The sequence below is a fragment of the Puma concolor genome, chromosome D1, assembly GCF_028749965.1.
Source record: "Puma concolor isolate L17-30 chromosome D1, mPumCon1.1.hap2, whole genome shotgun sequence".
Classification (NCBI taxonomy): domain Eukaryota; kingdom Metazoa; phylum Chordata; class Mammalia; order Carnivora; family Felidae; genus Puma; species Puma concolor.
The window spans coordinates 53,891,372-54,004,327 of NC_141676.1; the positions used below are offsets into that span (position 1 = coordinate 53,891,372).

Below are 112,956 nucleotides of genomic sequence, written 5' to 3' on the forward strand. Positions count from 1 at the left end.
ATTAGGTAATGTTCCCAGGTACACTCCTGGCACTCCACAGTAGCCATTCAGAGCATTTCCCACACTCTTCTTCTTATTTTACTTAGCTTTCTCACTTGACGAATGGTAAACTTGAAGAGGATAGATATCATGTCTGCTTATTTCACTGTTCTATCCCTAGAACAGTGTCTGCTACAGAATCTTCAACAAGTTCTTGTTGAATAAATGAGTGGTAGAGGCCCATTGGACTTGATACTAATGAACTGGATCATCCAAATAGTGTTGTGAACACCCTGTCATTCTCCCACCTCTCTCTCAAGTTTATATCCTCAAAGCCTACCGTAATAATATAATGTAGGTCCCTCCACTTAAACTCTGGAAAATTAAAGATCTGGAAAAGCATGAAAGCTTGCTTTCCATATTAAATACTTCCATATTTAAATACTTTGGTGAGAGGAAGACTCCCACCGAACAAGCCTAGGGGATTCACAGTCACCGCACACTACTGAAAGATGGTCTGGAAGGAAGGACGCAGCTAAATGTGGGAAATTAGTAGCACTTTCCTCACCTAGAGGAAAGTTCTAGATACATAAAAAGTTCTAGATACATAAAAAGAGGTCTGTGGCTTTACATTTCCATTCTTGAAACCTCCCTGGTGTTACTAACTGTACATTCTCTTTAATCTATTAGTACTCTTTGATCACAGTCTCTTTGATTACAGTTTCCTGAATAGGATTTTGCATTTAGCAAGCATTCTATTCCCACCTTACTTACTGGTCTCTGACTGACTGCTGAGCATTTTTCTCCTCTCTCCTAAGGCTAGGAATATAAGCTATATCTCTATGTTCTCTGTCTCCTCCAGCACTAAACTAAACACAGGACAGGTCCTTCAGCAATACCTTGATCATGGAGTATTATAATCCATACCTTGCCTTTATTTCTCTTTTTTATGCTAAGTGTGTCTATGTGAATATCTTTCTTCTGCCCCATTTTAGGGAGAGGAATATCCATGGTTGGTCCATGGGTCACAAAAGGATTCTTTTGAGACCCATTCCAGAAAGCAGCTGTTCAACTCTATTTTGTATTTGTGTCTCTCTGTGGTGTGTAGGGTGGGTGGATTTTGCCCCTATCATCCTAAAAGAACAGGACATTCAGTGCATTCGTAAATGCACTCACAAATACAAAGTCATGCTTACACATATAACCTAATAATCTCTGAGGTGGCATATGGAATTTCAATCTCCATATGTCTGGCCCCAGCCTGAAATGGTCAGTTCTAAATGTATCATGACCACTCATTCTCTTTTATTTATTTATTTTTACATCTGTAGCACTATATTTTTTTAATTCTTTTTTTTTAATGTTTATTTTTTGAGGCAGAGATAGAGCATGAACGGAGGAGGGGCAGAGGGAGAGGGAGACACAGAATCTGAAGCAGACTCCAGGCTCTGAGCTGTCAGCACAGAGCCCGACGCGGGGCTCAAACTCACGGACCGTGAAATCATGACCAGAGCTGAAGTTAGACGCTCAACCGACTGAGACACCCAGGCGCACCTACATCTGTAGCATTATAAATTTTGACCAGAAAAACCCAGAAACATTTGAGGAAAAGCAGTGAGAGGGGCTCAGAATTAAGCTCCTAATAGACACCTATCATACCATTCTCTTAGCATGAGTGTCATCTTTATAATCTATATGCAGAATTGTAATCTTGCCTATTCCTCTTCCTCAGAGCCCGGTCTTTCCCCACTCTTCCTCTCCTCTTCACCAGCTCCTATTCTCATTGGCTCTGCTCCCTGCTATTACTGCCTAATAGTTCTGCTTTCCTCACCACCGGCTTATACCTTGTAGATCCTGGTCCCGGAACTACTTTGCAAAGGCAAGGTGATGATCAGAGAGTGCAGAAACACAGCAGGTAAAAATCAGACCAAAGAACAAAAGAAGCAGTTCCCGGGGCAGTAAGGATAGACATAAGATCATGCTCACGTAGGGAAGAACCAACACAGAGCCCAGAGGAGTGGAGTGCAAATGTACGTCTCTTATGTCTCTGGGGATTTGAGACAAGTTAGAACAGAGGCCCTCTGAACCCAGGGGACCTATAAGCCTCAGGTCTGAAGGCCCCAAGTCAGTCTAGGCCATGAGCAAAGGTTCGACCAAATTAACACTTTCCCAGCTTAGGAACTTACACCTTTGTTCATATTAGTGTTGGCTTGGAAATTCTGGAATCCATGATAGCAGCACACCTGAGCCTCACCAGGGTCTTTATCTAGTTTGATCAGTAATTTGATAAAGAGTCATATCTACCATGTGTCGGCTCAGTATAGAACTCCTAAGACTTCTGGTGCAAGGACTGTTTCATTTTCTTGTGAATCCCTAGCAGAGAGTATTTCATAGTGGAAAATCCATAAATGTCTGAAATGCATCTACTTCTAGCCTTATATAACAAAACCCTGAAGCTATTTCTCACTGGGACTGCATCTCTCCAGATGTGAAGAGGCCTCTCTTTTTAGATACTTACTTCAATGTTCACTCTTGCTTGGCAATTCTGTCCATCTTCCCTCAGTGAAGAATCATTACTAATTTTGTGTTCAGTCAATTTTAAACTATAGGCTACTAATCTATTTGTCTAGAGCAAACCTCTAACACAAAGCACACACAAATCTGAAAATCATAGCTATCCAGCCAGGGTATGGTCTCAGCCTTCCAATAGAACCCTGTGTACAACTGCCCATCAGATCAAGAAGGAAGTTTACTTTCAATGTCTTATGGCTAAAAATCTGGAATTTATCGCTTATTCCACTCATCCCTCCCTTGTGCTGTAACAAAGTACTTTAACTGTTCTAGAAATCAGTTTCTGCATCTATAGTAAGGGAATGATAACTTGGAAATGCTTAATTTAAAGAGGACCTCTGAGATATAAGTGGGGAAACAACTATCACCTTTCTGTGGAAAAATTTTTTTTCCATGACTCTCCATAATTTTTCTTTGATTATTTAGAGTTATAAATCCAAGTAGACTCCCTCTAAGCAAATGGATTTCATTCATTAATTAAAACTTATACATTTCAACTCCTTCATTCAGCAAATGCTTATTGCATGCCTATTACAACCTAAGAGATTGTAAATGATAGGAATGCGATGGTAAACAAGGCAGGCAGGCGTGAACCTGGTCCTTGATGACACATAATGGGGGAATAGATATTAAACAACTAAGTATACAAGCAATCATCTTATTAAAGTTGTGGTAAGTCTTGAAATAAAAAGTACCTTGTGCAGTGAGAATGTATATAAGAGGTACTAATCTAATATTATCTGAGGGGATTTGTAGTTGAAGCCTAAATAGGAATTGCCAAACAAAAATAAATAAATAAAGAGAAAGCACAGGTAGAAGAGAAAAGGAGAAATCTGATGCATTTGAGAAGCTGAAAGCTGGCAAGTATGGTGATGTACCGTCTTAATATATTAACAGTAGTATCAGTATATCTTGCACAGTCGTTTTATCCAGCTGCCCCAACATACAGAGCTAACTTCACTAAGATTCATTAAGATTCCTTTTTTTTCAACTGAATATGTAAGGAGGACAGTTGACTTTAGAACAAGTTGAGTTTAGGGTTAACAAGACAATGACTGCAATTATATACTATGGAATCTAAACTGAATAGGGAAGAAAGGAAAAGTTAGGGATAATGGCAAAAAGGAAGGGGTTTCTGATGAAGTTTGAAGGTGTATGAAACATTTATTGAGAACACATGTTATATCACATACTTTCATACCAAAGGGCATAAGAAGATGCTTAGGACTAAGTTTCAGCCTTCAAGGAGCTCATAATGTAGGTGTGGATAGATAAATTAAAGAGCAAATAAGTATGATGGTTTGTAACTGTGGCATGGATAAAGCAGCCCAGTCTGGGTATCTTCTGAGCTGCCTAAGGGCACTACAGACAGCAAAGAAAATGTCAACACACCCACACACACACACACACACACACACACATACACATAGACACACACACACACACACACACACACACACACAGAGGATCTTATCTCATTATGCCAATTTTACTCTTTACTTCTTACTCCCAAGTAATTTAAAATGCTCATCTTGATTAAATTTATGGCTTTTCTTTCAGTGAAGATTTTAGGAAATGAGTGTTTTTATCCTGGGACAGTTTCTTAAGAGGAACATAGATGAATCCTACCCAACTCCACTCAATACACACTCTACTCACACCAAGTTGTTGTTGTTGTTTTATTTTTTAAATATTTATTTATTTGTTTTGAGAGAGAGAGAGAAAGGGAAAGAGTAGGGGAGGGGCAGAGAGAGATGGAGAGAGAGAATACCAAGCAGGCTCTGCACTGTCAGCATGGAGCCTGACATGGGGCTCAATCTCATGAACTGTGAAATCATGACCTGAGCTGAAATGAAATCAGATGCTTAGCTGACTGAGCCACCACGCACCCTGTGCTGTTGTTGTTGTTGTTGTTGTTATTTTTGTTGTTGTTGTTGTTTTAAATAATAGGACATTGAGTATGACACACACAAAAAGAACATTGCTTCTGAAATTACTTGCTCAAAGAGTCAGGGATGCGCAAATTAAGCAAAATAAAAATAAATGAAGTGTAAATGAATGTAAATTACATGTAAGGCTTTGAGCTTCATGCAAGATTGCTCTTTTTATTAAATTCTTCCATTCCTTGCATTGATACCAAGAACAATATTATGCATGATCTTGAAGGCAATGGAATTATTGAAGAGATTCAAGGTACAAAGTGACAGTATCATATGAATTGTAAAATGATCACTCTAGCTTTAACAGAGAGAGTGGATTGAATGGAGCTCCTATAAAAAGATGACTTTGAAATACTCTCAGAGGGACGAATAATAGAAAGGGGCCCAGGTGAGTTCAATGGTCAGGGTAAAGGTTAGAATGTCATGTATATATCTACAGGTATGGCTTATAAGCACCTTCAAATCAAACATTTAACCCAAGTATTGAATTAATTTTGTTGGATGGTGATGTAAGACAAATCAAGGACAAGCCACAGATTTCTGGCTTGGGAACTCATGTTGGGGGTAGTGCCATTCACTGTAAAAGAAGACCAAAAAGGAAGGGCACTTTTCATGAAGGAAGTTAGTGAGCTTCCAGGTCAGTTTTGAAGAAATTAAGTCTGAGGAGTTTGTAAGCCTTCAAGTTAGTAGTACCCAGGAAGCAATTGGACAGAAAATTCTGAATCAGGCAGACCTGGGTTTGGATCCTAAGTCTACTGATTGTCTTTCTGTAATCTTTGTATGTCTCCATTTCCTCATCTGTGAAATGAATGAACTAAGATTACCCTCTCATAATTATTTTTTTATTAAAAAATATTTTTAATATTTTTATTTTTTTGTTGTTTATTTTTGATAGAGAAACCAAGCAGGGGAAGGGCAGAGAGAGTGGGAGAGACAGAGAATCCCAGGCAGGCTCCACACTGTCAGCCCAGAGCCCGATGTGGGGCTCAAAATCACAAATTGTGAGATCATGACCTGAGCTGAAATCAAGAGTTGGATACTTAATCAACTGAATCGTAACTGTTTTTAATTAAATTAATTAATATTTGTAAAATATGAGGTAGTGAAAATTTTCTTGGAGCGTGCAACTGAAGAAAACAGATACAAAAGAAAACAAGCTCCATGTAATTTGAGATGGGTAGGGGAAAAAGTAAAGCAAGTACAGGACACGGGAGGAAGGATTACTCATGTACAGACTCAGGACTGAACTGCAAAGCATCAAGCTCAGTAGTTGTAGTAGACAGACTTGATAGCTACTTAAAGAGGGAAGACAGGAGCCTTTGCCTTTAACTCAGGAACTCAGAAGCAAAGGGGTGAGTTGTATATTAGGAAATATGTAGCCTTCAAATATCTCAAAATTAGCAATAGGAAAGAGGTAAACCTTAGTATTAATGCTCTTCTGTACCAATCATCACCTTCTTCATACAAGTGGTGAGAAAACTGAACCAAGAAAACCCTTGATTTTCTGGAAGTCTAGAAGGTTTTCTTTTTCCTTTTCCCCCACCTGTCCCTACTTTGCACATGGCTGGAACTCTAAAATTTCAAGCTATAGGAGTTACAGCTTTATTTTTATAGCTCCTATGTTATGCAAAATCTCATCTAATTAATTTACCTAACTTTCTCCATCAGTGGCCCTCCCCATTCAGTGTGTCCTCTTCAAAGAAAAGACGAGAACAAATTTGTCCTGGATCTGCTTGGTCTTCACTCCATAGACCACAGGATTTAGGGCAGGGGGGATGGCCACATAGAGGTTGGCAAATAGGATGAGCACATTTCGAGGGACACTGTGCCCAAAGCGATGTGCAAGGATGGAGAAGAAGGCAGGTGTGTAAAACATGAGGATAACACTGACATGGGAACCACAGGTGCTGAGGGCCTTTTGGCGGGCACCCTGGGATGAGAGGTGAAAGACAGCATGGAGGATGAAGGTATAGGAAACAGCAATAAAGATCACATCTGAGATGACAGTCATGAGAGGGACAGAAAATCCATACCAGATGTTGATGGAGATGTCAGCAGAGGAAAGCCGAGCAACACCTATGTGCTCACAGTATGTGTGCGGTATGATGCGTGTCCCGCAGAAGGGTAACCGTTTCAGCAGAAAAACATCTGGCAAGATGACAGAGAAGCTCCTCACAACAATGCTCACCATCAGCTTGATGATCACCTGCCGAGTCAGGATGGTGGTGTACCTCAAAGGGAAGCAGATGGCCACATAGCGATCAAACGCCATGGCCAACAGGATGGCTGAGTCCACTACAAAGCTGAAGTGGAGGAAGAACATCTGGGTGAGACAGCCAGAGAAGGTTATTTCCTGGAAGCCCAGCCAGAGGTTACTGAGCAGTTTGGGCACTGTGGCAGTGGACAGGATGAGGTCCGTGGTAGCCAGCATAGCTAGGAAGAAAAACATGGGCTCATGGAGGCTGTGCTCAGTTGCAATGAGGTAGAGGAGGATGAAGTTTCCCACAATAGCCAAAACATAGATGACACAAAAGGGAATCCCAATCCAGATGTGGAACTTGTCCAGGCCAGGTATTCCCACAAGGAGAAAGGAACTGGGATTGTAGCAGCTCAAATTATGCATGGTCCCTTTAGTCTAGGATCCACTGGCTTCTGAACCCTGAGGAGAAATTAGCTATCATAAGGGGCCGTGAAAGACCCTTCTACTCTGCTACTGACCATGGTCGGGGACTGCAGCTGTCGCATTCAGTGTTCCTGCTTGAGAAGCACCTCTGTTCCCTGGATGTTGGCACCTGTAGAACTGACTTGTTATTGCACCTTTTCTTTGCCATTGGCCCCATTCATTTCCTTATACATTTATTAATAAACCTTAAAGAACGGTTATTTTTCTGGGTCAGCAATATCATATGCTGACTCTTTCTCACTGTAGATTATATGGGATAGGCACAGGTTCAAATGGAAAAAAGAAAGCATAGTATATGTATATGAGGAGAAGAAGGCTTGTGTATGTAAGGGAGAGGGAAGGCAGGGGAGAGAGAGAAGTAGGAAATATTAAAATTATGAAATGGGATGAGCTGTGAATAATAGGCTTTTGTAGAGCAAATATTATGTTTCCAACAATGGTTTTGATAAAAAATAAACTGAAGAATTTCAATAAAGCAGTAGAAAAATAATGAAAAAATAAGGAAAAAAGAAAAAAAAAAGGAAAAAATAAGGAAAAAAGAAAGGACAAGTTCCAGGGCTGTGGGTAGTACAGGAGATTTGTTGCACAGGGATTGAAATATGGTTCCGATTAGGAGGGATGCTTCCTGGGATGTGAAAATAAGAGAATGCATCTACCAGAAAATGCCCAGGGACAGGTAAGCAGCATTCCCCCAACTCGGGCAAAGGGCAGTGAGGTCAGAGGATGATTTATGGCTTCAGGGGCAATGCCCTAAACCTTGGAGGATCTCTGCTCCCTAACTTAGGAGGGGAGACCACTCTACCCATTAGTGAGTCTGACAGTGCCTCTGTGACAGATACCAGCCAGTGTGATTGGCTTGGGCAAAGTCAAGCTGAGCAGATTCTCACCTCCTAGAGATAAAATTAAGAGCACTGCTGCCCTAATGTTTTCATTTCTGGTCTACAGGTTCGTGGACCCCGTCTATGGGAATTGCTAGCTTTGCGCTGAATAGAGTCGGCCTTTGGAGGTGCCTTTTGCATTTTAGTTTTAACTCCATTCTATGATCTAGTTTATAAAGTACTTTTGAAAAGGGTGCCAGTAATGGTGATAAGCAGGGAGTGCAGCCATGGAAAGGCCAGAGCAACTGAGGCCCTCCTTCAACCAGTTTTGGAGAGGTTTAGTTCTTACCCTCTCCAACAAATCTACAAAGCCATTCAGAAAGTTTTGAGGGAAAGGGAGTGGATTTTGTGGGTAAGTCATAACAGTTCTATATTATTGTGTTTGGCAGGAATCTGTAGTTTTGTGACAAGAAAGGGGGATTTTGTGACATCTCCGCCAGAACCCCAGTCAAAACTTTACACAGTGAGGTTCTCTCACATAGGGGATGATTTTGTCACTGCCAGAGTCCTTAATTAGCCAAAGTGGACAAAACATCTACGTGGCTGGGAGGAATGTAACCAGTTACCACTGTCCAAAAGCAGCACCCCCACCCTTGCCCCAAACGCGACTCATCCTCCAAGCCCGTAAGAATGTGTGTTTGAAGTTTCATCTGCAGCTCTGATTTAGGTTACATGCCTGTGGGCACCGAACTTATTCAAATAATGGTAACGACAGAATCTTCATAAAAGTCATCCCTAAAATGACAGCTACCTCATCTCCTGTGGTATGAAAAGTAGATAGACTGAGAATGCCTCAAAATGTCTCTATAATTTAGGCTAGATTGCAACTGAGTCTCTTGAAACACAGACTCACTGCCTCTTGACAAAAAACACACTTCTTTGGGGTCACAGGGGATACATTTAAAGGGGAGAAAAATAAACCACTAATCATTAAAACCACAAAGGAGGTCAACAGAAAATATACAAACCGCAGTTTGCTGCTTCAGCCTGAATCTCTCCTGACTTCACTTCTTTTACCCAAAGAGCTCTTCTTTCCTTCTGGATTCTCCGCTGTGTTACTGGTCACGTTAGTCAGTCTGCACAAAAAATCAATCGTTTTCTGCCAGGAGCTGTCTTTTTATGGAATCACTGGTATCAGAAGGACTGCTTCCTCCCAGAGTCCTGTCCTCCAGGGCACAGACCCTACTTGCACACAACACAAGGCTACATTATTTGATAAAGATCAAAGAGCCAGTGTAGCATTTTTCTCTTCCCTAATTGGCTGTGGTTTTCAACTCAACCAATTCTCTTCTGTCTCTTGCTTTACAATAGTAGAAAGTATCTGTTTGGAAGGAAAACAAGGAAACAAACTTTTAACAGAGGAGAAGTTCCATAAAGGGTAAAAACAACCTTTTTATGCATTACCTTCTATTCCCAGGAGATAGAACTCAGGTTTATGGGTCCCACCATTGTTTCATCCCCAGACAAGGGAGGAGGTCAAACATATTAGCTCCTTTCCCTTGAGATGGAATCTAAGTTGGTGATTTTAGTAGGGGTGGATATTAGATCCCTAGGAGATTCAGTTTAGACAATTTAGACACAGTAAATTGAGACAGAATTCTCAGAGGCCTAAGAATGTTCCTGTATATGTGGTATTCTTTAATTAGTCTATTTATATAAACTTGCATCAATATTATATAAATACAATTAAAGTTTTCTAGTCTTGATATTGGGATGTAAGACCTTCGACTTTCCCCCCCAAAATTTCTTAGCCATTATTTGCACTATGCGTCGCCAAAAATTTTATAAGCAGTTTCTCAACTTATAAATACATGCGCGCGCACACACACACACACACACGCACACACACACACTCTTAGAGTTTTTGTTTTAATTACATTGAATCTGTACATTAATACAGAAATACCTGATATGTTTATAATATTGTATCCTTATATTATAAATATGACATATTCCTCTATTAATGTAGTCATTTTTAATTTCACTAATAATGTGTTTAAAAAACTAATTTGAAAAGATATCTGCATGCCCATGTTCATTGCAGCATTATTTACAATAGCCAAGATATGAAAACATTCTAAGTGTCCACTCATGGAGGAATGAAAAAGAAAATGTGGTATAGATGTGGATTATACACATAGATAGATATATAGATATATATGGTGAAATATTAGTCAGCCATAAAAAACAGTGACATCTTCCCATTTGTGACAACAGAGATGGAATTTGAGGGCATTATGCTAAGTGAAATATGTCAGACAGAGAAAGACAGATATTATATGACTTATATGTGGAATCTTAAAAAAGAAAACAAACACAAAACAAGCTCATAAATACAGAGAACAGAATGGTGGTTACCAGAAGAGGGGAGTGAGTGGTAGGCAAAACGGGTGAAGGTAGTCAAAAGGTACAAGCTCCCAGTTATGAAATAAATAAGTCATGGAAAGATAATATACAGTATGGTGACTATAATTAATAATAGTGTATTATGTATTTGAAAGTTGTGAGAGAACAGATCTTGAAAGTTCTCATTACAACAAAAAAATATTTTGTAACTACGTATGGTGACAGATGTTAACTAGACTTATTGTGGTATCATTTGGTAACATATACAATTTTTTTAAGTTTATTTATTTTGCGAGAGAGAGAGAAAGAGAGAGTGAATGAGAGTGGGGGAGGGGCAGAGAGAGAGGGAGAAAGAGAATCCCAAGTAGGCCCTGTGCTATCATCACAGAGCCCAACGTGGGGCTCGAACTCATGAAACACAAGGTCATGACCTGAGTCGAAATCAAGAGTTGGAGGCTAGGGGCACCTCGGTGGCCCAGTCGGTTGTCTAACTTCAGCTCAGGTCATGATCTCACAGTTCGTGAGTTTGATCCCCACGTCAGGCTCTGTGCTGACAGCTCAGAGTCTGGACTCTGCTTCAGAATCTGTGTCTCCCTCTCTCTCTCTGCCTCTCCCCCATTTGCACTCTGTCTCCCTTGCTGTCTATCAAAAATAAATAAAATGTTAAAACAAATTTTTAAAAAAGGAGTTGGAGGCTTAACCAGCTGAGCCACCCTGGTGCCCGAAAGTATACAAATATTGAATCATTGTGTTGTGCACCTGAAACTAATATAATGTTGTATGTCAGTTATGCCTCAATTAAAAAATACAAATATTCTTTTTTTGTGGGATGCAGAATATTTGTTTTCTATAGCTATTATAAAATTTACCACAGACTCCACAGCTTAAAATGCCAGAATTCGAGGTGCCTGGGTGGCTCAGTTGGTGAAGCATCTGACTTCAGCTCAGGTCATGATCTTACAGCTCATGAGTTCAAGCCCCACATCAGTCTCTGTGCTGACAGCTCAGAGCCTGGAGCCTGCTTCAGATTCTGTGTCTCCCTCTCTCTGCGCCCCCCCCCCCCCATTCACATTCTGTCTCTCTCTGTCTCTCAAAAATAAATAAATGTTAAAAAGAAAAAAAATCTCTGTGATTATATTTGAGCCAGCTAGATATTCCAGAAAAATCTCCCCAGGTTAAGGTGTACTGATTAGTTTCATCTGATAGTCATCTTAATCCCCCTTTACCATCTAACCTAATATAATCACAGAGGTTTGCAATGGGGATGCCATTTGAGTGGCCATTATTCGGCCATTATTCTGCCTTGTGGTAGGCAGAATAAGTTTCAGAGTTTGTAAATGATGTTTGTCACACTCGCTATTCTTGATTAATTTAATCTCTAGATATACTGTCAATAATAGATGGATTTAAATGTCTCATTTTGTTATGCTCATTTCTCTTTGCTTCTTAATTAATATTTCACATATTGAGGCTACATTGTAATACACATACATAATGTCTGTATGTATTCACAGATCCTGCTGGTTTTTTAACATGATTCTGAGTGGGAGATTCTCTCTGACTTTTCTCTTTCTTTTTTATTTCCTCCTTGTGCTCATTCTTCCAGTTACCTCAACCTGTTCTCCTAGACACTCTGCCTTGAATGAAAGCTTAGTGTGGTGGCTTCTGATCCTGATCCAGTGATGATTCCATGGACATCCCAGATCTAGTTACTGAGATGGAAGGAAGATTGGTTCAGTTCCTTAGGGGCAGAATGTATCTCTATCTCCTTACATTTCTAGATAAGCCACTTTCCAGAAATGTAATTCTAGGAAGTGGTTTGATACCAGTTTTTTGGTGTGTGTGTGTGTGTGTGTGTGTGTGTGTGTGTGTGTGTTTAATTTACATTTTTGAACAGGAACCCTATCTCTCATTATTCTTGGTCTCAAGTAGTGACCTTAGTTTGGGTCTGCTACATGAAAGAACTTGTCAAAATCTTGCAGAAGCTATATTTCTTTCTAGGCTACTACCTTTTTCTAGATCTGGAACTCTGGATATTATTATGGATTTGTGAATCCCCTGACCCATGATCCTTGTTTTATTTTTTCCTTGATCCACAAAAACGTTGTTAGTATCTAGGTATCACAATCCTGCAACATTTATTTTCCCAGAGACTAAAAACAAACTTCTAATCTATTTTCCCCATTTTTTATTAGTTTAAAGTGAGAAAGTTTCATTTCTACCATTTTCTTCTCATAAACACTAAAGACAAAGTACCTGTGTTCCTTGTTAAAATGACCGCTATCAATCATCTCAGATCCCCTTCCCCACAAGGATGGTGTCCTTAGATGCTGGGAATGCAGTAGAAAAAGAGTTAAAGTGTCCAGAAAAGTCTTCCCCTGCCTTCCAGCACATCGTATATGTGATATCACCTGCCAAATTCTCAGCATCCTACTGCTGTTTCCTCAGTCACTGAGGGTCTGCTTACATCTTCTCTGAAAACTACATCAGGTCAACATAAAATGTCAGAGTGTCTTAGTGTCAGAACATGGGACAAATTGGAGGCAGATATTATGTTTCTTCTGAATAGAATGTGATTGAAAGGTCCACAAGCAATGTGACCGCATGTCAAAATAAGTCATTACTCTTTAAGGAAAGTCAGCAAACCAGATATTAGATGTAAAAAATACAAATATAAAGCCTTTACAAGAAAGCAGAGGAGAACATTTTTACAGTCTTGAGTAGTTCAAGATGTTTAAAAAAAAACCATTTAGGCCCAAGATGGAGCCACTTGTGCCCAGGGTGCCACATCAGCAAACAGAACTCAGGTAACTTTTGTGTTCCTGTAAGTGTTCCACTTGACCATACACACAGAATGTCCACTAAGCCAACCCCCAAATGCCACTCCAACTCTGGGCCTTCTCACCCCACACAAAGCTGACTATGTGACCCCTGCCAATTGGATATTTTCTATTTGCCTCTCCCTTGTTGTTCATTCTCTATCCTGTAGAAGTTTTCTGCTTTCAACCCAATTTTGCAGTTGTCTGACAGACTATCCACTTCATGAAGTATTAAAAAAGTTCATGTATATACCTAAAATGTTTTTTTCAATCATTTCTTCAACAAAGATTTTCTGGAAAGGAACCAGAAATAATAAACTTTTAAAAAATGATAAATCATGCAGGGAATATAGTCAATAATATTGTAATAACTTTGTGTGGTGGCAGAGGGTAACTACATTACCATGGTGAACATTTTGTAACACATATAATTTGTGAATCATGGTCCTGTATACCTGAAACTAATATAACATTACATGTCAACTATATTCCAATTCAAAATATTTTAAATTATAAACTACAAAAAAATTTAAAGTTCTTCTCAACCACAGACACCAGTAAAAAGACACCATATGTGGGATGCTTGGGTGGCACAGTTAGTTAAGTGTCTGACTCTTGATTTTGGTTCAGGTCATGATCTCACAGTTCGTGAGATGGAGCTCCACGTTGAGCTCTGCACTGACAGCACAGAGCCTGCTTGGGATTCTCACTTTCCCTCTCTCTCTCTCTGCCCCTCCCATGCTCTCTCTCTCTCTCTCTCTCTCTCTCTCCCTCTCTATCTTAAAATGAATAAGTGAATATTTTTAAAAAAAGACACCATATGCAAGCCAAAGTCAGAGAGAAAATAGTCCAATATTCACCCAACAAATATTTGACAAAGGACTTGTATCCAGAATCTATACAGAACTCCACAAATCAACAATAAAAAAGACAAAACAATCTAATTTTATTTTTAAATTTTTTTTTTTCAACGTTTATTTATTTTTGGGACAGAGAGAGACAGAGCATGAATGGGGGAGGGGCAGAGAGAGAGGGAGACACAGAATCGGAAACAGGCTCCAGGCTCTGAGCCATCAGCCCAGAGCCCGACGCGGGGCTGGAACTCACGGACCGCGAGATCGTGACCTGGCTGAAGTCGGACGCTTAACCGACTGCGCCACCCAGGCGCCCCAAAACAATCTAATTTTAAAAAGAGCAAATGATTTGAACAGACATGTCATTCTAATTTTAAAATTAAGGAAGGATTTGGAAGTAAAGTTATGAGTGGCAAAGGTGCATATGAAAAAAATTCTTGCCATGATGAGTTCAGGAATATGCACATTAAAATCACAATGAAATAGCACTAAAAATCACTAAAGTGCTTAGAATTGCAATGACTTACAGACTCATATGTTGGCAAGGGTATGTAGCAATCTGAATCCTCATATGTTGTTGGTGGGTGTGTAAAATAGTACAAATTTGGGAGAAAATCTAGCACTTGTCTTCAAGTGAAATATATATCTACCCTGTAACAAAGGAATTCAAATTTTATGTATAGTTTCAAGAAGAATTAAGCACATGTCCACCACAAGAAGACTTGCCTATACCTTTATTCATAAAACTAGCAATATATTAATTCATAACATAAAAAAATTAAAGACACTTCAAATATATCTCAACAGGAGATTGAATACATAGATTGTGTATATTCACACGATGGAATGTTAATCAATAATAGAAGAGAACAAACCACTGATAAATAAAACAATATGAATAAAAAACAAAAATGTTATGTGAAAGAAAGCTTATCCAATGGAGTTTATACTGTATGATTCCATTCATAAGAAGATCCAAACAGGCAAAATTTAGATTGAACTTCAAATAGGGGAGGAATTCATTCTATCAAAACAACCTTCCCATAGAAAACTTCAAATCATATGGGTGGTGGGATGTAGGGAGGGAAGCAGGGAACAAGAATCTGAAGTCACTGTAAAAAATTCAAAAACAGTCAGAAACCAAAAGGGAGTATGCCCTTAGTAAAAAGGAAATAACATTGGGTGAGTTTCCTGGTTTTGTATCTTTTCAGCTGAGAACAGACCCCAGTCAGCACAAAGTTACACAATTAAAACTTGTAGAGAAGCTCAATTTTGTTGACCAGAAAAGTAATTTAGAAAAGAAAATGCAAGTTTACCACATACACTGGAAAGTGAAGAGAAATACCCACAATAGAAAGAGTTTGAAAATTCTACATATAAATACTGCCAACATCTCTAAAGTACACATGTTTGAGGAAGACTCTATACAATTGAAGTAAAACTATAAGACCTGAATAGGTAGTTTAGCTGCTACTTACTGCCGAGAAGACAAATGAAATTTGACATCAGCCAAGTAAACTGCCTGAAAAAAAATTTAATTCAGAAAACTGTAACAGAATCCAGGCATTTTTGCAACATATCTTTCACAATTTCCAGAGTATATTATACAATCTAAAATCACTAGACATATTTAAACATGACCCATGCTTTAAAAAAAAAGAAAAAGATAGTCGTGGAGATTGACTCCAAGATGAGCCAGATGTTTATTAGTGGACACAGACTTCAAAGCAACTGCCTTAACTATAATCAAGGACAAAGGGATAAATATGTTTCTAATGAATGCACAAGTAGGAAATCTCAGCAGAAAAATAAAAATTATTTTAAAATAGTGAAAACTCTGAAACTATAAAAACAATAACTGAAACTTTAAAACCACTATATGGGCTAAAAGAATGATTAGAGATGAGAGAAGAAAGAGTAAAGGAACTTAAGGATAGATTAATAATAATTATCCAAGAAGGAAAATAGCATCCAACTTGAAAAACATATTTTAAAAACTGAAGAAAAAAAAAAGAAGAGAACAGAGTCTCAGTGCCTTGTGAAACAAAATAAAAGGAATAATATACATTTAATTAGGATTCCAGAATTAGAACAAAAGGAAAACAATATATATCTGAAAAATATTTAAAGAGATATTAGCCAAAAAATCCCTGATTTTATGAAAGACATAGACCTGATTAGAATAAATGCAAAGAAAATCAGTTTCAAGCATATTATAGCAAAATTCTGAGAAAAATTTGACAGCAGCCAGACGAAGCAGCACAGTAAATACAGTGAGATGATTGTTGGCCTCTATTTAGAGACATCAAAGACCAGAAGGGAGTGGAATGATATTTTTTTAATTGAAGAAAAAAAAATATATATATATATCTGTCCACACTTCTGTATGAAGTGAAAATATTCTTAATAAAGGCAAATGAAGACATTTTATCAGATCAACAAAAACCATAACTATTTTTTATAGCCCAAAGTTGAGAAAAAAATAGAAGTGTTTTGTTTTGTTTTGTTTTGTTTTAATTTCTTATCCCAGGGGCACCTGGGTGGTTCAGTCAGTTAAGCGTTCTGACTCTTTGATTTCAGCTCAGGTCATGATCTCACAGTTTGTGAGACTGAGCCCTACGAAGGGCCCTGCACTGGCAGCGTGCTTGGGATTCTGTCTCTCTCTCTCTTTCTTGACCCCTACCCCACTCGCATGCACTCTCTCTCTAAAAATAAATAAAAAAATAAATAAATAAATAAATAAAAATAAATAAAAAATAAATAAATAAGTTAAAAAAGAAAATAAAATTATAAAATAAATTTTAAAAACTATTTAAAAAAATTCTTGTACTATACCTAATGAAGGTAGATAGAAACAAGGAGACTAAGATATATCTGTACTTAGCAGTGCACGAGTTTCTTAGTGAACAGGAAGTCCTGGGACCATCGAGAACAAAGTGAAGGCACAGGTGCCCCTTGTGTCATCGGTTCATTCTAGTTTTGCTAGACTATATTAAACACCAAAAATATTTTATTTATTTTATTTTATTTTATTTTATTTTATTTTATTTTATTTTTTATTTGTTTAAGTTTATTTATTTATTTTGAAAGAGGGAATGAGAGAGAGAGAGAGAGAGACCACATGCACATGAGTGTAAGAGCAGGGCAGGGGCAGAGAGAGAGGGAGAGAAAGAATCCCAAGCAGGCTCTCTGCTGTCAGTGCAGAGCCCGACACAGGGCTCAATCCCAGGAACTGAGAGTTCATGACCTGAGCTGATATCAAGAGTCAGAGGCCTAACCAACTAAGCCACCCAGGCCCCCCTGTTACACATTAAATATAAATGTTATAAAATTGTATAAGTTTGTTGAAGATGACCGCTCAGCATAATGGCATGTTTGATAGAAAGAAAAATAACATTTATTTATCTGCTATGAGGATTTGTTTTCTCCATACCTTGAAAACAATATGGGTTATTGCTTTCCAATATTCTCAAAAACAAGTGAAAATACTTAGAGTCTATGAATGTACCTGTAGGGTTTTAATAGCAAGCACCTCTCAGTAAAAAAATGAAGCCACACTTACCACCCCCAACCTACTAGATGAGAGTCACCAGAGCTGAGGATGGAGGGGAGACAGAGATAGGACAGAGAGAATGGCAGAGGGGGAGGGGCTTAGGCCTTTGGAGATTAAAAACAGATTTGGGGTTGGACAATTTAGAGAGATTAGGGGTCTGGATCAATTAGATTGTGCAGTATTATCCTTGAGCAAAAAGGAAACCATTGGAATCCCAAAACCATGGGGCAGTCCGTGTGCCAGTCTTCAATAACAGCATCACAGATCAGCACATTGAGAGATGTCTGATCACTTCTGGTGATGGTTCTAGGTACATTGTCGGTGGATAATCCTGAGAGCTGAAGGCTTCTTATGCACTGAGATTCTCCCGAGCCCACCCAGACCTCCCACTGTGGTCACCCACCTTATTCATTAATGTCCCAGCAAAGTCCTAAAGATCCAGAAACACGAATAGTGTAATTACCACTCAAAATTCAGAGGCAGTGGGGAAGGAAAAGCCCCAGAACGGACACCTGGTCTCTGAGAGTGTCTGCAGCTCTGACCAACTAGGGAGGACTAAACAATCAGGCATCAGAGTAGCTGATTAAATTCAGCAAGCCAAAATGAAAGTAACAGTGAAGCCTTTAAACATTTACTACAGGGGCATGTGGGTGGTTCTGTCAGTTACCACTTCAGCTCAGGTCATGGTCTCACCTTTCATGAGTTCCAGCTCCTAATGGGACATCTTTGCTGTCAGCGCAGATCCCACTTCAGATCCTCTGCTCTTCTCTGCCCCTTCCCTGCTCATGTTCTCTCTCTCTCTCTCAAGAATAAATAAAACATTAAAAATAAAAAGGATAAACATTTACTACAGTAGCATGAGGAAGAGGCTGGAACAGGGGAAAGTGCTGTATAAATAACAGAAATGAAACCGGTGAATTGCCAAAGTAGTAATTAGTAAGGGCTTATTTTGCATACACCAGAAAATACAGTTTGCAAACCAAGAGCACTCAGCCAAAAACACGGTATGAGGTGTGGGAGTATATAAAGCAGCTCATCTAGTGAGAAGGCAGTGATTGTTTATTCTTCACAATGATTGGTTATAATATTAGACTTTTCTTTAATGTTTATTTTTGAGAGAAAAAGAGAGAGAGAGACAGAGAGAGAGAGAGAGCATGAGCAGAGGAGGGGCAGAGAGAGAGGGAGACACAGAATCTGAAGCAGGCTCCAGGCTCTGAGCTGTCAACACAGAGCCCGATGAGGGGCTCCAACTCATGAATGTTGAAATCATGACCTGAGCCTAAGTTGGCTGCTTAAGCAACTGATCCACCCAGGTGCCCCAATATTAGAATTTTCTTATAAATGATAGGGAATTGGTCAGTGGTTACCTGATATCAACCGTGGGAAACAGTTCAAGTTTTGCTTCTGATTTCCAAAAACACAAGCAAGAAATGACCCAGGTCAAGGTAGCCTTGCAAAATAAGTTAAATTAAACTTTATATATGACTAAACTGGTTTGTCTGCTTAGGAAAAGGCTGAGTGTTTGTTTATTATTGATTTTAACAGTGCCAACTTCCTCATTAGGTCTCCCCCTGTGGAAGAGTGCACAAGCTCAGGGTCAGATAGACCAGCACAGACCTGGGGGTTGTCTCATTGCCAAGGGAACCCTGAAAAAAAGGTTCCTACAGTTTTGTGAACCCTGGGGTCTGAAGGAGTTTGAGGAAGGAGGGCTAAGAGTGGAAAAGTATTGAGTGTTGAGCCAGAGTACAGTATCTTCCAGGTTTCCAAATAAGGACACCTCCAAGCAAAGGCTTCCGGGCTAGCAGTATAGGTGTGCACCAAAAGCATGGCCTGCCGGGGAGGTGGGGGGCCCGGGTCCTTGACCGCCACTCCCTTCCAAGACTGCCATGCATGGCTGTGTACCAAGTCTGGTGTGGGAGGAGGTTTTTGCCCTGTGACGTCCAGCCTATGAAGTGAAGCTTTTGTCACTGCCAGTAGAGGGGCCTAAGAAATTACACATAGGATTTCAGCCTAGAGCTAAAATCCTCAATTTCACTCCCTGACTTTTCAGGATCTAAGTTGGAAACAGACGACATTATCATGAACTCTAATGGGTGAGACTTTGAGGAGTTATGTCAGAACTGGGTAATGAGTCTGACACAACAGCGGACCAGGCAATGATCAAGATTATTCTGAGAAGGATGAAACCTGTCTGAAGAACTGAATATAACCATGAGTCTTCAGTTACCAAGTCAGAAAAAGAGGTCCCATACCCAGTAGGGCTTCCTTTAAAGAGCTAGAAAGCTTCCCCCTTAAGTTCCTTTTTATTTTAAATGTTTATTTATTTATTTTGATAGAGACAGAGCACAAGCCAGGGAGGGGCAGAGAGAGAGGGAGAGAGCAAGCTCCACACTGTCAGTGCAGAGGCGGACACGGGGCTTGAACTCACAAACTGTGAGATCATAACCTGTGCCTAAATCAAGAGTTGGATGCTTAAGCAACTGCATCACTGAGGCGTGAACCCCCCACACTAAGTTTCTATATGGATCTTGTCTTATCTGGTCCAAGGCATTGATTCAAGCACAGCACAGTTTTGGCCACAATACAGCTGAAGGCTACCCTGAAGCTTTCAGAGGAGCTGAGGCAGTGTCAGGATAGTCAGGGTTCACATGCGAGAAGGATAATCCCAGGGGCAAATGTGGTTTCCCTAAAAACAGGGTTTACAATGTGAGGGCACCCCAAGGGGACAGATACTAATCTGGCTGCAGACTAACAGAGTTCCTGCCCTGGGGTTCCCAGTCCAGACAGAATAATTCAGTTTAGTCCTTGGTTTCAGAACTACCACAGATGGTTTCAGTCTTATTTGTGTGTGATATCAGTTTATCAGCCTGGTGATATGAATGACATCTGTGTGTGCTCTGTTGTGTGACTGCGGGATCAGCAGTCAATCTGGGTCCAAAGCACTTACAGCAGCTCAGTAAGGCAACACCCCAAGGTTTTAATTCAAGAAGAAAGGGAAGCTTCCAGGGCTGGTTCTAAAAGACCTGAAAGACCACTGATGTTTTTCCCTTCCCCCTTCCCCATGCCTCCCAAGGTACCAGAGTGTTACGATTCTTTTCTGTTTTTTGTTATTCATTTTCACATGTTGCTATCAGTATGTCTCCTTTATGTTTTTAATTCTGTATTTTCATCTAAACCTTTTAGTCTAGAAGGACTATATGCAAGAAGGGTGAAAGCATTTATACAGGAAAACATTTTTGTACAACTTAATCAGAAAGACACATCATGTTGAAGAATTGGTTAGCACAAAAATCTTGGATCTCTCATCCCTTGCTGTCATGTTAATCTCTTACTTATTTGAATCTTTAGAAAAGGGCTGACGGGCGCCTGGGTGGCTCAGTCAGTTAAGCGTCTGACTCTTGACTTTGGCTCAGGTCATGATCTCACAGTTCGTGAGTTTGAGCCTCGTGTCAGGCTCTGCTCTCTCTCAAAACAAATAAATAAATTTTAGAAAGGGGTTGAAGGGATTAGAAAGCCTTTGCAAGGTCTTCCACAAATATTGAAATGTCAAAGTTATAAAAGACAGATGTACAATTGAAGGAAGGGAGCAGACATCCTGATCAAACATGAGGTGCAAGTGAGAATTGTCCTTTAGGGCAATCGCTGCTTTGAGAACCCGGATTGTTTGTCTGAGATGTGTGGTCCAGGCTGGGGTTGTCTTATCTCTTCATCAGCTGCAAAATTCCATCCTGTAATTGTTCATTAAAATACTCAGTTTCTTTTGTGGCTTGAGTGTGGCATGAAGCATGAAGAGTCCACCATGTCTCCCATGATTAGGTCCACTGATTTGTAGCTTGGGCTGCTAATCCAGGGCCATTATCAGAGGCAAAGTGCTCAGGAAACCTAACAGGAAACAAATATGGCCTTGTAGGGCCTGGATACCATGGCTTGAGTCAGTGGAATGCATGGGAGTGCTAGGACAAATACAAAGAAAGTCAACTGTAGACAGGGTTGAGTGAGAGCTCTGATGGGACAAGGGGTTTGATGTTAGGCAGGATGTTCTACTGGCCAAGAATATATTTGGCCCTTGGGCAGTTTGGGGATTCTGTCCTTGGGCAGTGATTTTAGCCTTGACCAGAGTCAGGGACAAGCTTTTTATACTATTTCAGTATTTGCTTCTGACAGTGGCAGTCTGTGCATGTAGGCTTTTTCTAGATTTTCCAAGGCCATCCTCACCTGAATTCAAGAGAATATTGGTCACAAACCTGTTTGCTTTGGGGTAGAAGACACTTTTAGTCTCCACATTTAGTTGACAATCATGGTCTGCTCATTGATTGTTTCCTTGGCCAAGTGTAGGTCCTCTCTGCTGAGCATCCACATGGATCACAAACACTTATTAGGAGCAGAACTAATTTTTCTCCAACTGTTCCATCTCCACAGGGAAACTTGTTTTATATGCCAGGCTCAGGTTCTCTAGCAGCCCAATCAAATAGCCTGGCCATTTACTATTGCCCAGGAATCATGTTGGCTTACAGTCCTCCACATGCCCCACAAAAATATCCCTAACATGGCTCAGGGGCAAAGACTAGCAAAGGTGCACACAGACAATTTAACAATATCAATAATACCTTCAGCAGTGGGGGGCATCACAGTAGAAGTTTGTAGGGGCCCAGAGACGCCTACCCATTGTCAGGTTTGGGCAAAGGCCTGGGTGCTGACAAAGATTCTCTCCTGAACTGAACTCAGGCCCCTTAGTATCCCATCTAGTAACCTCTGACCCTGTTCCTTGGCTCTACATCCCCACTTTTCTTTATTGTACTCAGAGTTGAGCCAATCTCTCTGGCTCAACTCTGGCAGCCCCCCTAGAATAAAGTCCTCCTTACCTTACATCTTTAACAAGTGTCCTGAATAGTTTTTTCTTTAAATGGTGGTGGCTTCAGACCCCAAATCAGAGCATAGTGTCTGTTTTTTCATCATTTGGTGTCAGGGAATAAGGGATCACAGTAACCAGTGCACGGATGTATAAAATGCCTAAAAAGTGCGATTCTCTTTAATCTTCTCATTGAACTCTAACCTTGGCAAAGAGCATCTGGTCCCTACTAGAGACAGGGGTCTGCTTAATTCCTAGTCTTGTTTACATCTGAAAAGAGTTTAGATAAGGCCACTTCCCTGCTCTCATCTGTATGTCAGCTGGCACCTTGAGTGTATTCCGGTGAGACCCTAAAGGAGAGAACCCAGAAAAACTTTACCCAGACTCCTGATCCACAGAAACCATGACATAATAATTGGGTATTCTTTTAAGCCTAAAATCTAAACCTACCACTAAATTTGTGATAGTTTGTTACATAGCAGGAGAAAATAAATACAATTTTGTGTAGTCTATTAAGTTAAAGAGGCTATTACAATTACAGGAGGGGATGAGAATGAAGTAATTTTTACAATAATGTAATATTTATTTTAACTGGATAGAAAAAAATTTAAAACACTGATTCTTTACTCAAACTATCCTATTTCTTGAAAGCAAAGTTAACTATTTTAAAATGAATGAATGTGCTTTCTTAAAATCATTTATTTCAAGTCGGAAAATAAACCAATAAAAAGCATCAATAGGCACACTCTGGGTCAATGCTTACATGCTAGAAAACAGCAGGTTATCACAACTAACCTCTTATTTAATTTCTACAACATCCCCATCAGGAAAGTTTTACTATTTTTATTTGTTTTATACGTGAAAAATTGAATCCAATAAAAATTAGTTAATTAGATAAGGGCCACAAAGGGATTATATCATCATTACACAAAATTTGGTCTGTTTTCAGAGTCCAGCTTTGTAACTGTCCAATTATAGTGTTCACCGTCTACACTAAAAGGTGGGGACATTTTCTTCATGTCATCCACAGTGGCATGGTGGCCATGAAGAAGCTCAGCATAATATTATCTATGACCTACTACTGTCTCATTTGGGCTATATGGATTGAGCATATCAAATTGAATTTCATGGCACCTAAGGTTTGCCCTAAGATGGCCAGGCTCCTCCTGCAGACAGCATTTTCTGGCTCTCCCTCCTTCCCCATATCCCTGGGAGTCAAGTTGCTGCCTTCTCTGTGGTGTGGTGCAGAGGAAAGCACACAGGTGTAGGAGTAGCACACAGCTGGTACTAATCTTGCTTCTGTCACTCATTAGCCTTGAAACCTTAGGGAAAAATTCTAACAGCTTACAAACTTCTAGAATTTTTTCTTCCATTTGTAAACCCTTTTAATCTCCTGATAGAAATTTCTTCCTCTTAGGATATTTGTAAAGACTAACCAGAATGATGTTAATATATATTCACGTATTTATACAAATGGTTACAGGTATATATACCCATAGGTGGACATGCGTGTGTATGCATGTGTGTATATAGACAGACATATAAATATTGATCCCATGCCAGACACTTTCATTTTCATCCAGCATGGCCAAGGTATGCATCTTTCTCTAAAGTCCTGTGAATCTTGATTCAAATTTTATACAGTGGCATAGTCTGCTCTATTTTATAATGCATGCTTCTCAAAGAGCAATCTGTGTCTTCACTATCCTAGGTAGTTCTATTCTTCATTTCATATTCTGACAAAGAAGAGGAAGAAGAAGAAAAAGAAGGAGAAGAAGGAGGAGGGAGAGGGAGGAAGAGAAAGAGGAGGAGGAAGAAGGAGGGGGAAGGAGATGGGGAGTGGGAAGAGAAGGGAGAGGAGGAGGAGGAGGAGAAGGAGAAGAAGAGTGCATAGGGTGGTAAATGCAGAGGTATACTCAGATGTTGCACCACAAGGACAAGGACTGAACACCAGAAGGCTGTCTTTCATCAGCACAGCTGAGCCTAGACATGACGCTCTCTACACGACACAACATGAAAACTCATATTGTCTGCAGTGGAGTTTTGGAATCTGGGAAATGAGACTTCAGTGAGCCAATTATCATTTTATTAAAGCAAAACCAAACCAGAACAAAACAAAAAATTGTTCCTCATTAATACAGCTTATATTTTTTCAGCAATAACAAATGTTTACTCTTTCATGTAAGACTCTTAGATAAGTGCTTCACATCTAATAAAATTTGGTTTCTCAAAGTGACCCTAGGAAGTAGGTGCAATCTTTAACATGAATTTTTTATTTTAGGAAAATGAGACCAAGAGGTGCTAAGTAACTTGTTCAAGTTTACACAACTTGTAAGTAAAGACATGAGATTTGACCTCAGAAACTCTGAGCACCAAAAATCCACTCTTGGTAAATATTTTATTTGTGCACTTCTGCTTTAACTCCGTCATATAAAGGGGTGCCATTGTAAAGCAACACACTCTGAAGGATTCACTACCAAATGACAGATTCCTATGCACTGTCCTAAGTCTTATGTATAGGGGTAGAATTGATAAGTTTTCCTTGTTAATTCCATTAAACAGCAGAGGGAATGAGGAAAAGAGATGTCAGATGTGGTACAGCAATACTGGTCTTTCTACAGAAAGGATTACATGTGTTCCCTTTGCAAATAAGCATCCTCTCCTCATAATAAACAAAAACGAATAAGAAAAAAAATATTATTTCCTACTGAGAACAAAATATTATGTAGAAAAAGGTTAAAGCTTTCGCTGCATGGCAAAGACATGCAAAAGACTGTTGAGTTGACTTGTGTTCCCCTTAAGTTCATATGTTACAATCCTAACCCCCAATATTTCAGAGTGTGATCTTTTGGAGAGAGGGTCTTTACAGGGGTGATTAAGTCAAATGATGTAATTAGGATGGGCCCTGCTCCAATCTGATTAGTGTCCTTAGAAAAGGGGAGATTTAGACACAGAGGCATGCAACGGTGGGAAGGTGATATGAATAGACACAGAGAGAAGACAGCCACCTACAATGCAAGGAATAGACCCTTCCCTCACAGCCCTCAGAAAAAAGCCAACTTTGCTGACACCTTGGTGTTAGACTTCCAGCCTCCACAACTGTGAGACAAGAAATTTCTGTTGTTTAAGCCACCCACTCTGTGGTAATTTGTTACAGCAGTGCTAGCAGACTCTTCCAAAGACATTCTAAAATAAAAGATGGAGAAAAGAAGGAAGAGGTTTCAGAATGGTGCATATGAGCTCAGGTGTAGGAGATGAGCCCCAAGGACAAGGAGCACTACACAAAAGTGAGGGGGGTGCCAAGAGGTTCAGGAGCTTGGTGGGCACAGGATGATGGAGACTGGACAATTCCAAGGATTAAAATATGGATAAGTAGTCTGAAAAAACTGACATCTAGAAAACTCGTAGATGAGTGACCCATGGTTTGCGATATTGAAAAATGAGACAATGCCTGCTTCATAGTCTAGGAAAACCCCAATACGGGGAGGGACAGTCATGCAAAGAGTCAAGACCTTGGGATCAAAGGTGGAAGACTCCTCAAAAACCTTATAACCAGATTCATTCTGTAACCCAATAACCCAGTAGCCAAATTGAGGGTTGTATCTGGAGCAAACATCTGGAAGATATACATTCGGATCAAAAACAAACCCAGAACTCCCCTTTCTCTTGGGGCTTCTTGCTTTACTGTGCACCCCCAGGATCCAGGCGATCTTCTCAGACACATCTACTTCCCAGTAATACTTCCCTTAGGAGAAATGCTGGCAACCCAAGACATCAAAAAGAGAGAAACTACATAGATGTATATTTTGAAGAGAGAAATCTTGTATGCCTTTTACCTGTCTTTTATCTGCAGAAATGGTAATATTCAAAATAGCATTGACTGGCTTCAGCATCACGTCCACTGTGGGAAAAATGACAGGGTTGGGTGAAGGATACAGAGCAGGTGTGTCTTGTGACATTTGAGGTGGAACATCAGGAACTGACTGGGAAGAACTCATGTTGATGGGTCAGAGATGAGTAGCACACTTAAGAACTGTTGTATGCGTGCATGTTTGGGGGGAGCACATGAAGCTAAGATCATGGGACCTGATAGTAACCACAACTTCTAAAAGGGATCAGAACATGGCAGTTTGAACAACCTGTAACTCCTTCTTACCCCAGTAGCGTTGAACCTCTGTCAGCTCTGAAATGACAAAAGTTTCAATGATGTTGTTAAAAGCAAAGGGATTAAACCCTGATACTTGGCTTCTCACTAGAATGGAGGCACGAGGCCCTGTGTGGCTATCAACTGGTGAATGAAATGATGAATCAGACACCTTGACCATGCCCCCTTAGATATGATCTCATCTTCCACACAATATATCTATCTCCGCTTGTCAGGCCTACATCCTCTCTTTTATCCTCATCTAGAAACCACATCCTCTTCCCCATTTTGTTCCAATACTACAACAATTTGACACCCACACCCTTCCTCTGACTCTCCTTACCTTTAAACACTTGCAGTGTCCCTTTCAGATCTGGAATTTGGTATGTACTCTTCGGTTTCTTGGAAACAATGTTTGGCCTCTTCAAAATCCAGCTCTCACTCCTAGAGAAGACAAAATTGGTCACCCCACATGTCTGACCTCTGCAAGACCACTGCTTCTCCCACTTTTCACTCCACTGATGTACTTGAATCCTCTCCACTGAAGGTCCTGAGGAGGGGAACAGGGAGAGACCTGATGCTGCAACCAGAAGAAATATCTGCTCACATCTACCTTTCCATTTGCCCTCTGTGTGATCTTCAGAAGGGGTCTTCACCTCAATGAAGCTCATGTTCTTCCTTCTAAAATGGCGAAACTAACCCCATACTCTCTACCTCTTAAAATAATAAAACTGTATAAAATAATGATGCATTTAACAGGTATTTGATGCCTCTAAAAAAAAAATCAAGTATTTGATACATGAAGAAGTCACTGCCACCCTAGGGGTTCCACCAGTGAGAGGCCAGAGATGTGAGTTCCCAGACAGGTGGTCAGTAAAGAAGCTCCAGAACCTGACTACAGAGGGATTTAGGTTATCAAGTATGGAGCTCTATGTTAAGAGTCTGAAGGGTCTCCAAAGCCTGGTATCCCAGTACAGATGTCTAGAGAATAACATTTGAGGTTACATTCTCTGGGGAAACATTACACACATGTGGAAAAGGAGAAGTTATGACAACCAAATGAATAGTGGTTTGAATTTCATGTATTTGGGAAGACCTTGAAGCTGCCATGTGGATAGGCCACTTTAGACACAAAAAGGCCATATTTTCTATAAGATACTAAAGTGTGTAAGCAAGTAGAAATTAATTATTGGCACCAGGACCAAAGCCACTGTTCTCCAAGACAGGGGTTGGGTTTTTTTGTTTGTTTTGTTTTTTTGTTTTTTTGTTTTTTCCGAAGCCCCAATGAAACCACTAGAAAGACCTTGTTTCTTCTATCTTCAGGAAGAAAAATAAATGAAAGGAGCTGCCTTTGTGGAAAACTTGGGGGTCTGGAAGATAGAGGATAGGATCCTCCCTGAAATAAGACAGGTACCTATGAAATATGGAAACAAGCTGAAGCAGAGACTAAGGTTTGACTAAAATTAGTGAAATCATGCTCTTACTGGCCCTAACTGTGTGACCTCCCACCACCCAAATTCCATTGAAAACTTTCACCTGTGATCAAAAATTTAAAATGATATAATTTCCCAATTCCCCAGCTCTGTGGTTTTTTTAAATTTCTTATTCATCCCAAGATAACTCTCATGGCTATAATTCTGTCTTCACATAAGAAAGGACCATACCTGGTCTCCCACACATACCTTCTCATGACATTAATCAAATCCTGGAGAAGAGAGAAAACATGAGTCAAGTCCAGGATTGGTATACTTAGAAAATAAAAATGGATAGTTAAATTCTCATTTTAAGTAAAAATATACTTTAGCTTAAGCAAGACTCCTGCAATATTTAGGATATCCTTCTACTAAAAAAATGATTTATAATTTATCTGAAATTCAAATTTAATTATGCATCCTGGATTTGATCTGGCAACCCTCCAAGGAGTTATAAGCCCTCCTACCTTAAAAAGTTTTATCCACCTTAACCCCCTAACATCCCTTGCTAAGGTGTGAAAAAAGAGATGATCAGAATGTGGAGGACAGAATATATGATAAGATCCAGATCAACCATCCTGAGGACTCATGTGAGGATGTTAGAAAGATGCTTCCAGTGCTTGGAGATGGGATATATTTAAAAGAAGAGAAGAGGCTTGAGATTTTTAAACAAATACGTACATGAGAAGACCTCATTAATTCATTATGCTTTTATTTATTCCAGAGACAGATAAAGGTGAAACACATATGTGCCAGACATCATTCCAGGCTCTGGAGAGTCAAAGATGAATAATCAATAATAATAGTTCTCCAAAAGTATACTTTCTTTTGCTGCGGGTACATGCAAACAAACACTTCAAGTGAATGTTTCTCTGGCTTTCTTTCACTCATTCTATATACCTCCTCTCCGTTACCTATAGGTAATCTCATCAATATTTGAGCACGAAATAAGCCAGAGGAACCAGAACCTGAGAAAGTCTAAAATGTAATTTACTATTTCCCAACTGTTTATATTCCATTGCCCCAAATGATACCAATACATACTCAGTCACAGTCTTAGAAACTATAATATCTTACTCTGAATTTCAATATTGTATTGTCAATCCAGTCCATGGTCTCAAAATCTTTTAGCCATCTTTTTATTCCCATCATAGAACAGAATGTACCAATATATTTGGTTTCCCTCTTTCCAGCCCAACCCCTTTTATACCAATGAAGACCTGGCCTTCAGTTGACTCTACATTTCAGATAAAGTTTTACTCTCTGAATTAGGCTTTTTCTTGTTATTGTATATGACAAAAACCCAAATAAAACGGTTTAAATTTAAAAGAAAGATGAATAAATTCAGGGGCAGGTGTAAATTTCGTCATAGGTGGTTTTTAAGTGAAAATCTTGTCATCAGAATCTGTTATTCTCAAAATTCTAATTCTATTTTCTACTTGCAATATTGACTTTCTTTTTAGGCTCTGTGTGGCATCAACTTGAATCTCCTGGTTTAAATGATAATCCCTTATATACTACCTAGTGAAAAAGAGAATTTCTCTTTCCTAGTCATGACAGTAAAATTCAAAGGCATAAAAATCTTTGACCTGAATTGGGTCAGATGCATATGTCAAAATAATTACTGCATTATTGGTAAACATAAGAATCTGATATTCTGACTTACTAGAATTTAGAGACACATCCCTAAAGCTACTGATTTTATCAACCCTAACCAACTACATAGACTGGGAGTAAGAATGGTTCTTCAAAGAGTAATTCAAGAAGTTCTAGAAAGGAAAGAAAGAAAGAAAGAAAGAAAGAAAGAAAGAAAGAAAGAAAGAAAGAAAGAGGGAGGTAATTGAATTGAGGTTGGACAAACAAAAGTCCCATACAGTCCATCCCTTCACTGATTGCCATCTCCTCATTCTTTTTACCAAATTATTTCCCCCCAAAATGGCTCAAAATAATATAATGGTTACAATACTATTAAACATAGATGACTTGCATCACATATAAATTATAAATCAAGATGAATTAAAGATCTAGACTTGAGATATAAAACTATATAACTGTTAGAAGAAAACAAAGAGAAAAATATTCACAATATTAGATTTGGTAATGATTTCTTGGATATAACAACAACAACAAAAAAAAAAAAGCACAAGGAATAAAAGAAAAACCACTAAGTTGAACTACACCAAAGTTAAAAATTTCTATGCAGCAAAGAACACTATGAAGAGACAATGCACAAAAAGGTAGATGATATTTGCAAATCATATATCTGATAAGGTATTAGTCACAGAATATACAACAAACTACAACAATGCAACAACAAAAAGCCAATTCAAAAAATGGGGAAAAATTTGAATAGATACTTCTCCAAAGAAAATATACAAATGGACAATAAACCCATGAAAAGATGCACAACATTATAGGTCTATATTAGGGAAATGAAAATCAAAACTACAAATATTGCACAGTCTAGTACTCAACAACAACAAGAAAATCAAATGTAAATAGAGATTTGTGTTATTTGACCAAACTTAATGAAGAGATGCCTTACAAATGGTAGATCATAGATAAGGGGAGCTTATAAAGAATCTTGTCTTCGGGGCGCCTGGGTGGCTCAGTCAGTTAAGTGTCCGACTTCAGCTCAGGTCACGATCTCGCGGTCTGTGAGTTCGAGCCCCGCATCGGGCTCTGGGCTGATGGCTCGGAGCCTGGAGCCTGCTTCCGATTCTGTGTCTCCCTCTCTCTCTGCCCCTTCCCCGTTCATGCTCTGTCTCTCTCTGTCTCAAAAATAAATAAACGTTAAGGGGCGCCTGGGTGGCGCAGTCGGTTAAGCGTCCGACTTCAGCCAGGTCACGATCTCACGGTCCGTGAGTTCGAGCCCCGCGTCGGGCTCTGGGCTGATGGCTCGGAGCCTGGAGCCTGTTTCCGATTCTGTGTCTCCCTCTCTCTCTGCCCCTCCCCCGTTCATGCTCTGTCTCTCTCTGTCCCAAAAATAAATAAACGTTGAAAAAAAAAATTAAAAAAAAAAAAATAAACGTTAAAAAGAATCTTGTCTTCAAATTTTTTGCACTGCCTTTTATGAATTGCTAACAATGGCAATTTTCTTTGCCATTCTTTGAATTATCCCTCCAAGCTTTGAAATGATAGAGAGGGGGTATGGAGGGGCCCAAGAGCCTTTCAATGACACCATAAGGAAGAAAATGAAGAAATCCAGCAGGGAAGGAAATTTACTCTCTGTTTCCCCTAAATCTCATCATGTAAACGCTCCAACCGAAGACTTACCTGCATCATGTCTTCTGAGGACCCCCATATCTGATGCTCAATGTGTGAGATGAGCCCTCTCAAGTACTGCCTCTGCCAGTCCAGCTGGTCTCTGGCCACTACCAAGTTATCCAACACATTTACTTTGTCTTCCTCCAGCTTTTGCAACACCCTCTTCTCCTTGCTGTCCAGGAGGCCTTTCATTTCATTAAACTCTTTCAGAATCCTTTGTCTCTCAGTCTGCATATGATTCTTTGGGGATGGGAAGAGAAAGAGGCAGTCTGTTTGGCCAAGGGCCTACTTTGTCTGGGCCTGGGAGCCAAGACAAGAATTATCTTCCTCAGGGACTTCTCAATGAGGTAGTGAGCAACTACTGAGAAAGCCATTTCCCCATGACTTTCCTTTGGGTTTCTTCCAAAGGAATATATTAAAGTCTACTTTAGCAGGGCCCACCCTCAGACACAATATGACACCTGGATGAGGCTTGGCTTGCAGATATCTGTCCTGGATAATCATGCCACACTGTATAGTAAGCCCTTCCACCCACACCTCCTAAATAGGGAACACTGGGCTTTTCTCAGTATGTTTTCTGGAAGTATTAGTGCCTCAAACTTGATGATGGATATGGAACATGAGATTCATTAGTCATTTTTACATGGCTTTGTCCTATGCCTTCACCTCCAAATATTTGGTTTTATTTGTGATATGTCTACCCTCTGGAACCCAATTCCAACAGGGAAGGAATGAAATGAGGACTAATCAAATATCTTCTGAACTCATTAATTGTGAGGTAACCAAGAGAAAGGGGCCTCCTTGTGACTGGACTAAGATGCTGCCTTGTTTCCTGCCTCAACTCCCTCAGGAAATATTTTCCTGCCTTCCAGGAATCTCTCTCCTCTCTGATGTCAACTTCAAGCTCTTCTACTTTCTGCTGCTCCTTCCTCAGCTTCTTCAGAGTTGCCTGGAGTTTCTCCTATGAGAAAAAGAATCACCAGAGTCAAGTTATGAGCTTTCTTAGCACCTGGATAGAAGGAAGAAATAAGACTCATCACAGAAGAGACTAGGTTATGGAAATGAAACTGATGATTAGAATCTACTATGTAGACAAATATCTGAAGAGGTTAATGTATTCTTTATCCCTGTGTGCTGCAAGTTATCACCCCTTGATCAAGAGTAACCTGATTCTCTCTTTTCCTAGAGGAAGAAGTGATCCTGCAGCAAGGAAATTCCTTTCCTCTCATTGACAGCATTCTCCACATCCAACCAGCCATGTTCCCCAAAAAAAACCCTTCTGCTCAAAGCGGCTATCAGATTTTATCTTGGGAAGCATTTCTCCATTCATCCAACTTCTCTTTGCTAAGGGTCTCTAATCTAGACTCATTTCTGATCAGATGAAAGAATGCACAGAAATATCCTTTAGGTCTCAGAAGCTGAGAAAAGGGTACGGAAAAGAGATTTCAGAGCTCAGTTTTATGATGGCAAGGGGAGGAACATAGGCTTAAAAAGTGAAGAATTCACTTCAGGTATCATCCTGCCCCATCTTCTTTCACCCTTGAGCCTACCTGACATTCCTTGACCACCTTCTCTGTGAGGAATATATGATGACCGTGATACTCCTGAGACACTGCAGTGTGCTGGCAACCAGCCTTCCCATGCTCCTTACAGAAGACACAGAGTGTTTTTCCATGATTCTCACAGAACTTTTTCTTCTGTGGGCTCCTATTTTCCCTGACTCTCTCCACAATGCTGGCCAGAGGGTGGTTAGGTCAGAGATTCTGAAGCTGATATTTGCACTGGCACACAGGACAGTTGCTCTCCCCTCCTTGGTGAGTCCCTGTTCTTTGCAGTGATGCAATCTCAGCAGAAGGTGTGGCCACAGTCCAGGCTCAGGGGCTCTGTCAGAAGCTCCAGGCAGATGGGGTAGGTCAACTCCCTCTTAAAGTTTACCTGTGCTAGAAAATGCATTGCAGTGCTCCCCTGGCTTCTTCCTTTCCTGACAACTGAGGCTCTTCTTGCTCACAGACTCCTGTAGGGCTGGAATGTTGAAGGGGACATGATAAGAAAGGCAGAAATAGAAAGGATATTGATTATGTAGAGATATGGAATTGGGCAAAACATTAATATTCAATATAGAGAAGAAAACAGACAAGAGAAGTAGGTCAGTAGCAGAATGAAAAGCACTCTTTGTAATAATTTTAAACACGTCACTCTCAGTTTATGTAGCATGATAAATTTCACCCCATCAGGGCAAGCTTGCTAGTTTGTCTTCTTCTACTGGTAGACGGACAAATTGAAGCCCTTCCTACCAAGAACCTTGTGCAACCCATAAGTTTTTCCGGTCTTTACTTGCCCATCCCAAAACACATCCTTCCTGTTAAATACACTAAACCCACTGTGGCCCCTGGGCTTTTGCACTGCTCTTCTCCTGAGTGGAGTGATCCCACTCTTGATATTTACATGACCTTTTTTAAAAAACAATTTTATCAAGTAATATTTCTATCAAATGCATTAATTTCAAGAGTACAATGCAATGATTCTAGTAAACTTATGGAACTGGATAACTAACACCACAGTCCAATTCTAGAACATTTCTATCACATGAAAACAAGCCTCATGCCATTAGTAGTCACCCCATTCTGAATTTGAGCCTTAGGAAATCATCAATCTTGTGTTTTTATATTTTACAATCTTGTGTATTTATATTATAATGTATAATAAGAATGGAATTATAATATATGATCTTTTGAGGCTGACTTCTTCACTTAGCATACTGGTTTTGAGCTTCATCCACCCTGCCTTTCTCTCCAGTTCCTCAATGTCAAAAGCACAGAAGTCACTGCTACCTCAGAAACTTTGCACTTGTTTGTCTCTCTACATAGAATCACTCTCCTCCAACATCAGCATGACTCTTAGTTTTCATTCAGTCTCCTTTTATGCCTTCTCATCAGGACCTGCTTTATTAACTTCTCTATAGCAAAACTGCTGATACTATCATTTGCGAAGTCGGACGCTTAACCAACTGAGCCACCCAGGCGCTCCAAATGTTTATTTATTTTTGAAAGAGAGAGAGAAGGAGAGAGAGGAAGAAAGTGCACTAGCAAGTGGGAAGGGGCAGAGAGAGGAGGACAGGATTTGAAGCAGGCTCCATGCTGACAGCAGACAGCCTGCTGCGGGGCTCAGACTCATGAACTGTGAGATTATGACTTGAGCCAGTCAGACACTCAACCGACTGAGCCACCCAGGTATCCCTTAAGCTTTTCTTCCTATCTATTAGTAGTTCTCTAGTAACTGAGAAGAATTTATCTCCTAACACACCTGTCCCACATAGAGCCTTCCCCATGCCCTCAAATTCGTTCCCCAGAGACACCTACAGAAACAGCAAGGATCACAATAGGGAGGTAATTTTGTCACTAATGGTTTTATAACCAATTACCATTTACAAGTCACTCTGACCTATTTATTCCTTATATAAGAATCCCTGAGAAATAGGAGTGTACATAGAATCTTTCTTCACATGTGTACATAGAATCACATGGCTTACAGATCATTCTATTTACAGACGTCATTCTATTATAAAAGATAGAGTTGAGTGGACATACAATCCTCAGGATCCTCTTTCAGAATTCTCTTCATTACTGCACAGATGTTAACAAAGACAAACAGAGGGAAAGGCTGTATGAACTAGACAGCTACACAGTGCTCTGGGGGTATAGGAATAGAGACCTCAAGACCAGATGGGTGGTCTGGGGAGTCTTGTATTTGTAGATGGAATTTCACCTTGACCTGCACATACAACAAGGAGGTCGATGGGCACAGAAAGGAATATGTTTTTAGGGAGGAAAGAACAGGTTCATATACTCATAGGGTCACAACCTATACCTGAGAAGATAGAGACTCAGGAAACATAAATTCCAATGAGGCAACCGTTGGTTGCCGTTGGTCATGGGAGAGAAGAATCAATATATAATGAAGGCCATAGATAGAAAGATAAAGTCTGTCCTGTTTCAAACACATTGAGTGCTATTATGGTTTGAATTATATTCCCCCAAAAGATGTCAAAGTCCTAACCCCCAGTATGTGTAGATGTAACTTTACTTGGAAATAGTGTCTTTGCAGATGATCAAGTTAATGTGAAGTCATTATGACGGGCCTTAATTCAACATGACTGCATCTTCATAAAATGGGGAAATTTGGGGACACAGATGGACATGCACACATAGAGAAGGCCACATAAAGACAAGAGCTGAGATGAGGGTGGTGCATCTACAGAGAACACCAAAGATTGCCAGAAAGCTATCAAAAGCAAGCAGAGACATGGAACAGATCCTCTGTCACCACCCATGGAAGGAACCAACCTTGCCAACAAGTTGATCTTGTACTTTTAGCCTCCAGCACTGTGAGAAAATGAATTTCACCTAAGTCAACCATTTGTGGTGCATCTTTTTATGGCAGCCCCAGAAAACTAATATAAGTGCTTATGTTTCCTTATTCATGTGTTTTTTTAATGTTTATTTATTTTGCATGCACTCAAGAGAGAGAGAACTGGAAAGGAACAGAGAGAAAGGGAGACAGAGAATCCAAAGCAGGCTCCAGACTCTGAATTATCAGCACAAAGCCTGACACGGGGCTCAAACCAACGAACCGTGAGATCATGACCTGAGCCAAAATCAGGCGCTTAACCGACTGAGCACTCAGGCGTCCCTATTTCGTGTATTCTTTATTCTATCATTGGAGAAGTGTTACACCATTGAAAGTCTCTCCACCTTAAACAGACAGACAGATACAGAGCCCAAATGTATACTCCCCTTGGAGATGGTACAAATGTGGAGTTTTTACAGTAGGGTAAGGGCCAACTAGATCCTAAGTTTCCTTATCTCCCTACATCCTGATTGTATGGAGGCTTTCTGTGTCGGCACAGATGAGAAAAATGAAAAGTGTCTCCACAATAAGGGGAGAAAGTCCTATGAGGAATGTAGACATCCTTGATCCTGCCCCTGTTCCTGAGTAGAAGAGCCTCCTTCTTCTACCACCCCTTAGAGTCCAGGGTTTAATCTGCCCCACATTAATGACACTGCCCCCAAGAGCTCAAACTCTGAGGTCAACCTGTTTCAAAGTAATCATTTTGTCACAGAAGTCCATGTCCATAAGGCTATGGCAGGCTCATCACTATCTGTCACCATCGGTTCATCAGAAGGTCCTGTAAGCATTCTCTTCAAATTATGTCCCCTCCAACTGAGTCTTTTACCTTGGATTCCAGAAGTAGCTTCTGCACCAGTCTCCCTGATACTGTCATCCATCTCATGCAGTCTGCTCTCATCACTGTTCACATCCCAGCAGGAATGATTTTTTTTTAAAGCATCCATCAATCTTTCCATTCCTCTGCTCAAATACATGCCATTCAGCTGGAGTCAGTCTTTATCATGGTCGAGTTAGGTTGACGTGACACATCCCTTCCTATGCCTCATCTTCTCAGCCCAGCTCCTACTCCTCCCCGGCCTACACTGGCTGCCTTATATGTGCCTTGCTCACTCTTAGCAAAAATCCATCCTCAATCCATCACTTCCTTGAAAACTCAGCTCAAAATCACCTCTCCACACTGAGACCTAGCCCGAAATCTGTTCTAAATTGCAAATCCTTTTATCAAGGCACAGCGTAGATACCTAGCCCTGTGGTGGGACTTCTTATCTACTAGTGCTCTTGTTTCTTTGTTTTCATATTTTCTCATACCGTGTTACTCTTTTACTGTTTACTTTCTCTCCATTCACCGAGAATATAATTTTTTGGAGATGCTTAATATCTACTGAATGTCCAGTAGATGTTAATACGTTTTTTTTTCATCACAGCTATATGCTTTTGCCTTTGTGAATTTAATCAAAGATATTTTTTAAAATTTTAAACCCATTTTCTCCCATCTATTGGACCCTGTGCTAACCCTCTGAGTAAGCAATTAATATACACCAAATACGAACCTGGTCTAGATGTAAGACATAGAACAATGACTTCTGAAAAGTGATAGGAAAGGAAAGTGCACATCAAAATATTATATAACATAGAGATCAAGGTACAAGGTGTTCAGAGGTGAGATTAAGATGGAGTTCTTTCTGAAAAATTACCAACTCCTTTCCTTACTCTGAGCAGGGACAAAGGAGTTAGGAGTTGAGCTAAAAAGCAATGGAAAAGTGTGTCTAACAGGACAGAGTTCTGTCATTTTTTTTTTAATTAAAAAAATTTTTTTTGAGAGAGAGAGAGAGCAAGCAGGGGAGGGGCAAAGAGAGAGGGAGACACAGAATCCAAAGCAGAATCCAGGCTCTGAGCAATCAGCACAGAGCCTGATGCAGATCTTGAACCCACGAACCGTGAGATCATGACCTGAGCTGAAGTCAGATGCTTAACTGACTGAGCCACCCAGGTGCCTTAATGGAGGACAAGTTCTAAAGCAGGAGAGGACAGAGAGTCCTGAGGTGAGGGTAAGCTGTCCTCAGAAAAGAACAAATTCCCTGTGGCTGGAGCCCCAGAGACAAGTGACCACACGGGAGCTGTAGAGATGAGCAGCAGATTGCTCATCCAGTCTGTCTCATCAGCCTGGCCAAAACTGGTGATTTATCAGGAATGTTGCAGACAATTTCCCAGAAGTTACAAGGACAAGAAGTATAAAATGATGGGTTTCAAGAGGTCTTATCCTTGGCACAGCCCCTAAGATCCCTTTCCCTCCCACAAGTCTAGATGAGGGTCGTCATCTCTGCCAACTCTCTCCAGGAACTTGGGCTTTCATGAATAGGGAAAACAGGGTTCCATCTCACAGGTTTCTCTGGAGGAAAAGAGGAAGGGATTTTCTGTTTCTGAAAAAAAAAAGTTATTCTGGCTCACCTTGGCAAAAAAAGTCAAAACTACAGAATAGAAAGAAGATGAGAGTAATTCAGCCTGGAGAAGTAATGATCCTTCCAAGAAAAAAACAAGGTTCTTTGCATTCTCAAGCCTCCCTTCTTTAGTGGTCATGCCTCCCCCACACTCAATGCACCTCTCTTCTGCAGAAAACCTACAAGCTGGCTCTTTGGTGAATTCAGAGCAGCTTCAGAACCACAAATTGAACTCATCCAAACACACTCAATCGATTCCTCCCAAACTTACTGCCCTTTGCCTTCACAGACTGCCCCACACACCTTCAGGCTGAAGTGGGAAGTCTTGATTCAGCAAAGATCAGATGCAGGTATGGTCAATAATTCACTCACCAAGTCAAAGCACTGGTCTTAGTGAGGGAGTTTCCCTCCAGGTGAGAAATGAAAGTCAAAATCTTAGAAGGGGAAATGAAACAAAGGAAGCAGAACAGAAACTTGTAAGATAGTAACAGTGGGAGGGTACCGTGTGGGATGCCAGGGAAGGGTATGTCCTAGGACTTGCACCAGCTAAGCACCCAATCATAACATTCTTATTCCTCCTCCAGCTTATTCCAGCAAGAATATCTGAGTAAGAAAAAAAACTGTGAATTACAGTGATATAGCCTGAATATTCAGCATTTCAATTCAATCCTATAATTATTTGTTGAGCTTATCCTATATTCAGGCCCTAAGCAAGTCACAAAGGATAAAATAATGATCCAGAAAGTCTTGGCACCTGAGCTTTTGTAATGCAGAGGGTGATGGGAAAGATAATCAGTTATAAAGCTCTGTAAATATGAGCAGACCTAGTAAGCATTAGCAGCCGTTATTGTAAATGGCAAAAATAAAATTTAAAAGTTTCTTCAGTGTGAGCCTATGGAAAAAATCTTTCCAAAATATCATTGAAACCAGTTTCTGTTTCTTATCCAGGCAGGCCAAAAACAGAAGGCTTCCAGAAATTAATCATGGTAGAACTGAGTCAGTGCCTTGTTACCTGAGTAGGAAGCAGGTGAGAACATGGAGTTTAATAGATGGTGCTATTCAAGTATAATCTTCGATGTGAGGGTGATCTGCTTGTGACATCTCTCACGCCATTGATTGCCAGAATTGATTCGGCTGATCTGGCTGGCTAAGCAGGTGTCCCCTTCCTCCCTCACCGCTCCATGTGTGTCCCTCCAGAAGCTACAGCTGCGAGCTCAGTGGAAGAGGATGACCTGCCCCTATAATAGAGGAGGGCCATTCTTTGGTTAAGGGGACACAAGTATCTGCACTCTCCTGCTAGGACCTCCAAGCAAGCTCTCAAGTATAATCTTTTTTTTTTTAATGTGTGTTTGTTTATTTATTTATTTTTGAGAGAGAGGGAGTGAGCACAAGTGGGGAAGGGGCAGAGAGGCAGGGAGACAGAATGTGAAGCAGGCTCCAGGCTGTGAGCTGTCAGCACAGGGCCCAGGGCAGGGCTCAAACTCATGAACTGTGAGATCATGAGCTGAGCCAAAGTTGGTCGCTTAACCAACTGAGCCACCCAGGCGCCCCTCAAGTATAATCTTTTACTGAGTAACACACCTTCATAATTTTTCCACCTTACCCCACTTCCTTTGGGAAAAATTTGGTCTTTTTTACACTATCAATCAAAGGCAGATCTGAAATATTTTATACTTTGTACACATAGTTTCGTGCTTTGTTGTCTATCTTGTTCTTGTTCAGATTACATGCTCTTCGTGGGGCAACTGCATGATGGTGGAAGCTCCATCACGGGTCCCTGACTGGCAGAACTGGAGAGCACAGTAAACTTCACACATTATATGATGTGAGGCATGTAGCATGACTCAGAAGCTGGTTTGTTGAACTAAGGCACAGATACTTTGTTATTGTCCATATCACACAGAAAAGTGAGCTAATCATGGCTTTTAAACACTGAATCACGGGCACCTGGGTGGCTCAGTCGGTTGAGTGTCCAACTTCAGGTCATGATCTCAAGGTTCGTTGGGGGATTGAGTCCCATATTGGGCTCTGTGCTGACAGCTCAGAGCCTGGCACCTGCTTTAGATTCTGTGTCCCTCTCTCTCTGCTCCTCCCCCACTCGTGCTCTGTCTCTCTCTCTCAAAAATAAGTAACCATTAAAAAAATAACCAAAAATATTAAAAATAAATAAACTCCTTGAATCACTTTTATCTATGAGGCAGGAACTGAAAATCATATAGGCATAATCACTAAGCCATACTGACAGTTTCACTTTCTTGGGTATGAAGTAAGTTTTTGCTAACAGTGAATAAATTTTATGATGCTTCTCAAGAACAATAATAATCATCTAAATTTTGTACACATTACATTTAGAGAGCTAGCATTTTTTATCACCTTTGTTATCATATGACACAATCAATGAGTATCCCTCCTCATGCAGCCCTGCACCAAACAACAATAAGTTCTATGAAGACAGGAAGGAAACTTTTCTACGTTGTTCCTTCTTGCCTCAGATCTATTACAAAGTGTTGCATACAGGGAGTGACATTTAAACAGAAAGATATGTAGTTACCCAGCCATAGATATAATTTTAGTTGCATTGAGTGTGCTGACGATAATCATGGTTCTGTTCATTTGTTGGTCTTGCAGTTAACACAATTGCTGTGCTGAATGTGAAGTTCTGGTATTAACATCTATATGAACTCCTTTGAAAAATGCTAACCAACAGGTTTTCTTATCTTCTCTGTGTCTTCCTAAGATTTACTCAGATACTTACCTCAATGCCTGTTGTTTAATCTTTCTGTACCAGTACGCTTGAACCACATTACTTCCTGTGGCTTGTGGTTTTTTCAGGCTGAGAACATGGGCCCAGAGTGGGAGATCTTTCATTTGTATCCCTCTGCAACAGGAGATACAGGAATTGGAGGGAGACACAGAGCCCTAAGGAGGATTTATTATTCCCTGCTCCTTGGGAGCATAGTAAACTGGAAAGTGGATCACAGCAATGTGGTTAGCATCAGAGATAGACTTTGAGTGGCAGGAGGACCATGGCTCATTGAGCTTTCCTACCAACCCATGTTTCCTTGTACCTGGCATGCTCAGATTTCCTCACTGGTTTCTCCCATCTCACAATTTCTGCAGATCAGAAATTCAGGTACTGCTTAGCTCAGGGTCTCATAAGAGTGCAATGAAGGTATTGGTCAGGCTGCCTTCTCATTTGGTTCTTGGGTTCTTCTCTCAGTCTCAATCCTACAACTGGGAGAATTCAGTTCCTGTCCTTTATAGTTAACTGTAATTTTCAAATGACAGATTGATCCAAGGTTTTATAGCCCAAAGCTGCCCCATCAAAACTTCCTCAGATATGCATCATGGGTGCTGGGATCTGTGTTTTGGAAGAAAGGGAGTTCTTGAAAGCTGAAGAGAAGGGATCCTGATTTAAAAGTCAGCTTTTAGACTCCCCCTACTGCCAAACATCACTTTCTTCACATTCCAGAAGCTCTTGTATTTCATACAAGCTTCTCACACAAAGTCTAGAGGGAAACCATTAGTCATCTGGGGCCCAGGATGTGGGATCAGATCAGAGATTCACAGGGAATAAAAGGATGGATATGGGACTTGTGGGAGGCAAGAGAAAGGAGAGTATTAGAGAGACAAGAGGCCCTTGGATAAAGGAACTCCTCTCCTTCAGTCCTCACAATTGTCTCACCTTTACCTTGCCCCTGTTCACACCCCATAAACAAACCCACACACACACCCACACACAAACACACACACACAAAGCCCTGCACTCCCCTCCAATAGTCAGCAAGATATACAAAGCAAAAATAGACTATACCATATAGACTTCTCCATATCACTGTGGAAGGGTGATGTGGGGCTACAAGTTTCTCGAGATTAGGCTATTGATAAGATTGCCTTTTTCTTGTAATTTACCAAGGTATTTGTAAACTGATGGAGACCCATGTCCTGTATGACTGCGATCTCTATCAGTTGGCCACTTGTTTTCTTTCCTTTCCTTTGTCCTTGGGCAGCCAGGAGTGCCTAAAGAATGTCACACACATCCCAACTTTGGGGGAGCAGGTGTGCCAGTTTGTACTTTGTCCTCTGCCTGCCCCACGCTACCTCATGAAAGGGAACCAGAAAAATAACAAACATCATTCTAGATGGATGTTTATGTTAGGAGGCAGCAGCAATTATTAAAAATATTCTACTAATTTTTACAATAACTCATCAAGTAATTTTCATTACTTTTTTTTTTATAAATGAGAAAGAGTATCTCATTAAATTTACTTTATCTGATAAGGGCCAGTATGTGGCAACACCAGAATTATAATAAAAGTCCATCTGTGATATAGAAAGAGAAATACTGCATGATCTCACTTACATGTTACACTAGGAAGTAGAGATTAGGATAGTGGTTGTCAGGGGCTGGGGGCGGGAGGAAATGGGGAAACACACACACACTCACACACACTGGTAACTATGTAGAGGTGATGAGCAGGTTTATTAGCTTGCTTGTGGTGATCATTTCACAACATATACATGTATTCAAATATCAAGCTGTACAGCTTAAGAGTTTATAATGTTTATGTCAATAACATCTCACTATCTCAAAGCTGTTAAAAAACTGAAAACAAGTATGCCTATGAGGTGTGTGTGTGTGTGTGTGTGTGTGTGCGTGTATCAAAGGCAGAACTGGAAAAGTCTTCTCAGTAGCATTAAGGATCTGAAAAATGGGGGAATTGAGAAGAAAAGCGTGTAAGATATGTCTCTGGGTTATTTCTCACACCTGTATGTGAAGCTACAGCTACCTTTCACTTAAAAAAAAAAGTTGACAATTTTGGAAATTCTTCTCTAGGGTACAAGTTTTCCTTCGGTTTTGTATCCTCAGCTGAACTTTGCTTCCAGGTGGGCAGGGCCCAGGCAGAGGCACAAGTATCCAGAAATCTGTCGGTTTTTCCAGAGGACTGGGCACTGGGCTCAAGAGAGCTGGGTGAAGAGAGGAGAGATTGCAGAACTGAGCAGGGGCCCAGTCATCAAGCCTCCTTTATACAGGTAAAGAGAGTGATGTAGGGGAACAAAGGCTGAAGGAAATGACAGATAAAATAAAATTTCCTTATAACCTGCAGCCCATTGACAAACGCTTGAGGCCCGGAGAGTACAACATTCCTCCAGAACTCCCTACTGCCTTAAGGTTAATGCTTTGCTAGAGGGAAAAAAACCCTGAGCTTATTAGCCAGGCCTCCAGGATCCTATGAGTCTTCTTGAGCATATGAAAGTCCTTTTGGAAACTTCCCCCTGACTTTACCTCCCCCAACTGCCAAGTATATAATCAATCACTCCTCATAACTCCAGGGCAACTTTTTCTGCCCATAGTTTCTGTCCTTGTGCCTTATTTTTTGTTTAAAATTTTTAAATGTTTATTCTTGAGAGAGAGAGAGAGAGAGAGAGAGAGGGAGAGAGAGAGCATGAGCAGGGTAGGGGCAGAGAGAGAGAGAGGGAGGCACAGAATCCAAAGCAGGTGCCAGGCTCTGAGCTGTCAGCACAGAGCCCGATGCGGGGCTCAAACTCATGAACTGTGAGATCATGACCTGAGCTGAAGTCGGATGCTTAACCGACTGAGCCACCCAGGTGCTCCATGTCCCTGTACTTTAATAAAACCCCCTTTTTGCACCGAAGACATCTCAAGAATTCTTCCTTGACCTTGGGTTCTAAACCCCAACACATTTCCACATCAGAAAGCACTGAGAATTTCTCTACAGGATCACAAACACACTATATATTTACAAGTGTGAAGAGTAAGGGAGAGGAAGCAATTGGATTGGCTTTCCTAGATCCCTCTGGAAAAATGATAATGAGGTCTCCTCATTTCCTTTTCTGTCCTGAAGCGGGGCAGAGACATCATCTGCTGTCCCTGACTACAGAAGTGACCCAGATGAGGCTATCAAAAGGAGGATTGCCTGATACACTTTGGACACTTGTAATTTCATAATTTTGCACATACTTTTGTTATTATGATCCTATGAAGTTTTCTGCTACTTCTAGAAGATATTTTTGTATTTCCCCAGATTACTCATTGTAGCAATAGGGTGACAGGAAAACAGAGGTCAAAGGGAAAATTTAGAAGATCAATTTCCTCCAGTTTCCATGGATGAGTGCTGATAGAGATGTGTGAATGCACGCGCGCGCACACACACACACACACACACACACACACAGGTTCTAGAAATATTCACCTTGGAATCCCTTGTGTTATCAAAGGTCATCCAGAGATGAAGCAGATGGGGATTTTGTGGACAAGCAGAAATGAGAGCAGATCCTGTTTAACCAACAGCCCACTTTTTCTCTCTGTAGCTCTGAACGTAGTTAAGAAAGAGTTGGAAATGAAAATGCTAAAAGACACAGGGATCCCGCCAAGCCTCAAATGGACATCCACTGCAGAGATAACTCCCCTCCTATCTCACTGAAGGAGGAAAGCAGGATTTCCCTCTTCCTGAGAACTTTCAAGTCACTGCAAAAGGAAAGCTGACCAGGCAAGCAAAACACTTACCTACACCACTGCTAAGAAATCCCATGATTGTACTTCTTGTACTGTATCACTGTGAATAATAACTTTTAAAGCTGGGCCAACATCTCAAATGAATATTTAACTTCAATGAAACAGAATTACTGCAGAAAAAATTAAAAAAAAGACTAGGTACCTATGCAAAAAAAATTAATTTATTTTACAATCAGCTAAAATTTAAAGAAAATTGAAATTCTTTAATGAAGTTATTTTATTTCTTAAAACAAAACGAAGGTACTAATGTTGAAAGAAAGCTAATAGGTATTCTTAAGATCATTTATTTTGGTCACAGTGAGAGGGAGCCAAAAAATGAATAGACACCTTATTGGATCCTGCGTATGTACTAGAAAGCATTCTGTTTGTTAATTTTCACAATTCCACATCAGGTACTTTTTTTTTTCTTTTCTTTTTACAAATGAGAAAACTGAATCCCACAGAATTTCATGAGACACTGACACAGCTTATATTTTTTAGGAATTAGTAGAGCAATTATTTATAATATTTATTAATAATTTGAGACACTTAGATGCTTTATTTTTATTTTTTAATGTTTTATTTATTTTTAATTTTTTTTGAGAGAGAGGGAGACACAGAATCTGAAGCAGGCTCCAGGCTCTGAGCTGTCAGCACAGCGCCCGACGAAGGGCTCAAACCCACGAACTGCAAGATCATGACCTGAGCCAAAGTCGGACACTTAAGCAACTGAGCCACCCAGGTGCCCCTAGATGCTTTATTTTTAATGACATTTATTTTCTCACGATGATCCTAAGTACAGTGCAGTTTTTACACCAAGCTTATTTTAAGAAAATAAATACAACATTAATGTATGTTATTCAAGGTTGCATTTGCTACGTGTGGAGAGAGGACAGGAACTCAGACATGCTGAACATAAACTTCCATTCTTACTATTTATGATATTTTCTCATTTTCTCCCTAACTCTTTGATGAGTAAGAGGCATCATGAGAACACTGACACACCACTAAGGGTTCAGTCTTTAGTGAATAATTCCTACGCTTAGGTCTTTGATAATACATCAAAATTGTTGAAAAGCTTTCCTTCATCTTTTCAGTCATGACAGAGGAAATGGGATTGTAACAATCTGGCAGAGTTGTTCCCTCAATAATGATCTTTCTTTATGAGGCATCAGCCCTTTTTTTTTCCGTTGGGACTATGGAAAATTATGAACAGAGATTCTTTCCTAATGCAAACATCATACTGGGAAAAACATTATTCAAGGCAAATGTACACCCTGCTGATGAATGAAGGTGTTCACGTAGAGAAAAGGGAGGCAGCAAGGGACACACGGTGAGACAGACTCAATGCATTAGGTGTACTTAAGGCAAGCGCAACTACAAAGAAATAAGTAGGGGTGTAAGAAGGTTCAAGAGCTTGGCGAGTACAAGAACTAGACTCTAGTAGTCTAGACTCTACTACTCTGACTCTAGTAGTCTAGAGTCAGTCCCCCCCGAGTCATGGGGTCAGTATATTTCCCAGGGTTGAAATACAGAAAAGCTTTCTGAGAAAAGGAACATGAAGAGAATTTATAGATGAGAAACCTATGGTTTGTGACATTGAAAAAGGAGACGGTGCCAGCCTTGTAGTCTAGGAAAACTCCAACACAATGGGGAGGAACAGGCAAGGCCAGGATTAAGATGAAGGGGTCAGAGAAGGAGGACTCCTCAAAAGCATTATATTCAACCCTTTAACCCTTTAACGCAATAGCCATATTAGGTTGATACCCAGAGTAAACATGTTGGTAATTTTAAGTATGTCTAACATGAAATTTCATATTGGATTCTGGGCATGTTCTATCATATACCCCCCAAAATCAAACCCCCAGTAATGTTTCCCCGAACTGATAACCAGGGAGCCCGGGACACCATAATCGCTGTTACATGCATTATTTGATTTCCACCAGCACATATATCTCACTGGTCTTCGTCCCGTAGAAATGCCAAAATACGTCGTATTTTGGGGTCAGTGTGGAATCACGTGAGCTGCAAAAAAAGTACAGGGTTGGGTGAGGGATATGACGTAGCTTTATTTGTGACCCTGTGAGAGGGATCTGATCTTGGGAATAACTGGAGTGGGAACTATGAAAAATCTGTCTTTGGGGAGAGGTATAACACTGAAGAAGCACAATATGTACGTTATGTGTTACAGGGGAAAATATGGGTCTCGGAACGTAAGACCTACTAGGAATGAAAAATTCTGAAAGGTGGTAAGTACAAGGTGGTTTGATGATACTGATATCTCCTTACCTTGCTAGTGCTAAACATGTGTCAGTTCTCAAAAAACAAAACAAAACAAAACAAAACAAAACCCCACAATCAACATAAGCAAGGGAGGCAGCCCTGAAATCTCTTTCCCCTGAAGATCAAGGGAAAGACTGGGGATGATGGTGAGATAGTGAACTGGTGAAGGAGAGTATGAACCAGACACCCAATGAAATATGACCATATCATCAGCACAGGACATCCAGTCTCCTTTGTCTTCTCTCTCCATACCCAGAAATTGTGCCCTTTTCCCCATTTAGCCCCTGCCATCACAAGACTCCCACAGCCACCCACTTGCTCTAACACTCCTCACCTTTTTTAAAGGCTTGTATTATCTCTTGCAGATCAAGAGCTCGGAATGTGTTCCTTTGTCCCTTGAGAAAAGTTTTTGGTTTCCTCAGACTCAAGACCCTGCTCCTAGGGAGACAAAAATTGAACCCCACACTTCTGACTTTTTGTCCCTCCACACAACTTTTTATCTGCACCCCATTGAAGCGCTTGAACCCTGAATACCCTGAGAAAGAACAGGAGACTTGTGACCTTAGAGTCAGGGAAAAGTGTTCACACCTACCCTCTCTCAGTTGCCTTCTGTGTGACCTTAGGAAGGTCTTGACCTCTCAAAGGCACAGTTTCCAAAATTAAATCATGAACCTCTCCCTCTCTAAATCCTAGAAATCATATAAAATTACATGAAATAATGGATATAACAAAACAAAACTTTGGTACCTTTAAAAAAAACTTAAACTCTGCTTCCCAGCAGGAAAGCCCTCAGAATAACATCTGAGCTTTCAGGTTTTCTGGGAACGTTTGCAAACACTTGGAACTTGACCACCAAACTAACGATGGCCTGAATTTCCTGTGTTAGGAAAAAACTCGATGCTGTCACATAGGTGTGCAAAATTGAGACACAAGGATGCCACCTTTCCAATCTGGCTTCCAATGTATGAGATCAAGATGGATCACTTGTGTATACTAGGGCCAAAATATTTCTTGAGATTCGAGTCTGTTTTTGGAAATCTAAGAGCTGCATAGAAGGTCTCTTCCATTCCAAGGGCAGAAATTTAAATATAAGGGAGTTGTCTCCAACTCTGGGTGCTTGGCAGATAAAGAAGATATGACATTCCCAGGATAAGCCAAGCGCCTAAGAAATATGAGAACCTGAGTTAGATATGGGCATGCAAGGTGAATAAAAGCTATCATGTCACAAGGGTCTGCCACGCCTTAGCCTTGATACTGCTACTGACCCAAACTGTGTGACTTCCCACCACCCAAATTCTCTACCACAGAGCCTGGTCTATTCTCAACAGTTACAGAACACTCAAACCACAATTTGTGAACAGAAATTTCACATAAAACTATGCATCCAAATTGTCCGGCCCTGAGAAATGTTTTATTCTAACTGATCACCACAGAACTCTAATGCCTTTAAACCTCTTTCACCATCTCTGATCCCCCACACATACCTTTCCATGAGGTGATTCACATCCTAGGGAGAAAAGGGAAAACATGAGTCAAGAGGTAACAGGCCCTCCCCACTTACAAAGCATCATCACATCCCCACCAACCCTATGGTGGGAATAAAGATGGTCCCAATGTGAGAGCAAATAAGTAAAGATAAGACCCAGGCTAATCATTCCAGAAGACTCATGTGAGGTTGTCAGATTTCCTAAAAGGTAGAAACAGCTTTGAGCCTTGTGGAAGTAAAGCATGAAGCTTCTAGTATCTGGAGTGGAGACATATTTACGAGGAAAACAACAGTTCCATAATTTTTTCCCCAAGTGCATGAGATGATATGAATAATGCATGGCTCTTTCATTTATTCTATAGAAACGTAAAGGGATTTGCTATTATTTGCCAAACATCAGGACAGGCTTTGGAGAATCAAAGATGAGTAAATAATCAAAATATCCCTCAAGAGGTTTCCATGCCTTTGCTGAGGATACGAGCAATATACGAAGGTAGGCATTTTTCAAGTCTCTCTTCTCATTACACGCTATCTGTAAGTGACCTTGTCCACTCCCTTAAGTTCAACACACATCCATGTCCACTTAATTTCTAACCCTATGTTTTTACTCAGTTTTGTCTCTTAAACGCAGGTTAATGATTTCAGTAGTAAACAGGCCACAGAAACAAGTAGGTTAGGATGTCTAATATGTAACTTACCATTCACCAACCAAACCGTCTCCTCCCTTACACTCCATTGTTCATAAGGTTGCCAATATCCATTCACTCACTGTCCTAAACATTACAATATTTACAACGCACTTCAGTCTCCACCAAGCAATTCAGTCCACATTCTTTGTCTAATTTTTTCAAGTTTTTATTTAATTACTTTTAATTTTTTAAATGTTTTTGAGAGGGGGAGAGAGAGAGAGTACAGGAGAAAGGCAGAGAGAGGGAGAGAGAGAATCCCAAGGAGGCTCCATGCTGTCAGTGCAGAGCCTGACACGGGGCTCGATCTCACAAACTGAGATCATGACCCGATCTGAAATCAAGAGCTGGACACTTAACCAACTGAGCTACTGAGGCGCCCCAAGTTTTTATTTAAAATTCCATTTGGTTAACATACATACATAATACATACTCATAATACATACATACATAACTCATACATAGTATGAGTTCAGTTTAGTCCACTTTCTTAAAGTTTTTAGCCATCTGATTTTCTTTATCATCACAGATATTGCTTCATTTGTTTGAACAAACACCTACCAGTATATTTGATGTCCTCTACCTCAGACTTCATGTCCCTCATGTCACCAAAAACTAGGCCAACAGGTGGGTCTCCAAGGGCCATTAAAAATAAATGCTCTCTGTGTTAGGGCTTTTGTGTTGTATATGACAAAAATCAAAACTAGATTAAGTAGAGAAAAGGATCTGGGGGCAGTTATAACTTTAATGAAAGCTTAATTTTGAAGCTCAAACCCTGTCATCAAGACCCTATGTCTTTCTCCAAATTCTACTTATTCCCTCTTAATTGACTTTATTCTCAGTTCATAAAGGAAACATGAATCTCCTGATATAAACTCCAGAAGAAAAAAGAACTTCTCTTCCCAATTAAAACAAAAAAAAACCTCTTATGGCTGCATGGCCCTGCCCTGCATTGGATCAGATGCCCATATTAAAAGTATCACTGTAGGGGCGTCTGGGTGGCTCAGTCGGTTAAGCGTCTGACTTTGGCTCAGGTCATGATCTTGTGGTTTGTGGGTTCAAGCCCCGCGTTGGGATCTGTGCTGACAGCTCAGAGCCTGGAGCCCGCTTCAGATTCTGTGCCTCCCTCTCTCTGCCCCTCCCATGTTCGTGCTCTGTCTCTCTAAGTCTCAAAAATAAATAAACGTTAAAAAAATTTTTTAAATCATTTATCCAATAATTAAAATTGGTATTAAAATTAGTATTAATCTGAGGTAGATGATGATAGGGTAAGAGGCATGCTGTAATCACTCGAATAACCACTACGGGAAAAAAAAAACTAACAGTGAAACAAAACAAAACAAAACAAAACCCCCACAGAAATAGGAAAATTTAAAATTAAACTTAAAATATTTGTTTAACTCAAACAAAGCTAGTCAAGGGAAAACAGAACAATGAAAACTACAGGCAACATATGGAAAGAAAATAGCAATATGATAAATTTAAATACAACAACACCAAAAATTGCATTAAATGTTATTGTTTTAACATCCCAATTAAAAGGCAATGATTATCCGGGTGCTTGGTGGCTCAGTTGGTTGAGCATCCAACTTTGGCTCAGGTCATGATCCATATTTTGGATCCAAAGACACAAATACAGTAAAAAGATAGAAAAATATATACCATGCAAGCAGTAATCACAAGATAGCTCAAGTACTTATATTAATACTAGACAAAATAGACTTTAAGACAATAAATATTATGAGAGAATGAGAGGGAAGTTTCAGAATGATAAAAGGTTCAGTATGTCAAGAAAGGATATAACAATTATAAACGTATGTGTACCTAACAGCAGAGCTTCAAAATACACAAAGCAAAACTGAAAGGATTAAACAAAAATAGACAATTTAGTAGTTGTAGATTTCAATAGCTCACTCTCAATAACTGACAGAATAACTTGTATGAAAATCTGCAGATACAGAAGACGTGGATGATACTATCAACCAACTTGACCTAACTGACATCTATAGACTATTATATCTAACAAACGCAGAATATACGTTCTTCTCAAATTCATATAGAAAAAGTTTGTGGACATACACTATTTTAGTCCATGAGACAAGTATCAATACATTCAAATACTGAAATAATAAAATATGTGTTTTCTGACTGCAAAGAAATTAAATTTGAAATCTGCGGCAGAAGAAAAAGTGAGAAATCAAGTATTATTAAATTAAACGCACACTTTCTAGGGATTTACCCAAAGAATACAAAAATACAAATTCAAAGGGATACATGCACCCTAATGTAGCATTAGAGCTGCATTATCTACAATAGCCAAATTATTGTAACAGCACAAGTGTCCACTGACTGATGAATGGATAAAGATGTGATATCTATATATAACGGGATATTACTCAGCCATAAAAAAAAATGAAATCTTGTCATTTGCAACAACATGGATGGAACTAGAGAGTATTATGCTAAACGAAATAAATGCAATGCATTTATATCATTAAATACTATTATCAGAAAAGATGGTCTCAAATAAGTAATGAATGTTTCTACTTTAAGAAACTAGAAAAAGGATGGCAAACTAAACCCAACACACACATACTCGCATTCATGCGTGCATACACAAACATACACAAAGGAAACAATAAAGATAAAAGCAGACACAAATGACACAGAAAGGTTAAAAAAAAACCTAAAGTCAATGAAATAATAGTTGATTCTTGAGGAAAATCAAGAAAGACAAATTGACCAAAGACAACTAAACTGACCAAAAAAAAAAAAAAAAAAGAAAGAAAAAGAAAAAAGCACACCACCAAAACCAGGAATCAAAGAGGGGACATTACTGTGAGTGTTGGAAAAGCTAGAGGTATTATAAGTGATTATTATGACCACCTTTATGTCTATATATCAGGCAACTTAGAGTGGAATGATCCCTACAAAGACATATATTACAAAAGCTGACTTAAGAACTTCAACAAAATGTAAATAAACCTAATACATATTTTTTAAATATTATTTTAAGTCTTTTACAAAAGAAAAGCCCAGAATGAGATGGCTTCACTGGGTGAATTCTACTGAATGTTTTAAGAATAAATAATACTAGTCCTTCACCACCTACTTTTTGTTTGTTTGTTTTTCAGAAACTAGAAAAGGAGGGACAAGAAAAATCTTAGTTCATTCTATGAGGGAAGAACAAGTCTCAGGATGTGAAGTTCATTTGTCTGTGACCAAGCTGAATTGGGAAGAGGTACCAGATAAGTCCTTAGTACTAGATCACAGATAACAGAGGCCCATAGACTATCCCTGGATACAAAGCAAATTCTCTCCACAGTCAGATTTCTGCACTGCACTTGATAAATAAATATGCAATTGTTCCTTGCTATTTATTCCTATAAGCTCTGACAGAGATGCAAGAAAGGGGTACTCTGCAGGGCCAAAGGAACCTTAGAGTCACCACCAGGAAGAGCAAAGCAACACGGGAGAGAAGGAAACTTGGTCTTCATTTTTCTCAAATCTCAGGTGCTGGCGCTTCTTCCCGAGTCTTACCTGCAGCATGTCCATCGTTGACCCCTGCAGCCGATGTTCCAGATCCGAGATGAGGTCGGTCAACAGCTGGCTGTGCTGGGCCAGTTCACCCTCAGCTTCAGCCAGCCTGCCTAGAACAGCTTTCTCCTCGTTTTCCAAATTCTGCAGCTCCCTCAGCTCCTCATACTCCAGGATGTCCTTCAGTTTTTTAAACTGTGCCTGGATACTTTGTCTCTCAGTTTGAATTTGTTTCTTCAGGAATGAGAAAGAGAGAAAGGTACCTGGGCTATCAGGCCGGGACTAGGAACCAGAAAGAACTCCTTTCTTTGGAAAGTTCTCACAGGGAAATGAAATAGAAGCCAGGGAGCAATTCTTGGGAAAGCTGACTTTTCCTATCATCTTTTCTCCATCACATTCCAAAATAATGGCCTCAAGTTTGCATTATTGAGGCTAACCCTGAGCCCCAGTGGGATCCCTGGGTGTGGCTTAGCTTTCACACAGCTGTCCAGGACAACCAAGTCTCCTCATATTATTCTTGACCCCCACCCCTTCACCCTTGGCTGAAAACTGAACGGTGCGGACAGAACCATGAGTCATTGCTAAATGTCTTCCCCTAGAAAGATCAAAGACTCAAAATCACAACAGGAATGTAGCACAGAATTCACTAGCCATCTTCTATGTGAATACCTGCTTCTAAACATCTGTGTTCATTTATAATAGGTTCACTTCTCAGCCCCAACCCTTATCAGGGAAAGGATAAAGAAGAGGACCAATCAAATGACTTTTGGACATAGAAACTATCAGGGAACAAAAAGGAAGGAGGCTCTTTGTTAGTAAGGCCCAAGGTCCTGTCTAGACTTTTGTCAAACTCCCTCAGGAAACATCTCCTACCTTCCAGGAAGTTCTCTCTTCTCCGATACCAGCTTCCAACATCCTAGCTTCCTGCTGGTCTTCCCTCAGCTTCCATAGAGTTTCCTGGAGCTTCTTCTATGAGACAGGAATCACACCATAGTCAAGCTATGAGATTCCTCAGCATTAGCATAGGGTATAAATGAGGGGAAAAATCAGGCTGATCTCCAAAGAGACAAGAGTTTACAGAACCGGTGAAAATAGCAATTAGAATCCATGACTTGGAAGAAAACTTGAGGTGGTGGTGAATGTGTTCTTTAAGACTCAGGTGATGGACATCACCATCCCCTTGTCAAAAGAGAGTGACTGATTCTCTTTGTACCAGAAGAACAAGCTGAATCCTGCAGCCAGGAAAGAAATTACATCTCAATCTACCCTACTGTTCAACGGAGTGATGAGAGCCTCTCTTGGGCACGAAATCTCCACCCATCTAGCGCAAGGTACAAAAGTATCTACTTTTGGTTAAACCTGTGTGGTAGGGTTACAAAAAGTTGTAATTGAATGGAATGGCCAAAAATGTTCTTTAGGCAAAAAACAAAAACAAACAAACAAACAAACAAACAAAAAAACTGTCTTTCAGGTCTTAGAAGGTGAGAATAGAAAGACAAAATCACAGGCTTGGGCACAGCCTTCGGGTCTATGGTGACAAGGGAATGCAAGTTGAATACAAAGTGGAGATTGCTCATCAAGTATCGTTTTCTGCCCTGTGTTTCCTCCATCCTGGTCTCTTACCTGGTAGTCCTGGGCAATCTCCTCCATGAGGACCGTGTGGTGACCGCGGTGCTCCTGAGACCGTTCGCAAAGCCAGCAAATGATCTTCCCATCCGTCTTACAGAAAAGCAGGAGTTTCTCTTCATGGCGCTCACAGAGATTTATCTTCTGCCCCTCCTCGGGGCTCACCTTGACCTCTCTGAGCCTCTCCACTATGTTGGCCACATGCCAGTTAGGCCGCAGCTCCCCAGTACAGTACCTGATTCGGCACACAGGGCATCTGCTCTCCCCTCCTTGGTTTGTCGTGGACTCCTTGGTCTTTGCAGTGATGCAGGCCTGGCAGAAGCTGTGGCCACAGTCTAGGCTCAGGGGCTGTGTCAGGATGTCCAGGCAGATGGGGCAGGTCACTTCCTCCTGTAAGCATTTCAGGAGTTCAGAAGCCATAGCAGCTGCTCCCTGTCCTGACTTCTGTGGCTCTTCTTGCTCACAGATCCCTGCATGATTGGGAAGGTTAAAAGGGGGCAGAATAAGAAAGGTAGGAATAAAATTACACTAATTGCGCAGAAATCGAGGACAGGCCAAAATCATAATATCGAAGGACAACAAAGAAAAGTTGGAGAAACAAGAAAGGAGCATGGGGACCTGGTAAACAGGACTTTTCTTAATAATTTCAAGTGCATTACTCCTGGTTCATGTGACAGGACAAATCCCATCTTTATCTGCGACGACTATTATTTTCCTTTTATTTTACTAAACAAAAAGATGACCTGAGGCCTCCTCTACCATCTCTGTGTGTGACCTACCATCTCTCTTGCTTTTTCTTTGCCATCTCCAAAACACAGCCCCACTGTAAAAAGCACCCATCCACATATGCCTTTGGGTTTTTATACCTGTCTTTCACTCAGCATGGATACTGCCCCTGACATCGGTATGACTCACTCTTACACTTCAGTAAACTCTCAACAAGTTCTCTTATCAAAAAGTCCTGCTCTAACTTACAGTGTAACCATTGACATCACTTACGAGAAGTTTGCAATGATTTCTCTTATCATGACATAATATATGACAGTATGTTTGTGTACACAATAAAAGCAAACCCTTCATCAGACGTGTGAACAGAGGTGGTAAGTGACTTACAAAGGTCATTTATCTCCAATACAGAGTTGGGATCAACTTAACGTATTCAAAGCCCTCCTACAGAGGTCTGTCCCCTATCCCAATGAGCTAATCAAAGGCAAACAAAAGGACCCAATTAACACCCAGAACAATGGAAGGTGTGGGGACGAAGAGATCCAGACCAGCTGAGAGGTTCTGGGAAGTCCAGTGTTTATAAACAGTGAGATTTCAGCGTGGCCAGGAAAGAAACCAGGGACATTAACAGGAACCTAAAGGTGTGTATGTAGGGGGACAGTAGGGGAGATGGTATATACTCATAGGATCATATAAGTCAAATACCTGGAAAAAAAAAAAATAGAAACACAGATGAAATGTTAGTCTTGACAAAGAAGTCTCAAAATATTGGGCAAGTTTATTCAATTAATTATCATTAATGATGAATTAAATGCCAGCAACTTGACTACTACCCATAAACACCAAAACAAGTCTAAACAGAAGGTTTAAACCCAAACGACCAAGGGGGGGGGGAGAGAGAGAGAGAAAGAGAGAGAGAGAAAGACTGAGAGAGAGAGAGAGAGAGAGAGAAATCAAGAAACAGACTCTTAACTATAGAGAACAAACTGATGGTTACCAGAGGGGATGTGAGTGGGGGATGGGTTAAATAGGCAAGGAAGATTAAGGAGGGCACTTGCTGTGATGAGCATAATGTGTCATATGAAGCGCTGAATCACTATATTGTACACCTGAAACTAATATAACACTATACGTGAACCATACTGGAACTAAAATTTTTAAAAACAGAGGGTTTAAACCACTATGGACTTGGCATTCATAAATTAAGTAATAGACCACACACACATATACACACACACACACATACACAGCGTGTGCAAGAAGATGTGGAAAACACTACTAGAGAGATGCACATACTGTTGGGAAAACAAATAATGGGGTAAATAAAGGGTTATCCAAGAATTCCAACTTGAAAACAGAAGGGTTGAATTGAAAGCTGAAGAAAATGAAGGAAAGATGGGATGAGACAGGGGACACAATGTACTGGGTAGAGGAAGTGATCTGGTCACAGAAAACATGTCACCTTGTATGAGTTTTAAAAGGTCAGTGTGGCTGGGGTGCAGAAAATTGCTGGGCCTTTGACATCACATGAGCCTTCAGTGGCCATCAAATAGAACACTCCCCAAATTACACAACGTTTAGGGAATCTTTTCCAAGAGCAGGGAGAAATTATCAAGGTTTTCTCATCAGAGATGAGTAGGAGCATATTTAGCTCTGCACTCAGGCTGTGTGACAGATTAGGTGGATCCAGTGTGGAACTGGGAAGGTCAGGTGGGATGCCCACACAGCAACTCGGAGAAGGAGGACGATAGCTCAAGGGACAAGTTGATGAAGGAAACGGAGGGCAGCAGATAAGAGTGAGAGATAAGATGAGGTAAAGGATAGGGTTGGGAGTTGGGAACAAGGGGTTAACATCAGGCTTGGGATCTTTCTTCTGGTAAAGGTAACACTGGTTTACTCTTCTGGCGGGTAGTTTCTTGTTCGTTTTTCTGAGAAACCTACCAGGTTACAACGAAGTGGAAGGTCAGCTGTCCTGCAAGGCCACAATATTAACAGCAAAAATGGCCTGATGTGTAAAGTGCATTGGGACTAGGAAGACTTTATACAGACCTTAAATGTGGGCTGGTAAGCAAAGACTCGCTTTTCACAAGGGGATTGTGACTCTTTGGGCCAAATAGGTCTTGTTTAGGCCCCTGGAAGCTGTACTCATGGGATTTCACCAGGTAATCAGCCCTTTGTAGCGCTAGGCTTATGGATGGCAGGTTCACCCACATCTACCTAGTCTGGTTTCTTAAGAAGCTGAGATACCAGGGATAAAATACCTCCTGTATCACTGTAAGGGCCATCACTGATGGCTCACCTGAAGCAGCCATGCCAGCATGCTGTGTCTCCTGTCCTCTAGCCCCCAGATAAGCTAAATGAACCTGGAGGTTTGCGTCTTGTCAGGTTGCATGGATGGAAATGGTGACCCAAAGTGGAAACTACCGCCAGTGGTCAGTCACCACAACTGCAGCTGGTGGGTGTCACACAGTGGTAGCACAATGACACTCATTCTCTGATGGCCCTGTGGCCACAGTCTAGATTCAGGGGTTCTGTCAGGAGCTCCAGGCAAACAGGGGTATGTGGCAAAAAACAGAGAAAGGGAAGATCTCAGTAATGATTAAGGTTTTGATGGCTGCCAAGGTTTGATGGTAAAGAACGATCTCCAGTATGAGACAACCGATAAGGTTTCCCTTTGCTCTACACAAGGGAGGGGAAAGCTATGAAGGCAGCATGGAGATCAATTTAAATCTACTAAAACTGTCCACTCGTGCCACGTTCATCATGCATAAAGGAAACCTGATGAGAATAAGGCAGCCATGCACTGCAAATATAATCCAGCTAATGGTAAAGATACTGAAAATAGTTCAAAGACCATATGAAGTAAGCCCCCAGCTGGAGAGACCATGGGTCAGATGAGGCTCTGACAAACAGGAAGATCAGAGGTAGGTATCTTATCAGAGGTAGATATTATATTATATGTACCTATTACACGATAAAATCTACCCCTATTACATGATAATATCTAGCCAAGCTATGTTATGAACATGGAGTGAGGCCTCCAATTATTTCTCATCCCATTCAAGATACAACCAGTGCAGAGAAGCATCAAGAGCCTTCTACGGGAGGGAGCAACAGCGAATGCATCCTGCTGTAGGGCTGTGGGGTTTATTTTCACACTAGGGCTATAAGGAGCTAATGACAAAGCAGCTGCTGTCACCACTGACACAGGAGGAGGAATGGGCAAAGGGGCTGGAGTTGCCATACATGGGGGAGGAGCTCACTGCTACTTAAGCCGTGACCGAAGGGCTCTGTGGCAATCTGGGAGATAGATACGGGAACATGAGTGGTATCTGCCTGACAGAACTCCCAGGTCAGCTGGCTGCCACAGGTGTCAGGACCCTACTCATGGGTCTTCTCTATACATCTGAGCTCGTGAGAATGCAAACTCGACATGTTCCAGAGGCGAGAGCTAAGGACAAGCAAAAGGACATAAAAAGACAATTAACTATGTAAAAGTCCAAACAGTAAAGATACACACAAAATTTGATTCTTTTGTGACTAAACCAAACTGTTTCTCTAAGTATGATGAAGCCACGAGTTATGGACATATATGGGAAAGAGTCGCTTTGCCTAAGTAGAATGGGAAAAGAAAATTGTGCTGTTTCATTTGCCAGGTAGTCATCTAATACTATTTAATATGAACTCCTTATAAAACTAGCAAAATGAGGGGCGCCTGGGTGGCGCAGTCGGTTAAGCGTCCGACTTCAGCCAGGTCACGATCTCGCGGTCCGTGAGTTCGAGCCCCGCGTCGGGCTCTGGGCTGGTGGCTCGGAGCCTGGAGCCTGTTTCCGATTCTGTGTCTCCCTCTCTCTCTGCCCCTCCCCGGTTCATGCTCTGTCTCTCTCTGTCCCAAAAATAAATAAAAAACGTTGAAAAAAAATAAAAAAAAAAAAAACTAGCAAAATGAAAAAGGAAGCAGAAAAGTAAACAAATCGATTCTAAAACCCTGTGATCACTGGCATGACAAGAGGTGTACTATTTGAGTTCAGAAGTCAGGTGCCAGTCACTGACCAGTGGCTGAGAGGGGCACAAGGAATATGTAGCAGAGGTAATAACCTCCAAAATCAGCTTTGATAAAGTGACGTTTGTCAGATGAAGTAAAGTCAGGCAGGGTGGGAGAAGAGATCTGACGTGACGGGTGTCCCCCATCCCGCTGTAAGGGGGATGCAGCTGTACCTCCTATGGGAAGGGGGTGGAGTAAACAGAGGCTCCCCTGCTGTAAACTCCCTTCCCTCCTGGCTCTCAGGATTCTGTAACATACTTCTTCCCACATCTTTTTACATCGTTAACAACAATCAAACTCATTTTGTTTATTAAAAGTTAGAAAAGACCCCACTTCTGGAGAATGCTCCCCTCACTCCTGATCTCTCGGGCAACCTGTTTCCGAGGCAGATATGGCCTGGGAGAAGGATGAGTAAGGTTGGTCATTCTCAAGGACCTTCTAGACGAGTTCACAGATGAAGGCTGCAGGTCCTGCCGGTTATCACCCCACCAAGCTCCTAGGCACAGACAGGCCAAGGTAGTGAAACTTTATCTAGAGTCATGCAGAAATCCTTTATTGTTAGGCGACAGGCATTCAAACGTTAGGATTCAAAGATCCTTCTGCCTTCGCTCTTGCTGTGGAGAGCAGGAACTTTCTACCTCTGAAAAATGGAGGATTCTGGCTTGTCCTCAGCAAGGTGCAATTCACACTTGCAGAATGGGAAGGAGAATCTCCAGGGTAGACTCTGCCTGGAGAAATGAAGGTTCCTCCCAAGAAAGAACAAAAAGCCCTTCCATTCCAGTCTTCACAGCTCCCTTCTTTGAGGACTGCGCCTCCTCCAGCCGGCCTTCCCCACCCTCCCCGCCCCCCACACCCCCTCCCCCGACTTGCACCCCTACCGGGCACTCTCAGCTGGAAGGCTGCAAGCTGGGCGTTCCCCGCCCTTCACAGCAGCTGCGAGACCCCACGTTAGACTCACCCCAAAATTCGGTTCTTCTCCCCACCGCTGCCCTCCGCAAACTGCTGCACACAGCTTCCGACACCAGGGGAGAAGTCGTGCCTCCCGGAAGAAGAGTAGAGGCAGACGTGGTCAGGATCCTGTCCCCAAACCAGGCGCTAATCTCCGCTGAGACCCGGAGGAGCAAAGTGAAAACGGAAGTTGAATTCTTGGGGGAAGGCAGGACAGGAGGAGAGGCCACCGACCAATGGGAGGCCTCCGCATAGGAACCCCCGCCCCCCCTCCCGCCCCCCAGGAAAATGACCAGGTTTCCGAGCCGCGGCCGGATGGGCCCAGGATTGCGCTCCTGCTGCTCCCGTGCTTTACCAGGGTTAAGGCGGCCTTTGGAGAAGGAGGCTTACCCGAGCAGTGTAACTTCGCACACACCCGCCTTGCCTTTTTCCGCTACAAATGAGCTGTCATGGGGAGGGAATACAATTCCTCCTTTCCCACAAGGAGGACCCGCACTTGAGGCTGGCCTGGGGCGGCCACATGGGCAGGCTGTCTACAGTTCCGCATCCCCCCGCTGGGGTCTGTGAATCTGACCGGTGTGTGTCCTCATCGGCGTGTGAGAGGGCAGGACTGTGCAAATCTGGCATTACCTCACTCAGGTGGTCAGTCAGGGGCTGTCACAGAGTGGTAGCACAGCGAAGCTGACCTTCAGATTTTGGATTCAAGACGACCAAAAATGACGCTTTTTCTACGGAGGCTGGGAAGATGGAGCTGTTTCAAGTGTCACGTTGGGCAACGCATCTAATACTTTTCAGCATATAATCTCTAAAATCCTACATAATAAAAACGAAGCAGGAAAATAATCGTGAAGGTTAATGTCATGTGCCAACTTGACTGGCCCCGAGGTTGCCCAGATTAAACATTTCTGGGTCTGTCTGGGAAGTGGTTGTTTCTAGATGAGATTATCATTCAAATCTGTCGACTCAGGTTGTCTTCACCCGTGTTGTTAGGCATCATTGACTTTGTTGCGGGGCCTGAAAAGAAAAAGGGATTCATCCCTTTTATTTCCTGCCTGCCTGCTTGAGCCGGGATACAGGTCCTCTCCTGTCCTTGGACTGGAATTTACACCATTACCCACCCCAGTTCTCAAGCCTTTGGTCTCCGACTGAATTACACCACCAGCTTTCCTAGGTCTCCACTTCGCAGCCACCAGATCCTGGAACTTCTCAGCCCCAAATAATCAATCATGTGAGCCAATTCCTCATAATAAATCTCCTTCATATTGGTTCTGTTTCTCTGGAGAACCCTAACAATTCTAAAATTCTATGTCAAGTGGCACTGGTGAAGTGTGATAATGACAATGATAACAAAACAGGGGAGCTGTGCAGTTTCAAAGAATGCATGCCAAACAGTGATGTAGGAGAGCCAACTGTACAAGGAGGGTGTTGTAAGGGTGATAATGTTTAACATTTTTTTTTTGTTTGTTTATTTTTAAAGGAGAGAGAGACAGAGTGCAAGCGGAGGAGGGGCAGAGAGAGAGGGAGACACAGAATCTGAAGCAGTCTCCAGGCTCTGAACTGTCAGCACAGAGGCAGAGGCAGACAGAAGGCTCGAACCCAGGAACAATGAGATCATGACCTGAGCTGAAGTCAGATGCTTAGCTGACTGAGCCATCAGGTGCCCCTGATAATGTTTAAGTCAACTTTAATCCCAAAAGACCTGGTCAGATAAGAGGAAGTCACTGTAAAAAAAAAAAAAAAAAAAAAAAAAAAAAAAAAAAAAAAAAAAAAAAAAGGAGTTTTGATGGGATCTGCAGTCTGAATGAGTCAGTCTGGAATGTAGCTGTCATTCACAGGAGGAAAGGTAGTCAAAATAAAGAAGCTTTCCTACTCTCTCTTTTCTCATGGGTCTTAGGATATTGTTAACATGCCCCTTCTTCTGATGTCCTTTCATATTATTTAACACCAAACAAGCATCTCATTTTGTTTTATTCACAGTCGTCAAGATGCTCCTTATGGAAATCCTTCCTATGTGTTCTGGCTGATCTCCCAGGTGAGCTCAGTTTCTGGGTGGCAGCAATGACCCAAGGAGAAGGACGAGCAAAGTTAGTAATTTTGTGTGTGTGAGCTGCTGGAGATCTCGGAGTTTGAATTTGGAAAACTTGTAGGACTAGAAAACACCAAAGGAGCTGTAGAGGGACTGACTGTCACACCATTAAGGTTCCCAGACCCGGGGACAGGGTGTTAGGAATTTATGTGGAGAGCACTGCAGAAATCCTACATGATTAATACTGACAGGCGTTAATTTGTTAGGCTTCAAAGAACTTTCTGACTTTACCCTACTGTCTTCCTCATAGCATCTTTTGCATCCCTGAGCAAAACCAGGCCTCTCTCTCTCTTCTGTTGCACTCAGTGCACAACTGGTCCAGAGAGCTGGGCCATGGCCCACAGAGATGCCATAAGTTCTTTATCTAGGGCTTCCTTTGCTTGAATTTCTCTCTGGCAGTCCTTGCTGAAACAAGGTTACTCCTGGAGGTGAGGACTCCACCACTATACCTTGAGTTAGAAAATGAATATGCAGGGCGCCTGGGTGGATCAGTCAGGTGAGTGCTGATTTCAAGGTTCATGGGTTTGAGCCAGGCATTGGGCTCTGTGCTGACAGCTCGGAGCCTGGAGCCCGCTTCGGATTCTGTGTCTCCCTCTCTCTCTCTGCCCCTGCCCTGCTTGTGCTCTGTCTCTCTCTGTCTCTCAAAAATAAACATTAAAAAATTAGGGGAGCCCGGGTGGCTCAGTCGGTTAAGCATCAGACTTCAGCTTGGGCCATGATCTCATGGTCTGTGACTTTGAGCCTCGCATCAGGCTCTATGCTGACAGCTCAAAACCTGGAGCCTGCTTTGGATTCTGTGTCTCCCTCTCTCTCTCTCTCTCTGCCCCTCCCCGGCTTGTGCTCTGTTTCTCTATCAAAAAAAAAATAAACATTAAAAAAATTTAATTTAATATGCAGAAGTGCAAAGCAACAGAGAGAAATGCAGCAGGAAACCTACTGTATTACTGATATTATCAGTGGCAATATCAGTGGCCACCCCCAACTTCAAGTTTCATGAGGTTAGGCAGGGACTTTCCCTATTTTGTTGCTTATTGCCTCAGATCTATTAGAAGTCATTTCATATAAAGAATGATAAATAGATAGATACACAGATATATAATTTTAAAAACATTTTTAATTGAATGGAACATTTTGATGATAAATCATGCTTCTATACACCGTTCTTGCTCTGAACACAGTTGCTGCCACATCATAGAATTCAGTTACTCTTCTGGTATCAATAACATATATTGGATTCCCCTTTGATCATTTTTTATTGAAGTATAATTGACATACATTATATTAGTTTAGGTGTACAACATAATGTTTCAACATTTGTACACATTGTGAAATGTTCACCACAATAAATCAAGTTCCTATCTATCACCATAGGGAATCAAGAAAATGTTTTCTTTCCTGTGATGAGAACGTTTAAGATTTACTTTTGTAGCAACTTTCAAATTTGCAACACAGTATTATTTGCTATAGTCATCAGACTGTATGTTACATGAGTTATTTTATAAGTGGAAGTCTTTACCTCTTGATCCCCTTCATCCATTTTGCCCACCTCCAAACCCCCATCTCTAGCAACCACCAATCTGATCTCTGTATCTATGAATTTTGTTTTATTTGCTTGTTTTGTTTTTTAGATTACACATATAAGTGAAAACATATGGTATTTGTCTTTCTCTGTCTAAATTCACTTAGCATTACACCCTCAAGGCCCATCTGTGTTGTTGAATGTCAAGATTGCATTCTTTTTTATGGCTGAGTAGTATTCCATGGCATATATCTCACATCTTTTTTATCCATTCATCCATTGATGGGCTCTGGGTTTGTTTCCACATTTGACAAATTTTAATCAATTTTTCACATCTCCTCTTTTCTTCCTACGGTTTACGTGGATTGGTGTTTTATCTGTTTCCACCGATATACTTTAACCACGTTAAGTTTTGCTTTATTTACCCTAAGATTTTCTCAAATGCAAAAAGTATTAAAAATCCACGGGCCAAAGGGGGAGATATTTCATTAGATTCCTCTGCAAGCAGGAGATGTAATGACTGGAGGGGAAATACAGAGCCCTAAGAAAGATTTCTTTTTCCCAGTAACTCAGAAGATAATAAGCTGGAATGTGGAACATAGACACGTACTCCGCTCTGGTGAGAAAATATGTTTGGTGAGAGAAGCATAGTAAATTCAGATGTTCTGCTTGCCCAAGTTTTCAGGTATCTTGACAGGACCTGACTTTCCCACTGATTTCTCTCAGCTGCAAAGCCAATGTTTCCTAAGAATGTCCCAAGATACTGACCATGGATATGGGGTCATTTCAGAGATTCAGATGAAGAGGAGTAAAACCATGGATGTTGGATCTGCGCAAGGATTGGCAAAGGAAGAAGTACTGGGTAGAGAAGAGGTCCTTGGGTGAGGAAGCTCATTTCTTGTGAACACTGCAATCAATACCACTATGCTGCACTCGTCACACAATGAGACTCTGAACTCTCCAGTCCCATCCAGTTTTAACCAGATATAACTAAAAACACATCTATTCCTACTATGTCTTCATTAACCATCCTACTCCATCCCATTATTCCCTTTCTGAAATATGTGGGAATGCAAAATGGTATAACCACTTTGAACAAAATCTAGAAGTTTGTCTAAAAAAGAAAAAAAATACTAAAATTCAACAATTGAACTTATAGCTTAGGATACCCAGGACAAACAAAACTTGTTCTGTTTCCACAAACAGAGGTATTATTCTAAAAAAACAGTACCCGTTACCTATACGTCAACATTATGAAACTTGAACAATTGTAAGAACAAAACAAAAAACATGAAGGCACTAGAGAGTGACAAAACACTAGAATCTACAGTGTAATCGACCATGGGAAGAAGGGAATACTACTGGAGGAGTTTCCTGGTTTTGTGGGTTTTTATTTGAAAGCAAACCTCAATTAGTAGTAAGTAGGACATTAAAACTCAGCAACATACAGACTTATTAACTTGAAGAGCAAGAAGAATAATTTGAGGATGTACCTGCAGCTGAAAATGGCAAAAGAATGTCTGTGAAAGAGAGATCCAGAGAAGGAAATCCCAAACTGTACGTACACTCAGCAACAATCAGAACTACACTTGTTTGAGACAGATACCAAGTAGCCCAAATAGAGCTACAAGAACTGACTAGAGATTTCACCTGCTGCAAAATGCAGGGGAGAATTTAGGATTTGAGTTCAACCAAGTTAACTACCTGAAGAAAAAAATATTCTTCAGAAAAATTAACTGAATCCAGAGTCTTTACATCCCATTCACAATTCCCCGGGGGAATTTTAGGTACATGTTAAAATTGTTTAACATACAAAGAAAATAGAAAACATGGTCCATACTCAAGAGCAAAAGCAATCAATAGAGATCAACACCAAGATAATCCAGATATCATATTTACAAGGATTTACAACAAAAAAAGGCAAGGACTTAACAGCAGTCCTCAAATCTAAGGTTAAGGTTATGAAAGAAAATATGGTTATACTAATGAGCAAATAGGAAATGTCAAAAGACAAATAAAAATAGTTTTGTTACTTGAAATTCTAAAACTAAAAGCCACAATCACTCAAAAAATAATGTAGGACTGGCTTAAGAGAAATCCAGGATCACAAAAGAAAGACTAAGTGAACTTCAAAGTAGATTAATACAAATTATCCAATATGAAAACAATGAACAGAGCCTCAATAATCTGTGAAAAAAAATATCAAGGTACTGACATAGGCTTAAACCACAGAACAACTACTAAAGTACAACAATAACAAAACTATAAAGGTAGTTGAATTAAATGAGAAACAAAAAGGTAAAAAGTGCACATTCATTTTACATACATGCAGAAAAGCATGCACAAAGACATTCTAAAATAAAAGGAGAAAGGATGGAAGCGGGTAAGCTCAGGTGTAGATGAGCCCAGGACAAGAGGTGCCACACAGAAGTGGATGAGAGACTAAGAAGGTTCAGGAGCTCGGTGGGCACAGGGTGATGGGGCCTGGACAGTTCAAAGGATTAAAATATGGATAAGCAGTCTGAGAAAAGCAACATTTAGAAAATTTGTAGATGAGTGATCCATGGTTTGTGACATTGAAAAATGAGACAATGCCTGCTTCATAGTCTAGGAAAACCCCAACATGACAGGGAGGAACAGCCATGGAAAGAGTCAAGACCTTGGGATCAGATGTGTAAGACTCCTCAAAGGCTTTATACTCAAATTTATTCTGTAACCCAATAACCCAGTAGCCAAATTGAGGTTTGTATCTGGAGAAGACATTTTGACAATCTGTACCTTGTCTAACAGCATGTTTTATATTACGGAAACATGTTCTACAGTATACTCCTAGGATCCAAGCAGCCTTCTTGGACACATCTATTTCCCAGTAATGTTTCCCTGAAGAGAAGTTTTGGGAGCCCAAGATACCATAATTATAAGATTTAACAGGCCAAATTGGCATAGGCATTACTTGTCTCTGATCTTCTGAAAGGACAAGGTTTAAATTTAGGTTGATTGGATTCAGTGTGATGTCCACTGTAGGGAAAAAAAATTATAAGATCAGGTAAGATATATGAGATAGGTTTATCTAGTGAAGAGGGACCATGGGAAGAGACCAGGTAGAGCTTGTATTATGGGTTGGGGAAGGGGGCAAAACACTGGAAAAATGTATTTATATATATATATATATATATATATATATAGAGAGAGAGAGAGAGAGAGAGAGAGAGAGAGAGATAATATTATATATATTATACTAAATATATATAGAGAAATATATAATATTATATATATTATACACATATATAATATATATAAACACATGGGGCTAAGATCATGAGATCTCTGAAATCACAAAAAAATTCTTTAAAGTAAGCTTCACACCCAGCACAGAGCCCAACATGGGACTTGAACTCACGACCCTGAGATCAAGACCTGAGCTGAGATTAAGAGTTGGACGCTTAACTGACTGAGCCACCCAGGTGCCCTGAAATCACAAATTTCTGAAAGGGGATCAGAACCCAGGGATTTGAAGAACCAGTAACTTCTTACCCCAGTAGCACTGGACATGTGTTAGCTCTGAAATGATAAAAGATTCAATGATGTTGATTAGAAGCAAATGATTAAGCACCAATACCTATCTCTTCTCCAAAGAAGGGCCAGCAGACTGGAGCCCTGGTAGACCATAAACTGGTAATTGAGATGATGAAATGGATACCTAGCTACTCCCCCTTAGATATAACCACATCTCCTAAAGCAATATTCCTCCTTCTCTGAAAACCCTCCTCCTTTCTATCCTCTCTTTGAAACTATACCAGCTCCCCAGTTAAGTCCCTGAAACCACAGGGCTCCCATACCCGCCCTCCTGTCCTGGCTCTCCTCACCTCTATGTATGTGCAGCATTGCCCTCAGATCTGGAGCATGGAAGGAACTCTTCAGTCTTCTTGAAACAGTTTTTGGCTTCCTTAGTGTCCAGATCTCACTCCTAGGCATGACAAAAAAATGTTGTTCCTGTATCTCTTTCCTTGTATCCTAACAACACAGCTGCCTTCCTCTCTCCTTCCATGCCACTGATGCACTTGATCCCTCCTCCCTCAGAAGCCTGACCTGGGGGGAAGGGAGAATCCTGATGCTGGAGCCAGAAGCAATGTGCTCATGTCTCCCTTCCCATTTGCCATCTGTGTGACCTTGGGAAGGTTTTCATCTCAAAGAAACAGTTTCTTCTTCTAAAAATGGAATAATTAACCCTTTTCTTGATACACCTCGTGGACATAATAGAAAATTTGATGAAATAATGTATAGAAAAACCCTTAGCTACCTCTAAAAAAGGTATGCAATATGTCGGAAATTCATCACGGTGGGTCTTTCATGGAGAGTTCATAGATGTGTGCTCCCAGGCAGATAGATCAGTAGTGAGGCTGAGGATCCTATCTATGATGTGAGATCCATAGGTCTCTTTTTGAGAGGCTGTGAACTTGTGCCTTAGTCCAAAGCCTGAACCCCAGTGGTATGACCCACAAATAACATTGGAGATTTCCGGTGTTCTGAAAAAAGTTTAAAACCCTTGGTAAAGGAGAAGTATGACCACCAAACTACAAAGGTTAGTATTTCATGTGTTTGTAAGGAATTTAATGCTGTCAGGTGGGTTGGCAACGTAAGCCACAAGAAATACACTTTCCCATAGAAGCTTCTAATGTGTGTGAACGGGAAAAAATTAATTATATCCGTAAGGTCAAAGTCACTAACGCTGGGGCTCATGTTTGTTTTTGGAAATCTAAAGAGAACCTTGTAAAATGACCTAATGTTTTATTTAAAAAAAAATTTTTAATGTTTATTTATTTTTGAGAGAGAGACAGACAGAACATGAGCAGAGGAGGGGCAGAGAGAGACAGAGACAGAATCCGAAGCAGGCTCCAGGCTCTGAGCTGTCAGCACAGAGCCCAATGTGGGGCTCAAACCACAAACCGTGAGATCATGACCTGAGCCAAAGTTGGACGCTTAACCAATTGAGCCACCCAGGCTCCCCAAATGACCTAATCTTTTATGTTCCCATGTAAGCAAAGTAACTATAAAGGAACTGCCCTTATAACCTATTTTAGGACTTGATGAAGCCCTCCATGTGATAGGACAAGCACCTGTGGAGTACAGGAAGAAGAGCAAGGACAAAGTGAAGTCACAGGACTCTAATAGTGAAATCCCTGATCCTTATTACCCTTACTGGTCCTACCTCTGTGACCTCCAGCCACTGAATTCACTAGCATAGAATCTCGTCTATTTTCAATAGATAAGGAACACTTAAATCCTTGTCTATGACCAGCAATTTAAAAAATACTACATCCAAATTTCCCTGATTTGGAAGATTTTTCATTCTGATTGACCATCAGATCACTCTTATGGCTACAAACCTTTCTTCAGAACACAAAAGTACAACTCCTGGTCACCCATACGCACCATTTCATGATTCCACTCATGTCCTAGGGAGAAGAGAGAAAACATGAGTCAAGGAGTTATAAAGAGTAATGCAGGATTAATGAAAGAAAAAATAGAAAAACACTAGAGAAAATCAGGGAAATCAAAAGTGAACTATTTAAAAATATCAACAAATTTGACAGATTTTATACAGACATACCATGAAAAAAGAGAAGAGAAATTATTAAAATCAGGAATAAAAGGGAAGACATCACTACTGACTTTTGCAAAAATTAATAAGAATATAAAGGCTATGAACAATTATATGCCAACAACTCATATAATCTAGATGAAATGGGCAAATTCCTAAAAACACAGAAACTGCCAATACTGATTCAAGAAGAAATAGAAAATCTGAATAGACCTAACACATGTAGTGGTTAGATTGGAAATCAAGAACTTCCTACAAAGAAGTCAGGCCCAGATGGGTCCAGTGGTGAATTCTAATAAAGGTTTAAAGAAGAAATAATAAAAAAAAAAATACTTCACAAATTCTTCCAAAAAATAGAAAAAAAGGGAACAATTCCCAACTCATTCTATGAAGCCAGTACTACTATGATACTAAAATGAGACAAACATCAGAATTAAAGTGAACTACAGGCCAGCATTTCTTATGAGTATAGATGTAAACTTCACCAAAATACTAAAAAACTGAATCCAGCAAAATATGGAAAATTATCTATATACCATGGCCAAGTAGGACTTATCCCAGAAATGCAAAGTTGATTTCACATAAGAAAAACAATTAAAGTAATTCATTATATTAATAGAATAAAAGTAAAAGCCACATAAATAGACACAAGGAAAAAAACATTTGACAAAATTCAATATCCCTTCATGAAAAAAAAAAATAGTAACAGCCCACTAGAAATAGTGGGGGAACTTCCTCAGCCTGACAAAGGGAGTCTATGAAAAACTCAAAATTAATGAAGAACTAAATGCTTTTTCCCTGAAATTAGGCGCAAGAATGTCTACTCTTACTACTTCTATTTAAAGTGGTACTAGAGGGACTCCTGAGTGGTTCAGTCAGCTGATCTTGACCAGCTCAAGTCAGGCTCTCACGGTTGATGGCATTGAGCCCCACATCAGGCTCTATGCTGACAGCACGGGATTCTCTCTCTCTGCCCCTCCCCCACTCTGTCTCTCAAAAAAAAATTTTTTTTTTAAACAGCAAAAAAAAAAAAAAAAGCCCATAACACTATGGTACTAGAGGTTCTAGTCAAGGCAATTAGCCAATAAAAACAAACAAAAAAAAGCATTTATGTTGGAAAGAAGTAAAACTAGCTCTATCTGCAGAATACATAGTTCATATATAGCAAAACTCTGTTCCATACACTGCTTATTGGTAACCTCTTCCACTTCTTAAATTTCAGCTCACATGCAGGTGTCACTGATCCCAAACTTTACATAATCTGATCATGGCCTATTGTCTATAATCATGTATACAGGATAATACATCACACAATGAAGAAGAAACAGGTACTAGAATCTCAAAGTATCTAAAATATAACCTACTATTCACCAACTAATTGTTTTCTCTCTTATATCCATTTGTCAAATACGGTACCAATATTCATTCAGTCCCTGTCCCAAACACTAAAACACCCTACCAAGCCAGTCCATTCCACATCCTTAACTTCTTTCAACTAATTTGCATTTCCACATCATCACCACTATGGATTTATTTGTTTTCAACAATATATACCAATATATTTGGCCTTACCTTTAAATGCCACCAGCTGGGTTTACAACGAAATCAGAGGAATAGTTTTGCTTCTCTGTGTTAGTATAGTTTGGTCGTACATGACAAAGAAGCCAACTAGCATTGCCTTAAACTCCTCGCCCCACCCCACGCCCCCCAAAAAAAGATGTGGCCAGAGAGGTACTATTTCAGTCACAGATGGATCTTGAAGCTCAAATACTATCATGTATCTAGTCTTTCTATGTCTCATAATTCTCTTTCTTCTCTGTCTGTTGACTTTATTCTCAGACTGTAATTGATAGCAACTTTAAAATCTCCTGGTTTACATTCGTTTCAGTGATATAATTCTCATGCAAAAGGACAACTTTCTTCACTGTGACAATACATTCTACACTTGATCTTAGCCAAAAGGCCGAGAAGCGATGTGTGACAATACATTCTGATGCTCCAAGCCACTGACCAAAATTGGGTCATATGCTCAACTGCATGGTTTGTGGGAATATAGGAATTAGATAAACTAATTTAGGTAAGATTAACCCATCCATCCTTGATAATGTTGATTTTCTCAGTCCCAAACAAGTAGATGTACAAAAATAGACACATTGGCGTGTCATCAGAAAAAAAATCCCAGGTGTTGTTATGAGAAAAAGGGGAAAGGATACTAAGCAGATAAAATAATAAGTGCCATCTTCACTCCATCATTTAATTGCCTATCATCATTCATACATGTGTAATTCTACAAAATTTCTAAAACGAAAATGACCCAATATAATAACTATGACAAAACATTAAGAAGTACCTCCTTTCCTAAGGGAAAGAACCTAAAATCTCATCTAATTTTTCATCCATTTTCAAATACAGCATGTCTCTGTTAGCTCATTCTTCCCAGTCAGTATTGAATGTAGCCCTCATGCAAACAACAGCCCCTCTAACAAACAATAGACATATAATGTCCAAAGAACAACAATGAAGATCTGGATAAAAAGAGCTGTTATAAGAACTTTCAGTAGACAGGTTATGAGGGGACAGCACCACAATCAATAGTATATATCTTAACATTTTGGAAAAGAACATCCAAATTCCCTAATCTAGTAAAAGAGTAAGTTCCTTGGTTGGCCCATTTGTCATTCTTTGAAGATTTTATCTAAATATGGGATGTTAATCCCACAAAATTTATAATGTTTATCTACTGAGTATTGTTTTTATTACAAGTAAACAGATACAACTTAAGCTAGCTTAAGTGAAACAAATGCCTGGACAAGTAACATAAACACAATGGTTGTGTGAAGTTGGAAATTGAAAGAGTTGTGAAGAGCTTGTGGATGAATTATAAACAAGGGAAAGGAATAAATAAGCCTACATAGTTTTTGGTTTTACTCAGATGTAATTAAAATACCATAAAATTCATCTTTTATAGTGCACAATTTAGTAGGGTTTAGTACATTTATAATGTATATTTACCATCACCACTATTTAATTCCAGAACAATGTCATTATTGCAAAATGAAACTGTACACTCACTAGCAACCATTTCATAATTGCTTCCTCTCCAGAGCCCCCTGACAACCAGTAATCTAATTTTTATGTCTTTGGATTTGTCAACTACAGACTTTATATAAACAGAATCCTACAATAGGGAACTTTTGTGTCTGCCTTCTTTCACTTATGTTTTCAAGGTACATCCATGTTGTAGCATCCGCTAGTGCTTAATTTCTTTTTAGAGCCAAATAATTCCATTGTTTGGATATAACACATTTTGCTTGTGCATTCTTCGCTTAATGGACAATTGGGTTGTTTCCACTTTTGAGCTACTACGAACAGTGCTGCTATGAACTTCTGTATACACGTTTAGTTGTGGACATAGGTTTTCATTTCATAGGTGTGTACCTAGGAATGGAATTGCTGAGCCATACGGTAACTATCTTTAACCTTTTGAGGAACTGACAAGCAGTTTTCCAAAAGTAGCTTCACTATTTTACATCTTCACTAGCAATGTATAAAAGTTCCAATTTCTCCACATCTTTGTCAATCCTTGGTAATGTCCATTCTTTGTTTTTTTTTTGTTTTTTTTTTTGTGGTATTATAATTGTGGTTTTGAGTTTACATTTCCTTGATGGCTAATGAAATCAATCATCTTTTCATGTGCTTACTATTTATATATCTTTTTTGGAGAAATATCTATTCAAGCCCTTTATCCATGTTTAAATTGGGTTGTCTTTTTTTTTTTTTTTTTTTTCAACGTTTATTTATTTTTGGGACAGAGAGAGACAGAGCATGAACGGGGGAGGGGCAGAGAGAGAGGGAGACACAGAATCGGAAACAGGCTCCAGGCTCTGAGCCATCAGCCCAGAGCCCGACGCAGGGCTCGAACTCACGGACCGTGAGATCGTGACCTGGCTGAAGTCGGACGCTTAACCGACTGCGCCACCCAGGCGCCCCTGGGTTGTCTTTTGATTATTGAGCTGTTAGAGGTTTTTTATACATCATGAATACTAGGCCTTATCAGATCCATGATTTGAGAATATTTTCTCCCATTCTGTGGGATGTTTTTTCACTTTCTACATGGTGTCCTTTAAAACACAACAGTTTTTAATTTTGATGAACTACAATTTATTTTATCTTTGGCTGTTTCTATTCTGGGTGCCATATCTGTGAAGCTATTGCCTAGCAAAAAGTCACAAAGATTTATACCTATGTTTTCTTCTAAGAGTCTTATAATTTGTGCCCTTACATTTAGATTTTTGATCTGCTTTGAGTTAATTTTTGTATATGAAGTAAGAGTTTAACTTCATTTTTTTGCATGTGGATATTCTATTTTCCCAGCCCAACTTATTAAAAAGACCTATTGCAGTTTTTACCAAAATTTGTTTGGTATCATAATCACTTAGAGAACCTGGTAAAAAAATGCAAAAGCTATCTTACTACAATGGGCCTGAGGAGCTAAGGTTTTTTTTAATTTTTTTTATTTTTATTATTATTATTATTATTTTTACTTTTATTTATAGCACTCTAGGTGATTCTGATACAAAAAAAAAGGTATGATGCAAGCATCAGAGACAAAGGAAACCAGCCAACACATGAAAGTCAACTATCCTTCTGCTTGATACCAAGAATAAAACAAAAGAAGTGTTTGGAAATCCAGCAAAGAAAGGCAAGAAGATATACAGGAAGTCAAGCAAAAATATGAAAAGTCTGTAATTCCCTGAATGACCATCATACTTCATGCTCAGGACCATAGTCAGACTATTAATGCTTAAAAAAAAAAAAACCTGTCTAAATTTTAACATTATTTCAAATTGTTCCCTCAAGTCTGTAGATGTATAGTAGGGGGTGCCTGGGTGGCTCAGTCTGTTAAGCATCAGACTCTTGATTTCGGCTCAGATCATGATCTCCAGTGGTTTCATGCACCACGTCGGGCTTTGAGCTGACAGCACAGGGCCTGCTTAGGATTCTCTCTCCTCTCTCTCTGCCCCTCCCCCACTTGTGCTTTCTCAGTCTTTCTCAAAATAAATAAATACACTTTTTTTAATTTAAAAAAAAAGTGGCGTGCCTGGGTGGCTCAGTCGGTTAAGTGTCCCACTTCAGCTCAGGTCATGATCTCACCGCTCTTAAGTTCAGCCATGTGATGGACTCTGGCTGATAGCTCAGAACCTGGAGCCTGCCTCAGAGTCTGTGTCTCCCTCTCTCTCTGCCCCTCTCCTGCTCACACTGTCTCTTTCTCTGTCTCAAAAATAAACATTAAAAAAAATTTTTTTAATTAAAAAAATAATAAAGATTTGCACCAGCATGCTTTCCTGACACCAGCAACCTTTCCTGGCACAGACACATTCACACTTGCAGAGATTCACACGACTCAAGTGTAACACTTTCTATGCATATATGTGCCGATCCTCACAAGAAAAGGCTCAGTATTCTATCTCTTTGTGTTAAAAAAAAAATCTAACAAGAGAAGTTTGTGATAATAAATATACACTTTTTAATTAAAAAAAGGATATATTTCTTAAAGCTGAAAATACATGTATTTGCCTGTGGCTAAGATGAATGAAAAGAACTAGACAAATGTCCAACACTGGATCTGGATCTGGATACCACAGATCTTCTCTCCAAGGTCAAATGTATTCCCTTACTTCATAAAATAATAAAGTAGGACACTCCCCTGGAATGCTTATATTCAACTGCCCATGATATATATCTCCAATGGAGAAGGGCTCCAGAAGACCAAAGGAACCTTTTAGTGTCAATACCAGGATTAGAGCCCAAGGACACAGAAAAGAAGGTAACTTAGACTATGTTTGAAGAATTCCAGACTGAGGGATTCTTCTTACCTGCAGCAGGTCCACTGTTGGCCATTCACTGCGATGCTCCAGATCTGAGATAAGTTCTTTCACCAGTTGGTTCTGCTGAGCCAGATCATCCTCAGCCTCAGCCAAGTTATCCAGTATTCTCTTCTCCTCTTCTTCCAATTTTTGCAGTTCTCTCTGCTCTTCACTGTCCAGGATGCTTCTAAGCTGATTAAATTCTGTTCTTATCCTTTGTCTCTCAGTCTGTATCTGGTACTGCAAGATTGGACACACAAGAGAGGTAAAGAGTCTATTAGCCTGAAAGCCTACCGTGGAAGGGATTAGAAGCCAGTAAAAGAAATATTTTTCATTGAGTTCTAACCGATAGGAGAATAAGGGCACAGGGGCAAATTTTGAGAAAGCTGGGTATTTTTCCTGCTATTTTCCTTTCAGTACATACTAAAACAGGCCTCAGACTGTCTTATCTAGGCCAACCCTGGGATGAAATGCAAAACCCAAGTGAGTTTTTACATTTAGGAGCGCCCGGGTGGCTCACTGGGTTAAGTGTCCAACTCTTGATCTAAGTTCAGATCTTGATCTCAGGGCTGTGAGTTCAAGGCCCAAATCGGGCTTTGTGCCCAGCATGCAGCCTACTTAAAAAACAAAAACAAGGGGCGCCTGGGTGGCGCAGTCGGTTGGGCGTCCGACTTCAGCCAGGTCACGATCTCGCGGTCCGTGAGTTCGAGCCCCGCGTCAGGCTCTGGGCTGATGGCTCAGAGCCTGGAGCCTGTTTCCGATTCTGTGTCTCCCTCTCTCTCTGCCCCTCCCCCGTTCATGCTCTGTCTCTCTCTGTCCCAAAAATAAATAAACGTTGAAAAAAAAAAAATTAAAAAAAAAAAAAAACAAAAAACAAAAACAAAAACACTAAATGAGGTTTATGTTGGAGACAGCTGTACTGAACACTCACGCCTCCCTGCATTACCATGTTCCCAAGTTTGAACCTGGGGGAAAATCTTGGTCCTTTGCCTAGTGTCTTCCACTGGAAGTGTTGGAGCCTCATTGGAAAAGAGGAATTGAAGACAGAATTTTCCACCCTTCCTTGCCAAACAGTCTGTCTTTGTGCTCAATTCCAAATACCTGTGTGTACTTGTAACATATCCACTCTCCAGCCCTCAACTGCAACAGAGACAGGACAAAAAGGAAAACTAATTAAATGGCTTCTGGATGCATTCTGTGCCAGGGAACAAAGAGGAAGGGTCTTCCTTGTGATTTGAACTGAAGGTCCTGCCAAGATTCTTTTGTCCAAAACCTCTCAGAAAGAGTCTCCTCATACCTTCCAGGAAGTTCTCTCTTCTCTGATGTCAGCTTCTAGCTTCTCAACTTTCTGCTGCTCTGTCTTCAACCTCTCCAGAGCAGCCTGGAGCTTCTCCTATGAGGAAAAAGTCACATCAAAGTCAACCTATGAGTTTTCTCAGCAAAGAATAAATGGGGAAGAAATCAGGCTGATCTCAGAAGAGACCAGGTTACAGAAATTGTGATTAGAATCTAGGATATGGGAGAAAAGCTAAGGAGAATACATCCTTTGTTCCTGGGCGACAGAAGTCACCATTCCTCACCACAAGTAGCCTAATATTCTCTTTTCGTAAGAGATCGACTGTGCTGCGGCAGGAAAAATCCTATACTTACTGGCACTCTTTCTACATCCAATCCACGGTGTTAAATAGCAACCATCCTGCTGAGGGGGAAAATGAGAGCCAAGCTTGCGAAAGGAATTCCCCATCCATATAACAAAAGGGCAAAAAGGAAAACCTCCCACTCATGGCCAAGGGTCTAGGCTCTAGAGTCTAGGCTTATTCTTTATGTAAGTGTAAGGAATATACAGAAATGTCCTTCAAGCATTGGAAGCTGAGCACAGTGTAAGAGATACACGTGGAAAGAGATTACAGGGTGCCAAGGTGAGTAAAGAAGTACCGAGGGATGACATTTCCCAAGTACCATCTTCTACCTCTCTCCCTCCGTCCTGGGGCCTACCTGACATTCCTTGACTACTTCCTCCACGAGGAATGTGTGGTGACCATGGTGCTCCTGAGACCGCTCGCAAAGCCAACAAATGATCTTCCTATCTTCCTTACAGAAGAGCAGGAGTTTCTCTTTATGGCGCACACAGAGGTCTCTCTTCAGCTCCTCCTCTGGGCTCAACTGGACCTTTCTGATTTTCTCCACTATGTTAGCCAGATGCTGATTAGGCCATAGGTTTTCAAGGGAGTATTTGACACCACATACAGGACAGCTGTTTTCCCCTTCTAGTCTGATCTCTGCCTCCTTGGTGTTTGCAGTGATGCAAGCTTGACAGAAGCTGTGGCCACAGTCTAGGCTCAGGGATTCTGTCAAAAGCTCCAGGCAGATGGGACAGAACACCTCGTCTTGTATGTTCAGGATTTTTAAAGCCATAGTACGTGTCCCCTGGCTTCTTCCTGTCCTTACTCCCGAGGCTCTTCTTGCTTAAAAGACTCCTGGATGGCTGAGCAGATTGAAAGGGGATGAGGTAAGAATGGCATGAATAGCAAAGATTCTAATTGTGCAGATATTAGGGATCGGCCAAGACTAAAATATTAAAGGACAAAAAAGAAGAGGGGAAAAATAAAACAGAAATGAAATTCAGTAGCCTGGGTAAGCTGCTAATGCTTCAGGCTTCTGCATTTGTTCTCCTTTCAGCCTGGAACTGACCTCCCCTTGATTTTTGCATGACTTCCTCTTAATACTTCATTCAACGCCCTCTTTAAATATCATCTCATCAGAAGGACCTAATATGATTACTTTATCTACAGAATAATTACCAATATATTATCTGTTGTACATTTGCCATCTTTTTCTTATTATCACTATATAATATATAATATCTTTTCCTTAAATATCCTACTCCGAAAACATCATCTGCACATAGATCCAACACTGTTTTTGTTCACTGCCGTATCCCTAGTGCCTAGAACACAGGAACATAACCTTTGATCAATACATAAAGACCCTCCTCATTTCTCCATAGATGATTAAAACTTTTCTTTTTCTTTCTTTTTTTTTTTTTTTTATCAGCACTTTGTCTTTTTGTTTCATTGATTCTCTGTTCTCCAATGGGTAAACTTTGGGACCACAGATATGGTTTCAACATAAGTGCTTACCTCCAAATGTACCTGTCCCATTCGGAACCCCTCCATTCCCTCATATTCACTCCCAGAGACACTTACAGAAACTGCGAGGGCTATGACAGAGAAGACGTTTTACAACTAAGAATTTTAGAACCAGTTACAATTTGTAAATCACATGACCTATTTATTCTTTATACCAAAGTCCTTGAGAAATCAGAGTACTTTCTTTATTGAAATGTGTAAATTGAATGAAGTAGCTTATGAAGATCATTTCATCCAGTAAGTTGATTTGGGGTGAATACAATTCCTCAGGATCTTCTTTCAGAGGTCTGGAAAGTATGATAAACACTACCACCCAGAGGGGCACGTTTTGGGGGAACTAATAATTTCCCAAATAGGAGAATATCAAAGATATCTCCCTTTAAATAAGCAAAGGTTGACCTAAAAGGTGTGAGAAGGGATATGGAATGAGAAAGAGGAAAAATATATTTTAGAGAGAAGAAGTCACCTATATGAATGCCTTGTTGATGGAAGATACATCTTCTATAGCTTTTAAAATGCCTATGGGGCACCTGGGTGGCTCTGTCAGTTAAGCGTCTGGCTTCAACTCAGGTCAGGATCTCATGGTTTGTGAGTTCGAGTCCCACGTCAGGCTCTCTGCTGTCAGCACAGAGCCCACTTCGGATCCTCTGTCTCCCTCCCTTCTCTGCCCCTCCCCTGTTTGCACTGTCTCTTTCAAAATAAACAAATAAACTTAAAAAATTTTTTTAAATGCTTATATGGTTTGGGGCCTGAGTGGCTCAGTCAGTTGCATGTCTGATTCATGATTTCAGCTCAATTCATGACCTCAAGGTTCATGAGATTGAGCCCTGCATCATGCTCTGCACTGACAGCATGAAGCATGCTTGGGATTCCTTCTCCCTCCCTCTCTCTCTCTCTCTCTCTCTCTCCCTGTCCTTCTCCTGCTAATGGTCCTCTCTCAAAATAAACAAGTAAGTCAAAAAAAAAAAAAAAAAATAGGGATGCCTGGGTGGCTCAGTCAGTTAAGCATCCAACTTCGGCTCAGGTCATGATCTCACAGTTCATGGGTTCAAGCCCCACATCGGGCTCTGTACTGTCAGCTCAGAGCATGGAGCCTCCTTCAGATTCCGTGTCTCTCTTTCTCTTTCCCTCCCCCAGCTCGTGTTCTGTCTCTTTCTGTCTCTCAAAAATGAATAAACATTAAAAAAATTTGTAATAAAAACTAAAAATAAAATAAAATGCCTGTATGCCTGGTGTGCACAGGGTTTCTAGGCTTTTGGTATTACTATGCCTGCAGGGACCAAAAATGTGACTTCCTAAATGATGTAAAAGAGACAGCTTATTTCCAAAGATCAGGGATCAGTGAGGAAAGGCTGCTAGAGGAAATAGAGAAGCAGATGAGGATGAGAGAAAAGGTAAGATAAAAGGGACAGGACTGGGGTTGGGTTGAATGTATGGGAACAAAGGGTCATCGTCAGGCTTAAGTCCTTTCTTCTCATAAAAAGGACATTGGCATTACCTTCTCCTAGCACTTTGTTTTGTTTTATTTTTCACTTATTTTCAGTAAGCACAGACCTCAGCTTCCACAAGTGGGTTGTGACTCTTGTAATGAAATTTGTGCTGGTTGGGGCCTGGAAGCTATGCTCAAGGCTCATACAAGGCAATCAGCTTATTGGACCAAGACTTACCTACGCTATGTTAGTTTCAAACATATCCCCCAGATCTTACAAATGACCTGATGAAGGGGATACGGTACCACCTGCAGCACTGTACAGACCCTCATTGAGAGCTCACCTGAGGCAGCCATGCTGATATGCTGTGTCTCCTGTGCTGTATGCCCCAGCTAAGCTAAGTGAACCTGACTGCTTTATGTCCTGCCAAGTCACATGAGTGGGAATGGCAAACCAAGCCAAAAACTATTTCTGGTTGTCGGTCAGAAGGCATATCACAGAGTGGTGGCATGGGGATGTTGCTGATTCTTAGAACCTGGACTCATCATTCTAGACAAGGAACTATGAGGCAAAAAAAAAAAAAAAAAAGAAAAAAAAAAAGAAAGAAAGAAAGAAAAGAAAGGAAAAGAAAAGAAAAAGAAAAAGGAAGATCTCAGTAGATATTTTTGTCATGATACTTGTTCTCATAGATTGAATTGTATCCCCCATGCTGATGTCACTGGTGTGAATGTAATCTTGTTTGGGAAATAGGCCTCTGCAGATGTAATCAAATTAAGATGAGGTAATACTAAATAGGGTGGGTTCTAAATCCAATGACCAGCATCCTTTAATAAGAGAGGGCACACCACACACAGGGAGGGCAGCCATTTGACAATGGTGGCAGAGACCAGAGCAATGCAGCAACAAGGCAAAGAATGCCAAGGATTGCTGGAAACCACCAGAAGCTAGGTGAGAGACGTAAAAGAGGTTCTCCCTCAATACCTACAGAAGAAACCAACTCTGCCAACACCTTGATTTTGGACTTCTGGCCTCCTGAACTGTGAAAGAATAAATTATTCCAGCCATAATTTGTTACAACAGCCTTCGGAAAATAATTTGGAAAGGTTTGATGATGAGGTTTGTAACAAACTATAATCTTCCCTTTGCTCTAAAAAGAGAGAATAAGGGCATAATGAAAGCTGTGTGGAGATAAATTTAGGTCTAGAAATATACTCACTTCTCCAATCATCCATAAAGTGAAACAGAAAGCTAACTGTGGGCTGACCAACGTAATCTAGCCAATGGTACAGATACTGAAAATTGTCCAAAGACCATATGCTTTTAGCTCCTAGCTCCAGTGACAATGGTCAGATCAAGGCTCTAATGACTGGCAAGACCAGAGGTTTACACAACATAATGTCCACCCCTGCTTACAACTGAAGCTATTAGCCAAAAGTGGGGCTAATAGGAGTGGGGTTCTCTGCTATCTTTCACAGTATCCAATCAATGCTGAGAAATACCTAGAGTCTACAGGGGTGTGGACCATGCATTCTACCATGGGGCTATAAACCTTCTTTTCGCAGTGGGGCTATAAGAAGTTGATATCAAAGCAGTTGCCACCACACTGGCCACAGAAGGAGGAAAACCCCCATGCATAGGCAGGGACCTCTCCAATGTCCAAGAGTGATCCGAGAGCCCAGCAGCAATCAGGGAGATAGGAAGGGAGTACAAGTAGTATCTGCCTGATGGAAGTCCCAGGTCAGCTGACTGCCACAAGTGTCAGATGATCGTATCCTACACTTGATTCTTCTAACATCTGGACTCTGATAATGCAACTCTGCACCTCTTTGCAGGTTGTATAGTAAAATAAAATATCTCCAAGAAGTGGAGTGCAGGGAAAGATGTTCCTTAAAGTTTCCAGACAGCATCCTAGACACTTCCCTTGGTTTCCTAGGCCAGAAACTGCCAGTAGGCAAAGCAGAACCTGTTTTTGACATGGAGAGACCTGGGCAACTCAGAAATAATGCAATCCCCTCTCCCCATTCCTCTGTATTCAGAGTTCCTACTTCAGGAACTCCTTAGAATCCAGAACTAAATATGCCACCAATCCACACTATTCATGACCCTCTCTTCAAGAGCTCTAGCTCTCTGGTAAATATGTTTTTGAAAAATCATATTTTTAAAAAGTCATTTTGTAGCATAGGGCCACTTTTTATAAAATTGCTTCTGGCCTCATTAGTTCATCAGAAGTTGCTAAGAGTGGGGCGCCTGGGTGGCTCAGTTGGTTAAGTGTCTGGCTTCAGCTCAGATCATGGTATCACGGTTCATGAGTTCAAGCCCTGCGTGGGGCTCTGTTCTGACAGCTCAGAGCCTGGAACCTGCTTTGGATTCTGTGTCTCCCTCTCTCTCTGCCCTTCCCTTGCTCACGCTCTCTCTCTTTCTCTCTCTCAAAAATAAAATGAACATTAACACAAATTTTAAAAAAAAGTTGCTAAGAGTGTCTTCTTCAAGTTAGTTCCAATCATTTCCACTGCCACCATCCTGGAAAGAGCCACCTGTGTCTCCTGCCTGAATTCTGGAAAATCGCTCTCCCTGAAACTATCATTGATTGCCCTTCTTCAGTGTGCTGCCAGGGCTGTTCTTATGTCACGGACCAGAGTGCCCTTTAAAGCAGACACCAGTCCTGTCTATTCAAATGCATGTTGTCCAATATCAGCTGGTCATCATTATGCTCTAGGTAAGGCCATATTAGACACCTCCTCCTACTGTCCTACTCTTTCCCAAAGCCACCTCCTTCTCTTCCCCCTGCATACTCCACCCCAGCCCACACTGGCCTCCTTTCAATCCCAGGAAGAAACCCATGCTAAAGCCTTTAAAACCCTCACATTCTTAAGATTCTACTCAAATATCTCCTCACAATGAAGCCTTCATGAAAACTACTTAAATTTGCAAGGCCTTTACCATGTCACTACATTCAACACTTAAAAACTGTTCCCCGGTAATATTAGTCACCTTCTTGTGTGCATATCAGTTATCTGTTTGTTTACAATCTCTCCCCAACAAGACTGTAAGTTCTTATATGTATTTAACATTTACTGCAAGTTGAATGCATATTCATTGCACTTTTTTTTTTTTTTTTTTTTTTTTTACAACAGCAGCTTTGGTTCCTATGAATTAACTGTTTAAGTGAATAAATAAATAAATCCATTTCATCCTATGGATTGAGCCTTGTTTTGGACCCTGGGGAGACAATCAGTGTCTGGGCAAAAATGGACCCATTTCAGGAGCAAAGCATAGGCTCCCAGGAAGACCATAACCATGACTCCTGAAAAGTGGGAATACAGGACGGAATGGGTGTGTCAGAAGGTATGTAACAAATCCATCAGTGTGCAAATTGCTCACAGGTGAGCTCAAGGTGGGACACAGTCACCATCAGTCATGGAGCAAATTTCTTAGCAAGACCATTGGATCTCTGGGCTCCTTCTGAGCAATAATCAGCTCCTATTAATTAGCTCTGAGCAAAGAATAATAGTGAGAATTGAGGTAAGCATGCAAAGGTGTGTCTTCAGAGAAGAATGAGGAAGAAAGAGCTCTCAGGCAGGTAAGGATGTGGGGTCGGTGGACTACTGGAAGAAGTGTACGCTCTTCAGGGAAGCGCCAGGAGACTCCTGAGACTGAACTTCAAAGGACACGGGATAAAAGGGGGCCACAGAGGCAGGTGGCAGGCCAACAGCTGAGACTCAGGAAGGCCACAGACCACCCCGCAGCTGGTTCTCCGTAAGGGAGTGAGAGAATCCTCCTCTTCAATATTATCCCAGCCATGTCCCCAAAACTCCATTCTGTCTCCTGCCCCACTCACTCTAGGAGCTTGGGTTTCTATACGTTTGGAAAACAGGGACCTCTTTTGCCAGCTTTTCTTCCAGGAGGTAGTGGTAGGCAGAGGAGAAGACACTTTCTATTCATCTTGGAGAAAGAGAGAGAAAGGGAGAGGATTCCAATTCTCCTCAGCAAGGTAGACAATTAAAATTATAGAATAGGAAAGGGACGAGTGAGGATGGACACAGCCCAGAGAAAGAAGGGCCCCTCCAGGAAAGAAACAATGCCCTCCGCCTCTTGAGAACTCCTTTCTCTCCAGGCCGTCCGTCTCCAGAATCTTGGCTTCAGTCTGTCTGCGCTCAGAGCAGGAAGCCTGAAGACTGGCTTTTCTTCCTTTCAGAGCAAGTCTGAGCCACATACTGAACTCACACACCTTTGCGTAGCACCTTCCTTCTGGTGTCTCCCACCCTCTGCCCCTCCCCCCAACCTCCCCACGCACCTTGAGGCCCCAGCGGAGAAGTCTTGACTCCTGATTTTAGTGGCGAAGCAAAGCCAAGGCGGGCGTGGTCAGCATTTACTGACTGAACAGGGAACAGGCGCTGGGCCTGCATGTAGCAGCTCCTGACCAGCCGGCTGGGAAGTGAAAGTGAAACCTCAGGGCTGGCAGGAAGAAGGAAGGGGAAGGAGCTTCTGGGCCCAACGGGGTACAGTCCCGTAGGGCCACTGGGTATGAAATGTTTTACCTCAGTGGTTCTCTAGTGGGGGAGGGAGGGTTTGCCCTAAGGGACATTTAACCAACTCAGAGGACAAATTTGGCTGTCATAACTGGGGGATGCTACTGCCATCTAGTGGGTAGAGGCCAGAGGCACTGCTAACCACTCTGCAATGCACAAGACAGCTCCCACAGCAAAGAAACATCCAGTCCAAAATGTCTACAGTGTGAGGCTGAGAGTCTGTTTTAACCCTCTCTGCTTCCTGGGCCAGCTAGGAACCAAGGGTCTCCTACCCCTTTCATGGATGTGCACAGGCCCTCAGTTTGGCCTTCCAATTTGAATTATCCCTTCAGGTACCATGTTCCATTTGCCCCCAAAGAGCACACCACCACCTCCTAGGAAATAGATGGGACTTGGGCAGACGAGGGATGGAGGGTTCTGGAAGAGTTGGCTACAAAGGACCAGAAGAGCTTTTTGGAGTATTAGAAATTCTCTGAAGTCTATTTGTGTAGTAGTCACACAGGTGTAAAACTTTGTCAAAACTAATCAAACTGCATACTCTATATATTTTTTTAATGTTTATTTACTTTTGAGAGACAGAGTGTGAGTGGGGGAGGGGCAGAGAGAGAGAGAGAGAAAGAATCCGAAGAGGCTCCAGGCTCTGAGCTGTCGTCAGCACAGAGTCCAACGCGGGGCTGGAACTCACAAGCCGTGAGATCGTGACCTGAGCCGAAGTCAGAAGCTTAAGCGACTGAGCCACCCAGGCGCCCCTCAAATTGCATACTCTAAAAGGGTGTATGTTATACCCATAACACATACCCCAACAACATTGATTTCAAAAGAAAATTGTTTTCTGTTTCATTATTTTTTTGATTTTTTAATTTTTATTTTAATTCCAGTTAGTTAACATACAGTGTAATATTAGTTTCAGGTGTACAATATAGTGACTCAACAATACCATACATCACCCAGTGCTCATCCCAACAAGTGCACTCCTTAATCTCCATCACCTATTTAACCCATCCCCACCTTGGATAGAAGGAGGAGCAAGTTTGGTGTGTTTGGGAATCTCCAAATAGTTTCATGGGACACTACTTGGAGCTCTAGGTAAGCAGAAGAAAGGCCACAAGATGTGAACAAGCGTCACGTCATCAAGACTCATTTCCACAGGCAGGGAGAGAGATGGGGAGTTATCTGAAGGAGGATGACAGCCACCACCTAGATCCCAGTGTGGGAGTAAAGTGTCAGCTTGCCCAGGTCCCCTGACTTCCCTCTCATGGTGCCCACAGTACCCACACCGTCCCACAGCAGGGCCCAGCAGGGCTCTCTGCTCTTCAAGCTTGCACTTGCAGAAGGAAGTCAGAAGCATGCATGAGGCCCAATGCACATGGAGGATAATTGTGTACATCTTGTAATTTTTATTTTCTTATAAAGCTTTTCCGGTTTTTTTAATAGACTTTTTTTCACAGAATTCTAAAGCTTATTAGTATAGAATTATGTATTTTTTTTTTTTACTATTTTTAATTATCTGTAATGAACTACTTTCATCCACAATTTCATTAGTTTGGGCAATCTTTTGCCTTGTTAGTTTGTGTAAAATGATCACCTAATTCTTTCTACTGAAATTTAGTTTCATATATTTTATATGCTAATATACTCTTTCAAAAGCAAATTTCCCTGGGTGAGGGAAGATGTAGGTTTGCAGACAGAAAGGGGCTGGGATAGCTCTCTAAAACTGGAACCCTCGGGGCGCGCCTGCGTGACTCAGTCAGTTAAGCCGCTGTCTTCAGCTCAGGTCATGATTTCCCAGTTTGTGAGTTCGAGCCCTGCGTCAGGCTCTGTGCTGACAGCTCCGATCCTGGAGCCTGCTTTGGATTCTGTGTCTCCCTCTTTCTTTCCCCCTCCCTGACTCGTGCTCTGTCTCTCTGTCTCTGTCTCTCTCTCTCTGTCTCTCTCTCAAAAGTAAATAAACATTTAAAAAAAGCTTTTTAAAACTGGAATCCTTGGCCCAGCTTTACAGAACACCCTGTGCTGTTGCATTTGCCTCCAGTTGTGATACCAGCCAGTGGTCCTTTGAGAGCAAACGATTCAGAAAGGAAGGGGCAAGAGATAGGACACTGCTGATACCAACCAGCACAGCACAGTGCAGACTCGTAGACTCCTGGGCCCCAGTTCCACGGACACAGCTCCAGCCCATCTCCAGGAGACATTTCAGAACGTTTGTATTCATCAGTGCCAAGTGGCACATTCACCAAATGAAGAGTAAAATCCGAGGTCTTTGAGAATATGTGAGGGACCACAGATACCACCTGCAAAATGTGATGTTTGCTTCAGCTTTCCTACAACACAATAGAAAGGTATTCAGGGGTGACTGACAGCTCAGAGCCTGGAGCCTGCTTCAGATTCTGTGTCTCCATCTATCTCTGCCCTCCCCTGTTGGCACTGTCTCAAACTCTCTCTCAAAAATAAATCAACATTAAAAAAAAGGTACTCATATCCCACATTAAATAGAAATATTCTAAAATTGTCTGAGTGTGTTCAAGATGACCACGTGACATAACAGCATTTCTGGTAGAAAGATAATTAACACTTATTTATGTACTATGAGGTGTCCCCCCACCCCCCAACCAAATAACTTGAAGACAATTACGACCATGCTTCTTAAGTCTCCAATATTCTCAAGAATAACTTAAAACATTTAGGAGATAGTACCTCACCTGTAGGGTCTCAGCTACAAAGCAACCCTGAGGAGAAAAACAATTCCTCTTTCCTACCCGAGGGGGACTAGATGAGTCACTTGCATCGGGTGGTGCACAGCCTGAGAGAGGCACTGCAGAGGGGGGAAGGTTGAAGGTGCTGAGATTAACAAAAACAAAATAGATCTGGGGTGCAGTCAGGATCAAGAGATTGCCCAGCATCATCCTCAGATGAAATGGAAAATCTCTAGAATCTCACACAATTGAGTGCAGATCCTATGTTTATTCCAGTGAGGGTCTCAGGTTCCCAGGGTTGAAAACCTTCTGATCGCCATTTGGTGATGGCTCTGTATACTGCTGCTTGCTCCTTGTCCATGAACAGTCTTGCAGATTGAAAGTTCCTTATGCCCTGAGATTCTCCTGAGCCCACCCAAACTTTCCATGGTGGATACCACATCCCTAATATGACCCAGCATAGTCCTAAGGCCCCAGAAATAAAAGGTGGCCTTATAACCACATATACTTTCAGAGATGATGGGAAAGAGAAAGCCCTAGGATGGATTCCTGGATGGTAAGAATCCACACTTGATACCCACTGGATTGTGTATTTTGAATTCAGATTCCTTCTCAGGTCTTTTCTTCAAAATGGAAATTTTAGAAGCAGCTCACAGCAGAGGGCGCCATTTCTTGGGCCAGGATGCTCTGTGAAAAGATCATGGCCCTTAGCCTGGAGATTTCTTTGTTGGGGTTTGCTAACAAGCCCCCCCTTCCCCCCCATAACCACTTTCTCATCTTGAACTCGGGACTAGGAATTTCAGAGGATGAAAGACCTGAATATCCCTGGAGAGTTGCCTGTCAATAATTCAAGAGAGTGTAGGATGTTCCTAGTGAGCCAGAGCCTCATTGTTGCAATATACTGACTGGTATGCAGGGGTCTAACAGAAATAGACAGAAGCTGATTTCTGCCAGTTTCCATGGATGAGTGCTGGAGATAAGGGTGTGTGTCCACACTCAGAAAGGCTGGATATATCTGATTTGATATCCCTTCCCTCACCAAAGGTCACCAGGAGATGGAGGGGTTGAAGACTCCCTGGCAAAGAAGGGACCAGAGCAGAAACTGCTTGGCCAAACAGCCCATTAATTCTATTTGTCTCATTTTAGGTGTTGGTAAAAGGATAGTTGTCAATGAAAATGCCCAAGACCTGGGGATATTACCAAGTATGGCAACACCATTTGACCTTCTCTGTCGCTGGAGACTCAGAACAAGCCTTTCTTCATTCCTGACAGGAAAGAGTGACACTCATCAGGAGAGGAGAAACACTGACCCACTTACACCACTGCTGAGGGCACCCGTGCGTCCCAGCACTCCGGAGTCATCCTGTGTCACTGTAAATCCTAATGTGAACAAGCCAACTGAAAAATGGAGACTTGGCTGGGCAAAGAAAGGAACAAGTTTCTAGTGAAACATAATTACTGAGAATTAGAAAAGAATATCAGACACTTGCAGTTTTAGTTCCAACATGTAAAGAATTTAAAAGCCATTACTTCCAACTTTACAGTAAGAAAAAAACTGAACAGAATGACTAAAATCCAGAAGACAAGAAATAACAAGCGTTGGTGAGGATGTGGAGAAAAAGGAACCCTCGTGTACTGTTGGTGGGAATGCAAAGTGGTACAGCCACTGTGGAAAATAGTATGGAGGTTCCTCAAAAAATTTTTTAAAAAAGGGGGTGCCTGGGTGGTTCAGTCAGTTAGGCATCCAACTCTTGATCTCAGAGTTGTGAGTTCAAGCCCTATGTTGGGTTCTGCACTGACTGCGAAGCCTACTTAAAAAAGTAATAATAAAACTAGGACTACCATATGATACAATAATTCCACTACTGGGTATTTACTCAAACAATATGAAAACACTAATTCAAAAAAAAATGTATGTACTCCTGTGTTTTTCGTAGCATTATTTACAATAGCCAAGATATCGAAGCAACCTAAGTATTCATTGATAGGTAAATGAATAAGAAAATGCCATTTGCAACAAAATGGATGGACTTAGAGGGTATTATGCTAAGTGAAGTAAGTCACACTGAGGAAGACAAATACCATGATTTCATTCACATGTGGAATCTAAAAGAGCAAAATAAAACAAAACAAATGAACAAACAAAAAGCAGAATCAGACCTATAAATAGAATAAGCTGGTGGTCACCAGAGAGAAGGGGGGAGGGATGATGAAGGGGAGGGGGAGATACAGTTCTCCCGATATGGAATGAATAAGTCACGGGAATAAAAGGCACATCACAGGGAATATGGTCAATGATGTGTTATAATAAGTTTGTATGGTGACACATGGTAGCTGTACTTGTAAGCATAGCATATACCATATAGAGAAGTTGAATCACTATGTTGTACAGCAGGCACTAAAGAAACATTGGGTATCAACTATACTAAAAAAAAAAGAAGAAGAAGAAGAAGAAGAAGAAGAAGAAGAAGAAGAAAGGAAGGAAGAGAAAGAAAGAAAGAAAAAGAAAGAGAAAAAGAAAGAAAGAAAGAAAGAAAAAAAGAAAGAAATAAAAAGCTGAACTAACAACATCAATGTCTTTTCCTGGGTGCCACAGAGAACTGAGGCCATAGGATAAACCACCACCCTTGAATCTAGAGTCAGAAGATAGGTAAATGCAGACAATAACAGTCTCCATCTACTTACCTAGAGAAGTTGCATGAGTCATCAACTAATAGGTGCATTAAAATGGTAATTTTATTTTTTATTAATTTTTTTAGTTTATTTATTTAGAAAGAGGCAGAGACAGCATGAGTGGAAGAGGGGCAGAGAGAGAGAGAGAGAGAGAGAGAGAGAAGGTCAGCACCAGAACCCAATGTGGGGCTCGAACTTGGAACCATGAGATCATGACCTGAGCCGAAACTGAGAGTGGGACACTTACCAACTGAGCCACCCAGGTCCCCCTAAAATGATAATTTTAATGAATTGCTAGAGGCCAAGCCTGGATAGCTTGAGAGTGAGAAATTCCTGGGAGAAACCAAGTTAGGGGACTACCTCACACAGTCCGGGAATTTATTTCCAAGAAAACCAAATCAGGTCCACTAATGAAGAGCCAAGGGGGAAAAAGAAAATCTTGCCTTTTCTCTGGCAAAGGGAAGGTGAAAGAACCATTACAAAATATGTCTAAAGAATTCCCCATAATAAAATGAAATGCAACAGAAAAAGGAATGAAAAGGGGGAAGAAAAGAAAATATCCAAGGAATTGTGGGTCAATTTCCTAATATGTAATATATGTTTAACTGGAATACCAGGAGAAAAAAAAAAGAATGGACCAGGATCACAAAAAGTATTCAAAGTAAAAATGGCTAAGAATTTTCCAAAAAAAAAAACCCCAAAAAACAAACAAACAAACAAAAAAACAGCTAACATCAAATCAGAGATCTAAGAAGCTGAGAAAACATCAAATAAGACAATTTTGTGTTAATTCTACACCTAGAAAATGAATATTAAATCACTTTTTTAACTATTATGTTCAGTTTGCTTAAAAAGGCAGCAAGAAATAAGATATAAGGAAGTTTTTGTTTTAGAATAAAGTTTGTTTAGTTTTTTTTTTACAATGATGAATTCTTTTATAATCAGATCAAATTTTAAAATTATTTATGATTAGGGCACCTGGGTGGCTCAGTCAGTTAAGTGGCTGACTTCGGCTCCAGTCATGATCTCACAGTTTTTGAGTTTGAGCCCCGTGTAGGGCTCTGTGCTGACAGCTCAGAGCCTGGAGCCTGCTTCAGATTCTGTGTCTCCCTCTCTCACTGCCCCTCCCCGACTCACACTCTGTCTCTCTCTCTCAAAAATAAATAAATATTAATTTTTTTTCATTATCTGTGATTTTCTAATCAACTTACTCTATTTCTTTAAATAAAGCCAAGGTAACAATGTTTAAAATAAACCAAACTGCATTCTAAAAAGGATTCATTTCAAAGCATAAAGAAAGGAAGCCAGGATAAAATCAATCAACAGCTATAGATTTAGATAAATAGATCACCTCAGTTATGAGCTATGTTTCACACTGCAACATGCCTTTTTTCACAGTCACGTGACAAATACCCCTCTCACAAACTGCATAGCCAGAAGGACTGTACTGTAAGCCTAGATTTAAGGTCAGCTCTGAGATTCCAGAAGAGATAGGGTTAATAATGAATGTGGGTACTGTGGGCAGGCTGGAGAGGCAAGACAGTGAAGGAGACATGCATGGTCTCAGTCATGTCTGGGCACCGCTCTCCCTCCACTGGGGCCCCTCACACAAACCCACACAAATAAAAGAAACCACCCACCCTCCACATGCCATCAGAAGATATATATATCTAAAACTCCATCTACTTTTTTTCGTTCTCATTCTAACACTATTTTCCACACTGGCATCACCTCTTTTCTGCCCTATGGCCTCCTGATGATTTTCCTGATTAACACACTCTACATACCCAACATACATTCTCCACAGAACAACCAAAATTATCTTCTACAATGGAAATATGATCACGCCATGTTTGAAAACAAAACATTTCCTTGGGTGTCCATTGCTTTTAGGTTTACAATTTAATTCAATTTTTTTTAATATTTATTTTTGAGAGAGAAAGAACACGCTCATGTGCACACACATGGATGGGGAAGGAACAGAAAGAGGGAGACCAAGGATCTGAAGCAGGCTCCACACTGTCAGCACAGAGGCTGATGTGGGGCTTCAACTCAGGAACCACGAGATCATGACCTGAGCCACAGTCGGACGCTTAACCCACTGAGCCACCCTGGCGCCCCTTAAACTTAATTTATTAACAATGTCTACCTGGCACTTAGTGAAGGGATCACGGAGAGCTTCTGGTCTTAGTTAAAGCCGATCATTGTATTCCATTCCTGCTGCCCCTCTTACAGTACCTCACCAGAGCCAAGCTCCTTCTCATGTCATGTGGTTTTGTCTCCTGAACTCTCTGCCCCTCCTAATTTACTTAACCAAGAACAACTAATCCTTCATATCTGTCATTAAAGTCTCCTTCTTCAGGTAGGTATCTTTGACCATGGGACCCAACAAGGTCCTCCATTATCACAAGTGTTATTCAAATGCTTATTTATATCTTTATTTGTAGTGTCTGTTTTCTCAAGTCTGCAAACTCTGAGTTTCTTAGCATATTCCTCTCATATCCTAAAAAATATGTGGAGATTGAAATGAAAAAGTACCATTTTCAAATACATCTAAAGAAAAAAGTGCTTACGTATAAAGTTAGCAAAATATGCATTGGATCTGTATGCTGATCATTAGAAAATGCTGATGAAATAAGCCAAAGAAGACGTAAATAAATGGAGAGGCATACTAGGTTCATGAATCAGAAGACTCAGCATAGTAAAAAGATCATATATCAATCTTTCCAAATTTTATCTATATATCTAATGAAATTCCTATCAAAATCCCAGCAACATTTTTGGTAGTCATAGACCCACTTATTCTAAAATCTATAAGGAGAAGCAAAGGACCTGAAATATATAGAACAATTTTAAAGAAGAATGATGTGTGAGAAATCACTCTACTTGAAGTTAAAGCTAACTATTTAGCCATAATAATCAACAACAGTGTGTCAGTGGCAGAGGATAAATGCAGAGATCACTGGAACAGAATAGTAAACCCCAAAACAGGCCTACATAAATATGTCCACCTGATTTTGGGCAATTAATTATACAGAAGTAATTTAATGGGGGAAGAACAGCTTTTGTCAACAAATGGTGCTGGAACAATGAACAATCATAGGCCAAAAAGAAGGGAAGGGAAGGGGAGGGAAGGGAAAGGAAGGGCAGGGTAGGGAAGAAGGGAGGAAGGGAGGAAGAAAGAAAGAAAGAGGGAAAGAGAAAGAAAGAAAGAAAGAAAGAAAGAAAGAAAGAAAGAAAGGAGGAAGAAAGGAAGGAAAGAAGAAAAATGGAGAGAGAAATGGAGGGAGGGAGGAAGGAAGGAAAGAAAGTTAACTCAAAATTGATCATAGATTTAAATATAAAATGAATACTCATAAAACATTTGGAAGAAACAAAAGAAAATCTCTCCAAAATCTGGAGCAGGATGAAGAGTTTTAAGATGACACCAAAAGCACAACCCGTAAAAGGAAAAAATCAATAAACTGGGCTTATCAACTTAAACACTTTAAAAAGTTTTAAAAATTAAAACTTTTTACTCTGAGAAAGTCCCATTAAGAGAATGAAGACAAGCTATGGGCTGGGAAAATTTATTTGCAAACCACACATCTGCCAAAGGCCTTACATTTACAATATGTAAAGAATCCTTAAAACTTAGCGGTAAAAACACAACGAATTCAACTAGGAAACAGGCAAATTACACAAACTGATATTTCATTGAGGAGAAATGTGACAAACAACCACATGGAAAATGCACATCATTAGCAATTAGAGAAATGCACATTAAAACCACAATGGCATAGCTATCAGAGTGATTGAAATAAAAAATAGCGATGACAAAAAAAAAACTAGGACACCAAATGTTGGTGAGGATACAAAGAAACTAGATCACTCACGTGTACCGGTAGAGCAGGAATACAGACTTGTGGTTTCTTATGAAATTAAATATTCACTTAGCCTGCAACCCAGAATTGCACACTGAAGCATTAATCTCAGAGAAATGAAAACTTGCATCTACACAAACACCTATGCATGAGTGTTCATAGCAGCTTAATTCATAGCCCCAAACTGGAAACAACTGAATCGTCATTTAACATATGAATGTTTAAAAACACTATGGTACATCCTTTGTACATCCATGGTAGAATAACAGGGAATTCTACACAATAAAAAGAAATAAACTACTGATACACAGAACTATGTGGATGAATACCAAGCAAATTATGTTGAGTGAAATAAACCCAGTCTCGAAAGGTTATGGGCTGTATGATTCCATTTACGTATCATTCATAACAAAATTTTAGAGATGAACACCCAATTAGTGATTGCCAGGGGCTAGGTATGGAAGGAGAGGGATGTGGATAAGGCAACAAAAGGTATCATAAGTGGTGATGAATAATTCTGTATCATAACTATGGTGGAGGTTCTGTGAATCTAACATCATAGAATTATTTAGAACTACAGGCATACATGCACACGCACACTCACACACACAAAGAACTATACACACACAAGCACACATACAAATCGTACACATAAAACTGATAAAGTCTAGTAAGTTCTGTGGTTTGTACCAATGTCAACCTTACAGTTCTGATATTGTGTTAACTAACATGGGGTGTTACCATAGGGGAAAACAGGTTGATAGAGAGAAACATGAACTCCCAGTACATAGTTATTATGCAACTTTCTGTGAATATATAATTATTTTTAAATTTTTTTAATGTTTATTTATTTTTGAGAAAGAAAGAAAGAGCATGAGCGAGAGAGGGGCAAAGAGAGAGGGAGGCACAGAATCCAAAGCAGTTTTCAGACTCTCAGCTGTCAGTACAGAGCCTGTCAAGGGCCTGAAACCCACAAACCATGAGATCATGACCTGAGCCAAAGTCTGACGCCCAACCGACTGAGCCACCCCGGTGTCCCTAATTAATTCAAAATTAACAGATGTTTTGTAGGGGCGCCTGGGTGGCTCAGTTTGTTAAGTGTTCAATTCTTGATTTCAGCTCAGGTCATGATCCCAGGGTTGTGGGATAGAGCCCTGCATTGGGCTCCATGCTAAGCATGGAGCTTGCTTGGGATTCTCTCTCTCCCTCTGCCCTTCTCCTCTGCTTGCATGCACCCTCTCTCTCTCAAATTAAATTAATTAATTAACTAATTTAAAAAAGATGTTTTGCAGTTGTTAAATGTGAAAAAAGGTATCTTAAGACGAATGAAAATAAAAAGCAATAATTATAATAGCAAATATACATAAGTATACGCTTAACGCCATTCTAAGCATATTACATATAGTAACCCATTTAATCCCCCTAAGAACTCTATAATGTTTATAAAGTAATCCTAATTTAGAGATGAGAAAATGAAAGTAGTGAAATTAATATGAATAATACTCAAATCCTTGCTTATAGTGAGTTTTCTATGATTAAGAAATGGAAAAAGACAGAAAAGACATACATACAGCTATTAATGTATTTAAATGTTAAATATTTAAATCAGTTTATAAAAACAATAAAAATAAAAATTTATCTAGACATATTGGATAAATACTTAAAAATGAGACTGAAAACATGTATTGTTGTAATACATTTTAAAATTAATGAAAAGAGATGAGGAGAAACCAGAGTATTGAGAGTTAAATGGCAAAACCAAAAATAACTAAAATCATCTGGAGGATTTAGTAGTCAAGAGCACAACCTGACAAATAAAAATAAAATGGATTTGTCTTTGCCTCTGACATTTTCCTTGGTAGAGTTTCTGTTTCCCCATCTGTAATACCTATTTTATGAAGTGCAAGTGAAGGTGATGTGAGGTAATGTATATAAAATGTTTTGCATGGGACTTGTAAAGTAAGTACACAAATGATTGTTACTATTACTTTATAAGATGAAATATGGTCATCTAATGTATGTTTAACCTCAATATCAATTAAAAATATAAGTAAAAATTGCAGTATACAGCAACTTCTTACTCAACACGTCTCCAGAGGCGAGGGAAAAAAAGCAAAAATGAACTACTGGGACCTCATCAAAATAAAAAGCTTCTGCACAGCTAAGGAAACAATTAGCAAAACTAAAAGGCAACTGACAGAATTGGAGAAGATATTTGCAAATGACATATCAGATAAGGGGTTAGTGTCCAAAAATCTATAAAGAACTTACCAACCTCAACACACAAAAAACAAATAATCCAGTGAAGAAATGGGAAAAAGACATGAATAGACACTTCTCCAAGGAAGACATCCAGATGGCCAACCGACACATGAAAAAATGCTCCACATCACTCTTCATCAGGGAAATACAAATCAAAACCACAATGAGATACCACCTTACACCTGTCGGAATGGCTAACATTAACAATAGGGCAACAACAGATGTTGGTGAGGATGCGGAGAAAGAGGAACTCTTTTGCATTGTTGGTGGGAATGCAAGCTGGTGCAGCCACTCTGGAAAACAGTATGGAGGTTCCTCACAAAACTAAAAATAGAACTACTCTACGACCCAGCAATTGCACTATTAGGCATTTATTTATGGGATACAGGTGTGCTGTTTTGAAGGGACACATGCACCCCATGTTTATAGCAGCACTATCAACAATAGCCAAAGTATGGAAAGAGCCCAAATGTCCATCCGTGGATGAATGGATAAAGAAGATGTGGTATATATATACATACATATATGTATACACAATACACAATGGAGTATTCCCTGGCAATCAAAAAGAATGAAATCTTGCCATTTACAACTTCGTGGATGGAACTGGAGGGTATTGTGCTAAGTGAAATTAGTCAGAGAAAGACAAAAATCATATGACTTCACTCATGTGAGGACTTTAAGAGACAAAACAGATGAACATAAGGGAAGGGAAACAATAATATAAAAACAGGAAGGGGGACAAAACAGAAGAGACTCATAAATATGGAGAACAAACTGAGGGTTACAGGAGGGGTTGTGGGAGGGGGGATGGGCTAAATGGGTAAGGGGCACTAAGGAATCTACTCCTGAAATTATTGTTGCACTATACGCTAACTAATTTGGATGTAAATTTAAAAAAATAAAAAATAAAACAAGCTAAAATAAAAAAAATTGCAGTATAATATTTTTGTCCTTTTAAATGGCAAAAAAAAAAATTAAAGAAAACTGTGCAACTCCAGTATTACTGCAGAGATAAATTATCCTCATCCTTTCTGAGGACATTTTTATAAGATTCATAAAAAAAATCTATAAAATCTGCAATAGCATATCTAGGACTCCATCCTAAAAATAAAAAATTGAAATACCCAGAGTAAGATGTATGTTCAGGGAAGTCTTATTTATATAGTTAAAAATGGAAAGCTCCAAATGTCCAATAATATTTAAAATGTATGAAAATATATATGCAAAGAACAACGAAGGTAAAGCAATACACCAAACTGTTACCAGTGGTTTCCTCCTGACTAGGGATTTTCTTTCTATTTTTGTTGTTTTCCAATTGTCTTACATTGAGTATTTACATCTTATATTAAAAGACAATATGTAAAACTTTGATTTGTGAGCATAACTCGTTCTGGAAACATGCTTGTAATCCAAAGCACTTGTATAGCAAAGCAAATTTCAAGAACCCTTGGCTCAGTTGTGATCATGTGACATTGGGCGTCACGCACTACTCCAATTGCAAGACATTGCTCATTATCAAGTTAAAATTTATTAGAAATGTTTACTCGTCTTGCAGAACACTCATAGAACAAGTTACTCGCAATCCAAGGTTTTACTGTTGCTTACAAATAATTTATCTAAACATATCTGGTCTGTAAAATTAAGCAGCAAATAGAAATGAGCCTTAAATTTGTAAATATATAGTCATAATGCTATGCAAAAAGGGCTTAAAATAATAATGCTCCATTAAATATAGTAACACTCTGCAGTAAACTACTTCATAGGCATAGTAATTGATTGTATAAATGCTTATGTATTAGAAACAATGCCAACAAGTACTGCCAGAAAACTAGTTATACATAGTGGAAAAGAAACATATATAGTACAATCAATATTCTGTTTATGTATCGTATGATACTATTTTCCAGGTAGATAAAGGAGTAGATCAAGCTTTAGATACAGATGGAGATGAAATACAAACACAGACTCAGAGACAGGTGTACATGCAGATATAGAAGTATATAGATATGAGTAGATAGCCATAGAAGACAAAATTTTAACAATAAAATTGTTCAGGGGCTGTAAGTTTATGGGTTTATGAGTTCCATTTCATGTTTGTCTTTTTTCTTAATTTCTAATATTTTCTACAAGAAACATAGATTTTTAAAAAGATACATATTTTAAAATGAAATATGGACAACACACTATCTTGCTCAGGAAGGAATTATCAACTAAAGAACACACTGGGCAGGAGATGTGGTTGGAGAAAGGACCACAGAAGAGAAGAGATGAGAGGTGGGCATGGAAGGAGGAATAGGAGTTTTCCAAAAGCTGATGGAGATTATCCCAAGGCAGATCAGGGACATGGAGAGCATGGCATGATCTGGGGAAGGTGAGGCATTAATGGCCCAGTGTGTCTGATGCTCGGGTTGCTTGGAGGTGACATGACAGTGCTGCTATAAAGGAAGTCAGAAATCAGGTCATTAAAGGCCTTGAATGCCCTGCTGAGGAGGGGATCATTGAAGAACATAGCCTGACGTTGAGATAGGAGGGTCCCTGTTCCCAGCACACACCACACCCCAGAAACTACAGGAGAGACCAGTTTCAATCCCCTCAGTCTCCTCAGGGGTTTTTCTGCCAAATACAAAACACAATTCATTTATTTTCTCTTATTACAGACATGCATGCTGATCAGATATAAATTATAATGTAATAGGAATAACTGCAAAACACAGGGATCACTGATTCTAAGAATATCATTAGCCAGAATGAAGGCCATTAAGGAGCAGAGGTTTGTATGTGATTGTCTAGAAACATCAGGAGATGTCTCAGAGCTTGATAAACTCAGTGAGAAATAGCTGGGCAAAATCCCAGGCCAGAGCACGGCTCTCACTTCATCCATTTCTAAAGATCATCCTAGAGTCATTAAGGACATATGACTTCTGAAAATCAATGCATCCTGTCCCAGGGTCTTTGCAGGAGCGGGCTTGCTCAGTCCAACATGGTGCTGAGCTCAGTTGTTTTGACAATGAAGGAGTGAGTCCTCCAACCTCCCTGGTGGTCTTGCTCCAGAGACAGAACCCACTGAGCTTTCTCCTGGTGTTTCAGCTTATCTCTCCCACCCACCACATCCACAGACCACTTCACATATGGCTAGAGATTCCAAAAACTCAGTTCTTCAACCAAAGTGATTTCTGCTTTGTAAACAACATGTGAACCACCTGCTCTCTGATTTGCTTGGTCTTAATCCCATAAATGATGGGATTCAGCATAGGTGGGGCAAGCATACAGATGTTGGCCAACAAGATGTGGGTATGAGGAGGAATGTGGCGTCCGAACCGTTGAGTAAGGGTTGTGAAGATCGCGGGGCTGTAAAAGAGGACAATGATGCAGACATGGGAGCCACATGTGTTAAGAGCTTTGTGGCGAGCATCTCGGGAAGGGATGAGGAAGACAGCACGGAGAATCAGCACATAGGAAACAAAAATTAGCACCACATCTAAAACCACTGTTAATATTAGGATGGAAAATCCATACCAGATGTTCACACGAATGTCATTACAAGCATATTTGGCCAAGCCAATGTGTTCACAAAAGGTGTGTGGAACAATATTATTTTGGCAGAAAGTCAATCTTTTCAAAAGAAATACTATGGGGAAAAGGGTACAGAAACTTCTCAGAATTATAGTTACACCAATTTTTCCAATCAGTGCACGTGTAAGAATAGTGGTGTATCTCAGTGGGTAGCATATGGCAATGTAGCGGTCAAACGCCATCACCAGCAAGATCCCCGACTCAGACATGAAAGTGCAGTGGATGATGAAGAACTGAGTTATGCAGCGATCCAGGGAGATCTCCCCAGCACGGAACCAGAAGATGGCCAAGGCCTGAGGTACTGTGCACGTGGAGAGGACAACATCTGCTCTGGCCAGCATGCAGAGGAAGAGGTACATGGGTTCATGGAGGCTGCGCTTTGTGAGGATAATGCAGATGAGCAGGCTGTTCCCAAGCAGGGCGATGAAATAGGAAACAAAGAAGGGGATGGAAATCCACACATGCTGGTCCTCTAGCCCGGGGATGCCCAGCAAGTGGAAGATTGTATGGCTAACAGCAGTGTGGTTTATGGTTGTCATGCTTGGAGCAGATGACCTGGGATCTCGCTTTCTGTTCACAAAGAGATGAAAGAATTATTCTAATATTCCTTGTGAATATTAGGACTTTTGTCATATCTCACACTCTTCATCTTCTCAGAACATGCAAATAGGAAATATGCAAGGATGAAGGATATGGTCTGCACCACAGTGAGTGACAGTCAATTATCCTTACCTCCAACTAACCAAAGTCAGAGACATTATTGTCTGTATTTCACTTTCAAAGAGGATTATGCATAAATAGAGAAACTCATTATTCATGACTGGGAAGAGTGTAAAAATATACTTGAAACTGACTAATTTAGTAGACAAGAGGCAGCATAAGAAAAGGCGAGCATACCAATCAATGCACAGTATGTTCATGAAACACTTCCAGCGTAGGGTGACAGGTGCATAGGGACTTGCACAAGCAGTGAAGAACCTGATCACAACTTCATACTTAGACCTCACCCTTCACACAGGACACAGCCATCAGATGTCTTAAAGCTATTAGTGTTGAATGATAACCTGTGAAGGTTTATTGGAATAGTAATTGAAGAGATTGGATGCTAAAAGGTAAGTTGGGTTCCAGGAATAGAATGGATCTGAATGTAATACAGCCACAGAGGAATTAAACTAATGTTTATTAAGCATTGTTTTATGCCAGGAATTGCAGTATGCACATCATACGTGGCATTTTGTATGCTCTTCATGTAGGGAGCAGACATCCACTCTAGGGAGTGGATATTGTCTCCATTTCACACCTAAAGAGGGACTCAGAGAATATGAAACTCTTGTCCAATTTCCCAATCAATAATTGATAGAAATGAGTTTGAAATTTCTCCGACTTCAGTGCATACAGTTTGCTCACTTGTGAAGAGAATCAAGAGAACTTCAAGAGGTAACAGGGCTTGTGTGTCTCATGTTCATACCTTGGGGAGCTAAGCCTAGAAATGACTGAAAGTGGAAAAACAAAGGCATTATTTTTGGGGATGGGGAGTCGCAGTACTTGACATTTGTAAGATTCTTCTGATAGAAACGAACATGTAATTTTACCATTTGTTTCCTAATACACCTTCCTTCATTCATTAGCTTAATCATTCAGCAAGCTTATTTGGAGCATGGGCTGTTTTTCAAAAATCATGTCCTGTGCTTGAGTCCTAACTGGGCTTATAGATTGAGAGAATTGTGGGTAGGTAAGCAGATGAGATCAGTAAAATGTTACAGGTGTAATGGGCTCAGAGGGCACCTCCTGACAAGACAGCCATATCTAATCCCGTTTTTACCAGAATGAAGAAGAAATGGAACCAATAATAAAATACCTTCATCCTGGGGTTTCTGAAGATGTTAAATGACGAGGTATCTTAAAATATCTAGCTCAGGGGCTAAGATAAATCTTATGCTCACTAACTATTTCTTCCACTCCAGCTCCCTCTTTTGGTGCTGCGATTTTTCTTTCTAGGGAGGAAAATTGGCTCCTAGTTTTTCACACCCGCCGAGATGCCCTGGCCCCTTTCCCAAAATTCCCTCCAACATCTGGCTTGGGGCAGGTGACCAGTTTGCTGCCATCCTCAAGGCTCTTTTCATGGTTTTCCAGGAGGGGTCCATAGTCTAAGTAAATGTGTTTTCTGTTTTCTCATCTCTCGTAGAACTATGAGGGCACCTGCCATTAACTGGATTGCTTCTCCTGATTTGCCACCCTACAGGAACTTCCATCTGGCCCATACATTCTCAGCTACCCTCCCAGACCTCATTTTCCACAGCTGCTAGAACCAATCAGATTTGTGCTTCTGGTCTTTACCATTCTTTGTCCAGATGTATCAATAGCCTCCAAGAGGCCCGTCACCTCCAGCCTTTTGGGGACAGAACACCAGCCCAGTCCTTACGTGGATATTGGAACCTCTCTACCCCCAGATGTCTAATTCACTCACCAACCTTAGGCTGAGTCTCCAGGAACAGAGGCCATGAGATCCATAATAAAAATTGCCTGGTGGGTCAGGAGTTGGGCTGTTTATCCTCTCTTGTGGAACTCTGGAGGGAAGTATTTATACCAGGGCTCAGGGGACAGAGCAGGTCTCCACCAGCCTCACCTTCTTCCCAAATGGGCTAGGTCTCTAAAATCATTTCCCATTACCCTCCCTTCCCCCTGACCCTCTTACTCTCTTGCTTCTCTCAAGATGCTCTGATAAGAAAGCCTTTTCTACCTAATCTAGTCTTGCTAGAGGCTTATTTAATGAGTGTTGACTCATTTTCAAAGGGAATATTAAATACTCACAATTACTACGTACCAATGATTTATATTTGTAGAGCTTTTTTCCTCACAAAAAGACCTAGGTTGAAGTTATATTCATCCCCTGGATTTTAATAAGTTGGAAATTTTAGAATCATGAATAATGATGTTTAAGTATTGCCCAAGAGTATATGAGCATTTATAAACTGTTAACATGCTTAACAGTTAGTGGGAAAGGTGTGAGTCTTAATTACCTTAAACATTTGTATTTTATTTGCCTGCTCCCTTTGGCGGCTGGTAAGATTTTTCACTTTATCTCTTTAGTGTGATTGTGACATACCCAGACACAGTTTATTGATTTGTATTCTCTTTGAGGGTCAATGAGCTTTTGTAATCTGTAAATTTATGACTTTCATGTAATTTGGAAAATTCCAGTAATTATTACTTCCAAAATTATTTTCTACCTCAGTCTCTCATCTCAATTTTGGGATCCCAACTACATATGTTAGACCTTCTGGCATTGTTCCATCAGCACCTGAGGGGCTCTTCATTTTTTTTTTCTTTTCCTCTCACATCTTTAGTTGGAAAATTCTACTGATAAATCTTATGGTTAATTATGAGAAGTACAACTATCAAGGTCAAAGAATAAATGTATTCATAGATTTGTTAGGTATTAAAAGTTCCCTCATGGTGGTTGTACCATTGCCATCTGTCATTCTGATTGTTTATCGAGTGTGGCCATTTGCAAGAATGGCTGCCAATAATTCGTCCCTTGGCTGCACACACAAACCAATTCCCCCAATCATGAGGTGTAGTCTATTCTCTGACCCATCGAATCTGGGATCACCTTATGACTTGCATTGGCCAATAAAATAGACTTGAAATGAGGTGTGCATTCCAAGGCATATGGACCTGGCAACTTCCATTTTGCCCTCTTGGAGGCCAGCAGCCATTTAAAAAGCTGAGGATAGACAAATGAATCAGAGAACATGTGGAGAGAGATCACACAGAGGACAAGAGAAGCATACCAGCTGACAACCATAAAGGTAAGGGTTTTGCTTTAAAAAAAATTTTGTTTTAATGTTTATTTATTTTTGAGAGAGTGAGAGCACAAGTTAGGGAGGGGAAGATAGAGAGGGAGTCAGAGACCTGAACTCAGAACTGGGAGATCATGATCTGAGCTGAAACCAAGAGTTGGGCACTTAACCAACTGAGACACCCAGGTGCCCCTAGTTGCTTCTTTATAGCATAAACATGAACTGTTCTTGGCATACAGTAGGCACATGATAAATATTTATTGAATGAAATATGATAGAATGAATAAACTTTGAGCAATAGAAATACGTGACTTCAGTTGCTGGGTGTCATTTAAGGTGCTTGGATACCCTGAAATCTGGTGATTCCCCGATCAGGGAGAGTTTGGTAGAGTTTCAGAATGTTTTATTGGTGTTGGATGATGCCAGGGAATGGGATTTGGGAGCCTCTCACTCTTCAATTCATGGAGGAATTTATCAAGAATTCCCACCTCAGCCTGGTACCTCAGGCGGTGAGGCATTTCGCTACAGGCTACATTTACAGCAATATTTCCCACTTCATTTTTCATAACTGCTCCTCAGACACAGTGCATAATTCATCCTTCACCCCTCGTTTGTCATGCCATGCACTTCTACTACTTCTGCATCCTTATACTCATTGACTTTTTGCCAAAAATATCCTGTTTGACTGATTTTTTTTAAGTCATATAAAATTATGAAATTTTTACTTTAATTTTTTTTAAGTTTATTCATTCATTTCTACAGAGACAGTGAGCGCGAGTGGGAAGGAGCAGAGAAAAAGGGAGAGAGAAACCCAAGCAGACCCTGCACTCTCAGCACAGAGCCTGAGGCAGGGCTCAAACTCACAAAAACGTGAGATCGTGACCTGAGCCGAAACCAAAAGTCAAATGTTTAACCAAATGTTTAACCGACTGAGCCACCCAGGTGCCCCCTGAAACTGTCACTTTAAAATAATAGTAATGAAATGCAAAAAAAAGGACAACTGTTGCTAGTGAGGTTTAATTTACTTTTTCTTTGCTCTTTTATATATATCTTTTTACATTCATAACCAAACTATATCTTTTATAGAGATTTATAATAGTTATTATATTTCAAACATACGATTTTATGGATGCAAAATACATCAATTTATGGGAGAATCATATTTTACCCATCCATTTCATAACTGTTTTTAAATTTTTAATAAGTTTTCATTGTGATAAATGTATATAACATAAAGGTTACCATCTTGATCATTTTTAAATGTACTGTTCAGTAATATTAAGTATGTTCACACTGTTGTGCAATCGATCTCCAGAACTTTCCATCTGCAAAACTGAAACTCTATAGTCATTAAACAACTACTCATTCCCCGCTTCCCCCCAGCCACTGGCAAACATAATTCTTTTTGTCTCTATCAGTTTGAATACTTTCAATATCTCATATAAGTGGGATCATACACTGTCTGTCTTATGACTGGCTTATTTTGTCAAAATGTCCTCAGGTTTCATCCATTTTGTAGCATGTGTCAGAATTTCCTTCCTTTTGAAGGCTGAATAATCTATTATATGTAGAAACAACTCATTTACAGGTTCTCAGACCCAATTCCAACATGGGGGAGGTCCTCCACAGAACACAAAGCAATTCTAGGCAACGACCAGGGTGTCCAAGAATTAACTTCATTCTGACACCACCTTCCCAGAGATAGCATCAGATTCCACAGATTACGTGTTCAGTCCTACAAGACTACCTACCCCTGCCCCCATTTGAGACACCAGGTGCAAGTCCCAGGCAGTTACCTGGGCTTCTGACTTGTACAACCACAACCTCCTCCTTAGGTTCTTTTAAACTCAGGGAAACACTTACATTTGTCAGCTGAAGGATGGAATCAGCATCCTCATGGAAGAGATGCATAGGATGAGGTATGGAGAAAAAGCGAGGAAATTCCAAGCTCTGTGAGTGCACCACTTTGCCCCAAACACCTGCTGTTCACCCAGTCCTTTTGGGTTTTTATAGAAGCTTCATTCAAAGTCATGATTGACTAAGTCATCGGCTATTGGCTGATTCAACCTCTAGCCCCTCAGGATGTCAGGGGTGGGACTGAAAGTTCCTACCCTCTAATCACAAGTTAGTCTTCCTGGCTACTCGCTTCTTGGGTGGTGTCCAAAAGTCACCTTCATTAACATAACTAAAGACACCTTTATTGCACCTAATCACAGGAAATTCCAAGGGTTTTAGGAGCTGTGAGTCAGGAACCTGGAAAGAAGACCAAATACATATGAGGAATATATTTTGGTTGTCTGGATGACCAAATACGTACATTTCTAATAAATCACAATATTGCAACCACATCACGTTTGTCCATTCATCCATTGGTTACGATTTAAGTTGCTTCCACCTTTCGCCCATTACCCATAATGCTGCTATGAACACAGGTATACAAATATCTCTTTGAGACCCTACTTTTAATTCTTTTGGATATATACCCAGAGTGGATTTGCTGGATCATGTGGTAATTCTATTGTTAATTTTTTTTTTTAAAGAACCACCATACTGTTTTTCATAACACCTGCACCTACCAGCACTGCACAAGGGTTACATTTTGTCCAACACTTAAAATTTCCTGTGGAGATATTTTGTTGTTTTTGTTTGTTTGTTTGTTTGTTTTGTCTTTTTAATAGCAGACAGCCTAGTAACCCTGACTCACAAAGGTAATGTAAACAGATTAAGAAAAAATGTAAATCTTCTCACATAAATATTAAAGCGTTATCAAAAATGCCAAAGTTTAAATGACTTGCTCACTAAGGCATGTATTTAAGTTCAAGTTTTTTCTAAATTATGAAGGAATGTATTTTTTTAGAGTTAGTGTTTTAAAAATACACGGAGTTTCAAATTATTTGTGCTGATTTAAAACGGGATGAATCTTTACTAACTCCCATTCAAATGGAAACAAGACTATTTGGTGCACTAATGCTAACAATGCTAACATGTGTAAACCTGATTTGGGGATGGTATTGTGAAGGAGGGGATGCGCAGGCTTGGAAAGCCATAAATATCTGACCTATGGATGTGGGAGAGATACCACGACACTAGACTCACAAATAAGGGCTGTCCAAGTAGAGTGGAAAGTATTATCTGGGGGGCAGTATGAATATTCTGGGCATGAGGACCCTCTTTAGCTCTCAGGGTGCCAAAGATCTCTGAGCCCCTCCAATGACGTTCCACGGTGGCCTCCGATCCTTTTTATTATAAACATCCAAGGATTTAAAGGGGCTTATTTATTATTTCCTTGTCCTGATCCTTCATTACACTCATCCAATATTTGCCACTTGGTTGTTTTGTTAAACATTTTGAAGACTTACACCGTGCTTCAGCATACTGGGTTCTGGAAACACACAGAGGAAAAGGATAATTTTGTGAGCCCTCACAAAATTCACTATTAATTGGAGGAACATGGCCAAGTAGTCAGATATGCTCCTATCTGAGAAAGGGCTACTGACTGACCAAACTCCTTGTGAAAACAAGGGAAAAGAAATGGTTTATAGGAAGATGTATCAGTAAGCACATTCCTGACATACTGGGCAAATGATAAGAACTTCCCTGAAAAAAGGTCTTTTTCTCAGCAAGACAAAGCAGGGAGCTAGAGGTGCATTGTCCAGGATTGTGAAAGTACCTGGATCAAGGCTAATGAAGGATTCATGAGGCATCTGAGAAATTATCTTCAGTGACCCTGAGCTAAACAATCAGCCACTTTAGTCTATGCAACTTCACCTGTACAACAGACCCCAATTCTGGGCCTCTTAGCCTCTATATTCTTCCTCAGAGTAGAAAAACTCTCTTTGCTCCCCCCCGAAGTATCCAATGAATACCACTGTTTGTAATCTCTTCAGGCTTTTATTCTGCTTCAGATTCATCTCCTTTTCCTGCTATTTTTTCACGAGCGTTGCATGAACAGCCGGCCACCAACCTCAGTAGTATTATTGTGTCTATTTTCAATCCTTCCATCTCCAGCAAGATAGCTTTCCTCAGGGATGTGTGTTCTCAAAGCGGTTGTGTGGCCACTGAATGACCTGGTGGTAGTTGTCCTCAGCAGGCAGGTCCTCACAAGCCTCTACTGGCAATTCTTTCACATGATTTATTTTCAGTGGTTTCACCGTTACTGAGAGTTATAGGAACAAAAACAGGAGGGGATTTTCCTACTGCAGAAATAAAATCCAGAGATGAGGAGAGTAGAACCCAGAGAGGGAGACAACTGTGTTGACACGTACTCACTGTGTGCTAATATTTGAGTCACACACTAAGTCAATGCAGAGATGATGATGGTTGTGTATCTGTGAACTTCACCATAGCTCAGTCCAGATCCTGAACTTCTCACTATCTGAGTTCAGCACCAAGCTCCTCTCCTGAGAGTGGAGGTAGGGATGTCAGATTCAACACACAGTCAGAGAGGGAATGGAAGTGAAGCCCTAGAGTGTGGCCTGGATAATATTGGTGGGATTTCAGACAAGTAATTTCCAAACCCATGTTCTATTACCCCTACTCTTCATTCTATAGCAGGAAGGTTAGGACATAGCTACCTGCACAGGGAATGCCTTTGTTCTGCTCTTTCTCCGACCCCCTAATCATAGTCAGAAAAACCTTCTCAATTTCATTCAGTTCAGAAAGGTCTTTTGCCCCTTAATCCACTCACAGAAGATGAAAGAATGTGTAGTAAGTTACAAAAAAATCTTCAATTCCCAGCTATATTCCATGGAGCTGTGACAATGTTCTTGAACCTCGAAGTCCTATTTGGGAAAATTGGTGATGACAATATCATTGCCTTGTACTATTACAAGCCATTACAGATGCCATGGGCAGTATTTTTATATCAGTGCCTATCACTGAGATACAAAGGATCACTTTCCAGATCTTATCTATTTCACTGGGCTAGTAATCCTTTGGTTTATATTACTAGTGTAAACACTTCAGTGTCCAGATATTCTAGTCTTTGTTAGCTTTCCCCCTTCTAGTCTATCTTCAACTCAGCTGCTAGATTAATATATCCAATTAATGTTTTCCAGTTTCTTTTTTTTTTTTTTTTACATTTTATTTAGTTTTGAGAGAAAGAGAGACAGAGCACGAGTGGGGGAGGGGCAGAGAGAGAGGGAGATACAGAATCAGAAGCAGGCTCCAGGCTCCGAGCTGTCAGCACAGAGCCCGATGTGGGGCTCGAACCCACGAACCGTGAGATCATGACCCGAGCCGAAGTCAGTTGCTCAACTGACTGAGCCACCCAGGCGCCCCAATGTTTTCCAGTTTCTTAACTCATCATGGCTGACCATTTACTCACAGATTAAATCCAAGATCTTGAATTTATACTCTGGGCAAATATGCTTTGGCCACCATCTTTTTTTCATTTGCCCAAATTTACACTGCCACCACACACAGAGCTGAAAGCTGTTTTGTTTTCCCCAGAGTTCAACCCATTCAATGTTATCCATAACCAAGGTCCAAGAGTCAAAATAATCTTATATTTGTCTCCATTGTTTTATAACCATGTCATATGTCAATAGCCATATACAACGTATACGGTTCATTGTACTAGGCTGATTTTCTCACTTCTTCTTTTACTTTAAAGCTCCAATTGACATCCCCGACTGTGGTGTCAAAATATGCATATGGAAATATCTTACTTTCTTTCCCAATATAAGCTTTCAACTTAAATTTTTTATCATTACCTTAGTCAACACAAACTACAATTCAACTTTCGTATTTCTTAGTATCATTTTTAGGTAAGGTAGCTATTGAAGTCTTTTCCTACATTTTGAGTATTATGAATTTCTTTTGACTCTTTTGTAATACCATTTACATTTCAAATGGTTCCCTGACTTGTCTTGGAATATCCATTATTGGTCCAAACTAAAAGAGGATAGTCTCTAGGTACTGTGATTGACAGATCATGGATCAAATAGTTGGTGGCCATTAATAAAGTATAATTTTCAAAGACTATACATGCTCCTTAGCAGATCCAAAAGCTCAAAGATTGTTTTGTGCTGTCAGCGCAGGGCCACTGGCACACATTCCAATCACCATCTTCCAATGTGTCTTTGACATGGAAGTCACAGGGATTTGGATTATTCCATGATCCTAAAGACAGAGCCATCTGAACATTCTGTTGTAGCACAAGGATGCCCTTGTTGCTCTAGAAGCCACTGCAATTAAGCACAAGTTATATAAGAGAAGGTGATATCATTGATATGCTGCATGGAATGTAACCCAATAGTGCTACTATTGAAATGCCATCATAAAATGAAATACAGAAAAGGGAAGTCTATTAAACATTTATGTAGTAGATTAAAATAACAAACAAGAGGCTCCAAGTAACCCTGGAGTAAGACTGTAAACTTACAGTGTGTATGAAGACAAATTGGCTTTATTGATAGGAATAATAACAATAACAACAGCAACAAAACAGTCAAACACATACAAATCCCTTTTGTTTTGTGATATCAACTAATCTTCAAACATGCAGTACGACTGGTCCTAATTTGTTCTCTATCCAATGAACTATTTTGTTAATTCCTCTTAGTCCATTGACAAAATTTAGAACCTCTTCAATGGTTATTAAAGATGATTTAATGACTCAAGTCTCTCTAGCCCTTAAGTTATTGTGTAGTTTCCTCCAATACACTGTGGTAATCTTTTTTTTTTTTTTTCTGTATGACTCATTTTGGCTTTGATAACATTAGCAGGTCAGTGTGCAAATGTCCTATAGTAATAAGCATAGAACAATTATTGCAATTACCTTATTTAGAAGCTGACATTAACTTTGTTAGAGAAGTACATCAATCCAAGACTATCGGAGAAAACCAATGACCATAATATTTAAATCGTATGGGTATAGCTTTTCTTTAGCAGGATTTATCAACAAAACGTGCTATTACATTTTAATCTCAAGAACATCTCTTGATATTATCTTCTACAATGGTAGTCTTACTAATGTTGTAACATTGTCTTCCTATCAAGCGTTATATTATTATTGGTGAATAGAGGTTCTACTTCTTCTTGTGATATGGAATTATCATAATAAAGGAAGGCAGAGGAAGCCTGACCTCTCATTTTCTTTCCATAATCATCTCAGTAGTTTATTGATATTCAGCTCCTTGTAATTATTTAACATCTATTTTTCCCCCTTTAACTTCATTGTTCAGTAACTAAATGAACATCTCTTTTTTTCCTTGAGCGAGTGCACACATGAATTGAGGAGGGGCAGAGAGGGAGACAGCGTATCCGAAGCAGGCTCTGCGCTATCAGCAGAGAGCCATTATGCGGGCTCAAACTCTCGAACCGTGGGATCATGATCTGAGCTGAAACTGGAGGCTTAACCGACTGAGCCACTCAGCCACCTCTGAACATCTATTTATTTAAGTAGGTAACTTTGTCCATCCATATTTTTTCCTCTAGTTCTTTTTGAATTATTTCATGTCTTTATGTATGTCCATAGGCCCAACCCCCTCAGCTCAGCTCTCATTAGTACTTCGTCTCTGCAGATGTCTTCCTGGCAGTAACAAGATAAGAGACTGAACAGAACCCACTTACAATCTGTACAGGAGTTCATCCAATCAGATCAGAGTATACATTCCAGATCTGGTTGTCTCCAACCTCCTGAAAATCCTGATAACACTCTCTACCAGTTCTATTTCTCTTATTCTATCTCCTTTAACTTTGAGCGTAGCTTGGCCTTTAATTTAAAAAGATGGTTGTTACTTAGCTTATGCCTATGCGTATGACAACAAAACATCTCATCTCTTCCCCTTTTCTTTATGAGTTTCAGGCTACAAGATGGAATAAACATGGTTCCAGAAAAAAAGCTAAGATCCTGAGTCTTTTGTAATGAGGAAGAGGAATTGCCTTAGGTCCCAGGCACTCCTGACTGTCCCACCTAACAGACCACTAGGTCTCTGCAAAAATCTGCACTCTCCTTCCCTTGAAATTTGATTGTACACGATTGCATGTGGCTAGACATTTTTACATTTTTCCTTGCAGTTAGGTATGGCCAGATGGCTATTCTCAGCAACAGAAAGTGAGCAGAAATTACGAATCCCGTATATAATTGAAAAATTTAAGAAGCAAACTGCCTCTCCAAGCTTTTTTACCCTTCTGCTGGCTTGATGCTTATGACAATACTGTCCTTGGGGATGGCAGAGACTCAGGAGGAAGAAAGCTTGGTGCATGAAACTCACATGAAACAGTGCCACACAGCACTAATTACACTCGTGTTTGATTTTTATAAGAAATAAATGTCTTTAGTGTTTGATCCTAAGTTACGTGTTTGGATTTACTTTTCACAGCAGGTTTGTCCTGCTGTGCCCAAAATGTCAAGGCCAGTAGGCTTCTGCCCAGATTTCCCCAGGAGTCAGGCTGCAAACTCATTCCTCCAAATCTCAAATTGGACAACCTTCCCCAGACCTCACCAACACAATCCCAGCTAGTACTATGTGTTTCCTTATTGTCTACGGTCATTCATGGAACACTTCTGCTGGCAGAGGACAGCTGGGCTAACTCCTTTTCCCTGAAATTTATTTCCTGGGAAACTAAGTGAGAAGGGAGCAATTACTCAGGCCGATTCCCTTTTATCATTTCTCATCCGTGAACACCCACCAGCTCTGTGGACAACCATTTGCCAGCTCTATCTCCTTTCACATTTCTTCCAAGTGAAATGGAAATCAGGATGAAGAGTGTGCACGTGGCCTCTGGTCTCCCACAAATTTCATCTCTCAAGTAAAACCCTGCCCTACAGCAAGCCATTATTGAGCTCTGATTATATCCTGTACTTAATCTCCCCCCAGACACCAGAGCTGAGCCTGAGGATGAACTAGTTAGGATTTCCTCAAACCATGAAAGAACTACAAAAGTCCAGCAGACTGATGACTAAAGACAGGGACCAGACTAGGCAGTCATATTCTCTGGCCATGATCCCTTGCTATGATCTCCCACATTGTAAATATCTAGATATGTTGAGATCTTCTCTCTGCCATTACCTTCTTCTACAAAAATGCCTCAGAGGGGCAAGAGGTCTGTGTAGAGATGAACATATCTGCCTACACAAGGCCCCCATATGGATAGAAACTGCATTACAATAAGAGCTATTCAATAGAAAAGCTATGTGAGCCACATGTAACTTTAAATTTTCTAGCATTTACATCAAAAAAGTGGAATGAAACCAGTGTAGTTAATATATACTTATTTAATCCCGTATATGCAAAATAGTATCATTGCAATCTACAATAGAAAAGTCGTAAGATACCTTACATTTTTTTAAAACTAAGTCATTGGGGCACATGGGTGGCTCAACCAGGTAAGCATCTGACTCTTGATTTCAGCTCAGGTCATGATCTCGCAGTTCATGAGATTGAGCCCCATGTGGGGCTCTGAGCTGAAAGCACAGAGCCTGCTTAGGATTCTCTTTCTGACTCTCACCTGCTCTCTGTCTCTCGAAATAAATAAATATAAAAAAATAAACTAAGTCCTCAAAACCAGGTGTGCATTTTACATGTACAGCAGACTTCAATTCATAATAGTAATACTTGAAGTGCTCAACAGCCACTGGTAGCTCTTGGCTACCATATTGGACAGCTCTAGCTAACTTCTGTTTCCACTCTCACATCCACCTCATAATTTCTTTTACAGCTGGCTCAAAAGCATATAGCACCTCTGCCAAAGTCCTAGCAGCTCATTCACAAAGCTGTTCACATTTGAGCATAAAGAAAGGGGGTAAAGCTGGAAAAAATCATTCTCTTCCTTAAAATTCTTTATATTATTTTCTTTGTATGTTTCCTCCCATTCTGGGAGAAAAACCTGTTTTGGATTTATCACT

The 112,956-nt window shown here is 40.4% G+C and overlaps 5 protein-coding genes and 1 long non-coding RNA gene across 7 annotated transcripts; 1 reads left to right on the forward strand and 5 right to left on the reverse strand.

The window, feature by feature from the left end:
• Positions 1 to 5,537: 5,537 nt before the first annotated feature.
• Positions 5,538 to 11,158, reverse strand: LOC112865369 (olfactory receptor 52H1-like). The gene has a single exon (XM_086678145.1). It carries the CDS (start codon positions 7,111 to 7,113, stop codon positions 6,172 to 6,174), a length of 942 nt encoding a protein of 313 aa, XP_086534271.1. The 5' UTR covers positions 7,114 to 11,158; the 3' UTR covers positions 5,538 to 6,171.
• A 13,378-nt stretch (positions 11,159 to 24,536) lies between these two features.
• Positions 24,537 to 46,184, reverse strand: LOC112864902 (E3 ubiquitin-protein ligase TRIM22-like). The gene is given in 10 exon segments (XM_025927910.2): positions 24,537 to 26,373; positions 26,629 to 26,655; positions 26,960 to 27,060; positions 28,299 to 28,321; positions 31,365 to 31,595; positions 32,221 to 32,316; positions 32,906 to 33,170; positions 33,172 to 33,377; positions 40,956 to 41,078; positions 44,730 to 46,184. Coding segments are annotated over 8 exon segments (1,473 nt in total). The 5' UTR covers positions 33,309 to 33,377; positions 40,956 to 41,078; positions 44,730 to 46,184; the 3' UTR covers positions 24,537 to 25,780.
• A 236-nt stretch (positions 46,185 to 46,420) lies between these two features.
• LOC112864903 (tripartite motif-containing protein 5-like) lies at positions 46,421 to 60,252 on the reverse strand. Its single transcript, XM_025927911.2, has 7 exons — positions 60,065 to 60,252; positions 54,333 to 54,805; positions 53,583 to 53,678; positions 52,713 to 52,943; positions 48,485 to 48,507; positions 47,335 to 47,438; positions 46,421 to 46,742 (listed from the first exon to the last, which is right to left on the reverse strand). Exons 2-7 carry the CDS (start codon positions 54,753 to 54,755, stop codon positions 46,723 to 46,725), a joined length of 897 nt encoding a protein of 298 aa, XP_025783696.1. The 5' UTR covers positions 54,756 to 54,805; positions 60,065 to 60,252; the 3' UTR covers positions 46,421 to 46,722.
• On the forward strand, positions 46,906 to 52,544 carry LOC147576700 (uncharacterized). The gene is made up of 4 exons (XR_015241056.1): positions 46,906 to 46,966; positions 48,849 to 48,979; positions 49,702 to 49,799; positions 52,307 to 52,544. It is a non-coding gene; the product is annotated as an uncharacterized LOC147576700 (long non-coding RNA).
• A 2,984-nt stretch (positions 60,253 to 63,236) lies between the features above and the next one.
• TRIM34 (tripartite motif containing 34) lies at positions 63,237 to 84,272 on the reverse strand. 2 transcript variants are annotated; one of them, XM_086678146.1, is made up of 8 exons: positions 84,002 to 84,272; positions 77,124 to 77,613; positions 76,426 to 76,521; positions 75,138 to 75,368; positions 69,093 to 69,115; positions 67,526 to 67,626; positions 67,194 to 67,220; positions 63,237 to 66,677 (listed from the first exon to the last, which is right to left on the reverse strand). In XM_086678146.1, the coding sequence occupies exons 2-8, from the start codon at positions 77,541 to 77,543 to the stop codon at positions 66,112 to 66,114; spliced, it is 1,464 nt and encodes a 487-aa protein (XP_086534272.1). In that variant the 5' UTR covers positions 77,544 to 77,613; positions 84,002 to 84,272; the 3' UTR covers positions 63,237 to 66,111. The 2 variants fall into 2 exon arrangements, with proteins under 2 accessions (XP_086534272.1, XP_025784461.2); XM_025928676.2 differs by having other exon boundaries at positions 77,124 to 77,605; positions 84,002 to 84,271.
• Positions 84,273 to 95,236: 10,964 nt separating this feature from the next.
• LOC112865688 (olfactory receptor 52B4-like) lies at positions 95,237 to 99,839 on the reverse strand. Its single transcript, XM_025928769.2, has 2 exons — positions 98,925 to 99,839; positions 95,237 to 95,269 (listed from the first exon to the last, which is right to left on the reverse strand). The coding sequence occupies exons 1-2, from the start codon at positions 99,837 to 99,839 to the stop codon at positions 95,237 to 95,239; spliced, it is 948 nt and encodes a 315-aa protein (XP_025784554.2).
• Between the last annotated feature and the right edge of the window lie 13,117 nt (positions 99,840 to 112,956).

Coding starts and splice junctions, on each gene's coding strand:
- LOC112865688 (XM_025928769.2), bottom strand. CDS start 99,839: ATGACAACCATAAACCACACTGCTGTTAGCCATACAATCTTCCACTTG. Junction 95,270..98,924: donor AGCAAATCAGAGAGCAGGTG/GTTCACATGTTG, acceptor TTTATTTGTCAG/GTTGTGCTCTTGACTACTAA.
- LOC112865369 (XM_086678145.1), bottom strand. CDS start 7,113: ATGCATAATTTGAGCTGCTACAATCCCAGTTCCTTTCTCCTTGTGGGA.
- LOC112864903 (XM_025927911.2), bottom strand. CDS start 54,755: ATGGCTTCTGAACTCCTGAAATGCTTACAGGAGGAAGTGACCTGCCCC. Junction 52,944..53,582: donor AAGAGAGAACTTCCTGGAAG/GTAGGAGATGTT, acceptor TCATTCCTGAAG/AAACAAATTCAAACTGAGAG. Junction 48,508..52,712: donor CAACGATGGACATGCTGCAG/GTAAGACTCGGG, acceptor TTTTCTCCCTAG/GATGTGAATCACCTCATGGA.
- TRIM34 (XM_086678146.1), bottom strand. CDS start 77,543: ATGGCTTTAAAAATCCTGAACATACAAGACGAGGTGTTCTGTCCCATC. Junction 75,369..76,425: donor AAGAGAGAACTTCCTGGAAG/GTATGAGGAGAC, acceptor CCAATCTTGCAG/TACCAGATACAGACTGAGAG. Junction 66,678..67,193: donor ACATGTCCAGTGCTACTGGG/GTAAGAAGTTAC, acceptor TTTTCCCTACAG/TGGACATCACACTGAATCCA.